We start from the raw sequence: 131,958 nt of genomic DNA, 5'->3' as shown, positions 1-131,958 counted from the left end.
CCCCATGAGAGCCCTGCTACCCCGCCATCCCAGCACAGTCCTGGGTCCCAAGGTCTGTTGTCATGGCTTCCTGCTTGCTGTGGCGTGGAGCCCGTGGGGCACAGGTGGAGCAGCGGGGTCAGGGTCCCTGGCTCTGCCTCCTACTGGGTTTGCACCCTTGGAGGAGCCCCCTCACCTCCGGAGGCCTCTGTCCTGCCTGCCTCACAGGGTCTGCACAGAATGAGGGGCTATGGGGGGGGGGGGGGACTTGTGGCCGCTCAGGCCCTTGCCCTGGAACTTGATTCAGGGCTCGTGGCCCCAGGGCCCCTCCCCAGCCGAGGAGGCAAGCACTCCAAGGCCACCTCTTGCTGTCACTGTGGCTGGGGGTGGGTCCTTGTGATTGCCGGGAATCCCGGAAGCCCAGCCCGCTGAGCAAGCTGGGGTGAGTCACACTGGCCCCGCCGCCCGCTCCCTCTCATTAACCTCATCTCCGTTGATTGCTCCAGATGGGCCCTTGATGGCTTCAGCTTTCACTGGATTGCGGCCATTTAAGGGGGACGAGAATCTAAGCCCCAGGTTCTCCACGAGTACCCCTACTCTGCCTGTCCTGCCCTGCCCCAGGCTGTTGAGGGGACTCCCATGTGCTGGGGTATTGTCCTACTTCCTGTGAGCAAAGCCACCCTGCATGCAGACGCCTCCTGTTGCCTGGTGAGCTTCAGCCCACCCCAGCTAGGCTGTCCCGGCACCGTGGGCTCACCCTGCCTCCCTGGTCCATCAGGCCCACGATGTGGACCCTCACAGCCAGGCTTGAGGTGAGAGGGGCACCTGCTAGAGTTGTTAGGAAGTGCCCATGCCGGCCCTTCCTCCTGCCAGGAGTTGCCTGCGCAAAAACCCATACCAGGGGTATGTCCACCTGGTTCCCGGCCAGCCAGGAGGACTGCGGCAGCCCCCACCCCTGCCCCTCTCCGGACAGCCCATGGGAAGTGTGTGCGCTGGGACAAGGAGCCTCACTGTGGGAGGAAGTGATGGTTTCTCCCAGCTTCCCTTTCTCACCTCCGAGCTTCTCTTCCAGGCACAAGTGTGTGTTCCTGAAAGTGGGCCTGTGGCATCTTGTGTGGGTGCCCGGTGGGCAGAGGCCTGGCCAGCAGAAGCCCGTGCTGAGCACTGTCTGACTCCATCCTCCCCGGCTGGGCACCAGGACCCAGCTGGCGACTGCAAGGCTGACTCCTGAGCTGCAGAGGTCCCTGGGCCCTGCAGATGCCCTACTCAGCTGGCCTCTCTCTGCAGACCTCTGCCTCCTGGGGAACCCACCTCTCCTCTGCACAGAGCCAGCCCAAAGACACTTCGCTCCCAAGATAGGGAGTGGGGTGCTGGCCTCACCCCACTCAGGCCTGGGAGTCTTTCTCCCTGCATAGCGGCCCCGGGACCGCTCCCCAGTAGCCCCTCGGAGCACGAGCAGCAGTGCGATCTGCCCTCCCCCAGCTCTGCGCAGCTGCACGTGTGCGCCTGCCCACTGTTCTGTCGCCAGGGCCTGGGCTGCTGCAGGGGGATTTCTTGGCTGCAGCTGTGAGGCTGACCTGTGCTCTGGAGTGGCCCCGGGTTCTTGGGTTGGGTTCAAAACCCCAGGGAGGGGTGCTCAGCCTGCCCAGGAAGGATGTCCTGAGTTGAGCCTCCAGGGAGCCAGGACCTGCTAGGCTGTGGCTTCCCACTTCCGCCCTTGGCCCTCCCTGTCTGCCCTCAATGCAGCTTCTAGTCTCCTAAACGGCAAGATGAGAAAATCATAACCAAAGAGCTGTGAGATCGACCGCACCATCCCTGCTTAGCTCACTGGAGTGGTTCCCAGCCTCATCCAGGGAGGTCCTACCCATCTACCCCTCCCCACAGCCCCCTCCTCATCCTCCCCTGGACATGCCAGGCACGTTCCAGCCCCAGGGCCTTTGTACCTGCAGTTCCCACTGCCAGGAATGCTCTGGCTTCACGTCCCTGTGCCTCAGCCGCCTCACCCATCACATGGGCTCCCAGCAGGAGTGACCGCGCCACGTGCTGGGCTTCCCTGCCTGGCTGTCGGCCAAGGGCAAAGCGAGGTTTGAGGGCTGGAGGGTTCTGTGGCGTCTCTGACTGGCCTGCTGGTGCAGAGGGGCTTCTTCCTGCCCCCACAGACCTTCCCGCCAGCCCCTCTGCCGGCTCAGAACTCTAGCAGGGCAGGCGTTTGTGCTGTCTGAAGGAGGGGTGTGGGCCTCCAAGGGGCCTCTCCTGCCACCCGCCAGCAGGCCGCTGGCTGGGGGGCCTCCTACAGGGGCCTGCGAGCCTGGCAGCCAGACTGCGGGGGGTGGGCACCAGCACTTCTGGGGATAAAGTGTGTCCCCCTGCCCAGGCTCGCCTCCTCCCCCACAGACACATGTTTCCAATCCCCTCGCAGGCCCCTCTCCCCCTCCCAGCCCCTTCCCATTTCCTCTCCGAGGCATCCACCACATGTGGAACTCGTTAGGAGACCCTCAGGGCTCGTAACCCAACTCTGGCCTGGGCTCGGGGAGGGGGCCGTCCACAGCCCCCGTGAGGAGACGTGGCAGTCTCCCCATGTCTGGCCCCTGTCTGGCCCCGTGCGGCCCTGAACTGGAGACCACAAGGAGCTGGTCATGGCCAGTGCCGGCCGTTGGCGGCGGGGGTGGGGGGTGGGGGTGCCGTGGCCAGCGCCCTACTCCTTGCAGCCGCTGCAGCCTGATTCCGGGTCAGTGTAGCCTCCCAGACCTGGGCGGGGAGAGGGCTTCTGATCCCATGTGGGCAGCAGCACAAGGGTTCTGAGCAGCAAACCGGATGGCCCTCAGCCTGCCCTCTGAAAATGGGAAGGGAGTGCAGTGCGTAGAACCGCCCTGAACAGCGCCAGGCCACATTCTCTCCTGAAGCCCGCACTGAAGGTGAAGTTTTGCAGACAACACCAAAAACCTGGTGCTGTAATGGCCAGAGTTTGAGAAATGCCAGGATGAGCCAAGCTAAGCCAGCTGCGTCCCCGCAGGACTTGTCAGAGCCTTTGGCGGCCTCCTGCACAGCGCAGCTGAAGCTGCTGAGTCCACTGCTTCCAGACATTCGACCACTGGACCCTTTGGATCGAGGTGGACCTGGCAGGCCTGGTGTCCTGGGGAGCCGTGGGGAGGCAGGAGGGGTAGCCTGAAGCCCCCCCGCCATGGGTAAGACTCCTTGTCTGCTGGGTCTGTGCAAGCAGGGGGGCACTGAATGGGGTGACAGCTCAGGAGGGGGGAGCAGGAGGCCAGTGGGGGCTGGGGTAGCCAAGGCAGGAAGTGACTCGGCTCGGATTCCCTCCCTGTCCGTGTTTCTTCCTCATGGGAGAGCAGGCGGCACGGGCATACAGGAGAGGCTTGAGGCCGGCAGGCAGGGCCCTCTCCCCGCCGTGGGACCTGCACAGGCAGGCCCCAAGTGTTGGGAGTGTCCGTATCGCCACCCCACAGCGACACCAGCCTCAGGATGGGGCAGCCACTGGCCCCAGTTTCAGAAGAGCCTCTTTGTGTCCTGTCCCGCCCTGTCGGTGCTGCCTCTGCCCACACTCCTGGCACAGCTGCTCCCGGGCTCCCTCCCATGCCTGTGCTCCAGGAGGCCTTCCCTCTGGGAGCCTTGTGTCCTCCAGGCCCTCAGCCCACTGCCCAGGCGTGTGGAGAGTTGAGCCAGGGGGCTGGGCCGGGCCCTCACCACAGCTCACTGCCTCTTGCCCCACAGCGTGGTCTGCTACATGCCCATTTTACAGAGGAAGAAACTGAGGTTAGGAGAGAGGAGGCCAGTGGTGGAGTAAGTATTGGTACCAAGTGTGTTGTGAGGGTCCCCATGTCACCTGCCCTGTCCCAGGACATTCACCCCTTGGTGGCTAAAGGCCACATAGGGCTGTCCTGCTGTGCTGAGCACAGGGCCTGCCAGGTGGTCAGCACCTGACCTTGCGTGGTGCAGGAGGAGCCCGCCAAGGCCACTCCTGCTGCCTGTAGTGCATGCGGGTAGTTGGGGGGTCCGTGCCCAGCCCTGTGACGTTTCTAACATGGAACCTGCCTGGCTGCCCCGCACCCCTGGGAGTTAAGGCCAGCAGAGGGCACCGCCACACTGCATGCTGGAGGGAGCGAAGTCCAAGGGCTAGGGCACCTCCAGGGCCCACCCAGGCCTGCAGTGGCAGAGCAGGGTCTCCCCGGGCCCCCAGCCCAGGCCTTCACATCGCTCAGGTGAGCCCCACATCTGGGCAGTGGCTGTGGTCTGAGGAGGGAGTTCCTGGGCCAGGCCTGGTGGCTCCAGGGTGTCTGAGGTTTCAGGGGTCTCTCAAGAGGACTCCAGCCACTGCTAAACTGACCTCCACTGGCCCTGGGCTCGGAGCTGCCCCTAGGGCTCAGGCCAGAGGATCGTCCTGCGGGGCTTGGAGGCCAGAGCTGTCTTCCGATGGGGGCCTGCATAAGCCAGGGCCTGGCCAAGTGGGTGGATGGGGCCCCTGGCAGAGCTGCACTGGGAGCCCTGAGAGGCAGAGCCCCTGAGCCCCCCTTCTCCAGGGACCCTCATCTCTTCAGGAAGAGAGTCTGCCACGTGTCAGGGCGCGTGCCCCTGTGGCAGGAGGAGGGCTGTGTGGGGCTGGGCCAGGCAGGGGATCCCCTAGATGGTTTCCTGTGCTGCCTGCCTGGGAACACAGCCTAGCCCAGGTGGGATGGGGACAAGGATAGGTGTGACACCTGAATGGGACTAGGCGGTGAGCCCACAGACCAGCAACCCCATGCCTGGCCCAAGCACACTGGTTCCCAGCCTCATCGTGATCCTTGTCACTGTCACCATCAGTGCCTCATAGGAGGATTCCTGAAAAACAGGGCCGCGTGGGCAGGCAGGGAGGGGACCAGACAGGCCCAGGCAGCAGGCGGATGCTAATAAGGCAATTAGGCCCAGCAGCTACAGAGGGACCTGCCCACCGGAGCGGGCCCAGCCCAGGCCCCTGGCACATCCGCCTGCCAGGAGCCCTGGGAATCCCTGCCCTCCGCCTTCCCAGCCTCAGACGTGGGGCTGGCTTCAGCTCTCGCACCACAGACCCACCAGGTGCCCCAGCCCCATCCCTGCCCCTCACCTCTGCTGTGACTGACACTACCTGCCCGAGAAGCCATCTGCTCCTCCTCTCCCAACCCTCTGGGCTCCAGGCCCTCCCTGGCAGAGGTAGCCATTACAAGGATCAGAAGCTTTGGGTGGGAGGTGAGGCTGACATAGTCTACAGGTGGGCAGGCAGCTGAAGACCCCCAGAGCTCCGGGTGTTCTCCTGGGGTACTGCCCACAGACGCTGGGGTGTCAGGTAAGAAGGAAGGGGATCAGCCCAGGGTAGAGATGCTGGGGGCCACGCGGTCAGGGACGTAAGAGGTAAGAAGGGCTGTGCCCTTACCCAAGACTTTGGAGCAGGAGGCCCGGCTCACCTGGGCTCACCTGAGCCTCAGGGACGTGGCTGCAGTCAGCCTGCTTGCCCCAGCTGTGGGGTGCCCCTTCTCCTAACTCTCTGGGGGTGACCTCTGTGTCAGCAGATGGGGTGTCCAGCTGAGTCAGAGCCCTCTCCCCAGCCAGCCCCTACTCCAGGCTTGAGCGGGGCTGGTCTGAGGGACCAAACATGGGACCCCTGGGACTATAATTCTCTAGAGGGAGGCATTGAGACTCAGTCTGGGGAGGAAGCAGCTACAGGAGGGACAGCCCTGGTGACGGGGTCCTGCCAGATGGTGACATCCTGCCCCAAGGGCTCTTACTGAATGGCTCTGGGCACCTCATGTAGGACAGGCTGGGGCTTAAGTGGGAAATGGAAGTGAGCGGCTACCAGAACCAACTAGCAAGGTAAGAGCCAGCCAGCCACCTTTCAAATCATAGGACCACATGCTCACGGCTAACAACAGAAGATTCTAGAAGGAGGCTGGGCTTCCAGTCCTCGCCACTTCCCAGGTGCCTCTGGCCTTGGAGGAGGAGGATAGGCAGGTAGTCCAAGAGAAGAGCTGAAGGAGGAGAGACCAACGAGTGTCCCGGTCCCACAGAGGGTCAGGCTGGACAGTTCTGGGGCCCCAGGTTGGAGAAGGGGTGAGGGAGAATCCAGGCCCCTGGGAGGAAGGAACAGGGGGAGAAGCCCTGGCCGGCCAAGCAGGACCTGATCACCACTGGGGCCTTGGGGCCACACAGCAGGGCCTGGACTGTACTGAGGACAACAGGCAGCTTTGGAGCTGGTCAACGTGGGACTGACATTCCGAAAAGACCCTCTGCTGCTCCATGAGGCGTGGACTGTCGGGGATGGAGGCGGGGCCCAGGGCAGGGTTGGAGATGGAGGGTCAGGGAGGAGGAGGGCAGGTGGTTTCTGACGTGGAGCCTGGGATGGCTGAGCCACACCTGCCATGGAAGTGGCTGAGTAGCTGCCTCGCCCCCTTCTCGTCCCCCACCTCCCCAGGGGTGGGAAACTGCCAGCACAGCTGTGGGATCCCTGCGGACCATGACTGCACCTGTGGTGAGGGTTGGGGGGGGGGGGGCGCAAACCACAATGAAACCAGCTAGGAACTCCTGGGCGCCCTGCCACAGCTGCCTGGTGATCACAGGTCTCAGTTTCCCCATCCGTCAAGGGAGCTGGCAGCCCTCCCAGAACTGATACAAAGCCCGGAAGTGAGGCGAGATGGAACAGAACGGGGCCGTCAGGTATGCATCCGCCCAGGAGGCCCACAGGGCCCATATGGGCTCATAGCTGGGAGCCCCAGGGTCCCCACACACCGTGCCCAGGACGCCATGGATAGCTGTGTTGCCTTCCCATCACCTGGGCCCCATGACTCACTCCAGGCCCGCTGGGTGAGTGAGTCACTAGCTGGGGCTGCAGCAAGGCCCTCGGGCAGGACACTTCCTTTCCTGGGCCTCAGCTTTCCCAACTGTAAAAGGGTTGGACAAGCGTTGCTCTGCACACCCCACTGGGGAAACTGGGGTGATTCCCACGGCTGAGGATGTGAAAGTCAGAGAGAGGCTGCAGTGGAGTGAGGGCAGGACAGGACGTGGTCTCTCTGCCGGGAGAGAAACCAGGCCCTCACATCACTCCCCAGTCAGCTCTGGGTAGACTTGAAACACCCATGGCCCAGGCCCAGCAGCCCAGCGGGCTCTATGCCTCTTCTGGGAACCCATGCCTGGGAGACCTTGGAATGGGGGCAGGGAAGGGGCTCAGGACTCAAACGAGGTTCCCCTCGTCTCATGCCCACTGCATCCCATAGGATTCCAATGATGAAAGAGAGGCCCAGTCCCTCCCAGGTTGGGCTGCCCTTCACTGGCCCCAGAGGGTGGGGGACATGGAAAGAGGAAGTATGTGGAGGCAGGGGCCCGCACAGGGAGCAGGAGGAGGTCAGGGAGAAGTGAATCCGGGGAAGGGGGCAGAGGCCATAGTCTGGCCATAAATTGAAGCCTTAGTCCATATAGGTTTTTATCTCCCTTGCCTTCCATAATCGGCTGCTCCTGCAGGAGATGGCTCAGCAAGAAAAGTGCTGTGGTTGACCAGCAATGTCTGCCAGAGACAAAGCTTAGAAGAGTTTTTGGATGGAGTGTCCTCTGTCTTCCATACCCAGCGGGCTGGGTGTGTGGTTGGAAGAGGCACCTGCCAAATGAGTGGCCACAGGCCTATCCCATTACCACGAGAAGGAGGAAGGAAGCTGGGCTGATGCCATCTGAGCCCCAACTCCACTGCCCTGTGCACTCCCTGGCCCTAGGCATGCGCTGAGAAAATGGCTAAGGATGGACATGAGGGCTGCCACCAGTCAGGCTCTCTTCTCTCTCCCTTGTGGCCTCCCCAAGCAGCCATAGGCAGTCTGCACAGATCCCCCAGGCCCTGGCTGCCACCCTGCCCAGTCTTAAGCTCTGATCATCCCACATATGACCCCCTCTCCTGCCAGGGCCGTTTGCTGCCTGGGGCCTGCACTCTCACCCTCTGTGGCTGACAGCTGAACAGGCACAGAGTGGCCACCCCAGAGCTGATCAGCTTCCCAGCATCTTAGTGTCCTTGCCCAGGGCCCGGCACCCCCTGCTGGGGGGAAGGCATGGGGGAGTCTGTTCCACCCAGAACTTGCAATCACAGAGGTCCTAGGGACAGGTGAGCCCAGGGACCCGGAGGGCTGGGGTGCAGAAAGGGGATCCCACCAGCCTGTCTGTGGGAGTCCCTCCAGCAGGGGTGGGGGGCCTGTGTGTGTGTGCACAAGTGTGTTGGGTCCACGTGCAGAGATCTGTGTACACACCTGTATGCCGTGAGCATACATGGGTGCAGAGGGAGCTGTCGGTGCTTTGTGCCAATGTTGCAGGTGGCCCTACGAGGGTGTTGTGTACGAGGGGTGAGTACAGGCATACGTGGCTGTAGGTACCCATCCAGGAACTTGGCAGGCGGGACAGCTGCCAGCCTTCCCATAATCCCCCTGCCCTCTGCCTGGTTTAGCCATAAATTGTCTTGGTGGCCACCCCACCAAGGAAGAAGCAGTCCCAGGGATCAAGGGCAAGCAGATTGAGTGTAGGTCTCTGCAGATCCCCGGTGCACACCTCCCCTGGCCAGGTGTAGCTGCCCTGGCAGCAGCTGGCTCAGTCACCAGCAACAGGCGTCAGGGACTAGTGTCCAGCCCTGACTCAGTCCCCACTCATCTCTCATTGTGGAGTGGGAGGTAGGCCCCTATTAAAAAGATTCCCTAGAGGCTAGTGTTGTGGCATAGTGTGTTAAGCTGCTGCTGTGATGCCAACGTCCCATATGTGCTCCGGTTCCGAGTCCCAGCTGCTTCACCTCTGATCCAGCTCCCTGATAATGCACCCAGGAAAGCAGCAGAGGGTGGCCCAAGTTCTTGGACCCCTGCACCTACGTGGGAGACCCGGGAGAATCTCCTGGATCCTGGCTTCAGTCTGGTCAGCCCTGGCCATCATGGCTATTTGGGGAGTGAACCAGCAGATGAAGATTCTCTCTCTCTAACCCCCAACCCTCTTGGAGTTAGCAGTGTGGTATATAAAGTCACCACTTGCAACACTTGCAGCCATTTTGAGTCTCAGCTAGAAGGCCCAGGTACTTGGTGCCCTGCCACTCATGAGGGAGACCAGGATGGAGCTCCGGGCTCCAGGCTTCAGCCTGGTCCAGCCCTGGTTGTTGCTGCCATTTGAGGAACCAGCAGATGAAGTTTTTTCTCTCTGACACTCTGCCTTTCAAATAAGTAAATCTCTTTTTTTTTTTTTTTTAATTTATTTCAAAGGGTGGGGGGAGAGGCAGAGAGAGAGGTCTTCCATCTGCTGGTTCACTCTCCAGTTGGCCGCAACGGCCAGAGCTGGACTGATCCGAAGCCAGGAGCTTCTTCCAGCCTCCCACGCGGCTGCAGGAGCCCAAGCACTTGGGCCATCTTCTACTGCATACCTAGGCCACACCAGAGAGCTGCATTGGAAGTGGAGCAGCCGGGAGCCCATATGGGCGGCAGCTTTACCCGCTGCGCCACAACGCCAGCCCAAGTAAATCTGAGAAAAAAAAAAAGCAAGCTCCTCTCCTTGTAGTGGACAGGCAGCACTGAGCTGGGGTTGACTCTCACTTTCTGGTCATCCAGTTCCGGCTGATAAGGCCATCCGTGGCCGCATCCCTGCTCCTTTGGGACACAGCCTGCGGTGCAGGATGAAACCATTCAAGTAGACTAACCCTGGCTCGCAAGCCTGGGGGCACGAAGCGAGGGCAGCTCCCGGACAGCTGGGAGCTCAAATCCTGAGTCCAATCCCAGGCCCCACCAACGCCAGCCCGGGTCGGGGCGAGGTGGCTTAGAGCTGACCAGCGGCAGCCAGAACAGCAGGGCCTGAGCGCGATCTCCCTCCCGGGGCGCCCGGCCGTCCGGGCTCCGTAGGGAAGGCACGGCAGGTTCTGCGCACGCGCGACGCCAGAGAAGAGCCGCTTTGTTCGGATGCTACCTGCGGATCCATTCACCTCCGGCGCCCCGCCCGCCCGCGAGCCGACACTCACGCTCGCGGAGGCCCCGCCCACTTCCCGCACGGGGTGGGGCCGGTGAAGGACCCCGCCTTCCTTCCCCAACAGCCTCCTCTGGCTGCGATTGGTTATCTGCGCGGCGTGCGCCCGCCTACCGTGAAAGTTGATTAGTGCACTGAGAGGGAGGTAGGCGAAGGAAAGCAGATTATAAAGACTCGCTCCCCTCCCACCCGCCCCGCGGAAAAGTCACGTGGCGCTTCACTCGGCGCCTGTCACCACCCCGCCTCTAAAGCTTTCTTAAAGGGCCCGCACTCACTTTCCAGGGTCGGTCCTTTCGCGGGGTGCCTCCCCGCCTCCCGCGGAGGGTGCGGCGGCCGCGGGCGCCGAGGCGCTGAGCGCCCATCGGACCTGTGGGATGTTCCTCAGGGAACAGCGCCTGCGGCCGTGTAGGGGACGATGAGGTCGCCTGGCATGGTGACCGCCTTAGCACAGTGCCCGGCACGCCGCAAGCGCTCGGCTTCCAAGTGTTGAACGCACCTGCCTGAATGGAGAGTGCTGGGCGGGAGGGGAGAGGTTACCTCAGCGTGGCCGCCCCCCGCCCCATTCTCGGGGAGAGGCTGGTGTGAGTGTGGGGTGGGGGTGCCAAAGGTAGGAGACCTGCCGTGGGCACAGACGACCCGGGAGTGCAGACAGAAGGGGCCCGCGCCCCCAGGCCGGGCGAGGCGGCGGCGGGCGGGCGCCCGGGAGCCCCGGGCCGCACGCGCCCTGTGGGGAGGGGCGGCGGAGCGCGGCGCCTTTAAGCCCGGGCGCCGGCCCGCGGCCCCGCCCCCCGGAGGACGCCTCGGCGCGCGGCCGCCGGAGCCGCGGTTTAATTGGGGCTGTCAGGCCGCGGCGCGCGCGGAGGGCCGGCCGGGCGGGACAGAGGCCGGAGGCCGGGGCGGCGGGCGCGCAGGGCGGCGGGAGGCGGGCGCCCGGAGACGCGGCTGGGGCCCGCGCGGCCGGGGCGCCGTCTCAGGGCCAGGTGCCCGGCCCCGGCCCCGGGCCGCCCGCGCTGCCCATGAAAAACCAGGTCCGCGGCCCCCCAGCGCGGTCGCACATGTCGGCTTCGGGGGCGGCGGCGGCGGCGGCTGGGGGTACCCGGGCGGGGTCGGAGCCCGGCGCGGGGTCTGGGGCCGGCGCGGGCACCGGGGCGGGCCCGGCGACGGGAGCGGGAGCCATGCCCTGCAAGAGCGCCGAGTGGCTGCAGGAGGAGCTGGAGGCGCGCGGCGGCGCGTCCCTGCTGCTGCTCGACTGCCGGCCGCACGAGCTCTTCGAGTCGTCGCACATCGAGACGGCCATCAACCTGGCCATCCCGGGCCTCATGCTGCGCCGCCTGCGCAAGGGCAACCTGCCCATCCGCTCCATCATCCCCAACCACGCCGACAAGGAGCGCTTCGCCACGCGCTGCAAGGCGGCCACCGTGCTGCTCTACGACGAAGCCACGGCCGAGTGGCAGCCGGAGCCCGGCGCCCCCGCCTCGGTGCTCGGCCTGCTCCTGCAGAAGCTGCGCGACGACGGCTGCCAGGCCTACTACCTCCAAGGTGAGGGCCGCCCCGAGACCCCCACGCGGGACCGGGGCTCCACGACGCCCCCGCTGCGGGCCATCTCCTCCCCCCACCCCGCCCCGGCCGGCGCCACGTCGCCCCTGGCCCGCAGCCGCCCTTCGGCGAGCCCGTCCCCCACGGAGTGGGCTGGGGCCCACGGGGCCCGTTTCCCGTCACGATTCGAGTGGGTGGAACAACTTTTCCCCGCCAGGTGTCCTTGTTTCCCCCGCGGATGGGCGACAGCGGCGCCCCCGGGCCAAGGGAGAGGCCGCCTCCTGGAACCTGGAAAGCTGCAGGGCCCGAGTCCAGCCTGCAGAGTGTGTCCCTGTTGGGCCGGGGTCAGGGAGGCCACCCTTCACAGCGGCGTCCTGCCTGTGTGCCTGGGTCTGTTTAGGTTGGGGGTCTCTGGGATCCTGGCATGGCTCCCAGCACCCTGGGGATTGCCGCCTCTTGGAGGCGCTTGGGGCAGGGCGTAGGCAGTGTCCATTGGCCTGGCCTCTGGGGGCTCCTAGGTCCCCAGCTTGCCTTCCCAGGGCTTGCAGAAAGGGGAGGCAGTGCTGGGGGGGGGGGGCGAGTGGCTGCGGCTGGTGTTTCCAATTAACATTCCAAAATGGCCTCTCACTGGCAGCGGGGCGGGTGGGGAGGGGGGGTGCAGCACCCTCGGGCCCTGCAGGCACCCCTTCATCTGTGCCCTCTCTCTGTGGCTCCAGAGGCCTCCCCTCCCACGGGTCCTAGGTTTGAGGGGGCCTTGCGTCCTCATGGGGGTTCCTGAGACGTGGAGCTGGGACTCTTTTGGGGAACCTGCCGCAGCCAGTACCTTCACTGTGGGGGGGGGGGTGGACATCCCCCACTAGACTCCCAGGCCTGTCTGCCTCCTAACCTCTGTGCAGCTCTGGCCCCTGTGGCCTCCGCTGTGGGTAGGGATTGCACACCCACAGATGCCGTCCATAGATGGGGTTGTCTGCTTTGCTTCACCGCAGAGCTGTTACCAAGCCCGGGTGTGCAGGGAGCTGCAGGAGAGCGGTGGGCAGGGCCATGTCCTCCAGTGCCCTGTGGCCAGGGGCCCTGAGCGTCAGGGTTAAGGGTTCCGGGTGTAGGCATGTTACTTCACGTCCTGGAACCTCGGCTTCCTCATCTGTGGAGTGGGCATGGTTTAGGTGGAGAGAACCCAGGAGCGGGCACACGGGCAGCAGGCTGGGCATGGCCCACGTGGACTGCCGGTGTCGCCGTGCTCCACGTGGGGAGCCCATCTGGACACTCGGCAGCCTCTCACCTGGGCCCGTCTCGCCCGGCCACAGGTGGTTTCAACAAGTTCCAGACTGAGTACTCGGAGCACTGCGAGACCCACGTGGACAGCTCGTCCTCGCCGAGCGGCTCGCCGCCCACCTCCGTGCTGGGTCTGGGGGGCCTGCGCATCAGCTCTGACTGCTCGGATGGCGAGTCGGACCGGGAGCTGCCCAGCAGTGCCACCGAGTCGGACGGCAGCCCCGTGCCGTCCAGCCAGCCAGCCTTCCCCGTCCAGATCTTGCCCTACCTCTACCTCGGCTGCGCCAAGGACTCCACCAACCTGGACGTGCTCGGCAAGTACGGCATCAAGTACATCCTCAACGTCACGCCCAACCTGCCCAACGCCTTCGAGCACGGCGGGGAGTTCACCTACAAGCAGATCCCCATCTCCGACCACTGGAGCCAGAACCTCTCCCAGTTCTTCCCTGAGGCCATCAGCTTCATCGGTAGGTGTTGCCGCCGAGCGGGAGGCTGGCTGGGTGGGCGGGCGCAGCAAGGTGTGTGTGTGGGGACTCAGAGTGTCGCCCGCGCCCAACTGTGCACCTCTGGGCCTGTCAGGACTTGTGTGTGCCTTGCGTGTGCCAGCGTGTGCCCGTGGGTGTACCCGGACCTGCCATGAGTCATTGAGTCCTCCTTCAGGCCTCTACCTGTCGGGGCCTGAGAGTCCCCTGGGTCCCAGGCTCCCCCCGCGTTCCCCCAGCCACTGTGCTGTGGGCACCTCTTGGGCTGCCTGCTCTCCAATTGGCGTTCCGGCTCCGCTGCTGGTCTGGGCATATCAAACTGAAACACCCCCGCTCGCAGGCCTCCCACGGTCTCGCTCATGCTGGATCGCACCCCGGCACACGTGTCTCTCCAGGACCAGGTTGTCATGGTGCCTCTTCGGGCTTGGCTGTGTACCTGAGAGGGCTGCAAGGTAGCCCTGGAGCCAGGGAGCCCCAGATGTTCTCGGCAGCCTGTGATGCTTGCTTGGAATGTGGGGGTGTACAGAGAAGCAGGGAGGCTGGGAAAGCCCTCCTCCTGAGCCCGGCCCCTGGCCCCTGGATGCCCCTCAGTCCCAGTCCTGTGTCCTTGGCCTGCTGGGGGCTGCCGGGCGGCAGGGCCTCTCCCCGGCCCCAGGCCTCGCCCTGCCCTGGGGAAGGGATGAGGTGGACTCTGTATGCCTGGGGACCCAGTGTTTCTGGGTCTGCGTTCTGCGGCAGGCTTGGGGGGGCTGGGCTGTCATGTCCCAGTGGCAGCTGTGTCCAGCGGAGGGCGTTTGGTGTCAGCTGGGCTGGGCTGGCGTTAATAACAGGAAGTGGGGAGCCCCCCCCCCATCCGCTTACTGGGAACCAAAACTAGGTGCCTGGCTGGGAGGAAGGAAGGAAGCTGAGGTCTGGGGGAAGGGCTGCCTGGAGCTTCCCAGCCCTGCCCGGGGGTCACGGCCAAGGGGGCTGTGGGTGCTGCCTCAGCAGGGGAGCCGAGGGGGAGTGCCGAATTCCCCAGGGCTGAGCCTGGCTTGCGGGTACCTTTATCCCTCCTGAGGGCCCCCACATCTGGATGCGGAGTGGTGCGGGGTATGTTTTTTCCCATTTGACTAGTGACAGGTAGAGGCCCTGAGCAGGCCCTGGGCCAGGGGAACAGGGTCTAGCACCAGCCACACCTGAGAGGGCAAAAGAGAATAGCAGAAATTGTTGTGCTGTGGATCACCTGGGAGTGGGTTTGGGGCCCCTTGCCTTCCCCGCACCCTTGTGTGTCACCCCACACCCCAAGGTCAGACCACACAGCTGTCTCCTGCCCTGCTCCTGCCTCCCCGGCCTCAGCTAGTCCCCGAGTCGGGGTTAAGTCTGATCCTGAGCAACCCCAGTGGGTGGAGAGGTGAAGAATTGGGGAACCTGTGTGTTACCGTGTGGCCAAGCACTGACCAAGCACCCGCTGTGTGCCAGGCTCCCAGTGGGTTCAGAATCCAGTGGGGCCCAGAGGGGCAGCGGCCGCTCACCTCCTCCGTGCCGGGCTGAGGGGTGTGAGGGCAGCACCGGGACACCGGCAGATAAAGCCGTGGTGGGAAATGTGCTGGCATGCGGGCCTGGGGGGGGGGGGGTCCCTGCCAAGTGTCAGGAGCCCACGTGGCAAACCCCACCTGTGACATGTCGGGCGTGGCTATCATGTGAATCCCTGGGTCTTCCAAGCTGGAGCTCAGGGTTAGGGGACCATCTGGGCTGGGCAGGGCCACCCACTTCCTTCCGGAGCAGCCTCCTGGGAGCCTGCCTCCTGGGAGGCTGCGGGAGCACCCCCGGGGGCTGCACCACGAGGGCAGATCCTAGCCCACGCCCAGCAGGTGCTGGGTCAGGAGGAGCCTCCGGGTGGCCCAGGCTCAGCACGCTGTCTCTGTGTCTGCTTCCACGTAGATAAAATGGGGCTCTGGCTGTGGCACAGACCCAGGAGGGTGCAGGGCGCCCTCGGCAGCTGTCATGGCGGCAGCAGGAGAGGTCACATGGTGGCCGTAGCTCGTGCTTGTCAGAGCCTCTTAGCTCAGGGCCTCCCGCGCGTGGTGCCAGTGATGGGCCCACTTTATAGACGAGGACGCTGAGGCACAGGGCCGTCCAGTGACTGGGAACTAACGCATGACAGAGTCCCCTCCGCAGCTCCCATTGGCTGCCCCATTAGCGCCAGGCTGGCCAGGTCCCTCGGTAGGCAGCACCAGCCGGTGGCCTTGCTGCCCTCCGGTCCCCCCCCCCCTCCCGTCAGGAAGGCTGCTCCCTGACCCGTGCCCGTGTATTTCAGACGAGGCCCGCTCCAAGAAGTGTGGTGTCCTGGTGCACTGCCTGGCGGGCATTAGCCGCTCGGTAACGGTCACCGTGGCCTACCTGATGCAGAAGATGAACCTGTCGCTCAATGACGCCTATGACTTCGTCAAGAGGAAAAAGTCCAACATCTCGCCCAACTTCAACTTCATGGGGCAGCTGCTGGACTTTGAGCGGACGCTGGGGCTAAGCAGCCCGTGCGACAACCACGCGCCCAGCGAGCAGCTCTACTTCTCCACGCCCACCAACCACAACCTGTTCCCGCTCAACACGCTCGAGTCCACGTGAGACTGCGTGCGCGGGTGTGCACGGCTCAGTGCCCCTCCCAGCCCGCGCCGGGGCCAAGTGGGAGGGCCCAAGCCTGCTGGCCCTGGCCTGAGGAACACATAGACGCCACCCATGCCTGGGTCCCAGGCGGAGGCCTGCCTCTCGGGACTTGTCAGGGGCCTGCAGAGCTCAGACATGGCCTGGGCGACGCCGGGGCCTCTTGGGCCCAGAGCACCTTTGTGCTGCCGGCCTGGCCGCTGGGGCTGGTTTTTAAAGACGCATCGCGGCTCTGAGTTTACTCCACACTTGGGGCACGTGAATCCGAGCTCCCTGGAGCACAGAGAATGTGCGAGCTCTTCTTGATTTCTCTTTTTTTTTTAATGGGAAGTATTATTTTCAGGCTGCACGCAGCAGTGGATTGTTATCAACCAGTATTTGATCCCTTTCCTGGTCCTGCGAGAGAGAGAGAAGCGTTCTCAGTTTCGTTCTCCCCACTTCAAAAAAGCATTATCGGTGTGTTTCACTTCCGTTTTCCAATGGGAAAGGCAAACCCTGCGTGGATCTTGACCAAATGCATTTTGCACATGTGTGAAGCCTCCGTTTCGTCGGCAGACCCTGCGGGTTGTGGTTGGTGGCCTGCACCGGGGGTCTCGGCGTACTCTGTGCTCCCAGTGCCCCTCTGGAGGTCCCTGCCTGAGGCAGAAGGTGGGGGGCCCTGCTGCTGTCCTGGCGGAGTGGCACCCCAGGGGACTGCCAAGCCGTAGCATTAGCCCTCTGGGCTCAGCTCCCGGGAGCTCCGAGCCGGGGCCCTCTTGTACACACGACCCCTCCTGTCTCTTCCTCTCTCGCTGGGTGTGGGGGAGGGCAGCCCCGCCTCTCACCCCAAGGACGCCTGCCCTGCCCTTTGCTTGTCCCATGCCTTCTGCCACCAGGAAACCTGCACCCATTTCAGTCCCAGGGCAGAGGCAGGCAGGGCACGGGTGGATGAGTGGCAGGGGCGTAGGCTCTGTCCGTCCCACCCCAGTCCCCACAGAACAAAGCCACGGATTCCGTTACTCCCCTCCAGTTTTGTTCCTTTTTCAACCTCGGTTCCGCCCAGCATCAGGACTGCATGGGAGCTGGGGTCCCTGCTGGAGCCAGCACTCGGCGCGGGAGCCAGGCCACGGAAACTGCACCCCTACCACGTCTTACCTCACGGGGGTGCTCTTCAGGGATGCTCTCGGGCAGCGGGTTCAAATCTTGCCACAGTCGAGAAATTGACAAAAAGCTCCCGCGCTGTACATGGTTCTCTTTCTCTCTCTCTCTCTCTCTCTCTCTTTCTCTCTCTCTCTCTCTCTGATTTTTAACACGACAAACTCAGAACGATGCATCAGATTTGTGTGAGCGAGGGCGTGCCCGAGGGTGGCAAGTTTCGCTTTCTGACCGTATGAAGGAAGATTTGTGACCCTACGTACACACACACATACACACACACAGACATATATAACTCCCGAGCCAGCAACGGGAGTTTGTTTATATTGCAAATAAATATTATTTTTTCTTTAAAGTGAGTCATGGTTTCTGGGAAGGTGAGGAGGGGGCCTGGGCCTTTTCCAGGGGCTGCCCAGCACCCACGTAGACCAAGGTGCCCCACAGATGGGAGGAAGGCAGCCCCCGGCTGCCCCTCCTGGGCTGGGGTTCTGGGCCTCTGGACAGGCTCCCATAGGCAGCCATGTGTCACCTGTGGGTGGGGAATGGCGCCTCCACAAGGCTGCCGTCCCCTCACTACCTGCACCGGGTGAGTTCCTGGATGCTGACTCGGTTTCCCTGTTTCTGCTTCTACCTGGCTCTGTCCCTCAAGCAGATGCAGGGTTAGCACTGGGCCAGACCCAGGGGAAGGTGGGCCCCAGAGCCACAGGGGTGAAGGCCGCTTGGCCCCTTTCCATACTGGGCTGCCCACGAAGCTCGAGGACCTGTGTCCCCGCCCCAGCTCTGGTTCTGCCACCACGGGCCCGGGATTCAAGCCTGTGTGGCCGGCAGCCCTCACCTGTGCCACCCGAGAACAGAGGAACTGCTGTCCAGGCAGCAGGCCCGCGGGGGAGCAGGGTTCTCGCAGCGGCCCTGGCAAAGCGGCGGGCACTGCTCTTGCCCTGGGCTCCCTCGGGCACTGGTCCTTCTGTGCCAGGGGCAGGCAAAGGGGTGGGGGCCCGTGCGGGCAGAGACTGGGCCTTTGTTCCCTCTTGCTGCCCTCATCCTTGCCTGGGGAAGCCCGCGGGGGCTGGGCTGGGGGCTGGGCCCTCGGCGGCCGGGTGTGCGCCTGGCAGTGCCAGCGTGCCCAAGCACAGGACGGGGTGGGAGAGCAGCCGCCACCTTAGCTGGCTCCCCCGGCTGAGGACTGGGGCTCAGGGGTGCACGAAGTTGGCCAACCCCGGCACACAGCTCCCCTGCCTGCAGTCAGCCCAGCGGTCTCTCTGACCCTCAGGGCCGCCCTCTCTAGAGATTCCATCTCAGTACTGTGCGTGGTAGCGTCCCCGCCGGGTGCCGGAGCCTGAGTCCTCCCTCAATAACCTTGGGCTGGGCCTCTGTCTCTCACGGCCGGTGGGTCTCCACCCAGGGGTCCTAGGCTCCCCCACTGGGCTCCTGCTCTGCTTTGGCGCCAGGGGCTCTACCCGTTCCAGGCCATCCCGGACAGAGGCCCTGACGCCCGGCTGCCCTCCATCTCCACCCTCCGTTCTATCTGTCACTCCCCTCCCCCCTCCCTTTGCCCCCTGGGTCCCTGGTTCTGTCCCCAGGCCTGGGATCTCCTCGCCCACGTCTTAGCTGCGTCGCTTACTCACTGGCACATTCATTTCCTGTGCCGGCTGGGCAGGCCCCCGGGAAAGCTCCCGTGCTGTCAGGCGGGGTGCCGGGTGACAGGGCCCTCGACTCGTCCTCTGACACGTGAACCAGGTGCCCGCAGCAGTGGTGTAGGCAGTACAGCAAGGAGCACCCAGGGCCCTGTGGCGTGGCCACTTGAAGGAAGTATGACAAGGAGACCCCAGAAGACGGCGTTTCCCCGGGGTGTCCCCGCTGAGCCTGGGGGCGGGGCGGACACTGCTGGTTTCAGGCCGAGCTGTGCCTGGTGAACATCGGTCGGCCTCGCTCCGGTGCTGGGACCTGCCGTAACCACTGCTTGGTGCCCTGCCTGCCCTGGGCTGCTCTACATCCAGCGTGGATGTGGCTAAGGCGCCCAAGGCCTCACAGAAGCCAGGGGGCCCCTGGAGAGCCAGCTGTCTCTGTTCACCTCTGGGCAGCCTGCTGAGGGGCTGCCTGGGTCCTGCTCTTGGACTGTGTTCCTCCTGCTTGGTCTGGGTGCCCCCCAAGGACACAGCCCTCCCAGCCCTGCTCAGAGGCCTCCTAGGATGGCGCCCAGCTGGATGTTGTAGACCAGGTCGGGGGAGAAGCTAGGCCACCCCACAGCCCTGAATCTGCACCGGGCCCTGGCCTTGCCTCCTCCATCAGGCTGGGAGCTGTCTCCTGGCTGTCTGGGGACCACACACTCACACAGAGCCTCTCCTTGGCTCTCAGACTGGACAAGCCCAAGCAGGTCCCATAGCAGCCGAGAAGCCACCTGCCTCTGACTGGGACTCCTCTCCTCAGGGTGCGTCCCGGCTGACGTCAGCGGCCATTAGAGACCATCCCTGGGCACTCCTGGAGGCCTCAGTCCCCAGGTCGTGGCCTGGACAAGGTGAGCCCCGACTGGTGACACAGGACTGTAGCCCCGGCCAGAGCCCCTCTTTGCCAAGGTGGCCAGCCCCCTCCCCCGCCCAGGGCTGCTCTGTCGCCCATCTCTGGGGTGTCTCCCACCCTGCAGCTGCTGTGCTGTATGGGGTCTTCACACGCCCCCTCCACGCCCACGCCTGACCCTCTGGCCTTATGGCTGCGGGAGAAGCCACAGAGACCTTCCTTGGGGCTTGGGGGCCACGCAGGAGTCTCTGGAGGGACTCTCACCATGGAGACCCCCAAGTCGTTGAGCACAAGGGAGCCGGCAGGGCAAGTGCGTGGGTTGGGACAAGGAGGAGGTTAGGACCGGCGCTCCGGAGGGGTCAGGAGGGCTGGACCATTTGTGAGCAACAGGAGAAAGTGCGAGAAGGACTCGTCGGCAGGTCCAGCAGGACTCGGGCCCACAGTGCGGCCTGTGCCTGAATACCGGTCTCCAGGCCGGGCAGAAGGATGGGCATGGCCAGGGGATGTGTGGGTCCACAGATACCCTCTGCACCCCCGCAGAGGAGCTGGGGCTGAGGTTGGAAATCCTGGGGGTTGACCTGCTGGAGCTGTCCCCAAGCCCCTGCGTGGAGGGACAGAGTGTGTCTCGTGCGTGGCGGGGCTCTCCCCTCATCTGGTTCCCCAGCCCCTGGGGGCAGGGAGTCTTGAGGTAGGATCTCAGCTTCTTTCCCTGCACCCAGCTCAGACAGGACGTTTCCGGGGCAAGCACCTGCACTACGTTTTTTTTCTGAACTGGCTTTGGCAAGGAAAGCAGGACCGTGTGTTTGGCTGCTCCCTTGGCTGGTGCAGAGAAGCTTAGAGTCACCGGGCCGGACACTCACTAGGGCCCAGCCACGTGCCGGCACGGCCCCTCCTGGCTGGCCCCGCCTGGGAGCCGGGCTGCCACCCTGGTGCTCTGGCAGCTCCAACAGCAGTGAGAGCAGTAACGATCATAACACACATCCTGCAGCTGCGCCGATAAACTCCCAGCAGCCCTCGGAGGGAGGTGTTGGGTTAGCCCGTGGGCAGCTGAGAAAGGGGAGATGCGTGTCGGGAAGGAGCCACACTGGGGTCCGGGCACGGCTCTGACTCTCACTGGGCCTCTGACCCCCTTTCACACTTGCATCACCTGGGGAAGCAGCAGCTGGGGAGAAGGGGCCGCAGCCCCCTTGGGAAGGGCGAAGATGCAAACATGGGGGACCTGGGCTGGGCAGGGGAGGCCGAGGAGAAGAGCTGGCCTCCACCGCCCCCGGGGAGGGAGGCTGTGGGGGAGAAGGCCATTCTAGAGTGTGCAGGGTGCAGGAGCAGGGTCAGGATAGGCACCTGTGCTGTCTCCTCCCCCGTGGATACGCTTCCTCCTCCACCCCCCTACCCCTGCTTCTGTTCGCCACCTCTGTCTCATCTTTCCCTGAGCATCGCTCAAATGCCTCCTCCTCCAGGAAGCCTTCCCTAGCCTCCTTCCCCAGCTGGGATTCTGGGCCCCCCACCACCACCAGGGTACTGGGTCCCGGTGGGCATCACCAGCCCCTCTGGCCATCTGGGGCCCTCTCTGGGAGCCTGCCCTGTGCTGGGGTCAGGCCTGTGTGACCTGTGCACTGGGCGGTGCGGCTGACTCCCTGGAGGACTCGTCCCCTGTGTCACCTTCTGGGTCCAGGTCACAGTGATTCTGCACCTGCCCAGGCCTGTAGGGATGCCAAGCAGGTGGGGCTGAGCCCCTCTGCGCCCCTGACCGGTCTCCTGCCCCTGCCGCTGTCCTGGCCACCTCAGTGCCTACCCGGAGCGCCCGCCACCTCTTGGCTGGGCTCCAGCCGAGAAGGGTCTGTTTAGAAGCAGAGTGGAGGGGTCTGGAGGCCACGCTAATTGATTAATTAAACCCTTTCGGTTAATTAGCTCCGTCCCTCCAGGGAGAAAAAGAGCCAGCACCTTCTCTGGGCTGGGGGAGGCTTTGCTGAGCCAGGGTCAGGCTGGGCCTGCTGCCCGCTCCTGGGGGCCGTGAGAGCCCGAGGAGGGGTGGGGGGATCCTTCTGGGCACCCCAGCTAGGCCAGGAGCAGCAGCTCCTGAGCCTCAGGGTGGAGCAATTGTACCTGGAGGCTGGCTGCAAATGTAGGGGGAGGGGGCCGGACCTGTGGGAGGCCAAGGTGGAGGCTGTTCGGTCAGGCTCCTTCGGGCCGTGGGAGGCCAGGAGGGCACGGTGCAGCCAGGAGGTCAGCGCCTGCTGCGTGGCCTGGGGCTGCCAGCTTCCCTTCTCTGGCCCTCTTTTCCCCTATCCTCCAGGTGTGGGAGTGAGGGCGGGAAGATGTTCCTGAGGCCAGAGCATGGCGACGAGAGTCCCACTGGCAGCCTCCTTGCCCTGGGATACAGCACTGCTGTGCCTCCCACCCTCGCCCCTGTGGTGCGAGCAGGGATCACCCGGATATGAAGAGCAGAGCCCAGTCCTGGGTGAGCACCTGCCCCGTGCTCTGCTGTATGGTGCATGGTGACTGCAGACCCGGGGACAGAGGGGACAGCGTGGTGGGGAGGGACACCTGTGCCGGGCTGCGAGCCCAGGACACCCCGACCACGAGGGCCGCAGGCAGCAGGCAGGGCTGCAGCCTGGCTGGAAGCCCGCTCTGGGCCGGTCCTCCAGCTCCCTGAGTGGCTGCCCAAGTGGGAACAATGACCCTTTCACGTCACGCCTCCTCCAGTCACAGCAACTTTGGCGCCGCAGGACAAAGGGGCCGTTTCATCATTGTTGGGCTGGATCAACAGCCCGCCCGCCCCAGCCGCTGCCCCCGCCCAGCCCCGCCAGGGCAGGCAGGGAGGCTGGGACCTTCTCCCCGGCCGCCTGCACACGAGTCCCACGGGCCTCCGCCTGCCTCACCGGAGCCTGGCAAAGTGGGGTGCGGGGTGAGGTGGGGACTGGTTTCCAGGCTCCGTCCAAGCTGGCCACCCTCAGCTTGGGACATCCCACTGTGCTCTCTGCCCCAAGGAGGAAGCCCTGAGGTGGAGCGGGAAGGGGCGCCTGGTGTGAGAACACAACAGAGACCTCTTCTTCCATGATGTGAGCTAGCCCAGGGCCGTCTTTGCTCACCACTGGGCTAGCCTCAGCTACTGTGGGCTTGCCCAGGGCAGCCTCTCTCCTCCGCACAGAGCCTGCCTCCTGTTGCTTCCGTAGCCAGGATTCGCTCGAGCTTCCTAAGGGAGGGGCGTGGGCAGCTTCATCTTGCTCTTGGAGAAGAGGTGCCAGTCTGGGGCCAAGACGGAGGCTGCACCTCCCGATCTTTGTGGGCACAGCTGGGTCAGAAAAGGCCGAGAACCCAGCTGCCAGGGGCCCAAGCCTCCTTAGCTTGAGTAGCCGGGGCAGGGGGGCAGGGTGGTAGCCTCCCGGCAGGTGCCCACAGCCCCTGGAGCCTGCAGATGGCGATGGTGTTGGTGCTCACCACCCAGGGCAGGGGGCTCAGTCTGCTGGGCCGCACCAGCCGATGTGGACTCAGATGGCACAGCTGGGACCCGGTGGTCCCCGGACCACCCACACAGCACGAAGCTTTCTTGCCAGCCCTGCTACTCTGGGCCGGGCCCACCCCCTCTGCTCAAGGAGACTGGAATGGGAGGGAGGGTGGCTCCTACCTGCTGGGGGCCTGTGGGTCCCACGATCCCCCCACCCCATCACAGGTGACGACCCTGAGGCTCAGAGAGGTAAAATGACTGTGTGGACCCCAAGGCAGGCGAGGGGCAGAGCAGACTCAGCAAGGGGGTCCGGGCCGCTGGGGCCCAGGGCTGGGCACGAGCCGGCTGGTGAGGGCGGGCGTGGTGCGTGTGGGTGTGGGACACCTGCAGAGCCAGGCTCGCCGCGCAGTCCCTGCCAGGCCCCGCGGTGCTGCACACACATTGCCCACTCGCCTGCCTCACTTCCTCTGACTAAGATGACAGAATCGCCCCTTCAGGGCACTGGAGCTGGCACCCGTCAGCAGGAAATGCCCAGCCCAGCCCTGCCCGGAGCCTGCCTGCCCCTGGCACCCCTCCACAGAGCTCCAGGGTGACCTAGGGAAGGGCACAGCTGCCCTGCTGACAGGGGTGGGGCTCAGCCTGGGCCCACAGCAAGCTGCATGGGGTAGGCCATGGGCACTCTCCCACCCAGTCCTGGCCCAGCTGACACCCCGAGTCTCAGGATCCCTGGCGCCCAGAGTTTTCCCCAGCCCAGCCCGGGGGAGGGACTCAGAGGGACAAGGCCTGGACTCTGAGCAGTTTCAACTCCCTCAGGTCCAAGCTGGTCCCTTACCTGCACTCATTCCAGGTCAGAGAGGTCAAGGGCACAGCAGGCTGCCACCCGCGGGCCCCCTGGGGAGTGCTGATGCTGCGGTAGGGGTGGGGGTGGGGTCCAGGTATCTTCTGGGTCAGTGCCACGGCTCCAACACAGCCCTTGGTCCCAGCCTCGGGCCCAGGCTTAGGCAGGCCCAGCAGCGGAGGCTACTGAGGCCGGAGAGAGGTGCAGGCAGCCTGGGCTTCCCTCCGCAGGGCCAGGAGTCTGCGTGCTGTCCGCACATCAGCTGAACCCCTGTCGAGGGCTGCTCGCAGCTCAGCCTCTCTTCCGAGTCCTTGTGCAGCCTCCACCAGGCCAGCTCCCCTGTCTCGAGAGCCCCTTCAGATCTGTCCTGGGCCGGCTGGAAGGGTCAGCTCCGGAGCCTTGGAAGGCCAGCCTCGCAGGCCGCGTCCGCTCTCTCGGGGCGCTGCCGCGGCTCCGTCACATACAAACACAGAAGCGTTTTTGCCGCCCAGACGATGAAGGGCTGAGGGGCTCAAGGATGAGCGCGCTGTGTCCTGGTGGCCTGGGGCCAGTGGGGACCCCGGGCAGCCCAGCCCCAGCTCCCCACTGGAGCCCCCGAGCTCCTCTCTGGCTGGGAACTGGACACCCCGTGCTGCCCGAGGCTCCAGGCTGTGCCACCCAAGGCCGGTGCCCAGGCTCTCAGGGGCTCAGCGGGAAGTTCATGTCCTCCTCGGAGGATGTGGTCAGGACCAGGGCTCTCTGATGAATGACAGCCCTGGGACAGCAGGGCCAGGCGGTGTCCCGGAGGGTGCTCCCTCTGGCAGTCCCACTCAAGACGGACCAGCGACCCTCAGGCAGCCTCCTTTCAATGGGAGACAGAGGCAAGGGGGCCTGGCCAGGGAACCCTGCAGCTCTGATGGGAGTCTCCCTGGTTCCACAGGTGGGCATCCCCAGGGCCTGTACCATGTAGCAGATAGAAAAACTGAACCTGGCCAGCTGAGTCCCAGCTGACCCAAGGCCACCGACTGGGGCAAAAGGCGCTGGCTCTACTGACCACTCTCTCCCAGGCCCTGGGCAAGCGGCAGAGACAGGGAAGCCCCAGGGAGGCCCTGCTTGGGAGGGAGCAGCCTGCCCCACTCTCCCACCCACACCCACCCTCCCAGGCTGGCATCCTTTCTGTCCTCTGGCCCCGTGCCCACCTTGAGCACTGCTGCTGCCCCGGAAACCTCCGTCCTCCCACAGGCCCGCGGTATGGACATCAAGGCCTACAGCTCTTTGTCCCATCCTGCTCAAGTTCAACCAAGCCAAATTGGAAGCACCTCTTGAGTGAGGCCGCAGCCCCCATGGGTCAGCCTGATCCCAGGTGGGTGTCCGGAGGCAGGGGGAGACTCTGGGCTATGGATGGAAGCAGCTCTGGGTCCCAGAGTCCAGCCAGGGGGAGAGAATGAGGCCCCTGGCCAGACTCAGTGAAGGGCCCCTCTGGCTGTAGAAGCCTCGGACCCCCCCTCATATGCCGATATGCCCGTGGGTCCTTTCTGTATGACTGTCCCATGCACTGGCTCCCTCCTCAGGCTCCAGGGCCCTCCCCTTCTCCAGCCACACCCCCATCTTTCCCAGCGTACAACCTTCTGACAGTGGCAGTGGACAGAAAGGCCCCAGGCCACTTCCCAGCGGTGTGGCTGTGGCACCAGGACCTCCCGCTCTGGCCATTGTCTCCAGCTGGACAGAGGAGGACAGAGCGCCCAGGGTGGTGGGAACAGGACAGAGGCCACACCTGGCAAGGGCAGGCACGTGGGGCCCTACCCGGCGGGGAGTGTGGATTCAGGGTTAGGACCCCGCGCTCCATGCCACTGCCCGGGCCTCTCTGTTTCCTGCGCGATGCGGAACCGCAGGGTCCTGCAGGCTGGAGCCCAGAGAGGGAAGACGGGACAGCCTGAGTGGGGGCAGGGTGTCAGGGCAGGAGGGCTGTCTGGGAGGGGACAGGAGGCTGTGGTGCCCTCTGAGTGACCCCAGGTTATCTGCTCCAGACAGCTTCTTCCGCCAGCTCTGCCCTCTGGCCACCGCTTATCTCCCTGACAAATGGCCCCAGTGTCCTGCAGAGGAAGAGCTGTGTGTGACCTTCAGAGAACTCCCTGGGCCAGCCGAGGACCTGGGCCCAGGCACGTGAGCTCCACAGACCCCAGGGAAGCTGGCTGTCCACCTGCACTGCGGGTCCCTTCCTGGCAAGGCCCTTAGAGGCCCTGGTCTGAAGGGGGACACACGGGAGGAAGGCTCTCCCGTGCCTCCTGGCCCCCCCGCCCCCCACCATTACCCAGCCTTCGGTTACCAGGATGCCGGTCCGGTCCATGAGCCATGGCCCACGTGTGCCTCTTCGCAGAGGCAGGGTGGGGGCCAGGTCCCACAGACAAGGCTCTGGAGCGAGTTCAAAGGCCCCCGCCCAGGCTGTCGGGTGGAAGTGGCTCCGAGGGTTTTGCTCCCAGAAGCGGCCAGGGAGGCAGGTTTGGATTGTTCCCCGTTGTCTTCCCCAGGCCTGTTCAGGCTCTGCAGCGCAGGTGCTGGTCTGTGTGGAAATCATTTTGGAGGACCCAGTGTCTGTCACGGGGCCAGGCACAGGGCCGGGTCTGAGCACACGCATTGCAGGCTGGGTGAGGGAGCTGCCTGACGTGGATGCCGGTGACATGCCTGTTGGGCCCTGCCTCGACCCCATGGCTGTGCCCTCAGCCCGACCAGGCAGGGCTGGGCAGGCAGGATGTGCAGAACAGCCTGGGCGTCCAGGAAGCAGACTGCAGGCCTCGCGTTGGTGCCCGTGTGCTGGCCGCCAGCAGGGGAGGCTCTGCCCCACCCGGCTCAGCCGCTGGGCAGGAGGGGTTCTGGTAGCCAGGCCTGCGTCACTGTAGCGTGGGACAGGAGCGGCCTTCGTTATCAACCAAAGGACCTTATTGTGGCTCATGGGCTTGGAGGCTGCAGTTCGAGAGCAGGCAGCCCCAGGGTTTGGCCTCTGCAGGGTGTGGCATATCACAGGGCAAGAGCTGCAGCAGGAGTTGGTCGTGTTCTCCTTGGACACTGGCGACCTAACCCAGCCTAGCCACGTCCCAGAGGCGCCACCTGTAAGTGCCACATAGGATCAAGTTCCCCCTCTCAATAAAACTAACTTAAGACTCTGGGTTTACACTTCTGCGTAAGTTCAAGGACCAACTATTCCAACCACAGCAGACGGCAAGACAGAACCTGGAGGAACGCCAAGTGGGAGAATCCCCACCAAGCGTCCTCTGCCTCATTTGGACCCTAAAACCCACCCCTGTGCCCATCCTGGTGACCCACTCTGGCTCTGAGGGCAGTGTGGCCTGCGGTGGCCATCCCCTTCCCCAGGGCACGGGCCGCTTCCCAGACACGGGAGGCTGAGGGAGGTGCTTGCCTCGTGTTATTATCATTGGGTTCTGTCTTTATTTTTGTTTTCAAGTAAAAGATTTATTTATTTACCTGAAAGGCAGAGTCACAAAGACGGATACAGAGAGAAAGAGAGAGGTCTTCCATCTGCTGGTTCAGTCCCCAAATGGCCGCAAACGACCAGGGCTTGGCCAGGTCAAAGCAAGGAGCCAGGAACTCCTTCCAGGTCTCCCATGTGGGTGCAGGGGCCCAAGCACTTGGGCCATCCTCTGCTGCTTTCCCAGGTGCATTAGCAGGGAGCTGGATTGGAAGAAGAACCGCCCATATGGGATGCCGGTGTCGCTGAGCCAAACACCAGCCCCATGTTCTTAACATTTGATGGTTTTCTTCTAAAAGAAAAACAGAGTCCCAGAGCAATCAGCAAACGTTCAGGACACAAAGGGAAAAGCCGTGCTCTCCTGTCTCCCTTGAGGTAATGTAATAATTTCCCTAAGGGTCCAAGTCCTTCTGGAAGGGTCTGTGGGAGAGTCCAGGTCACCCCTCCTCTGCCCCCCACCCCCCTCTTCCCACCCCAGCCTCCCTGTCCATGCCCTGAGCCTTGGACATGGGCCTGGGGGCTGGGGGTGGGAGGGTAGGTATGTCAGGAGTCCCTTGCTGGGGTGCTCACTCCTGGTGCTGGGGGGTGCACCAACCAAGGGCCCTCTGGGGACACGATGCAGGTGGGAGAGCCGAGCCCCTGTTCCCCCAGCAGTCTCTGGTGTGGCCGAGACACAGTCTGGGCTTTGGAGGCTTTGTCTGGTCTGGGGTTAGGAGGAAGTACTCTGTGCAAAGGATGCCATCTTCCCCCAGGGGCACCCAGGACCTCTACTCTCAGCCCCAGGCCACCCTGCTCCAGTGTGACCCCGACGCCTGAGCTAGGACCCCTGGAGAGAGTGGGGCAGCCGGAGCAGAGGACAGGAGGGAGCAACCCGGGGTCTGGGCTCTTGGGGCGCTGACTGCCCAGGCAGGGGCAACCTCGGGACCATGCCCCAGACATTGAGGACTAGTGGGGGGTCTCTAAGCACCAGGCATGTGGTCAGCGGTGCCCCCAAGAGAAACGGGGGAAGCAGGTGTCAGACTGGCCTGGCCCAAGCTGCTTCGCTCTCCTGAAGCCTCTCCCCTGACTCCGGCCACCCCCGAGCCCACCACACAGAGCCACAAGGAGTCCTGGTGTGATGGCTACTGGCACGCTACTTCCTGCCCCGAGCACCGCCAGGCTGGGTCGGGGGCCACTTCTGGTTTCCTGCCGTTGCCTCTCCCGTCAGGAACTGAACTCAGTCACAGTGAGCCTGCTCGTGGGCACCTTGGTGGCCCAGAGCCCTGCCCAGGTGACAACGGACAGGTGGAGAGGCTGCTCCATTCATAGCAGTGTGGCCTTGGGCCTCGGTTTGCCTGTCTGTGGGTCAGGCACACGCCAGTGGTGCAGTACATTTGGTGAGCAAGTGTGTGGATGAATGGACGGACGGACGGATGGTGAGGGGCTGGTTGAGACAATCTCCGAATCCCTGGTGGGCCAGACCCTCTCCGGTGTGTCCCCCTCCTCATCCAAGCTGCCAATCTCCCCACCCAAGGACCTTAGGGATGGTCAGAGCAGGCCGGGGAAGGGGACAGGAGAGCGGGACCCTGAAGGGGGGGTCGGGAGACCTGGTCTAGCAGGGGTGCAGCAAAAGGACACTTGAGGGAGACAGGCCAAGGCCTGGCGTTCAAGGACCCCTGCCCGTGGGGGGCGGCACTCACCGCCCCCGCCCCCAGCGGCCTCCGGGGGAACTTCCGTTTGGCTCTCCCCGTCTGTTGCTGGGGCTGGTGATTCACACTCTACTCTTCCGTCCTCTTCCCAACTAATTATAGCTCCTGCGTGTCTTTCCCCCTGGAAAAATGTCTCCTTAAAAAATATATCCCCAAGCCAGTGGTAATTAATTTGGTGAGCGCTTCTGTGTACCATTTAGATGGACTCTGGGGACAGGAAGGTCCCAGGTGTGGGGGTGTCTTCTGCCCAGCAGAAAGGTCCCAGGTGCGGGGTGCACCTCGGGACAAGCAGGAGAGACTTAGCCTAGCCCCCACTCAACCCAACGTGGCCCCAGGCACCCTGGGGGCAGCAGAAGTCTCTGCTGAGCTCCGCTCTGTGCTGGGCACAGTGCCAGATGCCTGCTGTGTGCACTGACCTCTAACCCTGCCACCTGCTGAAGCGGGCCCTGCAATAGGCCCACTCTGTAGAAGAGGAAACCCAGGGGGCAGGCATTGGCTCGGTGGTTAAGACGCTCACAGGCCGGCCTTGTGGCACAGCCAGTGAAGCCGCTGCCTGTGATGCCCAGCCGCTCTGCTTCCGATCCAGCTCCCTGCGCGTGTGCCTGGGAGGGGGCAGCGGATGGCCCAAGGGCTTGAACCCCTGCATCCCCGTGGGAGACCCGGATGGAGAGTGAGACTCCTGACTTCAGCCTGGTCTACCCTTGGCCATTGCGGGCATTTGGGGAATGAACCAGTAGATGGGAGATGTCTGTCTCAGATTCTCTTCCTTCCAAATAAAATGAAAACAATTAAGAAAGCCATCCAGGGTCACACAGGCCTAAATGGAGGGGTGAAATTTGAACTGTGGGCCCTGGGAGTTGGGAGCCTGGCTCGGGACCAGAACCAGTGGTCTGAGCAGGGGGCACACAAGCACGTGCCATCGTGTCTCCCTCTCCGGCCTTCTGGGAATCACAGCAGCAAACCTGGACCTGGGCCAAGGGTGAGACAACACGTACCGCCTGAGCTCCTGCTGGGGCCCAGTGAGCAGACGCTGGCGCAGACGTCTGAGCAGGTGTCCCGTGACGGAGACGCTGAGATGGTCTGAGGCCAGATCAGAGAGAGGCAGAGATAGGAGGGGACCAGGAGTCACAAGTGCGGCTGCAGAACAAGGGGGGCGGGACGGATCCTAAGTCAGAGAGCCGGCCTGCCGGCCTGCCGGAGCCCAACCCAAAGGACGGACGCTCACCAGAAAGAGCAGAGCCACTGGGGCTGGTGCCAAGGCACAGCGGGTTCAGCCACCACCTGCAGCACCGGCATCCCATTTCAGAGCACCGGTTGGAGATCTGGCTGCTCTGCTTCCAAACCAGCTCCCTGCTAATGCACCTGGGAAGGCAGTGGAAGATGGCTCAAGTGCTTGGGCTCATGCCACCTAGAATGGAGTTTCTGGCTCCTGGTTCCTGGCTTCTCCCAGCCCGGTTGTTGTGGCCATTTGGGGAACTGAATCAGCGGATAGAAGATTCTCCTTCCACCCCTCCCCCTCCTTCTCTCCCTCTCCTCCCCCTCCCCATCTCCCCTCTACCTCCGCTTCCCCCTCCCTCTCCCTCTCTTTTCAAATCAATAAATAAATCTGTAAAAACAACATAGAGAGACCCAGAGGAGGTGGAGAGTCAACAAGGAGGGAGCAGCCAGAGGCCCAGCTGAGCGCCAGAGGTGGCTGAGACGGGAGAGGAGCCCAAGCGGCTATGGTGCAGGGGCTGGGCCTGCAGGGACTGGGGGCTAAGACAGAGCATGGGAGGGCTCCAAAGTGGCCAGTGTCCGCCCCCAGTACAGAGGCATGGACCGTCCCTGGGGCAGAGGAAGCTGAAGGCACTGCTAAGCCGCCCCACTTCCCGCATGGGGAAGTGAAGTCAGACCTGCCACGCCCCACAGCTCCCTCTCCAGCAGCTGACCCAGCCATTCCCCCAGCTCGCAGGCCAGGCCAGGCCCTTCCTCAGATCCTCCCGGCAGGGCCAGGACTCCCTCAGCTCACCGCAGGCCTGTGCTTCCCTCTCTGATGCCTCAGGACAAGGCTGCCTCCCCCCTCAGACTCTCAGGACTGACCCTGCCTCCCCCCACAGACTCTCAGGACTGACCCTGCCTCCCCTCTCCAACTTCTTAGGACAGGGCCTGCCTCTCTCTGTAGAAACCCCAAGGCCAGGCTAGGCCTGACCAGAGACTGTGTCTGGCCTTGGATCCTCCAGGCTGGGCAGGACCCCCCCTCCCCACCAGCCCCTAGCCCCATCTGCCTTGGCAGCCCCAGGAGGTGTTGACAGCCTTGCTAACCACAGGCAGGCGGTCCCTGGCTCCAGCCATCGCCTCCCCCAACTTCTCTGGACACCTGACACGGCCGCTGCCTGCCCTGGGTCAGGGCCCCGTGCCCGGGACCTGTTAGCCAGGCAGCTGTCGGGATTTCCGGCGTGGGGGGCCTGTCAGCCGCTTTCTCGTCTGGAATCTCCTGGCCAAGTGTGCGCCCTTCTGGGGTCTGTGTCTGGACCACAGAGCATCTGTCATGAGACAGGTGGGGACCCAGCAGGGAGCAGGTGGCCATGAGCAGTCATGAGCCCAGAGGAACAGCCCAGGCCCCGAGGCGGTGCCCTCGAACCCCAGGAGCAGGGAACGACTTTGAGGCTGGCGGCTTGGTGACCGAGCTGTAACTGTTGCAGGCTCCTCACTCTTGGTCCAGGCAGGCCAGTGGGCTGGGCACTTGCTGGGAGCCGGGGCCCCGACAGGGCTTGAGTCTAGCCAGCTCAGGCTCTGCGGAGACGACCGAGCCTCCGATTCTTTACCTAACCAGTGGTGCCGCTGGTCTTCACATGTGGAACGGAACCAGAGTGGCCATGCCTTGGCAGGTCAATGCCCACCAGAGCCCGCTGTGCCCTCCGAGGCCCTCCGGGCAGGAGGAGACAGGCGGTCCTCAGGCTCCTCAGCCCCATGGTAGCCGGGGGATGACAGGGCCTGGAAAGGGGCAAGGGGCCAGAGCCCCGGGCAGCGAGCGCGTCCCCGGCTGACCCCACAGCAAGCCCCTGCCCGCTGGTCCCCACTGGCTGACAGCCATCTCCCTGCGTCGGATCCTCAGGCTGCTGCCGGGGCTCAGCCACCCCTCGCACCTCCACTCTGCCCAGGCCCCCTTCCAGGCCAGCCTGGCCTTGGGCCCCAGCTCCTGTGACGAGAAGAGAAGGAGGCGGCCGGCCCGCCCCCATCCCAGACCGTTTTTAGCCCCCTGAGGAACTCGGCGTCCTCCCAGCCAGGGTGCGTGGGTCGCCCCGGGTATTAATAGCTCAGCTGGAGGAGGAGGCTGGACTTTCACAGCCAAACCCTGGAGGCCTCGCAGCCTGGATGGGCCCTAAGTGCCACCGTTCCTGTCCCCACCCCTCCCATGGCCTGGCTGCCCCGTTGGCAGAGGGCTCCCCTGGAGAAGAGGGGGACCCCCTTGGGTCAGGGGCCTGGTAGGGGGTGGAGGCCTGAGGCCGGCCCGCCACAGGACAGGCTCGCGGGAGCCGAGAACAGAGGAGCTTGTGGTCCAGCTCTCTCCTCGCGCCCTGCCCTCTGCCCCGCCTGCCCTTCCTGCTCACCCGCCCCCGCCCCGGCCCTGCCATTGGCTGCTGTGTGGGCCTGGCCTCGCTGGAGAACAGTGCACCTGCTCACTGCTCCCTGGGCTGCGGCCGGGGCCCTAGAGCCTTGGTCCAGTTCTGCCCCCATTGGATCCACACCATCCGGCAGGTTCAGCCTCCCCTCTGCAGGCGGCCCTGTGAGCGTGATTGGCATGGACACCAGAACCAGGGTTGCCCACACTCCAGGGCAACCAAGGCTGGAGCAAAGGGCTTCCCAAGGACCAGGTCACAGCCACATCCTGACCCTGGGATTCCTGTCTTGCTGGCAGCCCCATCACTCTGCTCAGAGCCATCTTCAGGAAGCAGGACGCCCTCCAGGTCTTTGGGGGCCTTCTCGGCAGCAGTGGCCCAGTCGGGACTGGGCTGATCCTGACCTCTGACCTGAGCCCTGCTCGAGTTTGGGCTTCTGAGCAGAGACCCTGCCCTCTGGCCCCTGACTCCAGGCCAAGTCTGGACCCCTGACTGCTTGGCAGGACTGAAGACCAAACTGCTGGTGTCTGACCTCAGCTCCACTTTGTCCTAACCCTGAGGCCTAGTTTGGCTCTGGCCACTGACCTCTGAGCCCCAGCCCTGCCTGCCACAGGCCTCTGGAAGACTGGCCCCATTTCCCATCCCGAGCGTCCATCCCAGGCTCAGCGGCCTCCAGCAGGAAGCCCTCAATCTGCAGAGACCCTGCTGCCCCCACCCTCCGGCAGCTGTCCCCGGCCTGAGCCTTGGAGCCGGCAGCCCTGAGAGCCCAGCATGCCAGGCCATCGGTGACCTGCACAAGCAGAGGCTGGACATGCACGCTGTATCTGCGCTGAAGTTTGCCAGCTCAGACCACTGGCGAAGCAGAGGTCACAGCAGAGGGTAGGGAACAGACGGGCAGACCCTCAAGCACGTGGACACCAGGTGGTGGGACGCAAGGGCCTTGGTGATCCGGGACTGGCATTCTGTTTGCAGGACAGCGAGTCAGGCTCCCAAACCCCCTACCTGGAGGCAACAAATTGTGATGAACGTGAGACACACCCCAACTCAAGCTCCCAGTTTTTGCTAACTGACAAACGTACATTCCTGGCAGATCTGGGTGCCGCTCCCCTCCTACAAACCATGAGACCCAAGACCAACTAGTGGCCTCTGTATCCTCATGTGGAAAAGGGGACCGCGAGGCCACCTTCCTCTCGGGGTTTTGTGAAGACAAAGTCTCTGTGTGGGCCTGGCACACGGTGAGAGCTCTGGAAGGGGTGGCTGCCAGTGTCGGATCACAGGTCACAGGGGGCTGCCCCGGCTGGGGCATCAGGAGCACCCCTCAACCTCCGTCTCCACCCAAGGGCCCTGGGAGAGGTGCGACTTGGAAAACTTGACATAGACCGTGGGCTGGCAGCGGGACCAGAAGTGGTGTTTGGCTGACGATTGCAGGAGCCGGAAGAGCATGGAATTCGTCAGCACGGAATTAGGTCACAGAACCCTTACAACAGGGAAGCCGCGGGCCTCGGCGTCCCGGGCTGCACTGCGCCTGGGCCGAGAGGAGACGGCGCCTGGGTGCACTGGGCTCTTTCCCTGAGTGTCCTGGAGTGGTTTTGGAGGGGCAGGCTCCCCCAGGATCCCTGAATCCTCCATTCTCCTGGGAAGTCCCGCTTCCCTGCCTCCACCGGCTCAGGTGCCCTGAAGGGCCCCCCCGCTCCAAGAGCTGCCCCTGCAGGCCGGAGGGCTCTGGGGGTCCAGCCCTGCAGCCAGGGCTCCTGACACGACACGAGGGACCTGGGGCCCCACCTCTTGGCTTCTGTCCTCCACAGTGGAGGAAGGAGTTGGCACCGTGGGGAGGAAGTGAGCACCCACGTGTGCATGGGTGCCCAGCATGGGCACCAGGGTTTTATGGCTGCCTGTCAGCTCCAGTCCAGCCCAGGCCACAGCGCTGGAGGCAGCAGAGAGGGCTTGACCTAGGGCAGCTGTCGTGAGTGTGTGTGTTGGGGGGTGTTCCCAGCTGTGCCCGCACAGCCCACATTCCGGTCCCTAGAGGGTAGCCCAGCATCCACCAGGGCCAGCCAAGCCCTACCCCCGCTGCAGTCCCACCTGACCTTCCCAGGTGGCTAATGAGGGTCCAGGCTCCACTCAGTAATTGGCCTCATTAGGCGGCTCAGCCTGCCCAGGGGAGGGGGTGGCGGATGCTGGGCCCCGTAGGGACCGGCCAGACAGCCGCCCGTTAATTACCTGAAAAATCAGACAATTAGGCTTCCTGCCCTGCCTGCCCACGTCCTGCTGGCCCCTAATTACCGAGCGGCTGCTGCGCAGGCTGGAAGTGACCTGGATTTGCACAGAGCACCAGCCCCTGCCACCTCCTCCGTGTCCCGCCCCTGCCCCCAGCCTAGGCTGCAGAGGCAGAGCTCCTGGGTGGGGGTGTCCCTCAGGGACCTTCCCAGAGCCCCCAAGCCCCCAGCCCCCTTGCCAGCCCTGGACCCTACCCTGGGTCGCTCTCCTGTGGAGGGGAGGGGAAGAACTGGATGCTTGGGGAAGATGGGTGGGCTGCAGGGGGCGAGGCAAAGACCCAGAAATGGGGGGTCCAAAAGGCCTGGGGTGGTAGCCAGCTCCCTGCTTCTGCCTGGCTCCTTCAGGGGTGGCAGAGAAGAGGAAGTTGAGCTCTTTCCTGAGGGCCGTGGTTCAACTCCGAGGGGTCCCAGGATCTGGGGCCTGTGTTGGGGAACCCTTCCACTAAAAGAGACAAACTGGGACAAAGCACGACCGGTGTGCAGCCTGTGGCGCTGGGGAAGCTTGGCCGCGCCGGGGTGGTCCTGGGAGGGGTCCCAGAGGGCGAGACCTTCGGGCCGAGCCAGGGAAAGGTGCCCCGTTCCAGGCAGAGGGGGCGGCTCATAGGAGGGTCTGGAGGTGGAGCCTCCGCTGCACGTGGAGCCGTAGACGCAGGGCGGGCCTCAGCGGTACCTATGCCAGGGGATTGGCTGGAGGCAGCTAGCCGGGCCTGCCCAGAGTGGGGCGGACACGCTGGGGCTGAGGCTCAGGAGCCCAGGCAGAGTACACGTGCTGTCCCTCGACCGGAACGAGCTGGAAGCTGTCAGCGCCGCAACAGAGAAAGGTGATTGGCGGGAAGTGGGGCCTCCCCACGTGGGTCCAGCTTGCTGGCCGTTCCTGGGCCATCCCTGCCCTGGCCGCTGCTGCTGTGCTGGGCTCGGCAGCCCCTTCCCTCATCTCCCTGGGGGACGTGGAGGCTGAAAGGTGCTGGCTGCCCAGGGAGGCTCTCCCAGCCCTGAGAAGTCATGCCGCCGTCTGGCTGGAGTGGGTCCGCCCTGGCCGCCCAGCGAGACAGCAGCCCCTGCCACGGGGTTGGGGAGAGAGAGGGAGCTGATGGGACTCACTGGGGAAGCTGGACCCCAGCATCCCGGAGCTGCCAGGGGAGGGGGAACACGTTAAGCCCCTGGCCCTAAGGCTACCTGCAACCTAGCCCCCTGGAGCTCACCCACGCCTTCACACAGCCACCCGTGACAAGAGGGCCAGGGAGGCCTCACGAGTGGCTGTTTCTGCAAAGCGAGTCCCGAGATTCCGTGAGATCCGCAGCCGGAAGCTGGGGGCAGAGTCCGGGTGGCCGCGCGGCTGAGGCCCCTGTCTCTGCCACCCACCCCCACCCCTGCCGACAGCCATGGTGTAACCGCCCTGCTGCCCAGGTGCTCCTACAGACACAGTGCCCCACTGTGTGCTGAGTGGCCTCCGGGCTTCTCCATGACACACCTGCGTGTGCACGGCCCAGTCGCCTCTGGGCCCGGGGCTGCCTCGCCATTGTTCAGCAGTGCAAGCAGTGCCCCCCTGCACCCCCCCTCCCCCGTGTGAGTGCCGCACACCGATCTCGCAGGCGCCTGCTCCCCCACCTCTCTGTTCGCATTCAGTTGGTCACACACCTCCCATTCGTTCTGCTCTCCCTGGGTCTCACTCCTCCCCCCCCCCTTTTTTTTAAAGATTGATTTATCTATTTGAAAGAGAGATCTCCCATCTACTGGTTCACTCCCCAGATGGCCGCAGTGGCCAGAGCTACACTGATCTGAATCCAGGAGCTTCTTCTGGGTCTCCCACGCAGATGCAGGGGCCCGAGGACTTGGGCCATCTTCTACTGCTTTCCCAGGCCACAGCAGAGAGCTGGATTGGAAGTGGAGCAGCCGGGACGCGAACTGGTGTCCTTATGGTATGCCAGCACAGCAGGCAAAGGCGTTACCTGCTATGCCACAGCACCACCCCCCCTTTTAAAAATATTTATTTATTTATTTTGAAAGGCAGAGTTACAGAGAGAGAGAGAGAAAAAAAATCTTCCATTCGCTGGTTCACTCCCCAAATGGCCACAACAGCCAGGGCTGTGCCAGGCCAAAACCAGGAGCCTAGAGCTTCTTCCAGGTCTCCTACATGTGTGCAGAGGTCCAAGCACTTGGGCCATCCTCTGCTGCTTTCCCAGGTGCACTAGCAGGGATCTGGTTTGGACTCAAACTGGACTCAAACTGGCGCCCATATGGGATGCTGGTGCCACAGGCAGTGGATTTACTCTCTATGCCACAGTGCTGACCCCCCTCACTCCTGTTTGTCTCCTGCTGGCTGGCCATGTATCTGACCTGTGGTCAGTACCCTGCTAATGTGTTTGGATGGATAGTGCATGAGTGGTTGGACACAGGAGTGGCTTGTTCAGCTGTAGCAGGTGTAGGACTTGAACCCAGATCCTGTGCTCCTGTGTGCTGTCCAGTATGCCTTGCCCCTAGCCTGATAGTCTGGCAGGATGGGGGATGTCTGTATAGTGAGTCCCTTCCCCACCCTACTCTGTCTGCTATTGGACAGCCTGGACCACCAGCCCCAGGTGGGCCAGGGTCTCTGTCCCTACTGCCTGGGCAGCCACATCGGAGGAAGGGTGACATTGCCTGGGCTGGGGACCTTCCCTCTGGCTCTCCCCTCCAGGGGCCAGAGCTGGGCAGAGAACACAGCTGGGAAGGAGCAGTGGAGAGGCCCGGGGTCCCTTGCATCTCGCCCACGTCCAGACCCAGCAGGGAGAAGTCAGCTCCTGGACCTTCAGGCAGATGTCACTGGGGGCTGGCTTCTGGGTGGAGAAACCTGGCCTGGGAGTAGTGGGGGGGGGGTGACAGCCCAGAGCCAGACCACACACGGTCTCAAGGCGTGCGGGTGGCCTGCCCCAGCTCAGCTGCTGCCTCTCCCTGCAGCAGTGCCAGGTCAGCCAGCCCATGTTCACGCTGCCTCTGCGGCCCGCTGGTTCTGTGCGGTCGAGCAGCCTGCTTCCTCCCGAAGCCTCGAGGTGCCCCTCCAGGATCAGGCGAGCAGTGAGGTCGGCGTGGGACGATCTGCCAGCAGCCTGTAGGCACGGCAGGTCTTCCACACGCAGGGGCTGTTGTGTACTGCCCTATTTTCCAGAAGCGGAGACTGAGGTCTGAAGGGCAATGGCAGAGCCAGGAGTAGCACCCAGACCCCCTGGCGTATGTTATCACAACCTGGCCACAGGGCTCCTTGGTCTGGGGCAGAACAGAGCCAGCGGGGTACATGCAGGTGATGTGTATGGTCCTGGCTGGCTGTGTGGAGGAAAGCCATCCAGGTGTAGCCAAGGATGGCTAAGCAGGTCTCCAAAGCCACAGACCTGGGGCCGGCGCTGTGGCACAGCAGGTTAAGCTGCCGCTTGCAGGACCGACATCCCATGTGGGCACCTGTTCAAGTCCCAGCTGATCCACTTCCCATCCAGCCCTCTGCTAATGCGCTTGGGAAGGCAGTGCAGGATGACCTGAGTCCTTGAGCCCCTGCACCCATGTGGGAGACCCAGAAGAAGCTCCTGGCTCCTGGCTTCGGCCTGGCCCAGCCCCAGACGTTGCGGCCATTTGGGGAGTGAACCAGTGGATGTAAGATCTCTCTCTCTCTCTCTCTCTCTCTCTCGTGTATCTCTTTCTCTCTGTAACTCTGACTTTTAAATAAGTAAATTAATTAATTTTAAAAAAGCCACATACCTGGGCGACCCTCAGGAAGGCTGGCCCTGCAAGGAGCCTGGGAAAAGCCTGCCCTGGTCTGCCCCCGGCGCTCTGGAAGTCCACCCGAGCCCTTTCCACTGCTGCTTTCCCATATTGAACCCTGCTCTGTTACCCGCCACCCTCAACCTGGGGCCAGCTGCCTGGGAAGCTAGCGCAGGCCACGCTCTTGGCCCAAAACATCCGTGGGACGTGGCCAAACACACATCCTGTCTCCGAGGCGGATGGGCACCGCCTTCTTGGCTCCGTCTCAGAGCCACGCCGAGGGACAGGCTGTCCCTGGAAGACTGACACAAGCTGGTGCTAGTGGAGACTGCCCATGGCCCACGGCTGCAGGCTCCCCTGGGACTGGGCGCCCTGGGGTTACATCGTGGTGTGTCCCAATCTGTGCCTCAGAGGCAGGACTGGAAACTGGCAGGGGCTAGGTGCCAGCAACCCCAACTCCCAGCCCCAAGACCGAGATAATCACAGCCCCTCACTTTGCAGTCTGCAGAGTGCACCAGGCTAGCAGGTATTCCCCAGTGGGTGATGGAAGTCGGATTGCTGCGGGCCAGGCTTTGCCATCTTTTTATCATTTTTTAAAAGATGTATTTATTTCTTTATTTCAACAGCAGAGTGACAGAGAGAAAGAGAAAGAATTCTCTGCTAACTCACTCCTCAAATGACTGCAATAGCCAGGGTGGGCCAGGAACTCCACCCAGGTCTCCCATTAGGGTAGCAGGGGCACCAGTCCTTGGGCCGTCGGGTCATCCACTGCTTCCTGGGCACATTAGCAGGGAGCTGTACTGGAAGTGGAGGAGCTAGGACTCAAACTGGTGCTGCGATATGAAGTGTGGGGGTCCCAAGCTGTGGCTTGAACTGCTGCACCACAAGGCCCCACCCAGTTCTCTCCATCTTGACTACAACCCTGGCAGGAGTGGCTATCGTTAGTCCTGTTTTACAGATGAGGGTGTGAAGACCCAGAGAGGGACAGCTCCTGGCTTGGGATCACACAGCCCTCAAATGAGCCTCATGCGGACCCTCGGGCAGGTGCTCCTCAGTGCTACGGAGGAGGTAGGAGTTGGAGCTATTACTGCTGCGGGGCTGGGGTGCAGGTGGGGGTGAGATTGACCTCAGTATGGCAGGCGTGGTCTTGAGCTGAGGGACAGGAAGCAGAAGTCACGACAGAGAGGACCTCCCTGGATGGGGCAGAGCGCTCCAGGGTCCCTTGGGGTTGGGGACAGAGGCAGCAGGGGACAGGGGCCGCAGAGTGGGGTGGGGGTGGGGTTGATGGCACAGACTCAGTCCTTTTGCATTCAGCTCTCCCTGACTGTCCCTGGCACGAGGAGCCTTCCCAAATGCGCTGCCACGGCTCTGAGGACCCTGCACCCAAACCCCTATGTGTCTCCCCCAGTGGCCAGGGAGCCCCAGCGAGACAGCTGATACAAAGGAGCCACTTCACGGCCGTTTGCTAGAGGGATGGGAGGCTGGTAGCCGACTGCACACCGGACCGGACGTTAGGTGCCAGATTTGTCTCCTAGAGCCACTGTAGCGGATGACCACACAGATCAGTGAGCAAAACACCAGACACCTGTTACCTTGCAGCTCTTGAGGTCAGAAATCTGGAAGGCTGAGGCCCAGGAGTTGGCAGGCAGCATCCTCAGGCAGCGTCCTGCAGGCTGTGTGGGAGCAGCACCTCTGGGCCTTCTCCTCGTCCTGTACCGCCACCAGGGCCAGGCCAGGTCCTTCCACACTGCTGCCTCGCTGGGTCGCTCTCCAATTCCATTTTCTCCTCTTAAAGACCCTTTTGATTACACTGGGCCGGCCCAGATAATCCAAGTTAATCTTTCCATTTTAACTCCAGGAAATTAACTACCTTAATTTCATCTGCAATTTTAATCCTGCTTTGGCATGTTAAGTAACATGAATAATCATATGTTGGGGCGGGGCATTGTTCTGCCCATCACAGAGGGACAGAAGGTTGGTTGGATGGCTGTACAAATGGATGTATGGTGCAACGGGTGGCCAGTTGGGTGGATGAATGGATAGGTGGTTGGATAGATGAATGCTTGGATGGTTGAATGGGTGAATGATTGGATAGACATATGGATAGATGGATGGATGGATGGACAGATATATGGATGGACAGATGGATGGTTGAATGCATGGACGGTGGGATGGATGAATGGATAGATGTATGGATGTATGGTTTGCTGGATGGTTGAAAGGGTGGCTGATTGGCCAGATGAGTGGATGGGACAGATGGCTGAATGGCCGACAGCAGACTGAGCCCCCTCCTCCCATTGGAGGGGAATAGCTGGAGACAGAGCAGACCTTGTACCTCTTGTTTTCTGTCCCTTCAACCTGTTAATACAATGCAAGAGCCCTGGGCCAGGGGAGGCTGTGTCAGGCCCTGCACGTCTTTCTGTCATGTATTCTCCCCCCTAATGGCTGTGGCGCTCCCCGAGGTGGGGAACTGTGTCCACCTACCAGGCAGACCATGAACTGCAGACCTGGGTCCCCAGGCCCTATGTTCAGAACAGGATGGAATGGGAAACCAGACGGCAGCTGAACAGTGCTGGGTTCAAGGTCCAGTTGTGTGACTGTGTGCCCTTGGGCAAGTCAGCTCACCCTTCTGAGCCTCAGGTCCCCCGTGTATGAAGTGGGGCAACCTCCCACGCTCAGAGCACAGGACAGCTGGGGGCACGGAGGCTGCAGCCCGCACTTCGACTGATGCCTCCACCCACGCCAGGTGCTGCTGGGAGCTCAGAGCAGCTGGTGCGCCCGTTCCACAGCCCCGGGGACTGAGGCCGAGAGTGAGGGAGCTCCCAGCCCGTTTTCTGCCCCAGGACTTCGCCCCACACCCGTCCATCCCACAGGCCCCGCGTGCGCAAGGGACAGCCGGGCTCGTCTCTCTCTGCAGGATGGCCCTAGACCTACCTTTGAACTTCCTCTCTGCTCTGACCGGGCCCTGCGGTATGAAGCTGGGGATGGCACTGGCCAGCTCACCGTCCCCAGACCAGGGGCAGCGGCCCCCTGGACAGCCTGCCTCGCCTGCCCGGACCAGCAGTCCTCTTCCCTGCTCCCTGAGCCCCTGTACTCCTCCACCAGTCCCCCTTCACCCTGGGGCTCCAGGTCCTGGCAGGCCCAGGGCCTCCCCAACCCCTACCCAGAGCCCCAGCTGGCTGAAGTGGGGGGGGGGCACTGCTTTGTCTGGTGTCTGATAACCGGCTGGAGAGCATGGGGGAGCGTGCGTGTGTGTGTGTGTGTGTGTTCGGTGCGCGCCCTCCTCACGCACACTCTATGCTGGAAGGACACCTCCCGGCCCCCTCCCTGCCCGGGCCACCTCGGCCAGGCTGGGCATCCTCAGAGGTGGTACAAGTGCAGGGGTCAAGGGCTGCCTCCCTCTGCCCTGGCCACCAGCACTGTCCCCAGGGCACAGCCTGGAGCCCGGAGAGGAACGGGGAAGCCCAGCACTGTCCCACTCGCCAGCACCAGCTCACTCCGTTTCCTGCCAGGGAACCCCTCCTGGCTCCTGCCGCAGCCCCCGCCCCGCTCCGCCCCCGCAGCCCCCAGGCCCCGCCTCTGCGTCGGGTGGGGGCGCCGCGCTGCCAGTTATTTTTAGCCACGCTGCAGCCTCCCGGAGCCTGCAGTCAAGGGGAAGCCGCCCCCGCGCCTGCAGGAGCTGCTTGCGGAAAGCGATCGATTAAAACCAGCCTAGCAGGGCCCGGTGCCAGGCGGGCGGCAGGCGCCGAGACTGGCCGAGGCAGCAGGGGGGCCTCTCAGCCGCCGGCTCTGGGGCCTCAGGAGTGGCTGGGGGCTCCACGTGCCCCTCGCTGCTCTCCAGCCCAAGCTTATCTGGCCCTGTCCTGGCCACCTCTGACCACCGTGAGGACAGCCAGCCCGAGCCCTCCTCCTCTCCCAATCCCCGTGCCCAGCAGGAAGCGGCGGGGAACCCTCATTTCCTTTGCCCGGCCCCCTATCCAATTCAAGCTTTGTCCCAGGAAAGCTGCCCAAGCCCACGAGACAATCCTGACCCCATGACTGCCAGCCCGCCGACACCGCTGGGCTGACTTAGCCAGGCCACTGAGCACCTGGGTGAGCGGGTGACAGCAGTGACCACCCGGGGCCTTTGGAATACACAGGAGCCTCTCCCCAGCCTGCCCGGGAGGTGGCGCCCTGATCCCCTCCAAGGTCGCCCAGCGGCAGTGAGAAGGCGGCGCTCCGGCCTTCCCCAGGGGATGGGCCGCCCGCTGAAGGAGAACGGGGGACACCTGTGGGACCAGACCGGCTGGAACCTACCGGCACCTGCATGCCCCAGCGCCGGTCCTTCCTCAGGGAAGGCATCACTGTCCTGTGTCCATACTGACCGGTGCGGGAGGCCCAGGCAGCATCCCAGCCCGGAGGAGCTGGCTTTGACAGAGGAGAAATGGGGGGCGTGGGGGCGTGGGGGCGATGCACTTCCCTTTCCTGAGCCTCAGTTTCACGCTGCGAGGTGGGATCGACAGAGGGATCCTCCGTGCAGGGTTTCTGGCCCCTGCCCCGGCAGGACCCCTGACTCAGGGCTGGAAGCTGAGAGCAACAGCTGCGGGCCAGGCCTTTGGGGCTTCAGGCGGTCAGCGACAGATCAGGGACGGGCGGCTGCAAGTCCTCACAGCCCCTGCCCCGGCGCACGAGCCTGCCTCCTCTCCCAGGAAGGCCCCCAGGTCCCTCCTGTAACCTCCAGAGGCGCTGTGCTGGTCTGCAAGCATCCTCTAGCCCCCGCACATAGTAGGTGCTCCTGGGAATCAGGGCACTAGCCCTGGCCCTGCAGACGCCAGAGGCCTGGGGCTCCCAGGGCCTGTCTGTGGATTCACCCTGTGTGTCTGCTGTGCTGGGGGACCAGCAGAGGTGAGGGGGCACAGGGAGACACACAGGGGCAGGGCTGTGCTAGCCCCAGACCCATTGCCTGTGGTCGTGAGTCCTTGCTTGATGGGGGCTTTAGGCTCCCCAGGCAGCTGTGCCCCTCAGCCCCTCTCTGGCGACTGCGGTGCCCTCAGGGCAGGGCCGGGCCTCATTCGGCCTTACTCAGGCACTGGTGTGCTGGGACCCGGGTGGGGGCATTGCGGAAGCACTGATGGTGGGTGGGCAGGCCCCTGCTCAGGGAAGGGCAGACAAGATTTCCCTGGACCCCCTGGGGAACCCCCACCGTTCCCCCCAGCCCCACAGGGGCAGCTGTGCTGTGACCCTCACAGCCCACCCACTCCTGAGACCCTCAGTAGCAACAACACCCCCGGGCTCCCCTGGTTCCCGTCCGGACCCTGCCCTCCCCTGCCCCATGCTCCTTGGGTGCCCTAGGGTGAATCCCTTCTCCTGCACCCAGTGGTCTCCAAGGCTCCTGCATGGCTCTGGCTTCCTAAACTCTGCAGCGGCTCCTGGGAAGGTTGGGGCCTGGGCCAGGGAGGGAGTGCAGGCTGGGAGATTCGGGGCTTGGGGTCTTTGGGAGATGGTATAGCTCTCTTGTTCATTCTGAAGAATTCTCCCAAAGGTCACTTCTCCTGCCTCCTCCCCCTTAAAGGTCTTCCATCCGGGTCCCCAGGAAGGGCAGTCTGGAGGCAGCCAGGACATTAACCTCAGGCTGCTTGGTGAGCAGAGAGGCTGGCTCCCCCCACCCCCGGGCATCCCTTTATGTCTGGGCAGAGGGAGAGGGAGAGGGAGGCAGGGAGGGTGCAGGTAGGAGGGGCATCCAGGCAGGACAGGGTTAGGGCAGAAAGAGGAGCTGGGAGGGGGCTGTGGTTACCAACATGATGACACTGCCGAGGCCACTGAGGCTCCGGAGTGTCTCCCCCCGACCCCCACCCACTCTTCCTTTCCACATGCTTTTAGTGAAAGGAGAATCCTTAGCCTCCTCTTGTGCCTGGGGCTGGGCGTCAGGGGAGCAGCGTGCCCTGCCCGGCACCCTCGTGCACCTGCAGACTCCATCCCTGCCCTCCAACCTTCATGGCAGGTCTCCTCCCTTCACGTCCTGCCTGCCTGAGACCAGCTGACCCCAGCCAGCCTTCCTGCCACGGGCACCACCACCTGCTTGCCAGGCCTGCTCTGAGCCGGCCGGGCGCATGGGAGTGGAGGCAGGGGCTTTTCCCAGGTCCCCTGGCAGTCACTGCCACAGGACCCCCTCCACAGCGGGGGTGTGTACCATTCCCTGCTCCCCCATTCCTGCTGGTGCCTGGCCTGCGACTGCTCACCAAGTCATGCCCAAGGACTCCATCTCCCTGTCTGTGAAGTGCGGTGGTCAGAACCCCACGGGGGGTGGGGGTGGGGGGATGGGTTAGAGGCTAGGCTGTGAGAGCCCTGGGAGGATGGAAAGGCTTCTCCAGGCTGGAAGGGCCCCGGCGCCAGTCTGCCCACTGCAGCCTGTTGCCATCAGTGGTCCTACACTGCCACCTTGTGGATGACAGGTCCATAGCCCCCTGGGCACTAGAGGGGCTGGTGTCCTGGAGCTGAGGAGCCTGCCAGGGGCTACGGGAGCTGGCCTCTCCTCCCTGGCCTCGTCCTCTGCCTACGGCACCGTTCCTGCTCCCAGGAGCTGGGCCTCCCAGGCTCTGGAAGGGAGTGAACTTTACGCATTGTCTTTCACAAACCTCCATCCTGGATTTTAATGCCCGATCCTGGTCATTCAACTTGGGTATCTTTCATGTCAGGGGTTCACTACCTCTGGGAGCATGGATGAGGCGTACAATGATTCAGCACCTACTGTGTACTCAGTACAGTGTTCACGGCTTTACTGAAATCGTCCTGTTTAACCCCTTGAGGCCATTACTGTTCTATCCCCTGTACCACTGAGAACCGGGCTCAGGGTGCAGGGCCCGGGGTCCCCACAGAAGAGCTGTGAAATCCCCCTGGATCCGCTGGCTTCTTGCCCCTGAGTCGGTCCTGGGTCTGTGCCGTGTGCCCATTTAATTCCTCAAACAGTTGCCAGGCAGGTCCGACAAACGGACACCAGGCCTGTGACAGATGCTGCCAAGTAAGCCTGACGCCTCCCGCCCGGCGGCTCTGCTGAGCAGACCCAGGAGATCCCGCTCGGCTGAGAAGCTACCGAACAGCCGAATCAGCCCTCTGATAAGGGAGGCTGGCGTTCAAGGAGGGGAGCTTAGCCCAGTGCTCCTCGGTGCCTGACTCTCGGCTGTGTTGCAGGTAGGGCATCTAGGCAGGAAACAGCATGTCTTTAAAGAGCAGGGGGCGGTGCTGTGGCATAGCACGTAAAGCTGCCGCCTGCGGCACTGGCATCCCATATGGGCGCTGGTTCGAGTCTCAGCTGCTCCACTTTCAATCTTTAGGCCCCTGCACCCGCATGGGAGACTGGGAAGAAGCTCCTGGCTCCTGGCTTTGGATTGGCGCAGCTCCGGCCATTGTGGCCATCAGGGGAGTGAACCATCGGATGGAAGACCTCTCTCTCTCTCTGCCTCTGCCTCTCTGTAACTCTGCCTTTCAAATAAACAAATCTTTTAAAAAAAATAGATTTATGAAATAAAAAGATACTTTTATGAAATAAAAGATAAAAAAGTACTTTTATGAAATAAAAAATTTAAAAGGTACTTTTATGAAATGAAAAAAAAAATTTAAATTAAGAGCAGGGATACCCCCAGCCCAGGTAGACGGGGGTGGGGGGTGGGCTAGCCAGTGCCTAGGCCCTGAGGCAGGAGTAAGCCTTGCGCTTGGCAACACAGAAGACTGTAAGTTCGGAGAGAAGCAAATGGCAGTGGCTGTCAGGGTGAGTGGAGATCAAGAATTTATGCGGGGAGCATGGCAGCGTCGAAGGTGAAGCAGAACACGTCCCCGCCCGGGGGCTACAGCCCCATGGACTCCAAGCGGAACCTGCTGCGTCGGGGACATCGGGCTACAGCATGTTCATCCGGACCTTGCTCTTCGGGCACTGGGAGATGATGAAGGGGACCCGCGAGCGCAGGCGTCTGCACGAGGACCTGGGGGCCGCATCGCGCTAATACCGCTGCTGCAGGCCGAGGGGGACCGCAGGGTGAACCTGGAGGAGGAGGAGGCCATCATCACGAAGGAGGTGCCCGACTGGAAGGTGGGCGAGTCTGTGATCCACACCTCGCGCTGGGTGTCGCCCATGGTCGGGGAGCTGTACGGGCTGCGCACCGCCGAGGAGGGACAGCGCCAACCACGGCTTCACGTGGTACAGGTAGCGGGCGCATTGCGGGCCGTGGTCCCGTCGCCCGCGGACAATAAACGCTGCGCACCGCCAAAAAAAAAATAATAAATAAATAATAATAATAATTTATGCGGGGCCAGCGCTGTAGTGTAGCGGCTCAGCTTCTCATCCAGCTCTCTGCCATGGCCTGGGAAAGCAGCAAAGATGGCTGAAGTCCTTGGGCCCCTGCACCTGCGTGGGAGATCAGGAAGAAGCTCCTGGCTCCTGGCTTCAGGTCAGCGCAGCTCCGGCCATTGCTGCCATTTGGAGAGTGAACCAGCAGATGGAGGATCCCTCTCTCTCCCTCTGGCTCTCTGTAGCTCTGACTTTCCAATGATAAAATAAATAAATCTTTTTTTTTTTAAATAATTTATGCAAAGGAATGTCCCCTTGTCCTGACTCAGCGAGGGGAGAATCCGACGTGTGTGGGGCCCCACCCGAGGCAGTGAGGGCATGACAGGCATCGCAGGGTCAGCGCATGTACAAGGAAACCTGGAGATTACCAATCCACTTCCAGATAGAGCCAACCAACCCCTCCTGCCTCAATCCTCCTCCCTAAGCACAGCACCCCCTTGCCCCAGGGGTTAAAGACTGAGGGCCAGCCTTGCCTGCGTGCCCACCCCTCTCCACCCCACTGCCCCGTGGGGGCCTGCAGCAGCTCCCCCACCCCACCCCCAGCTCTCCCGCCCCCGCCTCGCCCCCCGCAGTCCGTCCTCCACGCAGGAACCAGGGCTGTCTTTGAAGAACACAGATCTCCGGCCTCTCCCTGTCTAGCACCCATTCCTCGAACACTCCCCCTTTGCCTTCAAGTTCTTTGAGGGGCTGGAGCCTCAAGGGCCGGGTCCCGAACAGGAGAGGGGGCGGAGGCCGCTGAGGGGGGCGGGGCCAGACCCACAGCACCGCCCCCTCGCGCGGCCCGTGGCCTTCCGGGCCTCGGAACCTTTCTTCTCACCGCTTGGGGGATACTTTTCCAGGAGTACCTTCCGGTGTCGTCGACCCTATTTCCCGTGCTGCGCTGCGGCCTGTCTCTTCTCTTTCCGGTCCCAGGCGCTTCGGCAGCCGCGGGTTACTGTGAGTGTTGGCCCCGTGGCATCCGACACCATCCATAGCTCACGGGTGGCGGCAGGGTGCGGGCTATGGCCCGCGGGCCACGGGGAGCGCAGGGGGGACCAGCTGTGTGGCCGTGGGGAGTGGAGGTCGCGGGGCGGTTGTGTTGCTCGTCGGTCCTCCAGGGGTGGATGGCGGGGGAAGAACTCTGGTTCTAATCGCAGAGGGCAGCCGCGCGGAGGGGTGGCGGCTCGGTGTCAGGGTTTGGCAGGCCGGGACTGGCATCGAGTTGTGCTGAGTGGAGGGGCTCCTGGAAGCGGCTGTGCCGCAGCTTCATTCTGGCCTGGGTCCCGTCCACGTCAGGCGGCAGAGGTGCCCCGACCGGCGAACCCCTATCTCTGATCACCACTTTGGTCGTGCAGGTGCAGACATGGCCAAGTCCAAGAACCACACCACGCACAACCAGTGTAAGTGTCTTGGGCCCAGCTTAGGCCCCCAGGCCCTGGGAAAGACTGGTTTGGGCTTTCTGGGGACGAGACAAGGGGACACATTTCCGCTTTGGGCTTGGCGCTGCTTGTCAGCCTGCGCTGTGTTTAAAGGGTTAGGAGTCGGGGATCCTCTTGAGATCGCCCCAGTGAGCAGAGGTTTCCCAGGCCTCAGGGAAGGTCTCCCAGACTTCGCGGCTGTGATGTTGGGGGCGTTTATTAGAAGTACCTTTCTTGGCCTTAATTCCTTCTTTCTCACAGCCCGAAAATGGCACAGAAATGGCATCAAGAAACCGCGATCACAAAGATACGAGTCTCTGAAAGGGGTGAGTGTGCCTTGAATCGCGTTAGCTGTGCCTTCTTGGCTGCAAGTGCGCTCAGGCCTTCTGTCGTGTACCTGCTTCCCGGCCTGTGCCTGAGCGCTGTTCTGAACAGTTGCTGCGCTCACCTGGTCTACCGGGCCCCGGGATTTCTTGACCCTGTCAGATCTGTACCAGCTTCCCTTTGCCTGCCCCCACCCCAGGGGTAGCTGGCCTCCTGCAGGCACTTTGCCCTCTCCCTTGCTCTTCCAGGGCACGTCCGAGGAGGAGCAGCCATACCTATGTGTATTGGGCACATTGTCCTGCCTCGGGACCTTGATAGGAGCCAGTGTTGGACTTGGGGGGCGGTGTAAGGGTTAGCTGAGAAGGCTGGAGGGTCTGCAGCAAAGCCGAGCGTGTCCCCCGGTGGTCTCCCCCTGTGCCCTTTGCTCTCTGGATCCGTGGTGTGAGTGTGGGACCAGGCTTATCCTCCCCTTGCCCTGGAGGAGAAGATGTAGCTGTGAAGGGATTTCAGGGGGAAAGCTTGGCTGAACCCTTGTTGTGGGAAGTTTAAGCTCTACAACCGCCTTTGTTCTTCCATCCGCACTTGCATTTGACTGTTAGCGCTACTGGGCTCTGAATGTATGGCCTTAAAATGTGGTTTGCATAGCTTTAACCGGGGGGAGTGTTAACTTTAAAAAAAAAAAAGTTTATTTCATTTAAAAGGCAGAGTTAGAGAGAGAGAGAATCTTCCACTGCACTGCTTCACTCCCCAGATGGCCACAACAGCCAGAGCTGGGCCAATCAGGAGCCAGGAGCTTCTTCCATGTCTCCCACGCGGGTGCAGGGGCCCAAGGACTTGGGCCATCTTCTACTGCTTTTCCAGGCCATGGTGAAGCAGCCAGGACTCGAACCAGCGCCCGTATGGGATGCTGGTACTGCAGACAGCAGCTTTACCCACTGCACCCCAGAGTGTTAACTTTTATGTCAGGAAATAGTATTTTCTCAACTGTTGGGTTTAGAGTGGCAGCACTCTCAGGGAAAGGGACACCAGGGATGACTTGCAGCTCTGTTCATGTGCTGCCGCCTGTACCCTTCCTGCTTTCCAGGTGGACCCCAAGTTCCTGAGGAACATGCGTTTTGCCAAGAAGCACAACAAGAAGGGCCTGAAGAAGATGCAGGCCAACAACGCCAAGGCTATGGCTGCACGTGCTGAAGCTATCAAGGCCCTGGTCAAGCCTAAGGAAGTAAAGCCCACGATCCCAAAGGGTGTCAGCCGGAAGCTTGATCGACTTGCCTATATCGCCCACCCCAAGCTTGGAAGGCGTGCCCGTGCCCGCATTGCTAGGGGTCTCAGGCTGTCCCGGCCACAGACCAAGGCAAAGGCCAAGACTGAGCCCCAAATCAAGGGCAAGGTCAAGGCTCAAATCAAGGCCCAAGCTCAAGCTCAAATCAAGAGCAAGGGCAAGGGCAAGGCCCAGGCTGAAACCAAGCCCAAGGCCCAGGCTGAAACCAAACCCAAGGCCCAGGCTGAAACCAAGCCCAAGGCCCAGGCCCAAGCCAAGCCCAAGCCCAAGGCCCAGGCCCAAGCCAAGCCTAAGGCTCAGGCCCAAGCCAAACCCAAGGCCCAGGCCCAAACCAAGCCCAAGGCTCAGGCCCAAGCCAAACCCAAGGCCCAGGCCACACCGGCAGCCCCAGTTCCGGCTCAGGCTCCTCCCAAAGGTGCCCAGCCCCCTGCAAAGGCTCCCTAGTAACAGCCTATGCCTGCCAATGCAAGGGCAGAAGGACTGGTGTGACCCCTGGGCTGCTGTCTGCGTGGGGCTAGTGTCCTCCTGTGCTGTTTGTACAAATAAACCTGAGACAGGGTCTCAGCCTGTTTCTGTGATCCTGGGGCTGGGATGACTTCCTGCTTTGGGTGGGAGATGATGATGCTATGATTGGTGAGATGGGGGTTAGAGTTAAGGAGAGAGCACCAGGATGTAGTGAATGGGCAGGGGTTGAGGAAAGTGGTCTTTCTAGAACTTGAAGCTTACCTTGGGCGAGTTCTGCACTGACTTGAGCGGCCCAGGGGTGCTCTTCGCTCACCTGGCCAGTGCACAGGGCCCTGGATGATAGGAACTCGGGGAGGCAGGGTGGTCACAGTGGCACTGCCTTACTGTCATGTTTGGGTCTGGACCTGCTCTTGCCCTGGTCAGCTGTTTTCACCTGCAGGATCTTTTTCTTCTGGGGCAAGCAGTGCAGTGGTGGGCATTTGGGGGAGTTCCCTATAGAAGGCACCAGACAGAACACTGGTCACACTTAAATCCTGTCTTGTCCATCTCTAGGCACTTTGGAGACTAGGTGGTGTGAGTCTGCCAGAGCAGTAGGTGCTGCCCGTGATGTGGGTCTCCCTGTCTCTGAAGTAGGTGTACTATGTCTCTTGGGTGAGGAAACCTGACCATGTAGTTGGGAAGGGATGGAGGTAGCCCTTGGCCACATGTGGTTCATGTCGGTGGGTCACCAGGGCTGGGTTAGGGGTGTCCCTGGAGCTGGGGTCTCCAAAGGGGCTTGGCCTAGCCAGATGTCAGCATGTAGGTAGACTGCAAAAGCAAGGCCTATCAGGGATCTAGCCAAAGCATGGAGGTTGTTTTCCCAGTCTGAGGAGGTGCCCAAACCCTGATGCATGGCTTCAGCCAGTCTCCCTAGGTCATAACCCACTGCTGCGGTCAGCCTCCACATGGGCCACCGTCAGCTCTGACCAGGGCTCACTCTTCAGACAGCCTGGACTCCGAATGTCCCTTCTAACCCAAGTGCTGTCTCGCCATGACCCATGCTCAGGGCACTCGGGACAGGACAGCTCAGAAAGAGGAGCAGATTCCGCCCCTTGGGCCGTAGCTCCTGGTGTTGCCCGGGGCCCCTGATCCCTGGTGGGTGTGCTGGGGACCCTAAAATGAATTGATCTGGTATGCCAGGGCCCCTATTCCCAACATCAGAGCACATGGGTTTGGGCCAAAACCAACAAGAATTCCTCACAAGCTCTTCTTCCTGCCCTACATCTGCTCCTGCATCTCTAGGGAACCTGGACTGCTGCCCTGAGCTTGGGGTCTGGGGAGCCTCCACAGAAGTGGCATCCCTGCACTCATGGGGAGACAGGATGGTGGCCCCTTGTTGCTGGACACAAGCCTGCTGAGGTGCGGCATGGTATGCAACATTGAAGGCAAGAGCCAGGCTCGGTTTCCTTATCTGGAGTGGGGCTGGTGACAGTCCTGTCTCCAGAGAAATGAGAGAATCCTCCCCGAACGCCTTGCCAGTCCTGTCCAGGCAGTGCTTGTCCACACATGTTTTATTACTGGGCATGGGGAAAGAGGAGGTCCTTGACGCTCCAGACAGCACCTGGGGAGCTCGGGGCTCAGCGGTTGCCAGGCAGGGCGGGCACGCTGGCCAGGGCGGGCAGCAGGCGTGTGTATATGTCGATCCCACGGAGGAACACCGCCTCGTGCAGCCGCTCATCATGGTCGTGCAGCAGCACAGGGGTGCAGTTCATGGGTGAGAAGCCCAGAGCCGGGATCCCCGCCTGCGGGTGTGAGGGGGCGTGAGGAGGAGAACCCTCTGGCCAGCCCCTGCTGCCCAGGTGCTGCCGTGGGAGGGGCTCACCGCTCGGATGTAGCGGCTGTCAGTGGCTGCAGGGAAGATTGCCGGCTCCAGAGTGAGGTTCCTGCAGGGGGAAGATCCGTGAGGGCCAGGGAAGAGGTGGTGGGAGAGGGGGAGGGGAGGGGCGGAGAGCTGGGCTATGCACTCACATGTCTTTGCAAACGCTGCTGAAAGCTGCCCACCAGGGGTCTGAGTCATCGGTAGATGTCACCCGGGGCTCCATCCACTTCTGGGGAAGGGAAGGATGGCAGGATCAGGACTGGGGCCTGGCCGTCCATAGTGGGGGCTGTGCCTGGCTCAGGGCACATTTGCACCCCACCCCCCACCTACAGAGACCTCCAGGTGGCCCTCCTTCAGGTCCTAGCCCAAGGACCCCTTCCCTAGATGGCTCCCCAGGCCCAGGCCTGGTCAAACACCCCATAACAGGTTCTTGGAGAGCAAGACCCCACCCACCCCCGGCTACCTGTGTTCACATTTGTAACAGTGATGTAAGAATGGGTTCTCAGGGCGAAACTGCCTGATGTCACTCCCCACAGCGTTCCCAGCACCCACATGGGCCCCCATACTAATGCTATTGCCCAAATAAAACACGGTTCTCAGTTGAGAAGAGCCCGGGCACCTGGTGAGCCCAGCGTCTTCCCCCCACCCCAGGTCCCACGTGGCTACCTGAGCAAACTCAAAGGTGATCCCCTCCCCGGCTGCCTGGCACCAGGCCTGCAGCTGCTGCTCGAAAGCCTAAGAGAAAGGAGGTAGATGAGCTGACCCCTCAGGCAGGGCTGAGGACCCCGGCCCCCTCCTCCGAGCCCGTGTGAGGTGGCACCTTCAGGTCCACATCTGGTGCCACACGGATGTCAAAGCTGGCGCTCATAGCGGCAGGGACCACATTAAAGGCCACGCCGCCCTCGAGCTTGGTCAGGTTCACGGAGGTCACTGCCCCTTCCTTCAGGTGGGGGTTTGACTGCAGCCTGCAGTGTGGGGGTGCAGGTAGGGGTGGGGTGGGGTGGGGTGGGGTGGGAGCGACACATCAGAGGAGGTGGCTCAGCCACAACCTCCTGGACCTACCCATACTCCTTTCCCAGGTTGTCACCTCTGCTTTTCCTTCTCGCGGAAGGCCAGGATCGAGCTCACAACCTTGTGCTAGGAGAGCGTGAGATTAGACGTGAGAGGCCCAGGAGACAGCCTCCCAGGCTCCCTCAGCAGGTGCCACGTACCAGCTTCTCGGCTGCCGTGTCCTCAATGAATCGAGAGCCATGGCCAGGCCTCCCCGTGCAGGTGATGCGCACCCCTGGGAAGAAGCCAGCCACGGAGGGGGAGGGGTGTGCTTTCAGCATGGGTGGGGCTATCAGCCCTTTTTGGGGGAGTGTCCTGGCCTGCCCCTCAAGCCAAGCTCCTCTGGCAGGGTGCAGCTGGTTTCCGCCCCCAGGCACAGCTCCCCCTCAGAGCAATTCAAGAAGGGGCCAGGAGCCAGAGGCCTGGGTTCAAGGCCTTTGCAGGCGCCATCTGAACGGTGCCCCCCTCCCTCCCAGCCTGTACTCACACCAGGGGCTCCTCTCACTGTAGAAGACAGTGAAGGCTTCGGTGGGGTTGGCCAGGCCTGAGGAGCAGAAGGGGATTCAGAGGGCGGAGTGGCCCAGCCCTGCCTCACAACCCCTGGCCCCCACCTGGCTACACAGCTGTGGACGCCCACCTGCTTACCTTCATCCAGGGCGAAGCCAGCCCTGAGGGCCCGGAACTCGGGCCGCTGCACGAACAGCTCCATGCCCCAGTGACCCCCGACCTCCTCATCTGCAGGAGTGGAGGGGACTGAGATGGGCTGCCCCCCAACACCAGCTCCCCCTTCCCAAAGGTGCCCCTCCTGCGCCACGCCTACCTGGCACAAACGTCATATGAATGGTCCTGGGGAATCGGTGACCCTCAGCCTTTAGCCTCCTCACAGCCTCCAGGTACCTGAAGGGACGCAAGCCAGCTGCCGAGGGGGCCACCAGGTACTCAGGCAGCTCTGCCGCAGCCCTGTGTCCTGGACTCCTGGACTCTGGGCGGTCCCTGGCTCTCTCTGGATCTCAATTTCCCCCGTCTAGACAGGGGAAGGAGTCAACAGGTCCCCTGGGGGATGGGTATTTGGCAGAGCAGTGAAAACACCACTTGAGATGCCACATCCCTTATCAGAGTGCCTGGGTTCCAGTGCCAGCTCTGCTTTCAATCCAGCTTCCTGCTAATGCACACCCTAGGAGGCAGCTGGTTGTGCCTCAATACCTGGGTCCCTGCCACCCACATGGGGAACTTGGATTGAGTTCCTGGTTCCTGGATTTGGCCTGGCTCAGTCCCAGCTGTTGCAGCCATTTGGGGGATGAACTAGCAGGTGGATAATCTCTCTGCTTTTCAAATAAAAGGAAATCAATACATTTTAAAAAAAAATGTATAAAGATGTCACATGGCCTTGAGGTTCTCCCATCACAGCCGCAGGTCTGGGGGCCACCCACCAGGCCGGTGGGGACAGGAATGGAGGACACTCACTGGATGCTGACACACTTCATGTCCTGGGCACCCCTGGCGTAGATGTAGCCCTCAGGATCCTTGAAGGCCTCGAAGGGGTCGTGACTCCAGTGTTCCTTTGGCAGGGATGGCAGGAGGGGTCCACCGTGGGTTGGGGTGACAGGTGGGTGGTGGGGGAGGGGCACAGAGGAGTGCTGCAGGCAGCAGCTGACTGCCATCCCCCATCCCTGTCTCCAGGCTCCACCCCCACCCTGGTACAGAATCACTGCTGGACAGAGGCTGCTGGAGTTGGGGGAGTCAGTGCTGGCACCACCACCGGATCCTGAGGTCTGCATTGTGTCTGTCCCCAAGGCCTGTACTGCTCTCCGCCCCCCCAAGCCCAAACACACCTTGAAGACGGGCACCACATCGGTATGGGAGTTGAGCAAGATGGAGGAGAGTGTAGGGTTGGTGCCTGGCCAGGTCAGCACGGTCACCACATAGCCGGGTGCCACCTGGAGAAGGTCGGAGGGGAGGTGGTCAGCGCAAGGTGCCCCCCCACCCTGCAGGCCCCCCTCCCCACACGCAGGGCCGCGGGCTCACCTCCACTTTCTGACAGCTCAGGCCCAGCTGGTGTGCTTGATCCTCAAGGAAGGCCACAGCAGCCCCTGTGGGCACAGAGTACCCTTGGCTGCCACCCGCCCAGGCAGCCCGGAGAGGAAGCAGACCTGGAGATGGGCTGCTGCCTCCCAACAGGGTTCCACATCCCTCGGAGACACCTGCACTTCTGCCAGTCAGTGACCCCTCGGCCAGGGCCAGGCCTGCACACAGGTGTGACTGTTTCCCTACAGGTGGGGAAACCACTCAGCACCTGTCAACTGCTAAGCGGGGGCGGGGATTCAGAGGCACACCCACAATTCCCAGCCACCACGCTTGATGCCCTATGGGGGCTGTGCCTTGTCCAGCCCCAGTAGGTTTCTGGGGGCCTCTGCCCCTCCACTGAGTGCCGGGAGCGAAGTTGGAGCAGCACGGCCTCTCCGGCGAGGGCGCCTCCCTTGCCCGCAGGAGCTGCCCCAGACCTCGCGAATGGCTCGTGGGCTGGGGAGGCATTTGGGGCAGTGGAGGAGGTGCAGCTGGGTGACAGCGGCCACACGAGGCCCCATTTCAGGCCCGGGAAGCGCGGTGTTCTCACCGTAGTCGGGCTCGGGCTGGACGGTGCGGATGCGAAGGTACTGGCGGAAGAGCGTCACGGAGGGGTGCTCGCCCTCGGGCTCCTTGCTGGTCATGGCGCGGCCCCTGCTGAGCTGGGGGCAAAGTGTAAAGGCAGACGACGCGTCCGGGACTCCAGGTGCGCCCAGCACCCCCCCGGGGAGAGGGCACCCAGTTTCCGAGCCCCCGGTACCAAGCCCCACTCCGTTTCGGGAGCTGTGCTGTTTGTGGTCAACAAACTTCCTTACTCCGCAAAAGGGCCCCACGCAGTCTGTGCCTCTGGGTACCCACTTTACAGAGGAGAAAGCTGAGGCTCAGAGTCCGCAGAGCAGCTGGGAAAGGGCTGAAGCCGCCCCCGCCCGCAACCTCCTCCAGAAAACCTCTCCCAGTCGCTCGGCTCCCGCGCCGGGGAGTCCCAGAAGCTTATCAGGACGCCCACCTTGCTCTCTCCTGGTCCTGAGCCTGCGTTCGCTTCTCAGCGCCCGCCCCGGACTGTGGCCAGGACTTCAGGGTCCAGCGAGGTCAAAAGCGAAGGCCCGCCCCGGCCCGCCCACCACGTGGCTGCAGTCGGGTCGCGGGGCGGAGACCCGAGGCGGCAAGTAAGCGCCGGTCCAACCCCTGCCACCGCCCCGCCGCGGGTGGCACCGCCCGGCCCCGCTTCGGGCCTCGGCCAGATCCGGATCCGCCCCTGGGCCGCCTCCGCGCGGCCGGCCCCGCCCACAGAGGCCGGGCTTCGGACCGGGCCCGCCCCCGCGGGACACACCCCCTTACGCCCTGCTTCGGGCCTGGGCCGCATGCTCGGCTGGCCCGGGTCCCGGAAGATCCCTGCTCCAGCCTCCCGTCTGGGCTGGCGCCGCCGCGGAAAGCTGCCTGGGCCCTCCGCGCACTCCGGCCCCCTCGCTGTCCCCTGCTCGCGGACGCGTGTGTGAGCCCCAGGAGGCTGGGCCGCGTGCCTCAGGGTTCAGTCCTTGAAGGGACAGCAACCGGACAGCGTGCCGACTATGCGGGTAAATCAACGGGTGAGAGCACGTGGGCTCGCGCCAAGGTGTGGGCAGATGTGTCAGTGTGGTGTCGCCGGTCGTGACCGTGTGACCAGAGGGCATGACGGGGAGCTGCACTCTTGGCTGACCCTGTGCCAAACTCCCTTGTTCCTAGGAAATGCCACCCCAGCCCCCGGGGGGGAGGAGAAAGCGACGCAGGGTAGTGGCTGTCCATTTGTGTGCCCAGCTGCCCCTTGCACGCCTCACCGGTTCTGCTCTGTGCTCCAGGGGCTCAGTCAGCTTGGGGAGGGGCCTGGGGCTGGAGACTTCAACCTCTGGGTCAAGAAAGAGGGCCCGGGGCGGGGTGGGGGGGGAGGGTGTCCATGCCACCCGCCCTGGGGTTGAAGTCCTGCTCACCCATGCGATGCAGGGGAGCGGGCTTGCTGGTTCATCAACAATGCAGTATTTTATTTTTTTAAGGTTTAGTTATTTATTTGAATGTCAGTTATATATATTTATATATATGAGAGAGTGATAGCGCACAGTGCCAGAGAGGAGAGAGGTCTTCCACCTGCTGGTTCACTCCTCAAGTGGCCACATCTGCTAGGGCTGAGCCGGGTCAAAGCCAGGAGCCAGGAGCTTCGCTGGGCCTCCCCCATGGGTGCAGGAGCCCAAGCACTCGGGCCATCTTCTACTGCCTTTCCCAGGCCATCGGCAGGGAGCTGGATAGGAAGTGGAGCAGCCAGGACTCAAACTGGCACCCACATGGATGCCAGCGATGCAGACGGTGGCCCTACCTGCCCTACCACAGCGCCAGCCCCCAACAGTGCTGTGTTAGTTCCTAAACCCTGGTCCCCATCCACTCCTGACCCCCACAACTGTAGACTCCGGATTTCCCATCACTCCCAGTGGTCACACATTAGCTGTTACCTACCCACCCCCAATTCCTCCAGCCAAGTGTGTAACCAAGTGTCCCACGTACCCATTCAGTCCTACAACCACCCTCTAAGCCAGGTGTCACCATCATGCCCATTTTACAGATGAGGAAACGGAGGCACAGTGCTAAGGGGAGAAGCTAGGAAGTGTTGCATCCTTAGCCTCCCAGGCTGCTGAAGCGCCCCCTCCAGCCCCCAAACAGACCCAGACTTGCCTCCCACTCTTGCCTCTCCTGAAACACACCAAAAAATGAAACTGTCACCACCCAGGAAAGACAAATATACTTTTTTTAAAAAAAAATTGTGCCTGTGAAATAGACAAAAGGTTCTGGCCGGATCTGCCCCTCTGATCTCTGTGCCCTGTGATCCAGGGGCTCCTTCCCTGGTGGGATGAGGGATCCAGACCCTTCGAGTTGGGCCAGACCCGGGCCCTGAGCAGTGGGTCAGTTCAGGGCAGATGGTCGAGGAAGGCAAGGAGGGCGAGGTGGAAGTCTTGCGGCTTCTGGAGGTAGCAGGCGTGGCCCGCGGCGCGCAGCTTCACCACGGTGTGGTTGGGCAGGTGGCGGAGCTGCCGCAGTGACTCTCGAGCCAGGTTGTGGTCCAGCTCCCCGTAGAGGATGAGGGTTGGAGTCTGGGGGCGAGGGAAGGGGCTGTGACCGGCAGGCCTGGTAAAGACCTGACCTCCAAGACACCATCTTAGTGAGACTTCCCCAGATACCCGCCTCTTCCATCCAAGATCAAGGCTGAGGCCCCGTCCCCAGGTCCTGACTGCCACCATGACACAAGCTAGGGACAGGATACCTTCACAGCCCGGAACTGCTCTTGGGTGTAGCGCTCGGTGGAAGTGGGTGCGATGGGCACGAATCCACGTAGCTGGCGGTGGCCTCGCATCAGGAAGGGCAGGGCATAGTGGCCACTCAGCGAGGGGCTCACCAGCACGGCATCCTTCACCTCCAGGTCCCGCAGCACCCGCTCCAGCAGCTCGGCCCGGCCTGCCTCTGTGCTCGCCTCCTTTGAAGGTGCTGAGTTCCCAAAACCTGGGAACAGCGGTAAGTACCAGCTGGTGGGGGGCTAGCAGGGAACCCAGGACTTCACACCACAGTGGAGAAAAGAGATGGGGACAGGCGGGGGCAGTGTGGTGGCGCAGCAGGGTTAGGCTGTCACTTGCAATGCTAGCATCCCATATGGGAGCACCAGTCTGAGTCCCGACTGCTCTGCTTCCGGTCCGGCTCCCTGCCAATGCACCTGGGAAGGCAGTGGGAGATGGCCCAAGTGCTTGGGCCCCTGTACCCACTGGGAGGCCAGGATGGAGTTCCTGGTTCTTGCTTTTGGCCTGGCCCAGCCTTGGCTGTTGCAGAGATTTGGGGAGTGGACCAGCAGGTATAAGATCTCTTTCCCTCTCTCTCCATCGTCTTCATCTAGCGCTGCCTTTTTTTTTTTTTTTAAAGATTTTATTTATTTGAGAGGCAGAGTTATGGAGACAGGGAGAGACAGAGAGAAAGGTCTTCCATCCACTGGCTCACTCCCCAAATGGCTACAATGGCCAAAGCTAGGCTGATCCAAAGCCAGGTGCTTCTTCCGGGTCTCCCACACGGGTGCAGGGCCCAAGGACTTGGGCCATCTTCTGCTGCTTTCCCAGGCCACAGCAGAGAGCTGGATCCGAAGTGGAGCAGCCATATGAGATGCCGGCGCTGCAGGCGGAGGCTTAGCCTACTACACCATAATGCTGGCCCTATTGCTGCCTTCAAATAAATAAATCTTTAAAAAGAGAGGGAGATACAGAGATGGGAACTAGTGGGGCATGGCACATGCTACTCCAATTCCTCAGATGCTATTTTTTTTTTTCATAATAGTCCTGCTAGAAAAACATCTTTCATTCATCATATTGGCAAAACTCAAGACTGATAGTACCCAGTGCTGGGAAAGATGTGAAATGGGCACTGTCATACAGGATTTGGTGGGAGGATAAACCCCTCCTTTTGGAGGAACCTTAAGATGGGTATTTTATTTGAAGGCAGAGTTTTTATATGTGTGTGTGTGTGTGTGTATATATATATATATATAGAGAGAGAGAGAGAGAGAGAGGGAAAGATCGTCTATCCATTGGTTCACTCCCCAAATGGCTGCAATGGCCAGAACTAGACCAGACCAAAGCCAAGAGCCAGCAGCCTCATCTGGGTCTCCCACATGGATGCAGGGGCCCAAGCACTTGGGCCATCCTCTGCTGCTTTCCCAGGGCATTAATAGGATTGGAAGTGGAGCAGCCAGGCCTCATACCAGTGCCCGTATGGGATTCTAGAGTTGCAGGTGGTGGCTTTACCTGCTACACCACAATGCCAGCCCCAAGATGTGTATCTCTTGACCCATCAACTGTCCTCAGTAGCTACCCAAAAGAAATGAATGCCCACATACTCAAAGAAGCATGTCCAAAGATGGAGCTACATTACTCGAGTATTTCTTTAGCAACAACAAAAAGAACTTACTACTTATTTGAAAGACAGAGTGACAGAGACAAAGTGGGGAAGATAAAGAGATTTTTCATCTGCTGGTTCACTCCCCAAATGGCCACAATGGCTGAAGCTGGGCCAGGCCAAAGCCAGGAGCCAAGAACTCCATCTGGGTCTCCCATGTGGGTTGCAGGGGCCTACATGTGTCTGGGCCACCTGCTGCTGCTTTCCGGGGCACATTAGCAGGGATCTGGGTCAGAAGTAGAGCAGCTAGGACTCAAACCAGTGCTCCGATATGTGATGCCAGTATTGCAAAAGGTGGCTTAACTCACTGTGCCACAACACTCGCCCCACCTCTGCCTTTTTTTTTTTTTAAATAGTCAATCATTTCACTGGATTCTGAGAAAACCAGGAGAGATGGCCGACTACCATTTGTCCATCTTTCCTATGGCACACACTGCATGGTTAATGACACACAGGGAGTTCCGCAGGGACTGGCTTGGTTCACGAGACAGGGTGTGGGGAGAGGAGGACTTGGCAACAGGAGGCCAGGCATGCTTATGACCCCCAGCACATGTCCTGCATGTTGTTTGCATCTGTGTGGCAGTGCCCAGGACAGGGACTGGCACCCCCCTCCCCCCAAGTCTGCTCAGAGAGGGAGAGGTACATGGCTTTGGTCTTGGTGGGCTTCACTGGCTTTTGCTTTTTTTTTTTAAATAATGATGATAGCACAAATCGTCTGTGTAATGAGATGAACGACACACCATCTTTTGTGATAGAAGGCACAGTGAGAGCCCCCACGCGACTGCTGGTGGAGTGAGCCACGTTTCCATTTGCTGCATGACGTGCATTTCACATTGGAGTTTCCAAGGCAGAAATAAGAGTGTTTTGGGGTGTTTTAACCTGCCATTGCTTGTCTAGACATTGGGGTCCCGGTGCCCCTCATCACATCTTAGAGCTTCCCCACCCCTCCAGTCCCCACTTCTGCAGAGCTGCTGCACCTGCTGCCTCCTGCCTGTCTGGATCCAGGGTAGGGATGCTCACCTGGAAGGTCAATGGCCACAGCCCGGTAGCCCCTCTGCGACAGCAGCTGCAGGGTGCCCAGCTCCTCCCACGTGTGGGAGCTGAAGGCCTTCCCGTGGAGCAGTACCACGTCCACCCTGCAGGCACACAGGGCGCTGCATGTGTCCTGGGCCTGGGAGGCAGCCCGCCGTCTCCTTCCCACTGCCCTCCCAGGCTCCAAGCACCCCGCGTTGGGTCTCCCCTTGGGCCTGGTCCCCTACTAGGCCCTTGGGTCTGCACCCACCTGTGTGCTCGGTGGAGTGGGAGCACCTCACGGTAAAAGATGGGGGAGCTGCCAGGGGTGAGGCCAGCCAGGACTGTGACGTTGGGTTGTCCCCCGAGCCCAGAAGTCTGCTCCGGGGGGCCTGGCAGCCCCACGTACAGCAGCAGCGTGAGCAGCAGGCCCAGGCCCAGCAGGGCTCCCTGGGACCGGCTCATGGATATCTGTACCATAGCCTGCAAGAAGACAGGAGACGAAGGAGACCGAGGCTGAGCCCCCACAATGTCCCCTGGGCCCCGTCCGGAAGGCCCCGGCGGGGGAGCTCCAGCCCCTGCCCACTCCTCTGCCATAGGCAAGGGTGCCAGAATTCGCACCCAGCGTCTCCACACATCAAGGCAGAGGCTCAGATACCCTGGAGCGTGAGGACGGGCATCCGAGATGGCCCTGGCACAGACCGTGCTCAGCAGCCACGCTCATCACCGTGCAGGGTAAAACCACTTCCATTCAGCAAGCCCTCCGCGCGGCCCTTTGCAGATCCCCAGAGAATACCGGGGAGCAGGTATGAGTACGGGTCTCCGACAGACGAGGAAACTGAGACCCGAGACACAAATTCTCTTGGCCATAGTGCAGAGCTGCAAATAGGGAAACTGCGATTTGACTCCAGGACTGGGCTGCTAATTGCCAGGCCACGCTGGGTGACTCCGTGGGGCTGAGCTGGGGCCTTGCAGGTAGAGGGAGTGGTGAGGGCCATGAAAGGAACAAGCCCACACACAGAATGGCCTTCGCGTGAGTGCATGTTTGGATAGGATTCTTATCACACTGCACACAAGACTGAAAGAATATACTTTACAGTGGGTGAGAAGGGTTGGGGGTCTGGGCCAGCAATCATGAAGAGGGCCACTGAGAATGTCCGTGATGGAGGCAGTGCTACGGCACGAGCAGGTGGGAGGCCAGGGGAGAGCATGGCACACCTACATATGAGAAGGGCGGCACGCAGGTGGGAGGCACGGATTACCATGCCCCCAACACACACCCCAGCTGCACGGATTCCTATAGTCCAAGGCCTCCGCCGGACCAAAGGACAGATCTCAAGATGCAGGACCCAGGGGCTGATGCTGACCCAGCATCCCATATGGGCACCAGTTTGAGTCCTGGCTGCTCCATTTCTGATCCAGCTCCCTGCTGATGGCCTGGAAAGGCAGTGGAAATGGCCCAAGTGCTTGGGCTCCTGCACCCTGGGAGACCTAGAAGAAGTTCCTAGCTCCTGGCTTCCACCTGGCCCAACCTCAGCAGATGCAGCCATTTGGGGAGTGAATCAGAGGATGGAAGATATCTCTAACTTAATTTCAAATAAATAAATAAATCTTTAAAAAAAGACCCAGGACCCTAACAGGGCTGGTAGCCCTGACTTTGAGACCTGTCCTGGCTGTGTCTGGTTTGTCAGTGCATCAGGATAACCTCATGGCTGCCCTCCCAAGCCTCTTGTGGTATTTAAGTAACGCAGTGGTCCTGTCCAAAGGCTGCTCCGGGCCTCACTTCCTGGGCCTAGGATGTACACATCTGCCTTGGTCCAGGATTCCCAGGCACACTTTTTTTCATGGAGCGCCAACTGGGTACAGGCTCAGCAGCTGGGGATCCATCCAAGCAGTGTGTGGGCACAGGCAGCCCCCTCTGGGGCGAAAGCAGGAGCTGGTGGGGAGGGGGGCGATGATCATGAACCCTCTCTAGTTCATGACCATGAACAGCAGGGGATCGGTGGGTGCTTCCAATACCCAGGGGAGCCTCAAGGGGGTGGGGAGGTGTTCCGCTGTTCCCTTGGCTACCCAGGGTGCAGCCACACTGGGCAGTGGCCAGAAGCCTACAGTGGGCGGCTAGGTCAGCTCAACCTGCAGAGGTGGGGTGGGAAGTGGCCTGTGCCCCCGTCAGGTCACCGCAGTACTCATCGTTAATGACACACAGCTGTGCCCACGCAGACACAGACATCGAGTCTTGCCCCTACAAGCTTTCCTTTTGCACATGCTTCCCTGCGTGCACACGCAGCCTCCTTGGGCAAACAGTTCCTTGCAAGAGCACCGTTAAGGTCACGTGCACCGTCAGGCATCAGGAAGACAGGCAGACGGACCCAGGCTTTCAAAACGACACGAAGACCTTCAAATAATTCAAGCACAGTCGCACAGAACTCTACACACACACACAGGCAGACGGACACTGACACACAGAGACGCGCAGGATTGCCGACACACGCACAGACACACGGCTACGCACCGATTCCCGCGCATGTGCACACTTTCCACGCAGCGCCGGCCCCTTCCGTAGAACTCTTCCCGCAACCGGTGGGGCAAGGGGGGGGGGCAACAGCTGTCCGCCGCGGGCAGCCGTCCAGTCTCCCTCCCCGGGGACACTCCCCGGGCCCGCCGGGATGGGCCGCAGCTGGGTGGGCCCCGCCCAGGCGGAGCCAGCCGCGGGACAGCAGCGGGCCCTGACCTGGCCGCTCCGCGGGCTGAGCGGTGGCCAGCGGCCACCGAGGCGCGCCTGCGCAGTCCCCGCTCGGCACGGACCCGCCCCGCCGCCCCGATGTTCCCGATTGTTTCTGGCCCGAGAGCGGGCGGAAAGCCACTCAGCCGGGACATTTTCACTGTCTGTTTGTACAATGGGGTTGAGGGTGAGACCGCCCCCCAAGTCCTCCCGGAAGGTGGTGTCTTTAGGACTTGAGGGGCCAGTCCCCGAAGACTGGCCATGCAGAAGGCTCGTGGTGGAAACGCCAGATATGACCGTGTCGCAGCCCCGCCGCTTCTCTGACCCCTGCACACGCACACACACACACACACACACACACGGTCGGGGTCTGGGCCGGCCTGGTTGGCGATGCGTGACCGTGTGGCCCGGCCCAGGCTCTGGGCTCCACGTGGCTGCCGAGCCGGGCGCGGGGAGGCTGGGCGGAGCGCGCAGGGTCCGCTCCTTATTGGTATCCTGCGGAGGTAGACAGACGCATCGGACGCGGTCTACAGGCGAGGCACCGGTCTCGGAGGCGTTGGGAAAGGACCAAGTGCACCTGCCTAGTGGGGCGGGGGCGGGGGTGAGGTGGGGGGGGTCAAGAAGGGAGCCTCAGGGATTCAGCTCTGAAAATTCCGTCCTCCTGGAGCTGCACCGTGTCCGTATGAGGCAGCTCGCTTCGCTGAGTTTCGGATCTCGCCCAGCCCGGCGCTTGGGACACTTGAGGTCGCTTTGAGAACCGGGAGAGCCCGGAGGGGCGGGAGCGGCTCGGACGGACCCTGCAGCAGCTTTTGGCCACAGGAGGGCGCCCCGGAGCACGGGCCGGCCCTCGCCCCCGCCCCCAGTGGGCCGCGTCCCGGCGTCTCTCCAGGGGCCCCAGGCCCGGCCAGCACTCGCCCGCCTCCGGTCTGCGCGACGCCACGCAGCGCCCCAGGTACGCGCCCTGCGCGCACGACCCTCTCTTCCCCTCTCCAGCCAGAACCCACCCCCTACCTACCCCAGGTCTTCCCTTCTCGGCTCCCCAGGCCTCCACCTTCGGGGCTGCCCGCATCCCTTCCCTGTGCGCCCTTCCAGACCTAGAGAGCCGGAACGGGGGTCCGCCGAGGGGACGGGGCGAGCCGTGGCGGCGCCGGGGTCCTCGCGCCTGACCGCGACACCTCCGCCTTGGGCACCCTGCGCCCCTGTAGGCCTAACTCCAAAGCCCTTGCCGCTGGACGCTGCGGTTTCCGCCTCCGGAAAATGGGCTCTTTCCTCCCCCCGACTCCCGGCTTGCGGTGCGGGCTCCAGACCTGTGGCAGTGCGCCGGGGAAGAGGGGGTTGATGAGCGTAGCGGGGATAGTACGTGCCGCTGATTGGGCATTGGCTGTGTGCAGGTCCCGCGCCCAGTGTTTTTCACGCGTGGCCTCATTTAATCCCATCAACCACCCGTGAGCTAGTCCTACCGAATAATCCCGTTTTGTGGAAAAGGAGAGTAACAGAATAGCAGCGGCAATGGAAGCCCCAGGTACTGAGTTCTTGGCACTGGCAGGTACCCTCCCTTAAGCTCCTAATCCTTGAGGTAGGTTTTATTGTCCCCATAGTTTAGATGCGGAAGTTGAGGCCAACACAATTAAGTGCATGGCAGGGGCAGAAGTTAAGAGGTTGTCCTGACTTAAAAGCACGTTTCTGGAGTTCTGGAAGCTTCCCTGAGGTCTCCTTGCCACTCCCGGCTCCCCCTGTGCGGGATGTTCTGTGGCCCCTCATCGGGCCGGCTTTGAACCACAGGTGCATCACCATCGGGTCGGCTTTGAACGACAGGTGCATCACAGCGTAGTGGCCGCGGGCATGGCGGACACCGAGCAGCAGGAGGGCACCGTCCAGGTGCAGGGCCTCAGCCTCTTCTTCCGGGAGGCACGGCCCGGCGGCGGGCAGGCCGCTCGCCTCTCTGTGCTGCTGCTGCATGGTATCCGCTTCTCCTCCGAGACCTGGCAGAACCTGGGTACGCTGCGCAGGCTGGCCCTGGCCGGCTACCGGGCCGTGGCCGTTGACCTCCCAGGTACTTCTAGGCGAAAATGGCTGGCTGGGTGGGTGGGTGGATGGGGTCTGCCTCATCAGGAGGCAGGTCTGGTGCCGTGAGACTGTGAGGGCCTAGCCAGGCTGGGCTCGGAGTTTGATGCCCATTGCAAGGGCATTCTGACCCAGGTGTTGCCTGGACACTGCCCAGCGGCTCCTCACTGTGAGCTGGGGCAGTGTCCCAATCTCTTGAGCTTCTGTTTCCTTGTCTGGAATGGAAACTCACCATGCTTGTGTTTGGGGGTGGATGAGATTATCCACGTGAGTGTTTGGCTAGTACCTGACACATAGAAATTGGTGCTTATCCAATTGGAAGTCAGGTGTTTTTGTGTGTGTGTGTGTGTGTGTGTAAGATTTATTTTATTTGAAAGGCAGAGTGATGGGGGGGGGGTATGGGGAGAGAGATCAATTGCTCTTCCAACCACTTTTCACCACTCAAATGGTTGCAACAGCTGGCTGGGGCTGGGCCAGGCTGAAGCCTGGAGCCAGGAACCCTGGGTGGCAGGGGCCCAAGCCTTTGGGCCGTCCTCCGCTGCCTTCCAAGGCACATTAGCAGGGAGCTGGATTGGAAGCAGTGTAGCTGCGGCTCCAGCCGGTGCTCCAGAATGGGATGCCAGCATTGCAAGTGGCAGTTTAGCCCACGGTGCCACAATGCTGGCTGCCTGGAAGTCAAATATTTTGACTGCTAACCACAGGTTGTTGGACGCCCTGAGGGCTGAGGTGTGTCCTGGCACGTTGTGAGCAGGCCAGGGCCCTGCCTGGTGGTGGGCTAGGACCCTCGTCCTGATTTTGGGTGCAAAGTCCAGGGCTGGGCTCTGGGGAAGGTGGGGCAGCCCTGGGACTGCCCTGCCCCAGCCCTTGGTGCCAAGCATGGATCGAGCAGTGGGTCTGCTCCGCCCCGCCCCCTCCTGGCCAGGGCTGGTAAGGGTTCAAGGCCTCCAGCCAGGCCAGGATTGGTTCCCACGGTGGGTTGGGCTGAGCTTCAGGGCAAAGATCTTCAGCTGCTTGTTGTCAAAGTGGGAAGTGACTGAAAGGGCCGGTGGGGGTGCGTGACCTGCCTCCAGCCATTGTTTTCAAGGAACCCATCCAGGGCCAGTTCAGGACCACCTGCCCTGGAAACAGCCGACCGGGCCTGTTTCCCCAGCAGTCGCTCGTGGCACACACTTGGCATCCCTGTTTGACAGATGGGGAAAGTGAGCAGCTGAGGGAGACTGGGGCACTTCTCGGGGCCACCTAGACAGGAACGCAGCCCTGGGACGTGGACCCGCCCCCCAGGCCCCAGCACCCCCTTCGTCCCGGCACACTGGTGGGCCTGGGGGCGATGGGCACAAAGCTGGAGGCAGGCTCGCCACAGGGACCTGGGCACAGAGGGGCTGACCCAGGAGCCTTCCTGGAGGAAAGGACCGCTCTCCCTGGTGTTCCCACTCACTGCCTGTGTCTTCTGTCTCCCGCAGGCCTGGGGCGCTCCAAGGAGGCAGCAGCCCCTGCCCCTCTCGGGGAGCTGGTCCCCGGAGGCTTCCTGGCAGCTTTGGTGGAGGCCTTGGCCCTGGGCCCCCCGGTGGTGATCAGTCCGTCCATGAGTGGCATGTATTCCCTGCCCTTCCTCACAGCCCCCGGCTCCCAGCTCCGGGGCTATGTGCCGGTGGCCCCCATCTGCACCGACAAAATCAGTGCCGCCGACTACGCCAGTGTGAAGGTACTTCTGGGTGGGAGGGGCCCTTGCCAGGAGCCAGGAAGTGGCCTTCCCCGGGGGCCTGCCTTATCCAGGCGCTGGGTAACTTACCTGGTGGCTGGGAGAAGCTGACTGCCAAACTCCACCTCTTTGGTTTGTTTGTCCGATTACTGTGCCAAGCCCTGTGCCAAGCTGTGTGCCAGGGCAGACATACTCTGCACCACCACCCGTAGGGCCAGCTTGTCCCTCCCCTCCTCTGGGTGGCCCTGGGGCAAGCTGCCCGCCAGGGGACAGACTGCCCTGGCAGCCCCACTGACTCCGCCCCGCTTTCCTCTCCCTCAGATTCCGGCCCTGATTGTATATGGAGACCAGGACCCCATGGGTCAGAGCAGCTTTGAGCACCTGAAGCAGCTGCCCAACCACCGGGTGCTGGTCATGAAGGGGGCGGGGCACCCCTGCTACCTGGACAAACCGGAGGAGTGGCATACAGAGCTGCTGAGCTTCCTGCAGGGGCTGGCGTAGGCCCCGTGCTCTGGCCGGGGGAGACACCTGCCTGCCTGCTGCCTGCTGCCTCGGGCCTCTCCCTCTCTCTCCCACCCCTCTCTTGGCTCTGGCTCATCACATGTGCACCACAGGTGTGTCTGTCTGTCGTTTCTCCGGGTTCATGTCTTTTGGGGTCCGTGTCTTTTTCTACTTCTTTCTTTTGCAGCGCCAGACTGAGGAGGTAAAATCAAGAGCAAAAAACAGGAATCAAGGGACGTAATATGCTGGAGGGTAATCCAAGCTTCCACAGGCTCCTGCTCGGCTCTCTCGCCTTCCTCTGCTCTGCCCAGCCTCCCCCTGCCTCCTCCTTCAGCTGCCCTGCAGGCCAGTCACCCCCACCCTCGCCCACCCCCTCCCCCCGACGCCACACGCACTTACATGCTTGGAGCCTTCTATACCTACCTGATCCCAGATACAGATCTGACCCTTCACGGGAGCCGCTGCATGGTACAGGTGACGGGGAGACCATGCACCTTTTCATGGGCAGCTTTGCCCTGCACACGCACCCGTGCACACCTGGGCCTCCACACAGGCACTAGCCCAGGTCCATGTGCACTTCTAACGCTGTAGCACCTGTCTGGGAAGACGGGGGGGGGGGGGGGGGGGCCCATGGGCCAGCCCTTGCAGAACTGCTATGCCTAGGGTGTGGCCGGGCCCCGCCTCTACTCACCCACAGGTTGCAGGTGGCCCCTGGGCCAGAACTGCCTGCCCCAGAGAGGCCGATCTCCCTGCTTTCTCCCCGGCTTCCCGGCGCTCCTTTGCCCCGGGTTGTGTGGTCTGGGTCTTCGCAGCCCAGCTAGTGCCTTGCTTTGAGGTTTGGGGGATGGAAATAAAGCGATGCAATTAGACCCTTACAGGCTCTCGCTGTCTCCGGAGCGCCGCCCCTCCCCCGCCCCTAGGGACCGCCACGGCGGGCCCCTCCCCCACGCTGGCGGGACCAGATGGTCCCCCTGCCCTTTGTCCACCAGGCCAGATGGAGGGGAAGGGAGATTGGATTCCCCTCCCCACCCACACGTACCCAGGTGCCAAGAGCCTCAGCCGTGGGGGAGGTGGAGGTCAGTGGGACCAGGCTGAGCCGATTACCCGGCAGAGGGGGAGGAATATTTGGCCCCCGGCGCGCGGGGGGAGGGGCGTGGGACTTGAGAATAGCTCAGCCCCTCCCCCACGCATCTCTTCCCTCGTCGAGGGCTCTGCCGCGCCCCCATCCCTCGCGACCCGAACCCCAGAAGGAATGCTGGGAGTAGACCTGGGGGCGTCGCGGCGGGGCGGGGTGCACGAGGGCTCCCAGGCCCCTCCGTCAGCTGGCCCGGTACCTGTCCTGCGCGCACCGGGCCGGGCCGCGGGTCTCGGGGCTGAGGCCCCCGCGCGCAGGACAGCGCACAGACAACGGGAGCCGCGATGAGGGCGGGGCGGAGGTCGAAGCCCGAGCTCGGGGCCCGGCGCCGCGGCTCCCGGAGCCCTCCCGGAAGCGCGGCCGCTCGGGGCGCACCGCGGCGCGCGGGGCGGGGCGGGGCGGGCGGCTGCGGCACTGGGGCGGCTGGGGCGGGCCCGCCGCGCTGTAATCGGATCCGGGGAGGGGGCGGGGAGGGGCCGGGCCGGGCGGGCCGGGGGTGGGGGGGGCGCGGAGCCGGGCTCCGGGCCGGCCGGGCTCCGCGCCTGTCAAACCCCTCATTGTTCGCAGCTGATGTCACTCGCAGTTGTGAGCGGCCGCCTTTCCCGGGGACAATGTGGGACTGAGCGGCCCAGCCGCCGCGCCGCCGCCGCCGCCGCCGCAGGACAGCCCCAGCGAGGTAGGGCGCGGGCCGGGCGGGGCACGAAGTTTGGGGGTTCGGCCGGGGGAGGGGGCAGGCGGCCGCGCTCGGGTCCTTGGGCTGGGGTCCTGGCTCCGGGACACTGGGAGACTGCGAAGAACGCGCTCCCTGTCCCATATCGCTGAGACTTGTACAGGTGGGGGCTCTTGGCCGCCAGAGGAGCGCTGTGCAGCAGGGAGGGGGCTTCCTGGACCTTAGATCTCAGGTCTGAGGCCCCCATCTCACCCGTGTTTCTTTCCTCTGGGCCTGCTCTTTCCTGGACCTCCTGTTCTGGGTTCGGGTTCTGCTCGGTGTCTGCTCCTGGCCAAGTATCCACCCCTGGCCATGCTCTGCGGTCCTAGGAGCAGCCAGACACAGACCCTCCAGGCCAGGGTTGCATGGAGATGAGAGTTGGGAGCTCAGTGGTCCTTTCTGTGCCTGGGGCTCTTTGGCCTCAGCTCTGACCTGACTCCTTGGCTGGGCTCCTGGGTGGGTGAGGGTGGGGGGCTCTGCTCTCACTTCAGCCTGGCCCTGGTGCCTGCCTGGCCAGGAGAGGGAGGCGCCTGCCTCCTCACTCCCATGGCCCAGGCCCGCCATCTTGAGACCTGTGGCACCCAGGGCCCCGCCCGGGTCCAGCACCCAGGGGAGTGGTCTTCAAGGGGATGCACCCATGTCCACTTGCATCCCTTTCTCCCCAAATGTGGGGCCCTGGGTCCCCCCAACCTTGGAAGATCACCTTCATGCTGGATGAACAGGACACGCATCCTCGGGGGCTCTTCTTCCCCTACAAAGAGCACTTGCACCCCATACACTCCCCAGGAGCTGAGCCCGGCCTTCGCTCTTCCCTGGGGTCCCCCACTCACTCAGGGCCGGCACCTGGCAGGCTGTTCTGTCCCTATCTGAAGATCCTCTGCCCCTCCAGGTCCTGGAGCCCTCTCAACCTCCGAGGCGCCCCCAGCCCAGCCCCCACCCCCGGCCTTCATCAGCATGCAGGCTCAGGCCGCCTAAACACAAGGGGATTGTTCTCTTCGCATGCTCTGGGTCCGGGGCTGGGAGCAGGCGGCCCACACACCCTGGCAGGCCCAGGCCACTGGGAGGCTGGCTTGCCCCACCCTGTGTCCCCAGACAGGCTCTGTGCACTCTCGCTGCTCCCATCACTGCCCCCCTGGTGCTTGATCCCTGGAGGAAGGCGCTCCAGGCTGCACAGGTGGACCCCCAGGGTTCCCAGCTCCTCCAGTGGCTTCCCACATCGCCTGCCTTCCTGGCTTGACTGGGGAGACTTCCAGCTGTGACAGGCTGAGGCCACCTCCCTGCCGTGCAGCCCGTCCCACACGCCAACTCTCCTTCCAGTACCCCTTCTCCAGAGGGTGAGGCCACTTTGCAAAATTCATATCCCCCCTGGAGGCCATAGACCCCAGGAACACAGCAGGGGCAGGGGCTGGCGGTGCCACGGAAGAGCTGGGGGTCCTGTGTGGTGCGTCCCTCACTGCTCCCCTGGGATCCTCAGCCCCAGGGCCCCTGAACCTGATGGTTCCTAGTGTCCCCGGCCCGTGTGAGCCCCAGTTCTCCCTGCATGTTCAGCCCGGTTCTGTCTCAAGTTTCTGTCCTGGAGCTCTCTGGACTGGAAAGACAGGCTCGGACACGGGACTGCTCTGCGTTGCAGCCGTCTCCCCGAGGGGCGCGGGGCCACAGTGATTCCATCTCCCTGGGAAAGCTGGGGAGGGCTCTGCCCAGGAGGGGCACTTCTGAGAGTGGGGAGGCCGGGCATCTGAGGCTGGGATCAGCTGGGACAGAGGCTGGAGGTTCTAGGTGTGTTCTGCAGCCTGGTGTGTATGGGGGATGGGGTAGAGATGAGCCAGGTCAGCAGGGGCCAGACCATGAAGGCCTCGATTGTTTGTCCATGGAGATCAGACTTCGTTTCTTGGGCACTGGGGATCCATGGATGGCTGTTGAGTAGTAGATAGCGTGTAGCCTCCAGCATGGAGAATGGATGCTAGAGACCTTTCTCAACTTGGGTGAGGCAGCAGGGATTGGGTACCAGTGACCAAGGCTGTGCCGTGAGGCTGTGGCCTCCTCTGGGAGCCTAGCCTGGGCCTGGGCCTGCCTTGGTTTCTCTTAGCTACGAAGACTCAGGGTGCTGCCTAGTGACACTGTGAGGACGACGTAGCATTTCTGATCTGGTTCCTTCTCTGCCTGGCGCTTTGTTTATGAGACGGACCCGAATCAGAGAACAGGGGCTGGAGCTTGTGGCCCCCAGGCTGCTCCTCTGGAGGCCCTGTCTCCCCCTCCTGCCTCCGGAAGTGGGCATGATCGAGGCTGGGTGCGTGGCCTGAGGCCTGGGTTTCAGGGGCCTGATGGGGCAGGGTGAGCATCTCCAGAGAAGGGGATGGGCAGGGGAGCCCGGATCCCTGGCCGCCGAGCCCTCCAGCCCCATTGCCACACCCTGCCTCTGCTGATGCTCCGAGCCATTCCTCAGCATCACTGGGTGTGGCCAGCGCAACCGCTTTTGGAGTGGGAATAGGAGAAGGTGGCTGCTAGGTTGGAAGCTGGGGGTGGTGAGGGGGATGCTGGGAGATGTGGAATGAAGCTGGAGACGGTACCCCCCCCAGCCCAGGTGGGTCCGCAGGCAGGCCCTAGCTGGCCGGACAGTGGCCAGAGCAGCCCAGGGAATCCCCTGAGGGGCGCGGGCTACTTGAGTTGCCTGGCCCCAGGAGCCCTCCCCTCCCTGGGATTGTTCTTGCTCCAGAACAAAGCCAGGGTGGACACTTGATCCCTGCGTGTGGGGGGAGCTGGCTAAGCCCCCGGCCCTTTGATTGGGCAGCTGTCATGGGAGAGAGACAGCTGGGGGGGAGGGGCAGGAAGGGGGCAGCCGCCATCGCTTACACAGCTGTCACCACCCTCCCCACCCTCTCCAGCCCGAGTGGCAGGAAGCCAGGGACAGAAGGAGTGGGCACCGGGACTGGGGAGGGGGCCTGGGGCGCAGGAGGGGAGGCCCGAGGTCAGAGGCCCTGTCTGAGCTTGTTATGTTCTGCCTGGGAGCCCTGCTGACCAGAGGGGGCTGGGCACCGTCGGAGGTGAGCTGGAGGTCAGTGTGGCATGATGTGCGGCTGCCACGTGGGTGGCCCAGCAGGGACCCACCAGACAGGAGCCGCAGAGAGTCAGGGAGCCAGGGACACCCAGCGGCGCTGCTCCTTCTTGGGGCTCGAGGAGAATTTGGGAAATGTGGGTCAGGGCCCCTTGTTCTCTCCTGTAGGCAGAAAGCACCCTCAGGGTCTCTGGGAAGGGGAGGGCACAGGCCAGCAATCCTCCTCCCACCCTCAGCCTCCAAACATAGCACAGGTGGGTGGACCGAGAGCCTGGCCAGGTCATTCACTCAACTGGGGCGGCGGGTCTGTACCGTGGCAGGTGCTCCGGGCCTGGCTGTGTTCCAGCCCCTGCCCTTTTTGTCCTGGGGCCGCAAGAGGAGATGTGGAGTTGATGTGGGGACAGTGTCAGGGTTCTCACTGGTTGGCATCCCAAAGGGGTCTGTGAGCCCCAGAAAACTGGAGCTTAAGACAGTGGCCCTGGACACGTTGTCAGCCCTCTGCAGACAGGCTCATGGCTGCTAGGCAGGCAGAGGGCCCTCGGAGATGGCCGAAGCCTGCAGCTGGTCCCCGAGGACGACTAACGGACCCCACAGGAACAGCCTGAATGGGAGCACGTGGTGGGGCCGGGACAGCCTGGAGAGCAGGCAGGACCCTGCCACCCCCTCCTCTCTGACCGTCTCAGCATCAGCTTCCCTTGCCAGGCAGGGCGTTCCCGGGGACGCTCACCAGCGTGTTCTGAACAGAGCCCCGAGGACACAAGAAGGCAGCAGGCAGCCTTGGCTCCTGCTCTCAGGGGCTCCCGGGCTTGGCTGTCCGGGAGGCTGAAAGCAAGCACGTCATCACACGCGCTTTGATGGGGGAAGTGCAGGCAGCCAGGGGAATGTGGAGCAAGGGCAGCCAGCACGGGGCTGGCCAGGATGCTCGGCGAGCACAGTGCCCACATCCATGGCTGCTCTGCAGCCTCTGGAGAGCCTGGGGCAGAACTGGACGGGAAAGAGGAGCAGGTGCGGGGGGGAGGAGGGAATAGGGTTGTCCTGGCCATGAGTGGGCCCAGAAGCAGAGATCCCCAGAACCAGGCGGGAGTGCCCCCTTCCATTCCATGGCCAAACCCTGGCTAGCAAGGGGATCGGGCAGAGCTCACGCCCTTGACCCTCGTGTCAGGATGGGCAGAGGCCTCCGTGTGTGCCAAGCCCAGCACTCATCCTTTGCCCTCACACCCTCCTGGGCAGAAAGCATTTGTAGGGTGATAGCTCAGTCTTGGCCCAGACTTGGCACCAGCTGGTCACACTCCCCGTCCTCCTCCTTGGGTTCTGGTCCCCCAGTGAGCTGCCCATCAAGGCTGAGCCTTGGCAGGAGACAGCCTTCAAAGGAGAGGGATTTCCAAGCAGGATTAAGGTTCAGGATTAAGCTGGGGCTTGAAAAGGGGTCGGGCGGGGAGGGCTGGCGGCTGAGCTAATCCCAGCAGCTAATCGCAGGCTCCACCCTCCAGCACCGGTTAGTGGCCGTGACATTCCTACGGCCCACCACCCACCGAACCCCTTTCTTACCCAGCACCCAGTCCTAGGGGCAGCGGCTCCCTCTGTGTTCTTTGGGGAAAGAAATTGAGACTCAGACCCCAAGTGCCTTGTTTCAGGTACTGTAGAAAGTGTTCCAGGCTGGGAGTGTGGCCAGCCCGGATCCTGCTCGCCTCCTGTCCCCAGGGCCACCCGAGCACGCAGGAGAGGGATTAGGACACCACAGTGCGCGCCGTGGGCCCCTGATACCCTGTGCCCCAGCCCTGTGGTGTTTGAGGGGAGCTTCTGCTCCAGTGCCCTCTGGCAGACCGGGTCACCTCTGCAGGTAGGGCTGACGGGACCTCCTAACCTCACTGCCCTCGGCCTCCTGCCGCGCCTGCTGCTTTCTGCTCCAGGCAGCAGGGCCTGGGCCCTGGACACGAGGCCCTCTTTGCAGCCAGCTTGCAACCTTCCCTCCGCCTTCAAGGCCCGATCCACAGGAGTGCCCTAGATGTGGCACGCGTGGCTGTCCTCTCTGGCCTCCCACAGACCCAGTGAGTGCGTCCCTGCTCCTGACGGGGGAGGGAAGGGAAGCACGCGCCCAGAGACGGGCCCCTGCCCTCAGTGTGCTTCTCAGGGGTGGGAACTGGTTCTCCCTTTTGCAGATGGCTAAGCTGAGGCTTGGAGGGGTCAGGGACCCGTCCAGGGCCACACGGCTGGTGAAGTGCACCTAAGCATGGCTGTTGGGGGACAGCCAGGCTGTCTCCTTGCTCTGGGATGTGGGATTGCCCTCACCCCTCTTCCGCTGCCCCCACAGAGCCGGCCAGGCCACAGCGTGGACACTGTCCCAGGCCACTGTGGCCCCAGCCCCGCCTGACAGGATGAGCGGCTCAGACGCGGGGCTGGAGGAAGAGCCGGAGCTCAGCATCACGCTCACGCTGCGGATGCTGATGCACGGGAAGGTGGGTGCGGTTGCGCTGGGCGTGGCAGGCAGTGGGGTGGGGCAGGGCGGGGAGGGGGGGGCCTTCCTCAGAGCGCTTGCTGGGTGGGGAGAGGGCCTGGGCCTGGGGCCTCAGGGCCCACCTGACTGCGCTCTTGTCTCGTTTGCAGGAGGTGGGCAGTATAATCGGGAAGGTAGGTTCCCAGTCCCGCTACCTGCGACCCCTGCACCTGAGGCTGGGTGACCGTCCAGCCTAAGGGTGAACTCTGCTTTGTTCCCACAGAAGGGAGAGACTGTAAAGCGGATCAGGGAGCAGGTGAGATTGGAGTTGGAGGGAGGAGCCTGGGGCACCTGCACGGAGGGGAGGGCCTATGCCTGCCCCCAAGGCTGAGCGGGCCAGGCAGATTCCTGGCAAGGGGGTCGGGGAAGGGACCCTGCTGCCCAACGCTCGTGCTGTGTCCACAGAGCAGTGCCCGGATCACCATCTCCGAGGGCTCCTGCCCCGAGCGCATCACCACCATCACTGGGTCCACAGCCGCTGTCTTCCACGCCGTCTCCATGATCGCCTTCAAGCTAGATGAGGTCTGTGGCTCACTGGGATGGGAGGCCAAGGGGGGCTCCCCAGGGAGAACAGGGTCCAGGGCTTGGTTGTGGGTGGGAGGGAGGGTCAAGCGCAGAGCAGTGTTCCCTTGGCCCAGGGCAGGGGAGGGAGTACCTGCCTTATCCCTGGGCAGGAAAGGGCCAGGGGGGGTGGGGTGGGGAGTGGCGGGGGTGTGCACAGCCGCCCCTCCTCCCTGCCCCAGGACCTCTGTGCTGCTCCTGCAAATGGTGGGAACGTCTCCAGGCCTCCCGTGACCTTGCGCCTCGTCATCCCTGCCAGCCAGTGTGGCTCGCTGATCGGGAAGGCAGGCACCAAGATCAAGGAGATCCGAGAGGTGAGGGGAGAGGGGCGCCACATCCAGGGAGGCCCCACCCTCTGCCTGTGACAGGGGATATGGGCTTTACGGCTTCGTACGTGCTGGGGTGCTCGGAGGTCGTACGGCCCTTCTCTGGGCTACAGTGGCAGCCAGAGCAGCCCCTGTTCTGTTTGCAGACCACGGGTGCTCAGGTGCAGGTGGCGGGGGACTTGCTCCCCAATTCCACAGAGCGTGCTGTCACCGTGTCTGGGGTGCCTGATGCCATTATCCTGTGTGTGCGGCAGATCTGTGCTGTTATCCTGGAGGTGCGACCCTGGGCCGGGGGGTCAGTAGTGGCACGAGGTGGGGTCCTGGGCGAGCCTTTTCAGGACCCCACATCCTAGGCCTGTGATGGCTGGGGCTGGGTGGGGCTGCAGGGGCGGGTTGTGGGCTCCAAGTGTTGGGAGGCATTTGCCTGGGGGGCCCATGGGGCACCTGGCAGCGAGGGTCCCAGCGGAGCCTCCTCGTGTCTGCCTTCCAGTCCCCACCCAAAGGAGCCACCATCCCCTACCATCCAAGCCTCTCCCTGGGTACGGTCCTCCTGTCTGCCAACCAGGTGAGGGGATGGAGGTGGGCAAGGGGGTGGGAGCAGGGATTCGGGGGTCCAGGGAGGACGCGGAGTGACCGGCCAGCAGCTGGGACTCATCACAGTAACCCCTTTCTGTCCACTTTTTCCTGCAGGGCTTCCCCGTCCAGGGTCAGTACGGGGCTGTGACCCCAGCTGAGGTGAGTGGCCCACAGCCCGAGGCTCCCCTTCCAGAACCGGAACCGGGCCTCCTCTGACTTCTACCCCTTTATCTTTGGCACAGGTCACCAAGCTCCAGCAGCTCTCAGGCCACGCAGTCCCCTTTGCCTCCCCTAGCGTGGTGCCAGGTGCGTGGGTCTGGGCGGCCCCGCTGGAGTGGATGTGGGGGGCGGGAAAGGCCCAGAGCCACACTCAGTCCCTCCTCTCCCCCTCAGGACTGGATCCCGGCACACAGACCAGCTCGCAGGAATTCCTGGTCCCCAATGACGTGAGCAGGGGCGGGGGTTGGCTGCGGGCAGGGCGGGGGCCTAGGCGTCCTGGGCTTTGGCCAGAGTTGAATGCTAATAATGTCGTCTCCCCAGCTGATCGGCTGTGTGATCGGGCGCCAGGGCAGCAAGATCAGTGAGATCCGGCAGATGTCGGGGGCACACATCAAGATCGGGAATCAAGCCGAGGGCGCTGGCGAGCGGCACGTGACCATCACCGGCTCGCCCGTCTCCATCGCCCTGGCCCAGTACCTCATCACTGCCTGGTGAGCATGGGGCGGGCGGTGGCGTGGGCACCTGCAGGGCACAGGTGAGGAGGGCGGGGCTGGCTTTCTCCGTCTGAGCCTGCCCTCTGACCCCGGCCGTGTCAGCACCCCATGTTGCCCTGCCTTACCCCTCTGGGCCCAGCTGTCATGTCCCCTTGCCTCGCTCCGTCTCCGTGACTCTGCTCGTCCTCACTGTCCACCTCCCTCGCCCCCCGCCCCCTTCCCATACACACCCACGCAGCTGCTCCCTGCTCCCTCGTGGTTAGTGCCACACCTGCCCCATCACCTCTCTCAGTCTCCTCCTCCATGTCCCTCTCTCCAGTCTAGAGACGGCCAAGTCTACCTCTGGGGGGACGCCTGGCTCAACCCCCGCAGACCTGTCCGCCCCCTTCTCGCCGCCCCTGACGGCCCTGCCCACGGCTCCCCCAGGCCTGCTGGGCACGCCCTACGCCATCTCCCTCTCCAACTTCATCGGCCTCAAGCCCGTGCCCTTCTTGGCTCTACCGCCCGCCTCCCCAGGGCCACCGCCGGGCTTGGCGGCCTACACTGCCAAGATGGCCGCGGCCAATGGGAGCAAGAAAGCCGAGCGGCAGAAATTCTCCCCCTACTGAGGCCGCCGGAGCCACAGGCAGGGGCAGGTGGGCCCGCCGGCCGGGGGGCTGCCCTGGCACCCTGCCTGCCCCAGGAGACTCCACCCAGGGCTCCCAGATGCCGCTAACGCCAGACGCATGGATGCACTCCCTCCCCTGCCTGGGTCTGTGCGATTCCTTAGCCCACAGCAGGTGCAGTTCCTGGCCCAGGGCTCCGGGAGCTGTGGCAGCCCCAGGGCAGGGGCCCCCATCCCCTCGGCTCTGTGCTCAGATGCAGGGAGCAGCCAGGGGCCTCTCTGGTGTCCCCACCACGGTGGGGAGTCACTCCTGCACACCCCACCCCTCTGGGCTTCCGGCCTCCTGCCCGCTGTGGGGCTCAGGGAGGAGAGCGTGGGGGTGGCTGGAGCCGTGCTTCTGTCCCCGCCTCCTGCGGGTCCCTGCTGCTCCCCCCCGCGCCCTGTGACTGGAATGGACTGGCTGGGCTTGCCTTTGGGCAGCCCGGGGAGGGGGCTCTGCTGGGAGCCGGGGCAGTGGCATGGGGGCAGGGGCCCAGTTCGGAGCAGCAGACACTGTACAGTTTTTTTCAATCCCTGTTTTTGAATAAACATTCTCAGCGACCAGGAAGCTATGAAATAGTGGTGTTGGGGGAGGGTGGGCAAAACCTCCAGGAAGTGGGGCAGCTGAGGAACCGCACCTGTGACCCCACCAGCCCCCACTGGGCTGTTCCAGCTGGGGAGCCTCAGGGTCGTGTCCAGCTTCCTGCTGCCAGCACCAAACGGATCCAGTTGTTTCCTGGGCTCTTTAGAACAGATGAAAGCAGCTCAGTAGCTTTGTCCAGTCTCTCCTTGGTGCCAACGTTTGGGAAGTCCTCCTGAGTGTCTCGCCACTGGTTGCTCCTGCTGTGGCTGTTAACTCCAACCCTGCTGTGCCCTCACTTTGGCTGTGAGCTCTTAGGTCCTCTTCTCTGGACTCTGCACTTCTCCTTCCTGGGCCTGGGGCCTTCCTTGAGTTTAACAGCCCACACTGCAGGGCCTTGGGGGACAGCGCAGGGTACAGGGGGAAACTGAGGCCTGAGGCAAGGTAGGTCTGTGCACACCTACCATGCAGTGTTGGGCCCAGAACCCGGGATTCCAGGCTCTCGGAAGCCTCAGCCTCACCAGGCTACCGACAGCTTTCCTCTTTTATGGTCACACGTCCCAGCAGGCAGCCCTGGCTACCTGTGCCTACCTGTGCACGGGGCTGGCTGGGCCCCTAGCCTCGGGCTCCAAGAGAGCGCTCAGGTGGCCTGCGGGCCCGCCCCGGCTCCGCCCTCTTGCTCACTAGGGCACCTGCTCTGGTGCCTCCGAGGGGCCTGGGGCAGGGCTCTGGCGGGGTCGGGGTCGGCGGAGGCGCCGCAGGATTGCCCGCGGGGGCCAGGCCCGCGGAGGGCAGGCCCGCGGGGGCCGGGGCAGCGCGCGGCGAGTGAGGCGGCCCAGCGCCGAGCGCACGGGGCGCTGCAACAGACCATAGAGGAAGGGGTGCGCCGCGAAGGCCGAGTAGGCCACCCAGGTGACAGCCGCCTCGGCTTCGGCGGCCCGCGCTGCGGGCGCCAGGCACGCGCAGCCGTACGGCAGCCAGCAGGCTGCAAACTGGCCCACGGCCAGCGCCGGAGCCAGGGCCGCCTTGCCCCCGGGCAGGCGAGGCCGGAGGGGCGGCAGGATGGAGAGGCGGCTGTCCAGCGAATCGGAGCGCAGCCGGGCCTCGCGCGCGGGCCGTGGGGGCCGGAGGGCGGCGCGGCGTGCCACGAGGAAGATGCCGCCGTAGGCACCGAGCAGCAGGAGGGCCGGCAGCGCGAAGGCCAGCGACGCCCAGAGCGGCCGGAAGGGCCCCAGCCCTCCAGCCAGGACCGAGCAGCGGGCCGGGGCCGGGGGCGGCGCGGGCGGCGGCCCGAGCAGGGAGAGCGCGCCGAGCAGCCCGGCCGCGGCCCACACCGCCGTGAGCACGAGCGCGGGCGGCGGCCGCGCGGCTGGCCGCAGCGGGTGCACGATGAGGCGGTAGCGCGCCAGGCCGAGGGCGGCCACGCCGAGCGTGCAGGCCGGAAGCAGCGCGGCGGACAGGAAGCGCACGGCGCGGCAGGGCGCGGGGCCCAGGCGCACGCGGCCCAGGCCCGGCGGGGGTGCGGCCAGCAGGCCCAGCGGCATGATGGAGGCGGCGGCCAGCAGGTCCACGACGCACAGGTGCGCCAGGTAGAGCGCGTCGCTCAAGCCAGGCGTGCGCAGCACCACCACCAGCAGCGCACCGTTGCCCAGCAGGGCCCCCACCTCTACGATAGCCGCCAGGATCAACCCCACCGAGCCTGCGACTTCTGTGCCGGTCAGTCCCGTGCTGTTGGCCATCTGCACGCCCAGGCTTCACCCTGTGCTGGGATGCAGAGAGCGAAACGGGGGTCTCCAGCTCCGGGATTCCCATCTCCTGCCCCTCGCCCCTCCGGCCTCTCACCTCATAGGCTGTGGGCGAGGTGGCTCCGTTGCCCAGGCTGCCATCTTCTGGGATGTTTGGCCGGCCCCATGGAGAGGTGCAAGGCTGAGCCTGCAGGCTCTGGCCCCCGCCCCAGCCCAGCTCCAGCAGCCCGGCCTTCGCTGGAGATGGCACTGGCTGTCACTTTGATGGTGCCCTCTGGAGATGCACAGAGCTGGCAAGGGAGGGGCAGGGCCTGGCGCCAGCCCCCTGGGTCCTAGCAGCTGCCAGCCGGAGGCTAGAGGCTGTGCTGTGGCAGCGCCTGGGGGGACCTGGGGCGGGGGTGCTGGGGAGATCGTGGAGTGTGGGCTTTGGAGGCAGCCACACCCTGTCCTGCACCTGGGCTGTGGCTGCTGCCTGCTGTCCCGCATCTCCATCCGTGGGGGTAATAGCATCAGTTAGTCCTAGTGCTGAAGGGAAACCCAGGTCCTGGAGGTGGGACATGAGCAGGGGCCGCAAGACCAGCCATGAGCTGGCTCAGGAGGGCAAGTTCTCTCAGCAGGAAGGGAGGCTGGGAGGTCACAGAGCCTGGCCAGCAGGTGCCCAGCCGGTGTTCATGGCATAGCAGTGGGTGCATAAGCAGGTACCTGCGGGCTGGGGCTGTTTTGGTTGGTTGGTTTTTGCTGCTGGCAAACAAGTGCACTCCCGACAGAAGCACCCTGACTTTCCTCTAGGAATCCACCCCTCCCTGATTCTTAGGACATGCGTCTTGGGTGAGCGAGATCCCCACCCCTCATTTTCCCACTTAGGCACAAAATCCCGTCCTGGCCAATCAGTGCACAGCGTCTGCACCCAGCCTGGAGTGGTGGATTCAGGGAGAGACGCGAGACTACAGTGGGTCACGTGACTCCCTGTGAAGTTGCCCAATTCCCTAGCAAACCCCCATCTCTACCCTGACCACCCGCGTTTGCACCTGAACTTCCTTCTGCCATGAACCCCAGATTTGGGTCTAAGCTGTCTTGTTGACATCTCTCCTGGTACTTCCACTGCTGGACGTCCTGTGTCCAAAACAGAACCATGACTCTTGACCCCTCCCGAACCGGCCCCTCCCAGAGTCTTCGCCAGCTAAGCCAGTGCCAACTCGAGGTGCCTTCCTTGTCCCCAGGCTCCATCTCCAACCCATCAGGCTCTTCGGAGTCCAGCACTGACACCACGTCCCGGGCCCGGCCACGCCGTCTTTCACCGGGACTTTGTTGCATCCTCTGGCTTCCTGCTCTTATTTTCTCCTGTTTACTCTGAAATTCATTTCCCACCCTTCCTGAGAACTGATCTTCCCGCATGCCTTTTGTTTATTTGTTTTAATTAAAAAACGTTGCAAGGCAGAGAGACAGAGGGACAGAGATCTTCCATCTGCTGATTCACTCCCCATGTGCCAGCTGACAGCTGGGGCTGGGCCAGGCCGGAACCCGGAGACAGGAATGCCGTGCAGTCTCTTGTGGGTCACAGGGGCCCAGTCGCTTGAGTCATCCTCTGCTGCCTCCCAGAGTATGCGCGAGCAGGAAGCTGGAGTTGGGAGGAGAGCTGGGACGTGAACCCAGGCACTCCGGAGTGGGGCGCAGGTGTCCCCAGCAGTACCTTCGGCACCAAGCCAAACACCTGCCTCTCAGGCTTTGGGGGTGTTCAGCCAATGGAAGTTACTAGAAGAAGACTTGGGGCTGAGAGGAGCAAGGTTGTCCTCGCTTGTGCAGCCTGGGGTTGTGGGGCCGTGCGGCCGTGTGCTGAAGGCAGCCTGTCTCTGCGTAGCCCTGGCCCCCTCCCTGCAGCCCCTGTGTGTTTGGGGCTCCTGGAGGACGGCCCTGGCCTCTGGGCATCAGAACACCCCCTCCCTCCATTGTCCCTCGGCTGGAGGTAGGGACGTTCACTTTTTTTTTTTTTAAATAAGATTTATTGATTTATTTGAATGAGTTACACAGAGAGAGAGAGAGAGAGAGAGAGAGAGAGGCAGTTAGGGAGAGGTCTTCCACCTGCTGGGTCTCTCCCCAATTGGCCACAACGGCTGGAGCTGTGCCAATCTGAAGCCAAGAGCCAGGAGCTTCTTCCAGGTTTCCCACGTGGGTGCAGGGACCCAAGGACTTGGGCCGTCTTCCACTGCTTTCCCAGGCCATAGCTGAGAGTGGGATGGAAAGAAAGTGAAGCAGCCGGGACTTGAACTGGCACCCATGTGGGATGCTGGCACTGCAGGTGGCAGCTTTACCTGCTATGCCACAACGTCGGCCCTGGTCATTCACTTCTCTCCCTCTGTCAAATTCCCCGTGAAGTCTGGATCTTAACCGGCACACGCCCTGCAGCCCAAGTGGATCGGGTCGGGTCATGACCCTGCTGTCAGCCCCGCCAGAGCTTCCCAGACTCAACTCCTCTGCCAGGAGCCAGCCTCTCTTTGCTCCCCCTCCTCTGTGCCTCAGTACTCACTTGCTGTCCCTCCCAGCTGTCAAGCCACTTCGCACCACAGACCCTTTGCACTTGCCGTGTCCTCTGATAGAAAACCCATCCTTGGGTCTGTCCGTGGGTTGCTCCTGCACTTAAGTCAGCTCTCGTCTCGGGGAGGCCCTCACTGAGCACCTTTTCTAAAGCCAACCTACTTTCCCCTCACGCTAATGCTTGGGCCCTGCCTTGCTGTTCTTCCTGGGACTTCCCTGAGATTTTATGTCACATCTGTGTCTGTGTTTGCTTAGAGGCTCTTCTGTTACGAGTGCGAGCTCTCCGAGGGCAGGGACCTTGCTGGGTGTTGCTTGGGCCCCTGCCCCTAGAACCGACCACAGGTGCACAGACAGTGTGGGCCTTGGGCTTGACTCGTTTCGTGCTGGAACTTGAAGGGCCCCATCCAATTCTCCATTACTCAGATGAGCACACGGACCAGAGAGGGCAGGAATGTAGCCCAGTGCACACAGGTCCCCTGCTTCCCAGGGCTCTGCCCACACAGGCACCCCTCCCTGTTCTCGGCTGCACCTTGAACTTGGGCATTTGCCTGTGGGAGGTGATGGAGGACTTTTGAAGTCTGGCTTCAGAGGATGGGGAAGGGCCACCTCCTCCTTCCTCTTCTCCATGCCAGCCTGCGGCAGCCTCTGCACCCCCAGAGCTGGGGAGAACTCAGCAGGGCTGTGTGGGAGAGCAAGAAGTGTATGGCGGGGGGTGGTGGTGGGGGTGCAGGAGTGTGTCGCTGGAGGGTGGGAGCATGCATGCTCCCTCCCAATGCATAAAAAGAAAGGAAAAATGGAAACACATGTGTGTGATAAAAAATGTATTTATTTTCCAAAGCAACACAGGAAGGATAAAGCAGAGCTGATGACGCTGGCCCCCGGCCACAGGTGAGTGGGAGTGCAGTGAGGACTAGGAGCCCTCTTCTGAGCTCACTTTTGGGGTTCGCACCCTCTGTACGCCTTGGTTTACTGAATCTATCGGAAAGGCAGACACACACGCACACGCACACACGCACACGAGCTCCCATTCACTTCCCAGATGCTCACACAGCCAGGGCCGGGCCAGGCTGTGACCCTGTCACTGAGCCGTCATCTCCTGCCTCCCAGGCTGCATATTAGCAGGAAGCCGGCTGTAGAGCCCAGCCCAGCCCAGTGTGGGCTTTGGGGAACTATGTTGATGTTCTCCATGTTGAAAACAAGAAATTAACAAAGATGAAGAAAGACTGGGCCGGCGCTGCGGCTCACTAGGCTAATCCTCTGCCTGTGGTGCCGGTACCCTGGGTTCTAGTCCCGGTTGGGGCGTCGGTTCTGTCTCGGTTGCTCCTCTTCCAGTCCAGCTCTCTGCTGTGGCCTGGGAGGGCAGTGGAGGATGGTCCAAGTGCTTGGGCCCTGCACCCGAATGGGAGACCAGGAGGAAGCACCTGGTTCCTGGCTTCGGATCGGTGCAGTGCGCTGGCCGCAACACACCAGCTATAGTGGCCACTTGGGGGATGAACCAATGGAAAAAAGAAGACCTTTCTCCCTGTCTCTTTCTTTCTCACTGTCTAACTCTGCCTGTCAAAAAAAAAAAAAAAAAAAGAAAGAAAGAAAGACTGAAAGTGAATATAAACAAAAACAATGGACCAGGCTGGTGCTGTGGCGCAGTGGGTAAAGCCGCCACCTGCAGCACCACATCCCATATGGGTGCCAGTTCGAGTCCCGGCTGCTCCACTTCCAATCCAGCTCTCTGCTGTGGCCTGGGAAAGCAGTAGAAGATGGCCCAAGTCCTCGAGCCACTGCATCCCCGTGGGAGACCCGGAAGAAGCTCCTGGCTCCTGGCTCCTAGCTTCAGATCGGCGCAGCTCTGGCCGTTGTGGCCATCTGGAGAGTGAACCAGTGGATGGAAGACCTCTCTGTTTCTCTCTGCCTCTCCTCTCTCTGTAACTCTGACTTTCAAGTAAAAAAATAAATATTTAAAAACAAATGGACCTAGATGTGTTTCGGATGAATAACAAAACCACTCTGAAGAGTAATAGCGATCAGCCAAGGGGCTGGCATTGTGGCACAGCGTGTTCAGCATTGGTGTGAGTCCTTCCTGGACACTCCACTTCCAATCCAGCTTCCTGCTAATGGCTTGGGAAGGCAACAGAAGATGGCCCAAGTGGTTGGACCCCTGCACCCACATGGGAGTCCGGGAGAGGGAGGGGGAGGGGAGGAGGGGAGGGGAGGGGAGGAGAAGAGAGGAGAGGAGGGAGAGGGAGCCAGCCTGGCCCGGCTCCAGCCTGGCCCAGCCCTGGCCATCGCAGCCACTTGGGTAGTGAACTAGCTGATAGAACTGTGCACGCTCGTTTTCTCTCTCTCCCTCTCTCTCTCTCCCTCTCCCCCTCCCCCTCCCCCCTCCCTCTCTGTGTGTGTTTCTCCCTCTATGCACGTATCACTTTGCTTTTCAAGTAAAGAAAAAAATCCCATCTACTGCCCAGATCTTGATTTGAAACACCTTGTCCTGATGCAGGGCTCCTTGGAGAAATGGTGGATTCTGGGTTTGTACAAGATGAGCCTGGAGCAGTGTGTGAGGCCAGGGAGAGGAGGTGCGCAAAGATGGGAACCACAGAACGGGCCCCCCTTTTTTGGGTGAAATCTTGGATAACTTGGGAATCAAGTAGTGACTGTGATGAATTATGACCCACTGAATGAAAAAGGAATCCATGGATCTACATCAATAATAAACAAAGCAGCATATTAATTAGTCAATATAAAAACGGTGAGATTAGATAACTCATTTGCAAGCATCTCAGCAAAAACTGATTCAGATACATCGCATTAATGGATGCTGAGGCTCGTGGGTGGAGCGGACGAGCTCACCGAGTCTCCCCACGGGTCACTGGTTCATCACGAGGGAGAGGGGGCAGCTTGACGGTGCAGAAACACTGGCAGCCGCTTTAATGAAGGGACATCAACAAGAACGGCACCCGGGGCTCTCGCTGCAGTTCACCCAGGGCGCGGCCCTTACGTCGAGCTCCTGTCCGAGCCGTAGCCGAATCAGTCACGAGGAGACATCGAACCCAGGCCAAGACACATTGCACAGGACAGCCAGCCTTGCTCTGCCAGACTGTTGTGAACGTCACAGCAAGGGACGAAAAAACGGCTGGGAAAGTTTTCAGAGGGAAGGAGACAGAGATGAGCTAAGTGGAGGTGTGAGCCCAGACTGGATCCCAGCCTGCTTGGCGGCAGCGACACCCCTCATCCGTGGCAGATCACCGGGGGTGACAGCTGGTTTCCCGCCCGGGCAACCTCCTTGTGCGTGTGCCCAGCCGGGCTCCTCTACTGTCTGCTGAACTCGTTTGTTAGGTTCAGACAGAAGACTCGCAGGGAAGCTCTTCTGCCCTGGCAACGTCTTGGCCAAAGCACAGAGTCACCTGGTGTGAAGCAGGTGTTTGGTCAAGTGGCTAAGAAGCCAGGGAGGATGCCCACACCCCCCATCAGTGTGCTGGGGTTCAGTGCCCCACTCTAGCTTCTGACTCAGCCTCCTGCCAATGCAGATCCCGGTGCAGGTACTTCCATCCCTGCCACCCATGTAGGACACCTGGCTTGGATTCCTGGCTCTGGGCTTCGGCCCAGCCCGGCCCTGACCACTGCAGGCATTTGGGGAATGAACCAGTGGGTGGGAACACCCACTTTTTGTCTATTGGTATCTCTCTCTGCCCTCTCAAATACAAACATGAAACGCCAGACAGGTCCCCCACTGGGTTGATGGAGAGGGTCCCCTGGAAGACTCGATTATGAGCAGCAGGTGATGGTGCCCAGGTGGGGTGGGGTGCATGTGAGCCACATCAACCCACAGGGGCGCCGTGTGCTGGGTCTCCTCACGGAGAGGGCAGAGGCCCAGGCCTGGCGCAGCTGTAACACCAAGCAGAGGCTGGCGCGAGAGAGCACCTGCCTGTGCACACCTGAAGTTGGGTCTACCCTGGTGGCCGCACCTGTCAGTCTGTGCAAGGGCGGACGGTGCAGGCCGATGTGGGTCCCCACCCACCCTCAGCCTGTACCCCTCTAACCATATTGCGTTGGGTAGGCTACCACTCTGTGTCTGGTACTAACCTCCCACCCCACGGGCAAGACCCTGTGGCCAGAGCCACGCCAGGGCTAAGAGGGACTGGAGGGAAGCAAGACCGCTGTTGGGGGCACGGTGGGCCTGGCAAGAAGGGGCGATGTGGATGCCCTGCTGCTACTAGACGGTGGGATCAGCAGGCCGAAAAGACACCTGTACGCGGTCACCGCCGCCAAGACAGGGAAGCGACCTGTGCGTCTGCGGGTGGCTGAAAGGCTAAAGGAAGTGGGGGGGGGGGGGCAGGGACCAGGACGCAGCCCTTACAGCGAAGGCAGCCCTATGTGGAGCGGAGGACCAGATGCCAAGTGAAATGAGCCAATCAGAGAGACAAACAGCATGTGACCTCGCGTGTATGTGGAACCGGAGAAAGCTGGGCTCCTAGGAGCAGAGAGCAGAGCGGGGGTTCACGGTGCGGGCTGGGGGGTCGGAGGCAGAGGAGCTGGGCAGATGCGGGGGTTCACAGTGGGGGGGGAGGGAGGGCTGGGCAGATGCGGGGGGGGGGGTTCACAGTGGGGGGGAGGGGAGGGGCGGAAGATGCGGGGTGGGGGGTCACAGTGGGGGGAGGGATGGGCAGATGCAGGGCGGAGGATAGAAGCTTTCAGTTAGGAGGAACGCAGGAGCGGCGGCACAGCCTGGTGACCGCGTGAATGGCTCCACACCCGCACAGGCACGCACCGCCCACGGACGGCGGCACATCCTGACAAAGGCACCGCGCGGGGCATCTCAGAGTGGTCTACACAAGTGGAGATGGCTGGAGGTCGCCAGGCGGGCGGTATCCTGTGTGAGGCCGGGGTGGCGTTCTGTGCGTGACGTATCGTATCCTTGGGAAAATACGGAAGTGGTGTGCGGGCACCAGAGATGGACAGGGAGACTGCAGACCCCGGGCCAGCCCCTGGCCGGCCCCTGGGTGCAGGGTGGGCAGCTCAGAGGTGGATCTCCAGCAGGTAGCGCAGGCGACACTGGCTCTCCTGGTAGATGAGGTACTCGCTCTGGGAGAAGTGGGAGCTGCGGAACTGTGGGCAGGGCACGGGCCGGCCCTGCGGCACAGCCACTCGCTGGCCATCCAGCTCCACCTCAGTGTCCTGGGTCGGGTCTGCAGGGCACAGCAAAGGTCACTGGACCCTGAGCCCCCCATTTGTGCCACAGTGACCGCCTCCTCCCACCTGAGCCCCACGGTGCAGGCTGGACCGCCGGCCTGGAACAGCCCCCCTCCCCCCAGCTTCCCTCTGCGGATTGCCTGCTCCTCCTTCAAGGACACCTCTCCCTGAAGCCCTCCAGGAGTGATTGGTGACTGGGGCGGGGTGGGGGTGTTTGTTGGAGGACAGTGGACGGCGAGGAAGGCTGCTGCTTTGTGTCCTCCTTGCGAACATGCCTGTGCCCTGTCTCAGCATCCCAGCCCCACCGCAGGTCTGGCCAGTGCCCTGGGGCTCACCTGGCTCTGTGTGGCCTCGGGCAATGACACTGTCGAAGCCAGGGGGTGGACGCTTAAGGCCGGAACTGTCCGTGGTGATGTGGTGCTCTCTGCCCAGTGCCACCTCGCCCAGGAACATGTAGCCGACGTAGTGGGGCCCGCACTGCATGCCAGTAACTGCAGGGCAGGTGGAGGCTCAGCGGCTCTCGGCTGCTCTCCTCTGGGTGGCTGCCCCAGCCGCAGGTCCCCTCGGCTCCGGCCAGCTTCCTCCTGCCTCACCTTACGCCCTCACTGCTGGCCCCCCTGCCCTTCTCACCCCGGCCCGTCACGGCCCCCTGGGGAGGGGCTTTTCACTCCAGCCTGCTCTGCTGTCTTTGCTACTGGGATCCACGGCCCCCACCTTGCCGTGCTTTCTTAGACTCCTCTGCCCCCTCTCCAGACCCCATGATCTTGGGCAACCTCAGAGACCCCAGAACGTGAGCCCCTCCCTGGACGAATCCTGGGCCCTGGAGTGGGTGGGGCTGGCCTTCAGTGATGGGCGTGGCCAGGGCTGAGCTGGAGACACCTCTGACCTTCCGACACCTCACTGCTGCTCTCCCACCCCCAGCCACCCCTTGCTCGGAGCCTCTCTCCACGGTGCGCCGTGCTCGCCCTGTCCGGCCTGCCTGCAGCCTCTGGCCTCTGCCCACTTTCCACAGCCACAGCCACCAGGACCCTGCTGGTTTCAAGTCCAGCTGCGCCTCCCACTGCGCTCTGGGTAAGACCCCCTGGATGGTCCAAGCTCCCCTGGCCATGTTCTAGTCTGCTGCAGTCTCCCCGCCTCTGTGCCCACCCCACTGCCTTGAAGACTTCTCTCCCAGTGCCTCCTGGGTCTGCTGGGCACACTCATCCTACCTGTATCACCTCCTCCGGAAAGTCCTCCCAGACCAGCAGGCTGGGTGCCCCCAAGCCCCAGGACAACTGCTGAGCATCGAAGGCTCCTCCCCCCGAGCTACAGGGGTTTCTAGTGGGCAAGGATGAGGCCCGGTCTCCCTTAGTGCCCCCATGCCCGGCCAGGCTGGGCCAAGCAGGTGTCTCACCATAGCTCGCCGACTTGCTGTTCTCCGAGGCGAAGTAGATGCCTTTGCCCACGCGGCCGCCGGAGTGTGGCATGATGCGGAGCCCGCTGCTGAGGATGGCGGCCACCACGGCCACGTTGGTGCCATGCCACAACAGCCTCCGGTTCCCCAGCTTGGAGTGGGCCTGGAACCTGTCTCCCTGAGCAGGGAGGAGTGGGAAGTGGGAGTCACGCCATCCAACGGTGCAGGGCCCCTGGGTGCCACACACTCACACTCACACTCACACACGCTCGGCCTGCTGGGAAGGGCTCTGAGTCCCTGAGCAGCTCACTAAGGGCTGGATAGGCTAGGGTTGTCTCCCTATGGGACAGGGTGACTGGCGGCGGGGGGGGGGGGGGGGGGGACGGGGACGGACTGTGCCTCACCTCCCCTTCTCGGTTCACTTTCCAGATGTGTTGAAGAGTGGGGCACCTGTGCTGGCTGCCAGTCTGCTCTAAGTAGGTGCGGATCACCTGTGGGGAAAGGGGAGGATGGAGGCCAGGAGGGGGTACAGGTGTGTGGGGGTGGCTCCTGGATCAGCCCAGGAAACACAGAGAGAAGGTGCCCAGAGGGGGCCGCTGGCAGGGGGCGGGGGCCGCTGTGAGCCCGGCACACCTGGTACTCCGGCGCCCGGGGGTCCAGCAGCTGCAGCTGGCAGCGGAGAAGCTGGTAGTCGCGGTCCAGCGGATGCGGCACCTCCTCCACCCTCTGCTCCTCGGGGGCCGCCTGCAGGGTCTGGGCCAGCTCGATGTCCGCCAGCACCTGTGACCATGAGCGCTGGCAGCTGGCCTGCCCACTTGACCTCTGGCCTCTCCCCCCGCACACCCGGGACCACGGCCACCCTGCCCATGTGTGCCCCTGCCCACTCTCACCCCATCTGTCTGGTAGGCCTTCCCCTCCTGTCCTGCGGCCTGGCCGCTGCAGCCCCCCCACCCCCGGCCTGCTGCCCCGTGGCCCCTGCCACGCCCTCACCAGAAGCATGTCCTTCTTGGTCCGAAGCAGCTCGGGCGAGTTGATGGGAGGGGGCCGGCTGCGGCCGAAGTTGTGCGGGATGACGGTGTAGAAGTGGGAGGACAGCTCCTCCAGGCTCCGGCCGCAGTCCCCGGGGTCCTTCAGGGCCGCCTCCAGGGCCTCCAAGGCCTCGAAGCCGCGCGCGATCTGCTGCTTGCTCAGCTTTCCCAGGGGCATCTTCTTCACATCTAGGGGCCAGGGCGTGGAGACCCTCAGTCCTGCCCTGCCTGGCCCCTGCCCCCCCCCCCCCCCCCGGCCCCTGGCCCCTCACCCAGGTTCATGAGGGCCATGCTGTCCTTGAACATGTCCTTGCTGAAGATGTTGGTGATGAGCTGCTGCGTGGCGGGGTCCAGGGAGCAGGGCTGCACCCGCTTAGCCCCGGGCCTTGCTGGGCCTCCATCCACCTGGGAAGAGGGACACGGTGGGTAGGAGCAGCGGGGCAGGGCCACACTCGGAGCAGGGCACGGCCTCGGACACACCGGCCGGGTCTGGGACAGAGCCCAGCCAGTTCCCTCACCCAGCCCTCCCCGGCCGTCACCTTCACCACGGCCTCCTGGGCCTCGTCCTCTCCCTGCACTTCGATGAGCGTGTACTTGCCAGGGTGGGCCACAAAGCGGTCCCGGTCCGCCCAGTGGTTCTTGGTCTTCTCCCGAAATTTCTTCTCAAAGTCCTTCTTGGCATCTGCCAGGCTTTCAAAGTGGCTGATCTTCGACTGGCCCATCTCGCCCTGCAACCGACAGCCTTGAGGGCTGGTGCTGCGCACGCCCCGGATGGCTGGAGGGGGAGGCGGGGACAGGCAGCTGCTGTGGCCTCCTGGGGACCTGGGCAGGAAGGTGTGGGGGGGTGGCCCCGGCTCACCACGCGGCCCCAGCGGTTCCAGCAGGCGAAGCCAGCGCCCTCCTGCAGCAGCTGCATGATGTAGAACTTGTTGTTGTTGCTCCCGATGTTGGTCTGGTTCAGGGTGCAATCGTAGTCCTCGTGCACCTGCGAGAGGGGGTGGGGGCTGCTGGTGTGCCCTGATGGGGACAGAAGGACCCGCCACACTGGGTGTCAGAGAAGGGTCTGTCCAGGAAGGCCCGGATGGGGCAGGCATGGTGCTGGCCGAGAGGACAGAGTCCTGAGGACAAGGATCAAGCCCGGCATGGTGGGTGGCGGAGTGCTGGACGGACGTGGCTGGGCCCTGGGGAGCCTGCCGGGGCTCTGCAGGCACACGTGACCTACTGGACCCATCGGGGACAGCCCTGACCTCGAGGGGGACATGGCCTGGCTCTGGGGCTCCCTGAGGGGCCTTGAGCCACAGGGCAGAACTGGGCTTCCCCGGGGAGAGGGTTTGTGCTTAGGAGGGAGCAAGCGGCAGCCTGGCATCTGGGACTGTGGCTCACCTGGGTCCCGGGGTTGTGGCGGAGTGGACAGGTGGGGTCCACGCGGATCACGCGCTTCTCTGTGGGCGCGGCCCTGAGGGCCTCGGCGGTGGAGCGGAAGCTGTCTTCCTCGCCTGCCTCTGGGCGCCCCTTCTTCTGGGGGCCTGCAGGCTGTGGCGGGGGCTTGCGCTTTGGAGCCATATGACAGTCCTGGGCCACAGCAGGCACCCTCAGGCCTCCCTGGCTGCCGCCCGGTGCCTGGCCTCACAGCACTACCGTGCCCCATCCGGGGGCCCCCACTGCTTCCCTCTCTGCTTCACTGTTCCCATCCCATCCGAGTCTCTGCACCTCAGATAGCCCCTTTCCCAGGCACAAGTGCAGGCTCAGGGCCCTGTCCCGCCCACCCACTCTGGTCAGCATCAGGGAGGCAGCTGCCCCCCCCCCCCAGCTTCCCGACAGCGCCTGAGGCCAAAGGGAAAGTGAAAGTCTCTCCCTCCCACTTGGCTCTTCCCGGATCACAGCACCGTCTGGGTACCGTCTGCCCCTCCCTCTGGCCACCAGCTGGGACCTGGCATGGCCGCTGGGCTTTCACCAGAGCTATGGGGGGTGGGGTGTGGGCAGCGCCTCTAGGGGGCAGCTCTCCTGAGGCCAGATCTGTCCCCCAGAGCTTGGGACCAGTGGTCCAGAAGCCTCTTACCCGAGGAGTCAAGAATTCTTGGGTTCCGCTCAGGGGCCCAGCACTGTCGCAGGGCAGAAGCAGGTCCTACTCCACCCCTGCCCTGCCCAGCTCTGCCCTGCCCAGGCCTGTGGGCAGGCCCACAAGGCACTCACCTAAGAGAGGCAGGGACAGGGAGGGTGGCTGCAGGCTCTCAGGCAGTCACAGGTCTGTGAACACTTCTAAGTGGCCCTTGGGGAGCTGAGGCATGACTCAGCCAGAGACTTCCCAACAGTCACAAGAGGGGACGAGCTGGGCGGAGGGTAGAATGCCAGCTATTTGGCCACGAGGGGTATGAATCAGAGCCTGGGGCCGGCTCGGGTCTCCGGCCTCTCCTGCAGATGGGTGGACACTGATCTGGACACATCCAAGGCTCAGGGGTCTGATGCAGCCTTGGCGTTGCTCATCTGGCCTGGGGCCTGCGGCACGTGTTCACCGGCTGCCCAGTGACCTTGGGCACTGTCTGTCTCCCTAGGGCTGCTTGGATCCCCACTACTTGTTTAACGCCGGATTAAGTTAACCCCAAACAGGGAGGAGTCACGCTCCAGAACGCGGAATCCCGCATCTCTGGCGCCCCCAAGCGGTCAGAGAACGCAGAGACGGCGCTTCTGGTTCGACCCCTCTTGAGAAATCGGCCAGCTGCAAAGCGCATGCTCCCCGGCCTCAGGCCGGAAGCGCCGGGGACAGGCGTGCTTCCTACTCAAGCCAGGAGCGGGAAGCTATAGGCTCTCTAGGAGGCGTGGCCACAGCGATATATCCAATGGGCGCTCAGGGGCGTGACAAAGCGGCCAAAAGGCCCAATGGACCCGTGGGGGGCGTGGCCTTCCGAACGGTGGAAGCCTATGAAGGCCCTGGGTGTTGCGGCGAGGCCGGGGCTTAGCTGCCACGTGAGTTCTCGAGCGGCCGCTGGAACACACACGGCAGGCAGCATGTCGGCAACAGCGGCGTCTCGGAAGCGGGGAAAGTCTGCGCTGGGGAGCGGAGCCGGTGCTGGCCCCGGCAAGCGACGCCGGAAGGTGAGCTGCGGTCCGTCCGGCTACCGGGACAGCGCAGCAGTCGTCCCATCCGGGGGACGCGAACCCGGGTCCCTCCCCAGCCCTTCGCGCAGGACCCTGGCCGGAATCCGCCTCGTCCTTCCCTTCTCGGCCCGAGTCCTGGAAACCGTGACGCTTGACCAGGGACGGGAGGCAATGCCTTCCCCAGTCCCGGGCCGTTAGAGGGACCGGAGGCGCTCTTGGTCAGTGCCGGGGTGTTCGGGGCCGCAGACCAAAGGAAGGGTCCTGTAATTCCCAGGCAGACTCTGCGGGGGACAGGGCCAAGTCCAAGGGTGGAGGCAAGATGAATGAGGAGATCTCCAGCGACTCCGAGAGCGAGAGGTGAGCGGAAGGGGAAACTGAGGCCCGCGGTGTGCGGGGGACTCAGTGAGCCCAGGGAGAGCTGCGCCTCCGATTTCTGACCCTCTGAAGTGCCGTCTTTTTTTGGGAGGTCCCTGTGGAGGGGACCCTAGGGCTCAGGGAGACGCCTCCCCGATGCATGGCGGGGAGTTTAGCGCAGGGCTGGACTGACAGGCCGGGGAGTGCTCGGTGGGTCTTGATTCTGTTTTCTCACAGTTTCTCAGTTTCTCGTCTGTCTTGACCCTTAACAAGCCAGGCACAGGCATCGCTGCTCGGGGTACGGAGCTGAGCAGACAGGTGAAGAGGGGACCGGTGTCTTCCCGCCTCGTGTTCTGGGAGCAGAGGAAGGACTTTTAAGTAGGGCCTGGGAGAGGAGGAGGAGTCTCTTGTTCTGGGCTTGGAGAAAACCCTGGGGGCAGAACGGGAGTGTGGAAAGGGTGGTGGGAGAATCCAGGCAGGGAGGCTCTGGGAAGCCCCCTCCTCCGCAGGTGTTGGGGTGGTTGCTGTGTTGCGGGTACTGGAGACGGCCACACCAGGGGCTCCTGGTGCCTTCCTGCTGAGTGGGATTTAGAAAGTCTGCTTCTGAAATTGAGTACGTGTTCCCAGGAGAGCTTACTGTGCTTTTCTTTCTAAGATTTATTTATTTGTTTGAAAGGAAGAGTTATGGAGAGAAGGAGAGAGAGATCTTCTGTCCACCTGCTGACTCACTCATCAAGTGGCCACAATGACCAGGGTTAGACTAGTCCAAAGCCAGGAGCCTGGAGCTCCATCCAGGTCTGCACGTGGCTGGCAGGGGCCCAAGGACTTGGACCATCTCCCCTGACTTTCCCAGGAACATTGACAGGGATCTAGATGGGAAGTGGAGTAGCTGGGACTCAGTTGGTGCCCATATGGGATGCCAGCACTGCAGGCAGTCGCTTAACCCACTATGCCACAATGCCTGCCCCCCATGCGTCTCTTTTTTTTTGTTGTTGTTAATTAGTCCTCTTATTTTTTAAAGGTTTGTTTATTTATTTGAAAGAGTTATAAGAGGCAGAGGCAGACGTAGAGAGAGAAGTCTTCCATCCGCTGGTTCACTCTTCAAATCCCCACAGGGGCTGGGATTGGGCTGATCCAAAGCCCGGACCCAGGAGTTTCTTCCACATCTCCCAAACAGGTGCAGGGACCCAAGCACTTGGGCCATCTTTTGCTTTCCCAGGCCATAGCAGGGAGCTGTATCGGAAGAGGAGCATCCAGGGCACTCCAGTATTTTTAAATACGGCCCCTCTAGTATTTTTTTTTTTTCTTTTTTCTCTTCTTTCTTTCTTTTTTTTTTTTTTTTTGACAGGCAGAGTGACAGTGAGAAAGAGAGAGACAGAGAGAAAGGTCTTCCTTTTCTGTTGGTTCACCCCCCAAATGGCCGCTACGGCTGGCATGCTGTGCCGATCCAAAGCCAGGAGCCAGGTGCTTCCTCCTGGTCTCCCATGGGGTGCAGGGCCCAAGCACTTGGGCCATCCTCCACTGCTTTCCCGGGCCACAGCAGAGAGCTGGCCTGGAAGAGGGGCAACCAGGACAGAATCCGGCACCCCAACTGGAACTAGAACCCGGGGTGCTGGCGCCGCAGGCGGAGGATTAGCCAAGTGAGCCGAGGCACCGGCCCACTCTGGTATTTTTAAAAGTTGTACTGTGGGGGCTGGTGCTGTGGCATAGTGGGTAAAGCCGCTGTCTGCTGTGCCGGCATCCCAATGTGCCCCAGTTCACATCCTGGCTGCCCCACTTCAGATCCAGCTCTCTGCTGTGGCCTGGGAAAGCAGCAGAAGATGGCCCAAGTCCTTGGGCCCCTGTACCCATGTGGGAGGCTTGGAAGAAGCTCCTGGCTCCTGGCTTGGGATTGGCTCATCCCCAGCGGTTGTGGCCATTTGGAAAGTGAACCAGCAGATGGTAGACCTCTGTCTCTCTTTTGCCTCTGCCTCTGCCTCTCTGTAACTCTTTCAAGTAAAATAAATTAATATATATATATATTTTTTAAGATGTACTGTGGAACGTGTTAATACAGAAGAGTGAGAAAGTGTATTTGTGTTGGAGAGAGAAATGATAAAGCGGTGGAATCCTGCGCATCCACCATTTAGGTCCAGAACTAGAACATTTGTAGAAACGTACAAGCCCCAGCTGTCATTCTGACTTGGCCTAATTTGTTTTCTTCTTTTATAAGAGAGTTTTAAAGGCCCCACTTGGGTGCAATGTGCGTGTGGTGACACCCACCTTTCTCAGTGTGTGGTTCGGAGAGTTCTGACAGCACACACGGTCCTGTCCCTGCTGCCGTCATGAAGATGCAGGTGGATTTCATCACCCCCGGCCCCGCTAACCGCTGTCCAGTTTTGTCTTACCCGGGTGCCCCGTGAATGAAATCTGCAGGGTGTCTTTCCCTTGCTTTCCTTTAGAGTTCTGCCTCCTGTGTGTGAATCCCTAAACAAGAACAGTGCGTTTGGGGCTGCTGGGTAGAAGTCCCGACCTTGGCTATACAGGGGAGACGTCAGAGGCGGGCTGGATACCTGGCACTTCGGTGTCTGGGGCATGGTCTGGCCTTGGCTGCCCTGAGAGTGCGAGGTCCCTTCTGGGGCGGGGGTGAGTGAGGTCATGAGTGACGGGTTCGTGCAGGTCTGTGCACAGAGGACGCGGTCCCCAAGATGTCTTCCAGCTTCCAGAGTCAGGTCAGAGTAGGACCTGTGTGTGAGTGAGGCTTGGGTCCTCCGCCGGCCCAGGGACTGGGGCGTGAGGGGGACAACATGAACTCCAGCAGCGCAAGGGCAAGTCCAGCCAGCTAGGACTCACCTGGACCCTTGTCCTCGGGATGAAAGACGGCGCGTGGCAGTGCGTCGTGGGCCCTGGGATCTGAGCCCGAGGCCGCTGCCTGGTCTGGGAGGTGTCGGCCCCAGGATGGCCTGTGTGTTGTCCCCGTCCCTCCCCCCTCCCCCGCTTCTGTGCCACACCCCCTTGCTTGGGGAGCACATCTCCTGACTCCCAAAAGGAGGACAGAGGATGCCTCGCAGTCTGACAGCATCCTTGTCGGTGGGGCGTTCCCCGGGCCTGGCAATGCGGGGCTGAGCGTGTCTCTCTGCTGCTGTGCGCAACGCTCCCCATCTCGGTCTTGTGGCTGTGCGGACGGCTGGAGCCGTTTTGATGGCTAACCCTTTGTGTGTGGCCTGATTTCTCTGGGAAGCCCGTAGAAGCTTCTCTTCACCCCAGAGAGGAGAGGTTTTCCGCTGCTCTCCTCGGTGCTGGGCCCCGAGAGGGGCCTTCCCGTCTGGTGCCGTCTGGTCAATCGCTTCCTTCAGTCTTCTGCACGTGGCACCACCGGCCCTGTGGGCTGGCAGGGAGGGCATCAAGGTGGCCCGGACGCTGAGCCCCTCAGACCCAGTGCCCTCCCGCCACAGCCTGGCTCCAAGGAGAAGAGAGGAGGAGGAGGAGGAGGAGGAGCTGGAGGAGACTGCCCAGGAGAAGAAGCTGCGCTTGGCCAAACTCTACCTCGAGCAGCTCAGGCAGCAAGGTGAGCCACGTGCTGGCCAGGCGAGGGGCAGGGCTGCCGGGGCTACTGGGGCGGACTGCTCTGCGGGGGATGGCCGGGAGCTCTCACGGGCTTCCTGGAGCAGGCCAGACCTGCATGCGGCTCTGGAGTGACCTGACAAGGAAAGGCAGGAGGAGACCACGCGACCCTGCATCCCCTGTGCTGAGGCAGTGTGAATTTCCCTCGGTGTTTGGGGCCAGCTGTCGGGCAGTGGGGTGGGGATGGGACGAGGGGAGGGAGCCCCGGTTTACTTGGTCTGGTCTGTCTCACAGAGGAGGAGAAGGCCGAGGCGCGCGCATTTGAGGAGGACCAGGTGGCAGGGCGCCTGAAGGAGGACGTGGTGAGTGGGGAGGGCGGTGGGGGGTGTCCGTGGCTGGCCCCGCTCCCTGGGCCTCACCTTTCTTCTCTGTGTGCAGCTTGAGCAGAGGGGCAGGCTGCAGAAGTCAGTGGCAAAGGAGGTGAGTGCACACGGCCCCTGTGCGTAAGGTTGGAGGAAATTGGGGGCCCCACTGGGCTTGGTGGGCACAAGGTCCCCTGAGAACTCAGGCGGCAGTGGGATTTTGCCCTGGACCATCGTGGACAGACAGGGTCAGGGAAGGGTCTGGCCTTTGCAGCCCTGGCTCCTGTTTTCCTTTCGGCCAAGGTTGGCAGGGGGCGGGGGGTGGTGGTGCCTTCGTGCTGCCACCCGCAGTGACCCAGCCCTGCCCGCCCAGGTCCAGGCCCCAGCCCCGGCCGACATTCGGGTTTTGCGGGGCCACCAGCTCTCCATCACCTGCTTGGTCATTACCCCTGACGACTCGGCCATCTTTTCCGCTGCCAAAGACTGCACCATCATTAAGTGTGAGTGCCTGCCTGGGGCGGGGGTGCAGCCCGGGGGCCACCCAGGCGGCCTGGCGTGGGGAGAGGGAGTGGTCCTGGCAAACGGAGCCTGACGGAGGAGCCTCTGGAAGCTGCTCTCACTGTGGAAGCTTCCACCCAGCCTGGGGCTTAGGAGCTGTCAGTGCCCACGGGCCAGTGAGCAGAGGCAGGGCCACGACCGACTGGGAATTGGCAATGCAAGTGAGAAGACTCAGGGGCTCTGTGGAGTCCTGGGATGGAATCCCTGGAGCTCCCTTCTCTGTGGGCTTCCTGGCTGCCCTTTGGGTGGGCCGAGTGTCCCCACTTAAGAAGAGGAGGGGAAATTGCCCAGAGACCGCAGTGGCTGAACCAGCTCCTCTGACCCCTGGCCTAGACTCCCCTAGCCGCTTTCCCATTGCTGGCCCTTGAGGGGGCCATCAGCCAGCCCTGTTCCCCTACCCAGTAGCCTCTCTCCCTCCCCGGTGGCAGGGAGCGTGGAGACCGGACGGAAGCTGCATGTGATTCCTCGTGCCAAGAAGGACACTGAGGGGCAGCCCCCTGGCCACAGCAGCCATGTCCTTTGCATGGCCATCTCCTCCGACGGCAAGTACCTGGTAAGGCCAGGGTGGCCCCTGGGGCAGGCGGGAGGCCTGGGTGCGCCGTGGGACCGCTGTGGCCACGGTCCTCATCCCCCTGCAGGCCTCGGGCGACCGCAGCAAGCTCATTCTCATCTGGGAGGCCCAGAGCTGCCAGCACCTGTACACCTTCACAGGACACCGGGACGCCGTGTCGGTGAGGAGCTGGGCTGGCCTTGGCAGGGTACCTGCTGCTTGGGCCGGCTGATTGCTGGCCCCTGGGGTGGGTATACCCTTCAGGACATCCGTGAGCTATGGGATGGGGAAGGCACTGGGGAGACCCGAGCTGAGCCTGCACAGGGATGGGGCCCCCCAAGAAGTCTGCATGTGCTGCAGGGCAGGCAGGGCCGCATGGACAGCCCCCATGCGGTGCTCCGCGGGGCTTCTTGGCTTCTCCCGGGGTCTGAGCTCCGTCACCCGCTATGCTCCAGGTTCGCTTTTGCTCCCTGTCCCTGCACCCTTAGGGGCTGGCGTTCCGCAGAGGCACCCACCAGCTCTACAGCACGTCGCACGACCGCTCCGTGAAGGTGTGGAACGTGGCGGAGAACTCCTACGTGGAGACGCTGTGAGTGTGCCCGGGCAGGGGCGCGCGTGTCCTGCGGGAGTTCCCGCGTGACCCCGAGCCGTCTCTGCTCTGCCCCGCAGCTTTGGGCACCAGGATGCCGTGGCCGCCCTGGACGCCTTGAGCCGGGAGTGCTGTGTGACGGCGGGGGGCCGGGACGGGACGGTGCGCGTGTGGAAGATCCCTGAGGAGTCCCAGCTTGTCTTCTATGGCCACCAGTAAGGCGCCTGTGGGGCACGTGGGGCCGCGCGGCCGGGCTGGGGCCTGCTCCTCACCGTACCTTCCTGCAGGGGCTCCATCGACTGCATCCATCTCATCAATGAGGAGCACATGGTGTCGGGTGCAGATGACGGGTGAGTGCCACCCCCTGATGACGCCGACCTGGTCGTAGACTCAGCTGTGGAGGAGCTGCTGTAGCCCTTTTTTTTTTTTTTTTTAAATAGGACTTCCTGATTTTTGATTTTGCAAAGATTTCTTTTTTTTATTATTATTTTTTTATTTTTTGACAGGCAGAGTGGACAGTGAGAAAGAGAGAGACAGAGAGAAAGGTCTTCCTTTGCTGTTGGTTCACCCTCTAATGGCCGCCGCGGCCAGCGTGCTGTGGCCAGCGCACTGCGCTGATCCGAAGCCAGGAGCCAGGTGCTCCTCCTGGTCTCCCATGCGGGTGCAGGGCCCAAGCACTTGGGCCATCCTCCACTGCACTCCCGGGCCATAGCAGAGAGCTGGCCTGGAAGAGGGGCAACTGGGACAGAATCCGGCACCCCGACTGGGACTAGAACCTGGTATGCCGGCGCCGCTAGGCGGAGGATTAGCCTGTTGAACCACGGTGCCGGCCGCTGTAGTCCTTTTCTCTCCCTCCCTCCCTTCCTTCCTCTTATTTAATTATTTGAGAGGCAGAGTTACAGGCAGAGAAAGAGAGCTTTTCCATTCACTGGTTCACTCCCTAAGTGGCGGCCGTGGCTGGGGCTGGGCCAGGCTGAAGCCAGGAGCTTCTGGGTCTCCCACAAGAGTGCAGGGGCCTATGGACTTGGGCCATCTCCCACTGCTTTCCCAGGCCATAGCAGAGAGCTGGATCGGAAGAGGAGCAGCTGGGACTTGAACCAGCACCCTTATGGGATGCCAGCACTGCAGGCAGCGGCTTTACCCACTGCACCACAGTGCCGGCCCCAGTAGCTGCTTTTCACAGACAGGGGCACTAAGGCCGAGAACTGGGCCGACCTAGGACACGTCCCCCGGCTGCATGTGTGTCTCTGTCCTGCCCCAGCCCTCACTGCCTGTCCTCCGTGCCCACAGCTCCGTGGCTCTGTGGGGCCTTTCCAAGAAGCGGCCCCTCGTCGTGCAGCGAGATGCCCATGGACTGCGTGGGGAGCCGGGCCTGGAGCAGCCCTTCTGGGTGTCGTCAGTGGCAGCGCTTCTCAACACAGACCTCGTGGCCACAGGTAGGTGCCCCCTGCGTGGCACGGAAGGGAGAGGGCTGGGGAGGAAGCCAGGCTGGGGGCTGCTCACTGTCTCCCTGTCTCCCAGGCTCCCACAGCTCCTGCGTGCGGCTTTGGCAGTGTGGGGAGGGCTTCCGGCAGCTGAGCCACCTCTGTGACATCCCCCTGGTGAGTAGGGCCTGGCGAATGCTCAGCCAGTCTCTGCCACACTCCTGGGGCCTCTGGCGTTCCTGGCCCTTGGAACTCCTCCCCTGCCTCCCCTCTGCTCCCCTCCCTGTCCTGAGCCCTGTCCTGGGGGCTGGGGTCCAAGGCGGGGAGCAGCATGGGCAAAGGCCTGGAGGCCTGGTGCTGTGACCAGTTCTGCATGGCTGGTGCAGGGAGCGTGCCAGGCTGGGGCGTGTGGGCTTGACCTCCCGTACTGGAGTGACGTGGGGGAGGGTAGCAGGACCCATGTCTGTGTGTTGAAGTCGCAGGACCTGGGCAGGGGGTGATGGTAGGGGTGTCTCTGGCAGGAGCGAGGCCACACCCTGGCTATTGGTGTGCACCATCTCCCTAGTCCCCACAATGCCCCTGCCAGGCTGGTGCCCTGCCTCCCCCGTCTCTCAGAGGGGAACCCCAGGCCCTCCAAGTACAGGGCTGGCCCAGGTCAACGGGTGGCAGGAGGCACAGCCTGGTAGGCCAAGCCCTGACCGTGACGCTGGCCTCTGCTGGGGGTCTGCGGTGTGACCACGCACTCCCTCTTTCCTCAGGTGGGTTTTATCAACAGCCTCAGGTTCTCCAGCACGGGGGACTTTCTGGTGGCTGGGGTCGGGCAGGAACACAGGTACGTGATGCCTCTTGAGGGCTGAGGGTACAGGCCAGGGGAGTACTGCTGGGCGGCTGGGTGGGGGCTGGGCTGGGTCTCAGCTCCTCCTCTGGTCCATGCAGGCTTGGCCGATGGTGGCGGATCAAAGAGGCGCGCAACTCGGTGTGCATCATCCCTCTGCGCAGGGCCCCGGCGCCCGAAGCTGCTGGCTCCTGATGGCTCTCCCTCCTTATTTAAGTCCCTCCCAGGCCATGGCCACTCCCCGCCCCCGTTTGTAGTAAATCTTCCTCTTTTGGATCTTGTCTCTCTGTTTGTTTTAAAGATTTATTTGTTTTGAAAGATGGAGTTACAGAGACAGAGAAAGAAAGAGAGGTCTTCCATCTGCTGGTTCACTCTCCAAATGGCCATAATGGCCAGGGCTGGGCCAGGCAGAAGCCAGGAGCCAGGAGCTTCTTCCGGGTCTCCCATGTAGGTGGCAGGGGCCCATACGCTTAGACCATCATCCACTGCTTTCCCGGGTGCATTAGCATGGAGCTGGATTGGAAGTGAAGCAAGCAGGACTTGAACTGGCACCCATAGAGGATGCAGCTGGCATGGGATTCCCACTCTGTTGGGGGCAGTAGGCACAGAGAGAGCAGGGACAAGCTGTGTTCCTACGAGTGGAGGGAAGGGTCTCAGGACCCGAGGGCTGAGTCTCCCTAGAGAGGTGGTCTTGTGCTGTTTGACTTTACAGTATACCTTCAGTGGGCACGTACTTGGTCCTGGCTTTGTGCCAGCACAGCTGAGCTTCTGGGGACACGAAGGAGAAACGTGGCTTCACTCTGCCATCAGGAGTGGGTGAAGCAGGCTAGGGGCAGGTGACTGCAAGGTCAGGTGAGACCACGATGGAGAGCTGGAGAGGGCTGTGCAGCCTTGCAAGGAGCTGGACCTACCAAGTCCCCCTCCAGTCCTGCTGGGAGGGCAGCTGGCCTGGGGCCTGTGTGTGGTGGGCGTGGGGCTGCCGCAGAAGAGCTGCCCCGGGGCAGGGGCCGATGGGGAAGGGGTGCTTAGCATGGCTCATTCCTAGGAGGCCTGCAGGTTGTGGGGCTGGGAGCGCGTGTGGAGGGCTTATCCCATTGTGACCCTCCTGACCCCTTCTTTCCTTCTTCCGCCTCCCCAAAGAGGTTGGCTGAGAACCTCCAGGGTGGGGGTAGCATGGGGAAAGGGGGCGGAAGATGAGGGGGTGGGGAAGGCAAAGAGACCCAGAGTGCTGGCACCTCTGCAGCTGGCGGCCACCGCAGTGGTCCTGAGGGCACTTGTGTCTTACTGCCTTACCCCAGCCTCCCCAGGCTCACCCAGGGCTCCTCGCCCTGCACACCTCACAGCTTCCCCTCTGGGGCAGGTGTTCAGCCCAGTGGTTATGGTACCATTTAGGACACACACATCCCATAGAGTTCTGGGTTCAAGTCCTGGTTTGGCTCCTGATTCCAGCTTCCTGCTAATGTGGACCCTGGGAGACAGTGGTGATGGCTGAAGTACCTGAGTCCCTGCACCTCCCACGGGAGACCTGGACTGTGTTCCCAGCTCTCAGCTTTGGACAGGTCCAACCCATGTCATTGCATGCATTTGGGAAGTGAACCAACTGGTGGGAGCTTGGTCTGTGGTGTCTGTCTCTGAATAAATAATTAAAAATTTAAAAACAAAGCAAAACACCCCTCCGCTCTTTGCCTCAGTCCCTGTGGTAGTTCCTCCCTGCCCACTGGCTGGTCCAGGAGACACTGAAGACCCCAGCCCCTCTCTGCCACTTTTTTCAAGTGTTCTTTCTGAATTAATTGATATGATTATTTGTTTTTTTTTTCCTTTAACCCATTTATATGATGGATTATGTTGATTTTTAAAATATTGAACCATCCTTGCATTCTAGGTTAACCCCCATTGGTCATGGTATATTATTTTAAAAAAATATTTATTGATTTAATTGAAAGGCATAGAAGTGGCAGCTTGGGACTGGTGTAGCACAGCAGGTTAAGCTGCTGCCTGCCATTCCAGCATCCCATTTGGGTGCCAGTTCAAGTCCCAGCTGCTCTACTTCCAATCAAGCTCCCTGCTAATGCACCTGGGAAAGCAGCAGAGGATGGCCCAAGTGCTTGGGCCCCTGTACCCATATGGGAGACCCTGATGGAGTTCCAGGGGAGTGAACCAGTGGATGGAAGATTCTCTCTCTCAATCTGCCTTTCATATAAATAGAATAAATCTTTAAAAAGAAAAAGAAAAAAGAAGTGGTGGGTTAACCCTGCCGTGCCATAACACCAGCTCCTGGTGTTTCTTTACTAGAATTTTTTTTTTTTTTTGACAGGCAGAGTGGACAGTGAGAGAGAGAGAGAGACAGAGAGAAAGGTCTTCCTTTGCCGTTGGTTCACCCTCTAATGGCCGCCGCGGTAGCGCGCTGCAGCCGGCGCACCGCGCTGTTCCGATGGCAGGAGCCAGGTGCTTATCCTGGTCTCCCATGGGGTGCAGAGCCCAAACACTTGGGCCATCCTCCACTGCACTCCCGGGCCACAGCAGAGAGCTGGCCTGGAAGAGGGGCAACCGGGACAGGATCGGTGCCCCGACCGGGACTAGAACCCGGTGTGCCGGCGCCGCAAGGCGGAGGATTAGCCTGTTGAGCCACGGCTAGAATTTTTCTAACACCAAAGTCAATTCCTTTAATAGACATGGCACTATTCAGCTGTTCTGCTTCTTCCTCAGTGAGTTTTGGTACTTTGTACTTTCAGTGACTTTATCCATCTCATCTACCATTTATTCTGTCCTGCTTGCTGTAGTCTCAAGTTGCTCATATATCTCATTTCCTGAGGTTGAAACTCAAGTTGTCGATTTTAGATCTTTTCTAACACATGCATTTAATTCTATAAAACTTCCTCTAATCGCTGCTTCCCCTGCATCTCACAGACTTTGACAAGCTCTGTGTTGTTTTCCAGCTTCTCCTGGGACTTCTTTGACTCAGTTATTTGGAATTGTGCTGTTTAGTTCACAAGTGGAGGAGATTTTCCGGCCATCCCCCGGTCGCTGGTGTCTGGTTTAATTCCTCCGCGGTCTGAAGCACACCGCATCCCATGTGTGTCCCTCAGGCTTGTTAGGTTTGCTTGCGGCCGAGCGTGGGCTTTCTCAGCAGCGGTGCTGACGGGAGCCTGAAGGACTGTGGTCTCTGTCTCGGAGGCGGTCGGCGCTGAGGGTGGGTCGGGTTCAGCTGCGGGGCGTTCAGCTCAGTGCAGCCTTAGCGATGCTCTGCCGGTGCGATCTGTCAGTCGCTGACAGGAGTCTTTGTGCCTGTCAGCGATGCCGGATTCTGAATTGCTTGCCGTTGTCAGCTTTTGGCCTCCTGCGTTTTGATGCACGGGGATTTGGTGAATGTAGATTTAGAATTGTTACGTGTTCTTGGAAAGTTGGCCCCTTTACCACTCTGTAATGCCCTCTTCATTCCTGATCGTGTGCCTTGTCCTGGAGTTGAAGTGGCCTGATTGCAATACAGCTACCCCATCACTCTTTTGATTACGGTGAGCCTGGCAGACCTTTCTCCAAATCTTTACCCTTTCTCTTCTTCTTCTTCTTTTTTTTGACAGGCAGAGTGGATAGAGAGAGAGAGACAGAGAGAAAGGTCTTCCTTTTTGCCGCTGGTTCACCCTCCAATGGCCGCTGTGGCCGGCACATCGCGCTGATCCGAAGCCAGGAGCCAGGTGCTTCTCCTGGTCTCCCATGGGGTGCAGGGCCCAAGCACTTGGGCCATCCTCCACTGCCTTCCCGGGCCATAGCAGAGAGCTGGCCTGGAAGAGGGGCAACCGGGATAGAATCTGGCGCCCCGACCGGGACTAGAACCCGGTGTGCCGGCGCCGCAAGGCGGAGGATTAGCCTGTTAAGCCACAGCGCCAGCCCATCTTTCTCTTCTTAGTTAAGATTTTGATTTAACGTATTTGAAAGGCAGAGACAGACAGGGAGAGAAGAGAGAAAAGAGAAGGAGGTTGGGGGAGAGAGCGTGAGCTATTGTTCACTTCCTCTGGTTCACGCCTCAAATGCCTGGAGTAGCTTGGGCTGGAGCAGGTCAAAGCTGGGAACTGGGAACTCGATCCAGGTCTCATGTAGGTGGCCGGGACCCGGGTACTTCAGCATTATCCCTGCCTCCCAGGGAGAGCATCAGCACTGAGCAGGGCAGGGGTTCTTGAGATCGCTTGTCTGCTACCTGCCCATTGAACTAGTTCTTTCCTCCACCCTCAGGCCTTGTCTTTACTATTCTGTTTCCATACCAGTGGCAGGAACTAAGGCTTCAGTAAGTATTTTGTTTTTAAAAGATGTAATTTATTTGAAAGGCAGAGTTACAGAGAGGCAGAGGTGGGGGGGGGGGAGGGAGAGGGAGAGAAAGAAAGAGAGAGAGAGAGAGAGAGAGAGGTCTTCCATTGCTGGTTCACTCCCCAAATGGCTGCAACAGCTGGAGCCAGGCTGATCTGCATCTCCCATACAGGTGCAGGGACCCTAGGACTTGGGGCCATCTTTTACTGCTTTCCCAGGGCATAGCAGAGAGCTGGATTGGAAATGGAGCAGCCAGGACTCCAACCAGTACCCATATGGGATGCTAGCACTGCAGGTGGTGGCTTTACCTGCTATGCCACAGCACCAGCCCCTTCAGTAAGTTTGTCGGCATAAATAGGACTATAATAATCAGGTTTTTTTCTCCACTTATAAATACATTTTGGTTATCCATCATCATCAGTCATATAGATCAAATTCATTATTACACTCTATGCAGTATTCTGCTGTATAGATGGGTCTATAGCGCATTAAATCAACCCCCAGTGGATGGGTATTGAAGCTTTTTCTGTTGACTGTTATTCCCGATGGCTGACATCTGTTCCTGGCCCCTTGGCTGTGGCGCCAGGGCTTCCCCATTCCTGACGGTGAACAGCAGGGAGCACTTCAGTCCTGCCTTTGAGGGGCTCACTGTTGGCAGCCATCCTGGTGCCTGAGTCATAGCTGCCCTTGTGACATCACGGGTCCCCCTCCTCCACTCTTGTCATGCCGTGGCCGGAGAAACACAGGCCTGAGGGGATCTGAACCATCTACACCCAATCCCTGCGTGACCAATGGTGAGTACCAGAGCCAGGCACACCAGGCTTGTTAGGGATGGCCCCACAGGTCTCAGGATGGAAGGAGCCCCTGACAGGGGACGTCCTGGTGCCGGGGGCCATGTGGCCTTCCGAGTGGAGAGGGGACAGGGCCGCAGCGGCCCCACCGCTGCCTTTCCCCTCACTGACGCTTGCAGGCGGAGACTCAGTCTACACCAGCGGATGAGCCTCAGCAGAGCGCGGAGCCCAGCGGTGTGTCCTCGGCACCACCTGCCTCAAACAAGGAGAAGGTAGGAGGAGCCCTGGCCGGGCGGCCTGAGCCTTGTCGCCTGGTGCTCGGGGGTCCTGTCTCGCGTGGTCCTCAGCTAAGAACAGGATGAACTCATTACTGTCCTCCTCCTCCGTTTTCCCTTCAGACTAAACCTCTGGCTGAAACAGACAAAGTGGAAAATGCTGACAGTAAAGTCAAAGAAGTATGACCCCCCCCCCCCCATACCTCCGCCGCACAGATCACACCTGGGGCGGGCGTGAGGGCTGCGTGCGGGGGAGCGGAGTGAAAGACGAGGGAGGCTGGGTTTAGAATTGTGTGTGTGTGAGCGTGCACCTGTGTTTGCTTAGGAACTAAGGTTGAAAGGAGAGTGAAGAAGGGGAAGATGGGAGAGGTCCACTTTGTGGGGTGGGGGACACTTTGAATACAGTGAGGTGGCAGAGGCGGGGAGCAGGTTGTGGGTGTGAGCTGTGGTCAGGGGCGAGAGGGCAGCCGAGAAAAGGTGCCCCCTCTGCAGCAGGTGGGGGCTTTGAAGGGAGGGCCCTGGCAGAACGTGGTAACCCCTTGACCCACAGACCGCACTGTTGCTTCAATTGGCAAAGCTGATCACTGGGGAAGGCGAGTAACTAGGGCAGGTGCAGCCCCATATTACAGATGGGGACACTGAGACTCCAAGAGCCAGGGGATGTGTTAACCAGAGGGTGTGGCTGGCTCCAGCCAGTGCTCCTGCATTTCAGGGGGAGGGTCCATTGTCATTAACGATGGTATCAGGGTCTTTCCCGGCACATCCTGCAGCTCTCTGTGAATGTCCCCTCTTTTCTCTTGCAAGGTGCCAAAGAAAGAGAAGAAGATCTTTGATGAAAAGACGGCAGTTCTGGCGATCCAGGCCTGGTGGCGGGGCACCCTGGTACGGCGGGTGCTGCTGCATGCGGCCCTCCGGGCCTGGGTCATCCAGTGCTGGTGGCGCCTGATCCTGAACAGGGCCCTGGAGAAGAGGCGGCGAGTGGCGCTGGAGAACTTCACCCGGGAGGAGTGGGCGGCCGTGAGGCTTCAGTCCTGGGCCCGCATGTGGCGCATCCGCCGGCGCTACTGTCAGGTGCTCAACGCCGTCCGTATCATCCAGGCCTACTGGAGGTGCCACACCTGCGCTTCCCGGGGCATCATCAAGGGCCAGTACAGAGTCACGGCCAACCAGCTGCATCTCGAGCTGGAGATCTTGCTGGGCTCGGGGCCTTGCATCGTGACAGAGTGTATTCCCCTCCCAATAAAGCAGTGACGTGGTCCTCTCCATGCTGTCTCTGTGTGACAAGCTCCAGGCCGAAGATGGCAGACGCCTGGCTTCCCGTATGCGGCGTTGTCTGTGCCCCGTGTAGAGAAGGGCCCTGAGCTCCTTGCCCAGGCTGACAGGGGCTGTGCTTGATCAGCACTGAAGTTCTATTGATGTATTTGAAAAGGAAGGGAGGAGGCAGAGAGAGAGATGCCGGTCTTCTGTCTGCTAGATCACTCCCCAGATGCCCAGAACAGCTCCGTGGGGTGGTCTTTGAGCTGTTTTGCAGTGCCTGTGTGTACCCGCCGCATCAAAGCGAGAAGAGAAAAGCAGACTTCGGACGTCACACTCGGAAGACTGGCAGAGCGTGTGCTCCTTACACAGCGACACTGCGGCTGCGCTGAATGCGGCTGGGTGATGAACCCCACCAGACTCGCCAGTCTGCACTGTTCCTCACTCACAGGACAGCAGTGGGCATGGAGGTAGAAATTCAAAGTGCTGCACTCGTCACAGCAGAATCTGTTTATAAAAACTAAAACATGAAAGCGGGACTGCAAACAAGATTCCAAGCTGCTCATTTGTTAGCCAAGCAGGGGCAGCTGCTCGCTGCTAATTAAATCATGTTTGATGGCAGCAGCCGGGGAGCTGGGGCCAGAGACAATGAACTTAACACTGTTAGCCCGTCAAGGAAGGGAGCTGCTGGAAGCGTGGAAGACACGGGGAGCAGGGTCAGCAGTCAGTTAAAAATAGGGCAAATGACTTCAAGTGGTTTTCCTTGGCTCTTGATGAGCTGACAGGTGCCAATACAGCTCAGCTGTTGTTTGTTGAAGGCATAAATGCCAAGTTTGAAGTGGACTGGGGAACATTGCGTAGGAAACAAATACATTGGGAACATTTGTTGAAGACACTGAGAAAAAGCTAGTTTAGTATAACCTGAGATGGAATCTGCTGAGATGTGATAAAACTGCTGGTAGCAAAAATATGGGTGGAGCAGAAGGCTGGCTTCACTGGACATCCTCACCAAGCACAGGAAAATGTCAGACACTTACGGGCTGGGGGTTCCTCATTGTGTTAGCCCTTTTAAGCTGTCCCAGGAGACAAGACCAATTGGGATCCTGAGGAAGCTAGCATTTCATTATTTATTTTCATTGTTTTTGAAAGGAAAGGAGGGAGAGAGAGAAGGCTGATTCTGAGATCTTTCATTTGCTGGTTCACTCCCCAGATGCCTTCCACAGGGCTGGACCAGGCTAAAACCAGGAGCCAGGAACTCCATCTGGAGCTTCCACACTGGTGGAACCACCCAGGTGCTTGAACCATCATCTGATGCCTCCCAGGGTGCACACTCAGCGGGAACCTGGATGGCCACCAGAGGTGGGACTTGAACCCAGGCACACTGCTGGGGGATGTGGGCGTGAGCCAGTGCACCGATGTGGTAAAGATTAGATGGATAACTCTAAGTTCATGAGCTGGAAGCCACATCTTCGTTTTGTGTTGTCAAGTTCATCTACCTGTCAATCAGGAGACCCCTCCCCAGGAAGTACCGCCTCTTGCCTGGGACGTGGGGGTGGTGCCACATAGACACTTCCTTTTTTCTGAGCATGTGAAAAGTTAGGAAGAAGGGCAGCGCTCTCTGCTTCATGAGGATCAGGACGAGCAGAGCAAGGTATGATAATTCTCTTTTTTAGGCCCCATTCTCCCTTAATGAAGCCCTAATGTAGGCCTGTGTATTTTTCTTACATTGTAAATAAAGTTTAACACACTGCATGTCGTGTTTGGGCCTGTATTTAGAACTCTTAAGTAAAAGGCAAGAACCTGGAAAATGAATTTAGGCCCAAAACCCAGCCCATAATAGTACCACAGCACCCACCCCAGATGCTATTTTTAAATGGTGAAAACTTACTATCAGAAGCAAGTAGGTGTGAGCTGCAGGAAAAGAGAGCTACAGTGGACCCTTTTTTTTAAAAATTTTTTTTTTTTTTTATTTGATAGGTAGAGTTATAGACAGAGAGAGAGAAAGGTCTTTTTTCTGTTGGTTCACTCCCCAAATGGCCACTACGGCTGGCGCTGCGCCGATCCCAAGCCAGGGGCCAGGTGCTTCCTCCTGGTCTCCCATGCAGGTGCAGGGCCCAACGACTTGGGCCATCCTCCACTGCCTTCCCGGGCCACAGCAGAGAGCTGGCCTGGAAGAGGGGAAACTGGGACAGAATCCGGGGTGCTGGTGCCGCAGGCGGAGGATTAGCCCAGTGAGCCGTGGTGCCGGCGTTTTTTTTTTTTTTTTTTTTTTTTTAAAGAATATTGGCTGCAGTGGGTCACTGCTGTCTTTCATTGGGAGTTGCCTTTGGCCAAGGAAGGGAATTTGATTGAGGTTTGTCCTCTTCTAAGTGCAACCAGGGGCTGGCTTTTGGTTGGTGTTATGGTTGAATTATGCCCTCCAGGGAGACATGTTGAAGTTCTAGTCCCCACTACCTCACAATGTGACCTGAATTGGAAATAGGGGTTTTCATTATTTTCAGTTAAAAAAGATAATAACTCAGCTATACAAAAGAATGAAATTCTACCATTGAAAGCAAAATGGATGCAACTGCAAGACGTCAAGTTGAGTAAAATCAGCTGGCCACAGAAAGACAAATTCCCTTATATGTGGGAGCTAAAATTTATAACAGAAACTAAAGAAGAAATGTCTTTTTGCATTTTACATGTTAACTTATTTGGTGAAGTATTATGCCTTTTTTACTCTAATGTAAATTTAAAATGTTATCTCTCAACTAAAAAAAAAAAAAACAGAAAGAGTGGGAGAAAAACGGAGAGGGAGAGGAGGAGAAGGGAATATCATTATGTTCTTAGAATTGTATATCTACAGGGGCCGGCTTGTGGCACAGTAGGTTAAGTCTTTGCCTGCTGTGCCAGCATCCCATATGGGTGCTGGTTTGAGTTGTGGCTGCTCCACTTCCAATCCAGCTCCCTGCTAATGGCCTGGGTAAAGGAAGCAGTGGAAGATGGCCCAAATGCTTGGGACCCCTGCATCCATATGGGAGACCTGGAAGAAGTTCCTGACTCCTAGCTTTGGATCAGTCCAGCTGCAGCTGTTGAAGCCATGTGGGGAGTGAACCAGTGGATGGAAGACCTCTCTGTAACGCTGCCTTTCAAATAAAAATAAATAAATCTTTTAAAAATGTATATCTACAAAGCACGCTGAATTTGTTAAAAACTAAAAATTTAAAGATTTATTTATTCGAACGACTTAGATGGCGAGACAGAGATCTTCCATCTGCTGGTTCACTCCCCAGATGGCTGCAGTGGGCAGTGTTGGGCCAGGCTGATGCCAGGAACCAGAAGCTTCATCTGGCTCTCTCACATGGGTGGCAGGGGCCTACACACTTGGGGCATTCTGTCCTGCTTTCCCAGGCACATTAGCAGGTAGTTAGATCACGAATGGAGCAGCCAGGAGTCAAACTGGTGCCCAAATGGGATGCTGGCATTCCAGGCAGTGGCTTATCCCACTAAGCCACAACACCTGCTCACCAGGTGATGTCTTACCTGCTACGCCAAATGCTCGCTGCAGAAATAGTTTGCAGGTGTCATCGTTAGGGTGGGACCATGATAAGCAGGAAGTAGCTATAGAAGATATGATGAGTCTACCTCCTTCAGCATTCCCTTAAGATTAAGGGTCAGGGCTGGCGCTACGGCTCACTAGGCTAATCCTCTGCCTAGCGGCGCCGGCACACCGGGTTCTAGTCCTGGTTGGGGTGCCGGATTCTATCCCAGTTGCCCCTCTTCCAGGCCAGCTCTCTGCTATGGCCCAGGAGTGCAGTGGAAAGGATGGCCCAAGTGCTTGGGCCCTGCACCCGCATGGGAGACCAGGAGAAGCACCTGGCTCCTGGCTTCGGATCAGCGAGATGCACCGGCCGCAGCGGCCATTGGAGGGTGAACCAACGGCAAAAAGGAAGACCTTTCTCTCTGTCTCTCTCACTATCCACTCTGCCTGTCAAAAAAGAAAAAAGAAAAGACAGGGTCAGAAATCTCTTGAAGGGGGGATGATGTGGGAAAGCTTAGATAAGTTTAAGTTCGTGAGCTGGAGGCCCCACCTGGTTGGCTTTGTGTTACGTTCATCTGCTTGTCAATCAATGGACCCCTCCCCAGGAAGTACCTCCTCCTATCTGGGACGTGGGAGTGGTACCATGAAAACACACAGAAAGCTAGGAAGAACAGAGCGCTCTCTCCACTTGGGATGAGCAGAGCAAGGTATGAGAATTCCTTCTTTGGTCCGCTCTTTCTTAATGACGCCCTAATGAGCCTGTGTATTTTCCTCACTTTGTGAATAAAGTTTATCACTCTGCATGCCATAATGTGGGGCACACGGATTAAAACACAGCGAGACCCTTGAAGTCAAGTTAGGAGTCTGTATTAGCCAGCTGGCGACTGCGCTCTCACAGAGCAAGGCTGGAGAAGACAGCCCGGGTTGGGGTGGGGGGCGGAGGGAGGGGGTTAAGGCAGAAACTACATTTTGGTGGCCTTGACCGTTATCAAGCAAGCAAGCAGACGTACAGAAGCCAGAAATATGCCCGTACCAGCAGACTGGTATCTATAACTTGTTTCTCTCAAAGGAACAGTCCCTGCTCTGAAAACCAAGATAACCTATAATCACTTGGGCAGGCTATGTCCCATGGGAAAACCTTAAACTTAGACACCCTGTCACAATGTTGGGGCCTGTAGAAACTGGAAAATTAACGTGGGCTAATTCCCAGCCCATAACATAACCAGAAGTCGGGCCACTGCGGCAGGAAAGAGAGGACGGGAGGCGTAGGCTTCTTTAGAAGGGGCTCAGCTGTTGGAACACATTCTGGTGGCCGCATCATAGGTGCTGTTATGACGTCATCACCTCTCCCCTGCTCCACTCTTCCCGCTGGAGCTGTGGCTGGAGGAGGGCAGACCTCAGGGTGATGGAACCATCTAGCCCCTAGCCATGGGTAATTCAATAGAGTGGAGATTTTTGGGGATTTGGCCACCTGTTCTCAAGCCAGGGGAAGTCAGTGTTTTGTAAGACAGATCCACCCAAGCTTTGAGAGGGCAGGTGGCTATGGGAAAACCCCCTGGGGAATCCCTCTCCGTGTCTGAAGTCCCAGGAGAGGCCGAGAAGCCAAGTCAGTGGCTGACAAGCCGGTGGCTGACGTGGCACCTTGCGCTGGGGGGAGCGCCCTTGCTTTCCTCCCAGTCTCCCATGACCCTGCCCAAACCCAATTAAAAGACAGCAAATGGTTTTAAATCATCATTCGAGACAATGTTGAAGTCACTGCTTTGTTAGAACAGAGCTTGAAGGAACATAGGGGAGAAGAGGAAAGCCCCCTGCAACCCAACCCCCACAAGCCTCTTCCTGGCTCTGTGGATAGGGGGGCCCAGGCTGCGATCCTGTGGGCCAGTGGGCTGATGCGAAGGTCAAGTACCGTGTCATCCATAGACAGACACTTAAGCGAGCAAGGGGGTACCTATCATCATTACACCAGGATATAGGCATCAACCTGGTTGTCCCAGGCAAACTGGAGCCCATGGGCCCAGCACACAGAACCGGAAGGTACTGGATTGATCCTGCCTTGGCTTTCTTGTCTCCTTTCCTTCTTAGGCAGAGACACTCGGGTCTAGCTGAGATCCAGAGTGTTGACTGTGGCAAGGAGGGAGGCACAGGAGTGTGAACCCCAATCATACAGGGCTGGGAGCGGCAGGTGTGGGTTGTGTGGAGTGCAGGAGCCAAGCTGTGGGAAGTAGGGTCTACAATGTGTGTGCGTGTGTGTGTGTGTGCGTGTGTATGCTGATGCTCATGTGAACTGAACTTGAAGCTCTTGACTGAGTGTGCTGGACGAGTCTCTTACTGCTTTGGTGAGGCAGAGGTGAGGGACACAGTGGTTGTGGCTTTGAGCTCAGGAGAGGTGAGAGGGCAAGGAGGGCAAAGGTGCCACTTTTCCGGTTGATGGGAGGGGTCTCCACGGAAGTGCTCAGGGCCAGGTGAAGCCTGTAGCTCTTGGACCTCTAGTTATGGTATTATTGCTCTAGACTAGCCAACCAGGTCCGTGGAATCCCGGGTCAAGTAGCTAAGGAAGCTACCCCCATTCTGTAGATGTGGACGGAGACTCCGAGGTCCAGGTTGTGTGTCCGTGCCCCTTAGCCAGAGAGTGGCAGAGGCAGGACAGCGGTCTGGTCTCCTGGGTCCAGTGCTCTTGCATTTTAGATGGAAAAGCATCTTAGATAGGAATCAGGGCCCCTTCCCCGTATACCCTGGCTTCCGCACATGGCATCAGTGCTCTCTCGTTTTCTTTTGCAAGGTCCAAAAAGGAACACCAACACCAACACGGCAAATGCGTCAGCGGCAGTGGTCATCCAGGCCTGGTGGCGCGGCACCCTGGTGCGCCGCACGCTGCTGCACGCCGCCCTCAGAGCTTGGGTCATTCAGTGCTGGTGGAGGCACAAGTTGGCAAAGCTGATGGAGTTGAGGCGGCGGACAACACTGGAGTTCTTTGCCCGGCAAGAATTGGCGGTTGTCCGGGTGCAGTCCTGGGTCCGCATGTGGTGCATACGCCAGCGGTACTGCCGGTTGCTCAATGCCGTTCGTATCATCCAGGTCTATTGGCGCTGGCACAATTGTCATACCCGTGGCTTTATTCAGGGTGACTATGAACTCAAAGAAGACCGACTGAATATTCAGCTTGAAATCTCTCTGGGCTCACAAGCTTGTAAGGTACAACAGTGCATACCCCTTCCAATAAAAGAATGACGAGGTCTGCTATCAGCATCTCCAGCGTTCTTTGTTGGACATCGAGCTCCAGGAGGGCATCGTCCGAGTGCATAATGGTGAATGTGAGGCATTGGGCAAGTCTGCAGAGCTGATGCTGGATGGGTAGGGCCCGTGATTGATTAGTCATGTCTGTCAAGGTTAAGCGATTTGGGCTTGCAGGGTTGCCAGGGAACCAACTCCATGGAGGCTGCATAAATGGTGCTGCCTGTCATCACAGGATGCGGGAGACCTGTGTCATCACCTCTTTTTCTTTTTTTTTTTGGCAAATTTTAAAGTTTTAAAAATGATAAAATATACAAGAAATGTACCATTTTATTTTTTTAAAGATTTATTTATTTGTTTGAAAGGCAGAGTTACAGAGAGGCCAAGGCAGACAGAGGTCTTCCATTGGCTGATTCACGCCCCTAATGGATGGAGCTGGGCTGATCCGAAGCCAGGAGATTCTTCTTGGTCTCCCATGCAGATACAGGGACCCAAGCACCTGCCATCTTCTACTTTCCCAGGCTATAAGCAGGGAGCTGGATTGGAAGTAGAGCAGCTGGGTCTCGAACTAGTTCCCCGCTTTGCCACAGTGTGGGCCTCGAAATGTACCATTTTAAAGAGTACAGTTCAGTGGCATTAAGTATGTTCACTTTGCTGGGCAACCGTCACAGCCATCCATCTCCAGGGCTGTTTTCCTTTTTAAATAGTGAAAAAGATTGTATTAATTCAACACACACACAGAGATCACACAGAGAGAGAGAGAGAGAGAGAGAGAGAGAGAGAGAGAGAGAGAGAGAGAGAGGTCTTCCATCCGATGGTTCATTCCCCAAATACCCACAACAGCCAGGGCTGGATCAGGCTGAAGCTGGGAGCTGGGAACTCAATCCACATCTCCCACACGGTGGGCAGGGACCCACGTGCCTGAGCCATCAAGTGCTGCCTCCCACCGTGCGCGTGAGCTGGAGGCTGGAGCTGGGATCAGAGGCAGGAGCTGAACCGAGGCATTCCAGTGTGGGATGCAGGCGTCCAAGCAGCTTCCAAGTTGCTGCTCACGCGTCTGCTGCTCCAGGACGCTTTCCATCTCACAAGACAAACTTTGTGTCCGTGAAGCAGTATTTCTCCATGCCACCTCCCTCTAGCACCTGGCAATCACCGCTCTACTTCCTAGCTCTGAGTGCGACTATCCAAGTACCCTATGTGAGTGGAATGATAAAATACTTGTCTTCCTGTGATGGCCTTATTTCACTCAGTGAGATGTTGTCAAGGTCCATCCATGTCATAGTATGTGTCACATTTCTTTTTTATGGCTGAAGAACATTCCGTTCTATGTATATGCACGTTTTATTGGCCCATCCGTGGCCTCTTGGGTTGCTTTCACCTTTTAGCTATTTGAATAATGCTGCCGTGAATATGGGTGCACAAATACTCCTTTGTGTTCAGGACCCTGTTTTCAATTATTTCATGTGTATATTCAGAAGTGGGGCATATGGAAGTCTACTTTCAATTTTTTTAGGAGCTGCCATACTGTTTTCTGTAACTAATGCAATATTTTATATTTTTACCAACAGTGTTTAACGGTTTCCATTTCTCAACATCTTTGGCAATACTTATGTCTGTTCTTAAAACTTTTTATTCAAGAAAAAGGTGGACAAGGCTCCCACATGCTGTTCATACTCCAAATGTCTGCAATGGGCTGGGCTGGGCCAGGACAAAGCCAGGAGCCAGGAATTCAGTCCAGTTCTCCCACGTGGGTGGCAGGGGTTCAGTCACTTAGGTCATTGCCCACTGCCTCCCAGCGTAGGCCTTAGCAGAAAAGTAGACTCAGGAGCAGTGCCAAGCCTGAAACCCAGGCGCTGTGATACGGGATGCGGGCATCCCAGCTGGCAGCTTAATGGCTAGGCCAGATGCCTGTCCCATCTCATAGCTCTCCTAGTGGGTGTGATAAGGGATCTCATTGCGCTTTGAATGTACATTTCCCTAATAGGTAGCGATGGGAGTGTCTGTTGGCTCTCTCTAGTTGTTCTTTGGAAAATCTTGGTCCACTTGATGATGTTCCACGGGTTTCTTAGACTCTGTTCACGTTAATCTTTTTTCTTTCTGTTCCTCAGACTCAATAATTTCAGTTACCTTGTTTTCAAACTTGGTGACTTTCTTCTGCCTGCTGAGATCTGCTCTTGAAAACCTCTGTTGATATTTTCATGTCAGTCATTGTACTTTTTGGATCTGGGATAGATTTTTTGTCTCTTCACGTTATTATTATTATTTTTTTAAGATTTACTTATTTATTTGAAAGTCAGTTACACAGAGAAGCAGAGAGGAGGAGAGGGAGAGAGGGAGAGAGAAGGAGAGGTCTTCCATCCGATGGTTCACTCCCCAGGTGGCTGCAACAGCCAGAGCTGCGCTGATCCGAAGCCAGGAGCCAGGAGCTTCTTCCAGGTCTCCCATTTGGGTGCAGGGGCTCAAGCACTTGGGCCAACTTCTACTGCTTTCCCAGGCCATAGCAGAGAGCTGGATCGGAAGTAGAACAGCCGGGACTTGAACCGGCACCCATATGGATGCCGGTGCCGCAGGCTGAGGCTTTACCTGCTATGCTGCAGTGCCGGCCCCTGATGTTATCTATCTTAAGATTGATATTTCCATTACGTTCATGGATCATTTTCTTGACTTTGTCCATGTCATCTCTAAGTTCTTTGAGTATCTGAGGGATCCCAGCTAGCTAATGAAAAATACACACTGTGAAGACCTGTGTTGTGGTGTGGTGAGTTAGGCCTCCCCCTGTGATGCTGGCGGCCCATGTGTGTGCAGGTTTGAGTCCCAGCTGCTCCATTTCCAATCTAGCTCCTTGCTAGTGTGCCTGGGAAGGCAGGAGAAGATGGCTCTAATGTGAGAGACCTGGATAGAGTTCTAGGCTCCTGGCTTCAGCGTGGCCATCGCAGACATTTGGGGAATGAACCAGTGATGGAAAAGCTCTTTCTTTTTTTTTTTTTTATTTTTATTTTTTTTTTTTTTTATTTTTTTGACAGGCAGAGTGGACAGTGAGAGAGAGAGACAGAGAGAAAGGTCTTCCTTTGCCGTTGGTTCACCCTCTAATGGCCGCCGCGGTAGCGCGCTGCAGCCGGCGCACCGCGCTGTTCCGATGGCAGGAGCCAGGTGCTTCTCCTGGTCTCCCATGGGGTGCAGAGCCCAAACACTTGGGCCATCCTCCACTGCACTCCCTGGCCACAGCAGAGAGCTGGCCTGGAAGAGGGGCAACCGGGACAGGATCGGTGCCCCGACCGGGACTAGAACCCGGTGTGCCGGCGCCGCAAGGCGGAGGATTAGCCTGTTGAGCCACGGCGCCGGCCGAAAAGCTCTTTCTATCTGTAACACTGCCTTTTCAGATAAATCTCAAACTAAAAATAAAAATTCATACTAAGAAAAAAATATGCAAAGATGTCCATTTTTGGCATCAAAATAATTTATCATTTAATTCAATTTTCCATAAACTTTAAAAAATACTCATATTTAAGACAGTTTTAACTTTTGGCACAGTAAGTCTGCCATCTTGTCTTGGGGACAATTTTGTTTAATTTTGTCATTTGAGTGGGCCATATTTCCTGTTTCTTTGTATGTTTTATGATTTTTTTTTTTTTTTTGGTGAACATTTGGATCTATAATATGGTAACTGTAGAAATGAGACTTTCACTTTCCCAGGGTTTTCTGGATTTTTACTCTTTCGTCTCTCTATGATGGGTTTGTTTGTGTCCTTGTGATGGGGATTTGCTCCTGTGCCTCTCTCTCAACATGTGTGGTGACTTTAGAAATTCACCTGCATATGTGGGTGCTTCTGAGTGTCTTGCCCCTTAACTGGCTCCCAAAAAGGGAAAAATAGGGGGGGAAAAAAGAGCCTAGTTCTTTAAATAACCTGGGTGCTACTTCACTGAGAGGGGAGGAGTTTGCAGCCACAGTGGCGAGGATTCGGCTTCTGTCTGAGCTTCCACCAGCAGGGGCAATGACTGAGGCACAGATTCCTGTATTCCAGGGTCCTTGTTACCCATCCTGGCTCCAGCAGGCTGAGTGCGGGTGGCTCCGGAACACCCACACTTCTGTTTGCCATGTTGTTGGACAGTGGGCCAGGTGGAAGAGCTGCTACTTTATTATAAGCTAAAATTGACCCAGGTTAACCACAGTTGACCACCGAAGCTTCTGGACATTTTTTTCTGAGATAAATGCCCACGAGAGCAAGCTTTGGATTGTGTGTTTAATATTTTAGGCAACTGTAAAATTGTTTTCCAGAGTGACTACGTCATTTTAGATTCCCAACAGCAATGCGTGAGAAATCTAGTTTCATCACATACTCAGTAGCATTTGGTTTTGTTATTTAAAACATTTTTAGGGACCGATGCTGTGGCATACCCAGTAAAGCTGCCACCTGCTGTGCCAGCATCCCATATGGGTGCTGGTTCTAGTCCCAGGTGTTCTACTTCTGATCCAGCTCTCTGCTATGGTCTGGGAGAGCACCAGAAGATGGCCCAAGTCCTTGGGCCTCTGCACCCACGTGGGAGATCTGGAAGAAGCTCCTGGCTCCCAGTTTCAGACTGGTGCAGCTCCGGTCATTGTGGCCATTAGGTGAGTGAACCAGAGGATGGAGGACCTCTCTCTCTCTCTGATTGCCTCTGCTTTTCTGTAACTCTGCCTTTCAAACAAGTAAATAAAAAATAATTTTTAAAAAAGTTTTATTTATTTTATTTGAAAGGCAGAGTTACACAGAGGCAGAGGGAGAAAGAGAGATCGATTGATCGATCGATCGATCAATCTTCCATCCTCTGGTTCACTCCCCAAATGGCTGCAACGGCTGGAGCTGCTCTGATCTGAAGCCCAGAGACTGGAGCTTCTTCCTGTTCTCCCATGCAGGTGCAGGGGCCCAAGCACTTGGGCCATCTTCTGCTTTCTCAGGCCATAGCAGAGAGTTGGATCAGAAGTGGAGCAGCCAGGACTTGAACCAGTGCCCATATGGGATGCCAGTGCTGGAGGGAGCGGCTTTACCCATTACACCACAGTGCCAGCCTCTAAAATCTTTTTTTAACCATTCTGATAGATGTGTAGAGATATCTCATTATGATTTCTATTTGCATTTTTTAAATGGCTATTGACGTTGAAAAGGTGTTTGAACGCTTATTTGCCACCCATATATTCCCTTCAGTGAAATGTCTCTTCATGTGCTTTCCCTAGTTCCTAATTGGATTCTTATTACTGAGTTTTGAGAATTAAAAGTTATACATTCTAGAGAGCACTATGCAACTATCAGTATGGCCAAACTCCAGAATGAGGAAGACACTAAGTGCTGGCTAGCAGGTGGAGCAACAGGAACTCGCTTTCATTGCTGGGAGGAATGCAAAATGGTACAGCTACTTTGGAAAAGTTTGGCTGTTTCCAAACGGGCTAGGTTAGGGCCTAAATTAATTTTCCAGGTTCTTGCCTTTATTTAGACAAGAATTCTAAATACAGGTCCAAACATGGCATGCAGTGTGATAAATTTTTTTAAAAAAGATTTTCTTTATTTATTTGAGGGGTAGAGTTACAGACAGTGAGAGGGAGAGACAGAAAAAGGTCTTCCATCTGCTAGTTCACTCCCCAGATGGCCACAATGGCCAGAGCTGAGCCGATCCAAAGCCAGGAGCCAGGAGCTTCTTCCGACCTCCCCATATGGGTGTAGGGGCTCAAGCACTTGAGCCATCTTCTACTGCTTTCCCAGGCCACAGCAGAGAGCTGGACTGGAAGAGGAGCAGCCGGGACTAGAACCGGCACGCATTCGGGATGGCTGCACTGCAGGCGGAGGATTAACCTAACGCACCACAGCACAGGCCACATATGGAAATGCATATTACTAAGTAAAAGAAGCCAGTCTGAAGAGGCTATACACTGATCCCAAATGTATGACATTCTGGAAACGGCCAGGCTATGGAGATAGCAGAACTGATGTGGACAAGATTAGAGAGAGAGTTTTAAGCTCATGAGCTGGAAGCTGCATCCTCTTCGTTTTGTCATGTTCATCTACCTGTCAATCAGGGGGTCCCTCCCCAGGGAGTACCTTCTCTTACCTGGCACTTGGGGGTGGTGCCACGTGAACACTTCCGTGTTTCTAAGTGCATAAAAAGCTAGGAAGAACAGAAGCTCGCTCTCTTCTCCACACGGACTCAGGAGGAGCAGAGCAGGGTATAACTCCTTCTTTGACTCTAGTCTCCCCTGATAAAGCCTTAGTGGGTCTGTGTATTTTTTCTCACGTTGTAAGTAAAGTTGATCACACTGCGTGCCGTGTTTGGGCCTATATTTAGAATTCCTGTGTAAGTAAAGGCAAGAACCTGGAAAATTAATTTCAGCCCTAACCTAGCCCATAACAGAAAGACCAAGAGTTGCCAGGAATTTATGTGTGTGTGTGTATATATATATATATATATATATTTGAAGGGGGATGAATAGGTGAGTCACAGAGGACTTCCAGAGAAGCTAAATTACTGTGTGCCCTATAAAGGTGACTACTTGTCAGTATACATTTTTCAAACCCATAGATTGTGCCACTCCAGGAGTGAACCCTAACATAGGCTATGGACTTTGATTATAATGGGCAATGTGGGTTCATCAGTTGTAACACATGTGGTTCTCTAGTGGGGGAGATTGAACATGAGGGAGGCTGAAACGTGTGGGGTAGTGGCATATGACAAGCCTCTGTACTTTCTTCTCAATTTGTTGTGAACCTCAACTTTAAAAAAAAAAAGTCTTCATTAAAAAAAATCTAGATCCAAGTCCTTCATCTAGTAATGTGGTTTGTAAGGGTTTCCCCCCACCCTATAGCTTATCTTTTCATCTTCTTAACTGGGCTTTTATGGAGCAAAACATCTTTTTTTTTTTTAATTTTTTTTGACAGGCAGAGTGGACAGTAGAGGGAGACAGAGAGAAAGGTCTTCCTTTTGCCGTTGGTTCACCCTCCAATGGCCACCGCGGCCAGTGCACCGTGCTGTTCCGATAGCAGGAGCCAGGTGCTTATCCTGGTCTCCCATGGGGTGCAGGGCCCAAGCACTTGGGCCATCCTCCACTGCACTCCCTGGCCACAGTAGAGAGCTGGCCTGGAAGAGGGGCAACCGGGGCAGGATCGGTGCCCCGACCGGGACTAGAACCTGGTGTGCTGGCGCCGCAAGGCGGAGGATTAGCCTAGTGAGCCGCGGCACCGGCTGCAAAACATCTTTAATTCTCATGAGCAGTTTTCCTTTTTTGGATTGTGCTCTTGGTGTCAAATCTAAGAACTCTTTGCCTAGACTTTCTTCTCATTTTCTGAAAGGCTTATGGTTTTTATATTTAAGCTGATGGTCCATTTCGAGTTGATTTTTATATGAAATGTGAGACTTAGGTTAAGGTTCATTTGTTTCACCAATGGGAATCCAATTGCTTCACCCAACATCATTCGTTGAAAATGCTATCCTATGCTTCCTCCACTGAATGGATAGTGTACCTTTGCCAAAAATCAATTAAGTGTGTTTGTGTGGGTCTGTTTCTGGGCTCTTTGAGTCCATTGATTCATCCTTCCATCAGTGCAACACTGTCTTGACTGCCATAGTGGTATTTGGTGAGCCTTAATGTTGGGTGGAATGATATCTCAGACTTGATTCTTCCTTTCAAGATTGAGCTAATCTAGAGCTTCGTCCTGGCCTGTGAGAGTTGATTTTACACGTCTGTGGGATGCCCAGATAACTGGTTACACTTGTTCTGAATGTATTTGTGAAGATGTTTCTGGAAGAGATTAGCATTTGAATTGGTTGGCTGAATAGAGCAAATGGTCCTTCCCAGTATGAGTGGTCAGCTTCCACTCTGCTAAGGGCATGAATGGAACAGAAAGTGGAGGAAAAAGTTGAATGAACTCTGCCTAACTACTCGAGGTGGGACGTTTATCTCCCACAGGCAGTGTTGCAGTTCTCAGGCCTTCAGACATAGGCTAAAATCTACGCCATTGGCTTTCCTGGGCCTCCAGTTGGCAGATGGAAGAGTGTAATTCCTTAATTGAGTGACCCAACACCTTAAAATAACCATCTTCATGCAATAGCTCTGTTTCTCTGGAGAATCTGAATAGTGTACCTTATAAATTTTAGAATAATCAGTTTTAGAATAAGCTTGGTTATTCCTACAAAATGCTTTTTGGGATTTTGATAGTAATTGCATTAAACATATACATCAGTTTGTGGATAATTGACATCTTTATTCTGCTGCCTTCTAATCTGTGAAAATGTTGTGTCTCTCTATTGACTTAGCTCTTTAGTTTCTCCAACCAGGTCTCCCATGTGGGTGGCAGGGGCCCAGGTATTTGGGCCAACCTTTGCTGCCTTCCCAGGTTCATTAGCAGGGAGCTGGATTGGAAGTGGAGCAGCTGGGACTCCAACCCGTGCTCATGCAGGATGCCAGTGTTGCAGGTGGTGGCTTAACCTGCTGTGCCACAACACTGGCCCCATTCTTCAGTTTCTTAAATTAGCTTTTGTGGTTTTGAGCATGTAGATCCTGTACATGTTATGTTAAGTGTGTATCTAGGGGCCAGCACCCCACCCTGCAGTGCTGCCATCCTGTATGGGCACCGGTTCAAGTCCCCGCTGCTCCTCTTCTGATCCAGCTCTCTGCTGTGGCCTGGGAAAGCAGTAAAAGATGGCCTAACTCCTTGGGCTCCTACACCCACATGGGAGACCTGGAAGAAGCTCCTGGCTCCTGGCTTTGGATCAGCTCAGCTCTGGCTGTTACGGTCATTTGGGGAGTGAACCAGCGGAATGAAGACCTCTTTCTTTGGCTCTGCCTCTGTCTATAACTCTTTCAAAAAAAAAAAAGTTAGCAACTATTATAAAAAAAGTGTATGTCTAAGAAGTTAATTTTCTTTTTCTATTTTTCAAATATTTATTTTCTTGAAAGGCAGTAGCAGAGAGGCGGAGAGGGGGAGGCGGGGAGGGGGAGGGGGAGGGGGAGGTCTTCCACCCACCGGTTCACTCCCCAGATGACCACAATGGCTGGAACTCTGCTGATCCGAAGCCAGGAGCCAGAAGCTTCTTCCAGGTCTCCCACGGGGGTGCAGGGGCCCAAGGACTTGGGCCATCCACCATTGCCCACCCAAGGCCACAGCAGAAAGCTGGATTGGAAGTGGAGCGGGACTCAAACTGGCACCTATATGGGATGCCGGCAGCGCAGGTGGCGGCCTCACCTGCTGTTCTACAGTGCTGGTCCCAAGTTCATTTTCTTTGTAGTGATTCTTTTTTAAAGATTCATTGGAATATCCTATGCAGATAACAATGTCATTTGAAAATATGAATGGCTTTATTTCTTCCCTTCCTATATGTATGCTTTTAATTTCCTTTTTTTTTTTTAAAGATTTTATTTATTTGTTTGAAAGGCAGAGCTATGGGGTGGGGCAGGGGAGAAAGAGGGAGGGATCTTCCATCCTCTAGTACACTCCTCAGATGGCCATAACAGCCAGAGATGGGTGGATCCAAAGCCAGAAGCCAGGAGAGTCTTCTAGATCTCCCCCGAGGGCGCAGGGGCCCAAGGACTTGTGCCATCTTCCATTGCTTTCTCGGGTGCATCAGCAGGAAGCTGGACTGGAAGTGGAGCAGCTGGGACTAAGCTAGAGCATATTATGGGATATCAGCATCACAGGCTGTGGTTTTACCCGCTATGCCACACAGCACTGGCTCCTCCTTTTCCTACCTAATTACCTTGGGCAGAACTTTAAGTACAACGTTGAACAGAAGTACGGATTTCCTGTCCCTAATCTTAGAAAGCAGTCAGTCTTTCATCATTAAATATGATGTTAGCTGTAGGTTTTTCATAGATTCTCTGTAACAAATTTAGGGAGTTTCCATCCAAACTGGTTGAGTTTTTTTTGAAAGAATCATGCGTGGGTGTTGGATTTTGTCAGGTGGCTTATGTATCAATGTTCCTTGGCCCTGATGGGGACGAAGACCTGTCATTTATTTCAACTCAAGACAGCAAGTGTGGTCCAGATGCATCTGGGACGCAAATGAGCTGGTGAGAAGGTGGCAGTCCAGGCTGCTCTCATTTCTTCAGTCGAGTGGGTGGTGACACCATAAGTTAAATTCAAGGAGAAGAAGAAGTAGAATCAGACAGTTGGGGAGGAGGTGGTATGAATTATTCAACTTAGAAAATGCAAATGTACCAGAAAACTTATTGGGAAATTTGTCCAGTTGAGACATGACTATACAGTCATGACTATAAATGGAGACATGACTGATTGTTGATTTTGCTCAAGCCCTGCTCTCAATTTTGCAGGAACAAAGCAGGGAGATGGCTAGGTTCATGCCATGCAGGTTTGCAGGGGGGTGAGGGAGGGCTGGGCAGGGGAAGCTAGGTTGTGCAGGGGAGAGATTATATTAATTAAAATAATCTGCGAGGCAGCATCCCATATGGGCAACTCTTCAAGCCCCAGCTGCTGCACATCTGATCCAGCTCCCTGCTAACAGCCTGGGATAAGCAGCAGAGGCTACCCAAGTCCTTGGACCCCTGCCATCCATGTGGGTGATCCAGAAGCTGCCCCGGGTTTTGATCTGGCCTTTGTGGCCTCTTGGGGAGTGAACCATTGGATGGAAGATCTCTCTCTCTCCCTCCCACTCATCTTGTAACTCTTTCAAATAATATTTTTTTTTAAAAAAAGATTATTTCTTTGAAAGAGTTACAGAGAGGCAGAGAGAGAAAGGTCTTCCATTAGCTGGTTCACTCCCCAGTTGACCGCAATGGGTGGAGCTGCACTGACCTGAAGCCAGAAGCCAGGAGCTTCTTCATGGGGGTGCAGAGGCCCAAGGACTTGGGCCAGCCTCCACTGCTTTCCTAGGCCATAGCAGAACTGGATTAGATGTGCAGCAGCCTGGACTTGAAGAGTTGCCCATATGGGATGCCAGCACTGCAGGCGATGGCTTTACCTGCTATGGCCACAGATCCGTCCCCAAAAAAATAAATCTTAAAAAAATAAGAGTCTGAGCTGGGTAAAGAAAAATGCAAGGGCATGTCAGTGATTATGCTTGTCAATAAATTGGAATACCTGTGACAGCTGAAGAACAGCTGGGTTGTTGAAGAGGTGAACCATGGGGCAGGAAGCGCCTAATCGGCACCTGGACGCCCCGGGAAAGCAGCCCGCGCAGTGGCACATCTGTGAGTGACAGTGCAGGCTAGTGCTTTGCTGTGCAGTGAGAGGCCCAACCACGTGTGGCTGTTCACATTTAAATAAAATTGAACATGTGTACTAGGCATGATTCAGGGGCTACACACCCCACAGATCTCATGGCAGTTGTACCAGACAGTACGGACAGAGAAAATGTCCACCTTCACAGATGGCTTTAAACATATCAGGTCAGTTTCTTGAGTGGCACGTAGCCATTGTCATTTCAAAACAAGGTGCATAGACCCCGCAGGCTAACCTCCCCCACCTTCTGTCCGGGCAAGAAAGGGAGGCGGTAAGGCCAGAAGGTCATGGCTGCTGTTGGCCAAAGGACACCAGGAGGCTCCCCAGAGCAGAGCGCATCTTTACTGTGGACGGACAGCCACGCCGTGCCCCTCCTGGCCAGCCCTTAGGAGTTGATGATCTCAATGTGGAACTGCAGGTGGGTGGCGGTGACCACACAGTGGCCCCGGAGAAGAGCGCACGTCTGGCAGTTGTGGCACTGCCAGTGGCACTGGATGACGTAGATGGCATTGAGCACCTGGCGGTATCGCCAGTGGACGCGCCACATGCGGACCAGGGACTGCAGCTTGATCACCGCCCTCTCTCGCTGAGCGTAGACCAGCAGGGCCTCTCGCCGCTTCCTCTCCAGCAGCTTGAGCAGCGTCAGCCGCCACCAGCACTGGATGATCCAGGCCCTGAGGGCCATGTGCAGCAGTGTGCGGCGCACCAGGGTGCCGCGCCACCACGCCTGGATCCGTATGGCTGCGATTCCTTTTCTTTTCAAATCTTTCTAGACGGAGAGAATAGAGACCACTCAGGGGGACGTCCTGCCACCAGTGTCCAGGATCTTCCTGGAAGCCTGGATTCTCTGTCCCTTTGTAAACACTTTTAATTATTTGAGCGAGAGAGACAGACAGACCTTGCATCTACTGATTCACTCTCCAAACGGCCACAACCAGGATCCAGGAACTCAATCTGCGTCTCCCGTGTAGGTGCAGGGACCCAACTACTTGAGCTGTCACCTGCTGCCTCCCAGGGTGTGCACTTACAGGAAGCTGGAGCGGAGCGTGGAGGCAGGACTGGAACCTGACATTGTGTGGGGGTTGGGGGCACCTACAGGGGTGACCGAGCTGTTGCATCGAATGCCTGCCCCTGAATTCTGTGTCTTAACATCAGTCCTTCCTCAGAGAGCAGGGACCAGCAGGACCCTAACTAGGAGCTAGGACACCGACGGTGATGTCTCCTGCCACAAGGGCACACTGTCACAGCCCCAGGGTCCCAGGTCCTTCACCGGGCTGTCTCGGCGTGTGGAATGACCCGGTTTTTGGCAACAGGCGAGCTTTCGGCGCCCTCATGGTGCCCTCTACTGCTGCCCTCCCTGGACTTTGAACATTCTGCTGTCGGACTCGGAGCCCCTGCGTTCTCCCTTCTCTGCCCCATGCATTTTTGGATGACCCCACTTCTGAGCAGTCACCTTCTGTGTCGCGGTCAGACCCGGGTGCAGGGCAGCCAGGCCGAGAAAGGCCGGGGAAAATGAGCTCGTACTGAGTGGACTCCCGAGGAGCTCAGGCTTTGGAGCCATCAGAGGCAAAGCCCAGACTCTCATGGTGTGGATGAAAACGTCCCGGATTTCTCTTAACAACAAGGAATTCTACGCACCATTCTCTTTTTCTTCTCTAATTGACGCCATACAGTTATTTCTTCAGTATCTTCAAACTCAATTATCATGAAGTGGCCATCGACCTGTGGTCAGGACAAGATGGGAAATAGAGGCTGAATGAGGCTGCGGTTTCTAGGTCTGCACCAAGGCCCTCGCTGCTTAGCCTCCTGTGTTTCACTGAGACTGTGGGCCCCAGGCTGAGGCTCGCCCATCCCTAGCCCGCCTAGTAGATCTGGCCGTTTTCTCTTACACAAAATCGAACCCCCATTGCCTGTTTCTAGATGGTTCATTAGCCCTGATTTCTCTTCCTCCCCAGGCGCGGCGTGAGCAGGGTGGGTGAGGGGAGAGGTATGAGTTCACAATGCATTGTGACATAGGGCTTGGCATGTCTTCCAGAGAGTGGAGTCCTCCTCGCTGAGACCGTGTCCTACCTGCCTTGCCTCCCACCTGTCAGAGCTGTGCCAGAGCTCCGGGTGGAGGGGCAGGGCACTGGAGGCACTCGTACTTGTGCTGAGGCTAGAACTTGGAGTAGGAACTCAATACCTTAGGAACCAGAATCTCAGCTGGTCGCCATGTTGCTGGTGGCAGGAACCCAGTCAGTGGAGGCATCATTGCTGCCTCTCAGGGTCTGCACTGGCAGAAAGCTGGAGTCGGGAGCCAAACCGTTAAAGCTGAGCCAGGAACCAGAACCATCAATCGAACCCAAGCACTACAATGTGGGATGCAGGTGCCAACCATTATGGAAAATGTCCCATTTTTGCCTTTATTTTTGAACCTATATATTTCCTCCTTGTGATTTCAACATTATATTTTCTTTTTCTTTTTTTTTATTTTTTGACAGGCAGAGTGGACAGTGAGAGAGAGAGACAGAGAGAAAGGTCTTCCTTTTTTTGGTTCACCCCCCAATGGCCACTGCGGCCGGCGCATCACGCTGATCCGAAGGCAGGAGCCAGGTGCTTCTCCTGGTCTCCCATGGGGTGCAGGGCCCAAGCACTTGGGCCATCCTCCACTGCCCTCCCGGGCCATAGCAGAGAGCAGGCCTGGAAGAGGGGCAACCGGGACAGAATCCGGTGCCCCGACTGGGACCAGAATCCGGTGTGCCGGCGCCGCAAGGCGGAGGATTGGCCTATTGAGCTGCGGCGCTGGCCTAATTTCAACATTTTATTATCTGGTAGAACATTGTTGATATACTTTCATCTGTCCTTAGAGGTGGTTTTCTCTAGCTTTTTGAAGATACTACGAATAACAATTTAGAGGCAGGCATTTGGCACTTGAAATGCCTCTCGGCGTATCTGCATTGTGTGTGGAGGGCCTGAGTCTGGATCTGGTCTCCACTTCCGACTCCAGCTTCCTGTTCGTGTGCACCCTGGGAGAAAGCAGGCTCCTGGCTTTGGCCTGGTCCAGCCCTGGATATTTGTGGACATTGAAGAGTGAACCAGGGATGGAAGAGCTCTGTGTTTGTCTCTGTTTTTCAAATAATAAGTAAATAAAACTTAAGGTCCATGTCTACTGAGGCCAAGGTGTGTGTTTCATAAAGAATTGTTTCAGCTGATCACCTTCTTCTTCCTTTGCATGTCTCATGTTGTTTTGTTGGAAACCAAACAGTTATATATATTTTTAAAGATTTATTTTATTTGAAAGAGTTACAGAGAGGTAGAGACAGAGAGGTCTTCTATCTGCTGGTTCACTCCCCAGGTGGCTGCAATGGCCGGAACTGTGCTGATCAGAAGCCAGGAGCCTCCTCTGGTCTCCCACGTGTGTGCAGGTGCCCAAGGACCTGAGCCATGTTCCATTCCTTTCCAGGCCACAGCAGAGAGCTAAATCGGAAGAGGAGCAGCTGGGACTAAAACTAAAACCGGTGCCCATATGGGATGCCATTGCTTCAGGCCAGGGCTTTAACCTGCTGCGCCACAGCACTGGCCCCAGAAACCAGACATTTAAAATAACAGAATGAGGCAACTCTAGAATCAAGCACTCTTCTCTCCCTGAGTTTTATGGCTGTTGCTGTTCAGTGCGGTAGTTATTGTGTGTTTGCTTAGTGACTTGTCTGAATTCATTCTGTCAGGTCTCTATTGTATGTTCTGTGTGGCCACTGATATTTCTTGTTCAGGTAGCTTAGTGGTCAGATACAGACTGGACCAAGTTTCCCTAAAGCTCGAGAGACAGTGGATTGCCTAGTCTTGGCCAAGGGTCTTGCTGTGTGTGTCAGTCATGCAGATCACAGTTCTGCCCTAGCCGTGGCTTCCTGCTCATGCACAGCCTCACGGTCAGCCAGAGGTGAGAGTCTAGAACCTTCCCGGGTCTCTCCTGCATGCGTGTGGTCTTCTGGGTGCCCAGGAATAGGCCGGATCTTTTCAAAGCTCTATGGACATAGCATTACCCATTTCCTCCTCGTCAGCCTTAAAAAAATTACTTATGTATTTATTGGAAAGAAGAGGGTGCATTTCCATCTACTGTTTATTCTCCACATGCCCACGAGAGCTGGGGCCGGGCCTGACCTCAGCTGGAAACTCTGTCCTCATCCCTTGTGGGGGCAGGAGAGCAGGGACCCGAGTACTTGAGTCATCACCTGCTGCTCCCCAGGGAGCACAGGAGCAGGACACTGGAGTTGGGGTGGAGCTGGGGCTCAGCCCGGGCACTCTGCTCTGGGGTGTGGGTGTCCCAAGTGATGCAAGGTCAAACACCTGCCACACTCTTCAGCTGTTTTATTAGTCTATTGTTTTTTACATTTTTTTTAAAAAAAAGATTTATTTATTTGAAAGGCAGAGAGAGAAATCTTCAATCTACTGGTTCATTCCCCAAATGTCCACAGTAGCTAGGGCGCGGCCAGGTCAAAGCCAGGAGCCAATAACTCAATCAGGTTCTTCCAGATGGTCATTAAAGCCATCATCAGCTGCTTTCCATGGCGCCCAGTGACAGGAAGCTGATTCGGAAGTGGAGCTGGGAGCCAAACCCAGGCTCTCCCGTAGAGAGAGAGTCAGTGTGTGAGTGTCCCAAGCAGCAGCTGAACGCACTACACCGTGATACCCCCCCCAGGCTATTGTCCTCTTAAGAAGAATTTCATATACGCAGACGTATGTGTGCGTTCTTTTATCTGCTCATCCACAGACAGACGCTTGGTGTGTTTCTTGACAACTGGAACTAAAGCTGCAGTGGAGTCCAAATGTCTTCAAGATACCGATTAGGCTGCCTTTGGGTGTACGAAAAGTCTTCACAGAGTTCTGGGGAAATGGGTATTGTGAAAAAACTGCATGAATTTCAATTTTTTGTGTGCGTAAATAAACTTCTTTTAATTTTATTTTTCCACAAACTATTTGAAGTACTCATATATATCCCAAAGTGGGATTGCTGGGTCATGTGATAGTACTATTTAAAGTTCAAAAAATTATCTATTTGAGATCTATTTTGCGGGGGGTGGGGGGGGTTGCTGGGAGAGAGAGAGAGAGAGAGAGATTCTCCAAATGGCTGCAGCAGCTAG

The 131,958-nt window shown here is 59.9% G+C and overlaps 12 protein-coding genes and 1 pseudogene across 23 annotated transcripts; 8 read left to right on the top strand and 5 right to left on the bottom strand.

The window, feature by feature from the left end:
- Positions 1-10,979: 10,979 nt before the first annotated feature.
- DUSP7 (dual specificity phosphatase 7) lies at positions 10,980-17,356 on the top strand. The gene is made up of 3 exons (XM_062201013.1): positions 10,980-11,502; positions 12,804-13,238; positions 15,553-17,356. The coding sequence occupies exons 1-3, from the start codon at positions 10,980-10,982 to the stop codon at positions 15,858-15,860; spliced, it is 1,266 nt and encodes a 421-aa protein (XP_062056997.1). The 3' UTR covers positions 15,861-17,356.
- A 28,999-nt stretch (positions 17,357-46,355) lies between these two features.
- Positions 46,356-47,839, top strand: LOC133766242 (NADH dehydrogenase [ubiquinone] 1 alpha subcomplex subunit 13-like; annotated as a pseudogene).
- On the top strand, positions 47,798-50,480 carry RPL29 (ribosomal protein L29). Of its 2 annotated transcripts, none has more exons than XM_062201010.1 (4): positions 47,798-47,835; positions 48,234-48,278; positions 48,558-48,622; positions 49,705-50,480. In XM_062201010.1, the coding sequence occupies exons 2-4, from the start codon at positions 48,242-48,244 to the stop codon at positions 50,344-50,346; spliced, it is 744 nt and encodes a 247-aa protein (XP_062056994.1). In that variant the 5' UTR covers positions 47,798-47,835; positions 48,234-48,241; the 3' UTR covers positions 50,347-50,480. The 2 variants fall into 2 exon arrangements, with proteins under 2 accessions (XP_062056994.1, XP_062056993.1); XM_062201009.1 differs by lacking the exon at positions 47,798-47,835 and adding an exon at positions 47,838-47,891.
- A 1,419-nt stretch (positions 50,481-51,899) lies between these two features.
- ACY1 (aminoacylase 1) lies at positions 51,900-56,452 on the bottom strand. Its single transcript, XM_062201006.1, has 15 exons — positions 56,346-56,452; positions 55,890-56,001; positions 55,301-55,365; positions 55,108-55,212; positions 54,740-54,834; positions 54,096-54,172; positions 53,921-54,010; positions 53,763-53,819; positions 53,437-53,510; positions 53,313-53,362; positions 53,046-53,190; positions 52,892-52,960; positions 52,375-52,454; positions 52,229-52,289; positions 51,900-52,148 (listed from the first exon to the last, which is right to left on the bottom strand). Exons 2-15 carry the CDS (start codon positions 55,981-55,983, stop codon positions 51,984-51,986), a joined length of 1,227 nt encoding a protein of 408 aa, XP_062056990.1. The 5' UTR covers positions 55,984-56,001; positions 56,346-56,452; the 3' UTR covers positions 51,900-51,983.
- An 895-nt stretch (positions 56,453-57,347) lies between these two features.
- On the bottom strand, positions 57,348-65,193 carry ABHD14A (abhydrolase domain containing 14A). 2 transcript variants are annotated; one of them, XM_062201007.1, is made up of 5 exons: positions 65,041-65,193; positions 61,575-61,786; positions 61,313-61,428; positions 58,623-58,858; positions 57,348-58,452 (listed from the first exon to the last, which is right to left on the bottom strand). In XM_062201007.1, exons 1-5 carry the CDS (start codon positions 65,092-65,094, stop codon positions 58,270-58,272), a joined length of 801 nt encoding a protein of 266 aa, XP_062056991.1. In that variant the 5' UTR covers positions 65,095-65,193; the 3' UTR covers positions 57,348-58,269. The 2 variants fall into 2 exon arrangements, with proteins under 2 accessions (XP_062056991.1, XP_062056992.1); XM_062201008.1 differs by lacking the exon at positions 65,041-65,193 and adding an exon at positions 63,816-63,896 and having other exon boundaries at positions 57,349-58,452.
- ABHD14B (abhydrolase domain containing 14B) lies at positions 64,898-69,158 on the top strand. Of its 2 annotated transcripts, none has more exons than XM_062201011.1 (4): positions 64,898-64,977; positions 65,808-66,078; positions 67,550-67,791; positions 68,110-69,158. In XM_062201011.1, the coding sequence occupies exons 2-4, from the start codon at positions 65,868-65,870 to the stop codon at positions 68,287-68,289; spliced, it is 633 nt and encodes a 210-aa protein (XP_062056995.1). In that variant the 5' UTR covers positions 64,898-64,977; positions 65,808-65,867; the 3' UTR covers positions 68,290-69,158. The 2 variants fall into 2 exon arrangements, with proteins under 2 accessions (XP_062056995.1, XP_062056996.1); XM_062201012.1 differs by having other exon boundaries at positions 64,909-64,977; positions 65,841-66,078.
- Positions 69,159-69,929: 771 nt separating this feature from the next.
- On the top strand, positions 69,930-79,059 carry PCBP4 (poly(rC) binding protein 4). Of its 2 annotated transcripts, XM_062201004.1 has the most exons (13): positions 69,930-70,100; positions 75,497-75,641; positions 75,790-75,813; positions 75,903-75,935; positions 76,085-76,201; positions 76,423-76,554; positions 76,713-76,841; positions 77,057-77,131; positions 77,257-77,301; positions 77,385-77,448; positions 77,536-77,588; positions 77,683-77,852; positions 78,175-79,059. In XM_062201004.1, the coding sequence occupies exons 2-13, from the start codon at positions 75,561-75,563 to the stop codon at positions 78,461-78,463; spliced, it is 1,212 nt and encodes a 403-aa protein (XP_062056988.1). In that variant the 5' UTR covers positions 69,930-70,100; positions 75,497-75,560; the 3' UTR covers positions 78,464-79,059. The 2 variants fall into 2 exon arrangements, with proteins under 2 accessions (XP_062056988.1, XP_062056989.1); XM_062201005.1 differs by lacking the exon at positions 69,930-70,100 and having other exon boundaries at positions 70,184-75,641.
- A 702-nt stretch (positions 79,060-79,761) lies between these two features.
- On the bottom strand, positions 79,762-80,817 carry GPR62 (G protein-coupled receptor 62). The gene has a single exon (XM_062200170.1). It carries the CDS (start codon positions 80,815-80,817, stop codon positions 79,762-79,764), a length of 1,056 nt encoding a protein of 351 aa, XP_062056154.1.
- A 7,151-nt stretch (positions 80,818-87,968) lies between these two features.
- Positions 87,969-93,319, bottom strand: PARP3 (poly(ADP-ribose) polymerase family member 3). Of its 2 annotated transcripts, none has more exons than XM_062201003.1 (11): positions 93,017-93,319; positions 92,341-92,529; positions 91,817-91,942; positions 91,497-91,685; positions 91,230-91,362; positions 90,920-91,146; positions 90,563-90,709; positions 90,334-90,420; positions 89,930-90,107; positions 88,872-89,027; positions 87,969-88,532 (listed from the first exon to the last, which is right to left on the bottom strand). In XM_062201003.1, exons 2-11 carry the CDS (start codon positions 92,518-92,520, stop codon positions 88,363-88,365), a joined length of 1,593 nt encoding a protein of 530 aa, XP_062056987.1. In that variant the 5' UTR covers positions 92,521-92,529; positions 93,017-93,319; the 3' UTR covers positions 87,969-88,362. The 2 variants fall into 2 exon arrangements, with proteins under 2 accessions (XP_062056987.1, XP_062056986.1); XM_062201002.1 differs by having other exon boundaries at positions 93,151-93,319.
- Positions 93,320-93,894: 575 nt separating this feature from the next.
- On the top strand, positions 93,895-102,544 carry RRP9 (ribosomal RNA processing 9, U3 small nucleolar RNA binding protein). Its single transcript, XM_062201000.1, has 15 exons — positions 93,895-94,050; positions 94,328-94,410; positions 97,842-97,954; positions 98,245-98,312; positions 98,389-98,430; positions 98,686-98,812; positions 99,299-99,423; positions 99,509-99,601; positions 99,909-100,009; positions 100,090-100,224; positions 100,297-100,359; positions 101,300-101,445; positions 101,531-101,610; positions 102,192-102,265; positions 102,370-102,544. Exons 1-15 carry the CDS (start codon positions 93,964-93,966, stop codon positions 102,461-102,463), a joined length of 1,431 nt encoding a protein of 476 aa, XP_062056984.1. The 5' UTR covers positions 93,895-93,963; the 3' UTR covers positions 102,464-102,544.
- A 2,209-nt stretch (positions 102,545-104,753) lies between these two features.
- Positions 104,754-115,274, top strand: IQCF1 (IQ motif containing F1). 7 transcript variants are annotated; one of them, XM_062200996.1, is made up of 5 exons: positions 104,754-106,547; positions 106,740-106,903; positions 107,538-107,630; positions 107,757-107,813; positions 108,438-110,627. In XM_062200996.1, the coding sequence occupies exons 2-5, from the start codon at positions 106,811-106,813 to the stop codon at positions 108,882-108,884; spliced, it is 690 nt and encodes a 229-aa protein (XP_062056980.1). In that variant the 5' UTR covers positions 104,754-106,547; positions 106,740-106,810; the 3' UTR covers positions 108,885-110,627. The 7 variants fall into 7 exon arrangements, 5 of the variants coding, with proteins under 5 accessions (XP_062056980.1, XP_062056983.1, XP_062056979.1 ...); XM_062200999.1 differs by lacking the exon at positions 106,740-106,903 and adding an exon at positions 107,154-107,361 and having other exon boundaries at positions 106,531-106,547; XR_009866791.1 differs by lacking the exon at positions 104,754-106,547 and adding an exon at positions 115,190-115,274 and having other exon boundaries at positions 106,668-106,903; positions 108,438-110,538.
- LOC133766241 (IQ domain-containing protein F5-like) lies at positions 115,156-115,638 on the top strand. Its single transcript, XM_062199960.1, has one exon. The coding sequence runs from the start codon at positions 115,156-115,158 to the stop codon at positions 115,636-115,638; it is 483 nt and encodes a 160-aa protein (XP_062055944.1).
- Positions 115,639-127,226: 11,588 nt separating this feature from the next.
- LOC133766492 (IQ domain-containing protein F2-like) lies at positions 127,227-128,748 on the bottom strand. Its single transcript, XM_062200168.1, has 3 exons — positions 128,731-128,748; positions 128,480-128,563; positions 127,227-127,610 (listed from the first exon to the last, which is right to left on the bottom strand). Exons 1-3 carry the CDS (start codon positions 128,746-128,748, stop codon positions 127,227-127,229), a joined length of 486 nt encoding a protein of 161 aa, XP_062056152.1.
- Positions 128,749-131,958: the final 3,210 nt, after the last annotated feature.

This window comes from Lepus europaeus, chromosome 9 (assembly GCF_033115175.1).
Source record: "Lepus europaeus isolate LE1 chromosome 9, mLepTim1.pri, whole genome shotgun sequence".
NCBI lineage: Eukaryota > Metazoa > Chordata > Mammalia > Lagomorpha > Leporidae > Lepus > Lepus europaeus.
Note: the sequence above shows the minus strand (reverse complement) of the source record. Positions and strands in the feature narration are given on the sequence as shown.

Bases quoted from the DNA above. Each gene is read 5' to 3' on its own strand.
- DUSP7 (XM_062201013.1), top strand. From the start codon at position 10,980: ATGAAAAACCAGGTCCGCGGCCCCCCAGCGCGGTCGCACATGTCGGCT. The intron at 11,503-12,803 runs GTGAGGGCCGCC...GCCCGGCCACAG, and splicing joins CCAGGCCTACTACCTCCAAG to GTGGTTTCAACAAGTTCCAG. The intron at 13,239-15,552 runs GTAGGTGTTGCC...CGTGTATTTCAG, and splicing joins TGAGGCCATCAGCTTCATCG to ACGAGGCCCGCTCCAAGAAG.
- RPL29 (XM_062201010.1), top strand. From the start codon at position 48,242: ATGGCCAAGTCCAAGAACCACACCACGCACAACCAGT. The intron at 48,279-48,557 runs GTAAGTGTCTTG...TCTTTCTCACAG, and splicing joins CCACACCACGCACAACCAGT to CCCGAAAATGGCACAGAAAT. The intron at 48,623-49,704 runs GTGAGTGTGCCT...CCTGCTTTCCAG, and splicing joins GATACGAGTCTCTGAAAGGG to GTGGACCCCAAGTTCCTGAG.
- ACY1 (XM_062201006.1), bottom strand. From the start codon at position 55,983: ATGACCAGCAAGGAGCCCGAGGGCGAGCACCCCTCCGTGACGCTCTTC. The intron at 53,820-53,920 runs GTAAGCAGGTGG...TCTGCTCCTCAG, and splicing joins TGGCTTCGCCCTGGATGAAG to GCCTGGCCAACCCCACCGAA. The intron at 52,290-52,374 runs GTGAGTGCATAG...TTCCCCCTGCAG, and splicing joins AGCAGCGTTTGCAAAGACAT to GAACCTCACTCTGGAGCCGG.
- ABHD14A (XM_062201007.1), bottom strand. From the start codon at position 65,094: ATGCGGGCAGCCCCGAAGGTGGAGGCCTGGGGAGCCGAGAAGGGAAGA. The intron at 61,787-65,040 runs GTAGGTAGGGGG...GTCTTCTTGCAG, and splicing joins CCGAGAAGGGAAGACCTGGG to GCTATGGTACAGATATCCAT. The intron at 58,453-58,622 runs GTATCCTGTCCC...CCTCGCCCCCAG, and splicing joins AGCAGTTCCGGGCTGTGAAG to ACTCCAACCCTCATCCTCTA.
- ABHD14B (XM_062201011.1), top strand. From the start codon at position 65,868: ATGGCGGACACCGAGCAGCAGGAGGGCACCGTCCAGGTGCAGGGCCTC. The intron at 66,079-67,549 runs GTACTTCTAGGC...TGTCTCCCGCAG, and splicing joins CGTGGCCGTTGACCTCCCAG to GCCTGGGGCGCTCCAAGGAG. The intron at 67,792-68,109 runs GTACTTCTGGGT...CCTCTCCCTCAG, and splicing joins CCGACTACGCCAGTGTGAAG to ATTCCGGCCCTGATTGTATA.
- PCBP4 (XM_062201004.1), top strand. From the start codon at position 75,561: ATGAGCGGCTCAGACGCGGGGCTGGAGGAAGAGCCGGAGCTCAGCATC. The intron at 76,842-77,056 runs GTGCGACCCTGG...TCTGCCTTCCAG, and splicing joins TCTGTGCTGTTATCCTGGAG to TCCCCACCCAAAGGAGCCAC. The intron at 77,302-77,384 runs GTGAGTGGCCCA...TCTTTGGCACAG, and splicing joins GGGCTGTGACCCCAGCTGAG to GTCACCAAGCTCCAGCAGCT.
- GPR62 (XM_062200170.1), bottom strand. From the start codon at position 80,817: ATGGCCAACAGCACGGGACTGACCGGCACAGAAGTCGCAGGCTCGGTG.
- PARP3 (XM_062201003.1), bottom strand. From the start codon at position 92,520: ATGGCTCCAAAGCGCAAGCCCCCGCCACAGCCTGCAGGCCCCCAGAAG. The intron at 90,710-90,919 runs GTGAGGGCGTGG...TCATGGTCACAG, and splicing joins CCAAGAAGGACATGCTTCTG to GTGCTGGCGGACATCGAGCT. The intron at 90,421-90,562 runs GTGTGCCGGGCT...CTTTCCCCACAG, and splicing joins CCCGGGCGCCGGAGTACCAG to GTGATCCGCACCTACTTAGA.
- RRP9 (XM_062201000.1), top strand. From the start codon at position 93,964: ATGTCGGCAACAGCGGCGTCTCGGAAGCGGGGAAAGTCTGCGCTGGGG. The intron at 94,051-94,327 runs GTGAGCTGCGGT...TGTAATTCCCAG, and splicing joins CCGGCAAGCGACGCCGGAAG to GCAGACTCTGCGGGGGACAG. The intron at 99,602-99,908 runs GTGAGGAGCTGG...CTGCACCCTTAG, and splicing joins GACACCGGGACGCCGTGTCG to GGGCTGGCGTTCCGCAGAGG.
- IQCF1 (XM_062200996.1), top strand. From the start codon at position 106,811: ATGGAGCAGCCAGGACTCCAACCAGTACCCATATGGGATGCTAGCACT. The intron at 106,904-107,537 runs GTAAGTTTGTCG...TGACGCTTGCAG, and splicing joins CCACAGCACCAGCCCCTTCA to GCGGAGACTCAGTCTACACC. The intron at 107,631-107,756 runs GTAGGAGGAGCC...TTTTCCCTTCAG, and splicing joins CTGCCTCAAACAAGGAGAAG to ACTAAACCTCTGGCTGAAAC.
- LOC133766241 (XM_062199960.1), top strand. From the start codon at position 115,156: ATGGCATCAGTGCTCTCTCGTTTTCTTTTGCAAGGTCCAAAAAGGAAC.
- LOC133766492 (XM_062200168.1), bottom strand. The intron at 127,611-128,479 runs GTGCGTAGAATT...CTCTCCGTCTAG, and splicing joins TAGAGAAGAAAAAGAGAATG to AAAGATTTGAAAAGAAAAGG.